The following is a 117,999-nucleotide window of genomic DNA, read 5'->3' on the forward strand; positions in this document are numbered from 1 at the left end:
AATTTTTAATGTTTATAAAGTAGTTATTTGCTGAACTCAGATACTCCAATCCATCATTTTAGCTAATACTGCTCATTGATTGAACTCCCTAGTGTTGCCTGCTTGCTTAGATTTCTGAATATTGCTCATCACAAAGTCCTCATCACTGTTTTGTGATTCTTGGGACTTCTTTGTAGATTCATGATTGCTGATTATTTTTTCTGTTGTGCAACCAGTGATTTTTATACTCCCTTGGAAACTAAACTTATAGTTACTTTTATTGAACACATTTTACATTAAGTATTATAGAGTCCCTTGGACTGCAAGGAGATCCAACCAGTCCATTCTGAAGGAGATCAGCCCTGGGATTTCTTTGGAAGGAATGATGCTAAAGCTGAAAGGCCAGTACTTTGGCCACCTCATGCGAAGAGTTGACTCACTGGAAAAGACTCTGATGCTGGGAGGGATTGGGGGCAGGAGGAGAAGGGGACGACAGAGGATGAGATGGCTGGATGGCATCACTGACTCGATGGACGGGAGTCTGAGTGAACTCCGGGAGTTGGTGATGGACAGGGAGGCCTGGCGTGCTGCGATTCATGGGGTCGCAAAGAGTCAGACAAGACTGAGTGACTGATCTGATCTGATCTGATCATAGTAGATACATACATAAATTATTTCAATCCTTTAAAACTATTCATGAAAGGTAGGTGTTACTGTTACATGTGTTTGTGTGTGTGTATATATGTGTATGTGTATTGTGTGTATGTGGGTAGTTTTTAATTTATAAAAATTGTACTATAACCAGTAGTTAGCATAGCCTCTTTTTTCCCCCAGATTTCATGCTCTGTTCATCCACTTCACATTGAAAGTACTTCATAAACAACACACGAAGCTCTTTTATTCTTCTGAAAAATTGCTCTGCACCCATGGGAGGCTAAAGTTCCAGGACACTGCTTCCTGTGTTCTTATGATGTCACAAGCATCTGTCTCTATCTTAATGACTTTTAAGATATGACCCACACCCACTACCTGTCTTTTACCAAAGTTTACTCAAATTAAAATCTGTGTATGGATCTACATGCAGCAGATGTAATGCAATTATATGCAATGTCACTTAACATTTTGCTTTATGGATCATTCAGAATTACTACATAATTTCCCAACATGTAAAATTAATACTTGTTTTTCATACAAGTTTAGAAAATTAAAATAATTAGAAAGATTATAATCTTAGTATTCAGAGGAAACAATTGTTAAAGTATTTGAGCATTTCTTATATATTCTTCACATCATTGAGCTCATGTCCAATGTAAAATTATGGAATATTTTTCTCCTAAATTAAATATAAGCATTTTCTCATGCTATTAAAATTCTATGTTAGCATATTTTTAATGATTGCATTTAATGTGATTTACCTAATTATTTCTCAGTTTTAGGTTGTTCAAATTTGGGTGTAAACACTTCAAAGAATATGTTTTACAGTATAACTTTCCCAATTTCACAGATCATTTTTGAGGTATTTTGAGGAGTGAATTTATATGTCAAAGGCTATAACCATTTTAGAGACTTTTGATACATACTAATGAACACTTTCCCCAAATAGTTGTAATAGTTTATGCTCTCAATAAGAACTGTGTGAGAGCATTGTCATTATACCTGCATCAGAGTTAGGTTTTCTCATGTTATAAAATATTTTGCTAATATGAGAGGTAAATATATCCCAGGTGGCACAGTGGTAAAGAATCCACCTGCCAATGCAGGAGACGCAAGAGACACAGGTTCGATCCCTGAGTTGGGAAGATCTCTTGGTGTGAGGAATGGCAACCCACTCCAGTATTCTTGCCTGAAAAATTCCATGGACAGAGGAGACTGGCAGGCTACCGTGCATGGGGTTGCAAAGAGTCGGCTATGACTGAGTGACTGGGCATGCACACACACACACAAATATATCTGCTCATTCGTTGCTGTTTAAATTTTGTTCTTTGATAAGTAGTTAGGCTTAATATTTATTGATTAGTTATTTGTGTTTGAAGTCTTAAGTTCATTCCCTTTGCCCACCTGGAACTTCAATATTTCCTTCCAATAGCCATCTAACTATACAGTGGTTCCAGGCTGAAGGAAGAGTCAGCAATTTCATTCCTGCTTTTGTCTTCAATGCCCTTTGTAATATATTTATTACATTTTCAATCCATTTCTGGCCACTATCAAGTAGACTTACAGTTGCTGATACTAAGAAAACAAAGAAACAAAAGACTGCTTATAACATATTAGCAAATTTAAAAACATGACATAAAATATGTCTTTGGTGTCACAGAAAACTAGGCTTTTTAGGTTCCTCCAGAGGCCGCTGCTGCTGCTAAGTCGCTTCAGTTGTGTCCGACTCTGTGTGACCCCAGAGACGGCAGCCCACCAGCCTCCCCCATCCCTGGGATTCTCCAGGCAAGAACACTGGAGTGGGTTGCCATTTCCTTCTCCAATGCATGAAAGTGAAAAGTGAAAGTGAAGTTGCTCAGTCATGTCTGACTCTAGCGACCCCATGGACTGCAGCCTACCAGGATCCTCTGTCCATGGTATTTTCCAGGCAAGAGTACTGGAGTGGGGTGCCATTGCCTTCTCCGCCTCCAGAGGCTACTCTTGACTATTTCTCATTCATTTTAGAATAACGTAAATAAATAAGCAAACAAATAAACTGATAGTTAATGATCATTGGTCTTCTAACCCTGCTTTTTCACCTTATGATCATTTGGATATTGTTGAGCTGGTACAGCTATAAGCACATAAACCAGCGTAGAGAACACATTTAAACTAATTATACATCTCCTAATGGGTGGGGAGGGACTATTCATAAAGTGAGTTAAACTCAGATGCAGGTGCCAAATGTCTCCTCTGAAACTCTTTTAGACTCTGACACCAAGTATATAAAGTTACTTGTTTGCTTCTTGGCACTGTGTCTGAAAAATCAGTTTAAGATGAATGATATTTAATTCTCCATTATTCAAAGTAGATTCTGCAAGGCCTTGGCATCTGCTTCTCCCTTTTGCTTTATGCATTGTTGGCAGTGATACTACTCATTAGCACCTCTGCCAGAAAGTGGGCAATGCAACGTGAGGGTCATGGAATTGAAATTTGTCACCTTTGAGATTGCTTTGCTTTGTCAGTCTTGCCTAAGTGGCCATGCTACACTAGCAGCCGGGAACTTTCTGGTATTCCAGATTCAGGAAAGAGAACTGTCAGCCCATTAATCAAATTTTTTACCTTGATTGCTACATAAAATATGTGAATTGACTTACATAAACATTGGTTTCCACTTTCACAACTAAAACTTTGCTATTAAAGGAGAATAAGGATACATTTGAAAATATCAATAACTTTTTATTGAGTGCCTTTTATTTCTTCAGTACTACTCTGATATAGTTATCAATAGTTTGGCAAATTTATAATCTGGATTCTAGAGTAGGACTGTCCAATAGAACTTTCTGCAATGATGAAAATGTCCTGTCCTGCTCAATATAGTAGCATACGTCTATTTAGAACTTTAAATGTGGCTAGTGTGACTAAGAATCTTTTTAATTTTACTTGGTTTCTATTATTTTAAATTTAAATAGCCATGTATGTCTCGTGATTTCCATGCTGTACAGCACAATTCTAGAGCACAGTTCCTATTATCCTGAGTGAGACAAATTAAACACAAATTTGTGAGTCAACCTCAGGTGTTTTCATAACCACAGTTTGATTTGTGGATTCAAGTTCTTTGTTACCAAGAAAAGAAAAGATATGAAAGGAGATTGTGAATGTTGTCTCTCAAAAGAGGCTAGTAACAGAAGAAGCATTCAATACGACATGCATTAACCTTCATTCATTTATTCAAAATGTTATTGTACATTCTATGTGAGTGATGACAGGCAGAAAAAATGAAGTGTTATGCTTTTCAAAAAATTACTAAATGAATGAGTAATAATGAATTACTGTAATTTTCACTGCTTTAATAGTTCAACCATAAGTTCCGAAATGTGACTCTTTTTGCCTCTGATTCCTTTTTCCCTATCTTCTTTCCCTGCATTACATCTACTGTCCTTTGCTGCCGCTGCTGCTGCTAAGTCGCTTCAGTCGTGTCTGACTCTGCGACCCCATAGATGGCAGCCCACCAGGCTCCGCTGTCCCTGGGATTCTCCAGGCAAGAACACTGGAGCGGGTTGCCATTTCCTTTTCCAATGCATGAAAGTGAAAAGTGAAAGTGAAGTCGCTCAGTCATGTCTGACTTTTAGCGACCCCATGGACTGCAGCCTTCCAGGCTCCTCCATCCATGGGATTTGCCAGGCAAGAGTACTGGAGTGGGGTGCCATCGCCTTCTCCGACTGTCCTTTAGGTCTTAGCTTAGATAAACTCTCTCTGGGGTCCTTTCCTATGGATTCCCATAGCACTCTATACTATAATAGCAATTACTTAACTTAATTGCCTAGTTATTTGCTTGTCTCTACAAATAGATCACAAGCTCCTTGAGGTCAGGACTGTGGTCTTTTCACCATCGTCTCCTGTGCTTAGCACAGTGATTGGCATTTAGCAGGCATTCAATAGATAGGTAATGATAAATCAATAAATGTGATAGTTTGAAATATGATTTCATTGGAAAAAATATAGATCATGGTATATAGGACTCGCTACACATTTATTATACAAATGAATGAAGATGATGGATTAATGCCAATTAATATGTTGCTCATTATTATGTTTTTAGGACAGAGCATAATGCTTAGCTATCAAGAAATGTAGAATGAATATTAGGTTTTGTTTGATGTGAAATTAAAACATACTTATCTCATGACATATTGTTGGACAAGGAAATGGCAACCCACTCCAATATTCTTGCCTGGAGAATCCCATGGACAGCACAGCCTGGCAGGCCACAATCCATAAGGTTGCAGAGTCGGACATGACTGAAGGGACTTAGCACTAGCATGTGACATATGGAGCCCATGATGTTATTTTTTGTTCAAACATGTTGGGAGGGGGCTTCAATAAACTGAAGCAGTATGAAGAGTAAGAAATGCCCTTAACTAGGATATCTGGAGCCTAATTTTCAGTCTGGCTTTGCTTTTAATTCTCTGGGAGATCCCAATTAAGCCAGTTTGCCTCTGTGAGTATTAATTTCTCTAAATGAAAGACGAAGCAGGGAGGGCACACTGTAATGGTGACAAGCATGGGTTCTGGGGACAAGGAGCCATGAATTTAAGTCTTGACCATACCTGTTAGTAGCAGATGATATTGAGCATGCATCTTATCCTGATAGAACCTGATTTGTGATATACACTTAGAATTAAATAGAAGAAAGTCTACATAGAGCATCTGTCACATTGTTGACTCTCAACAAAAGTTAGTTGTTGTTGTAGCTATAATCATTACTTACAGATCTAAGGCTCTTACTGCTTCTTTTTAGTCTGAGCCTAGAGAACCAGATATCAAAAAATATTATATATTTTCTATTCTCTTTAGACCCCAACACATTGCATTGAGTTACTGCAAATCACAGGGCTAAAAACCTCCTCATCTGTCATCAGCCCCAGTTCATAACATGACACAGCCATTGTGGAGAGAATGACTATGCAGTAATCCATGATGAACTTAATTAGCTTTACATTGTTTATGGATAAACTGGTACTATATTCTGAATTCTTCAAGGAACCTATCACTTCCTGTCTTATGTTTTATAAAAGTAAAAAAGAGAGCAACAAAGTACAATATTTTGTTTGTAAGTTTTGACTAAGATAAAATTGCCAGAATTTTTTTTTTCTGGTTTGTGTGTATATGTGTTATAAAAAACACAATTGATTCTACTTCATTGTTTTTTAATGGGTAGGGATGTGGTGAAACAAAGAAAATGCAGTCTACCATCCCAGCAAGAGCTAAGACACATTCTTTGTTAAACTGACACTTTTCAGTGATGTATCACCAGAGCATACAGCATCTGAGAGAGACCATGAGATTGCAATCTTGAGATTGTACTAAGAATGGCTTAATTTTTTAAACCACATCCCATTCTCATTACAGGCTGTCAGAAGAATAGATTAATTTGCACCATTGTCTGTTCTCATTGCAATCTTTGTCAGTGTAATGAAGTATTGGAATGTTAATATCAGCTATATTCATAGAAATATCACCATCCATTGGACCGATTTGATCTTTCCTGTGATCTGTGTAGTGACTAGCTGGCATTACTCTTCTGAGTGATAAACTGATAGGATTAGCACAGCAAACATAGGACTTCAGAACTTTAGTTCACTCCTATTTTCCTATCACTGCCAAAGCACTGTCCACATCTGCAATGTGCTTCTGCCCTTTGAGGTTATTCTGTATCATGCCCTTTAGGATCCCAATCATATATGGAGCAAAACATAGTCATCTAATATTAAGCAAGGGTAGAAAAAGCAAATGGCTACAAATATATGAGATCTGTGACATAACTGGGTCTCTAAATTACATTAATTCATATTTTTTAAAACCACATGTGACACACAAAAATTTTGCAAGCCATATTTAGCTACTGGACTATATAGATCTGCAACTCTGACGTAAAGCCTCAGTATAAAGTTTCACCAAAATTTGGCTAAATTGGATAAATTATCAGTTGTTCTTAATTTGCTGCCATATCCCAAACTTAGTTAAGAGTCTAGCATTAAGGAATCCCAGGACACCGAGTTGAGTCCCCTTGCGAACCAGATGGCAGCATACGTGGAAACAAAAGGAAAATAAGAGGCTCGTTTCTTGGCTCCAAACTATAATCCAAAAATGACCCGCAAAATTGAGTCCCTGGTTATAAGGGAATGGGACTGGATAAAATATGGACTGATGAATTAATTCATCCCAGACTTCTCCTTTAGTTTTTCATGATATATGAGAGGAGACAGACCCAGGAGAGAGATAAAATCTGGGAGGCAGGTGTTGGTTTCCTTCTTTAAAATGTATCCAGGACAGGTCTTGTTTGCCAGGTCATACCAGCTTCTTTTTCATCTTGCCTGATTCTTCTCTGCTTGGCTTCATAGCTTGGCTCCTCCTCCCTCCCATCTCATCATTTCTGTCAGAGATCTGCTCTCTTCCTGTGTCCATCATCTTCCAGCTGGCTAAGTCAGAGGCCCAGAGGCAGTCCAGGACTTCTCCTTCTCCTTCGTGCTCTCACCTCAATCCGTCGGCGAGTCCTGTTAAAAATCTCAAAACCAGCCTCTCCTTTCTCTTCACTAGTGAAATCTTAGTTAAGATTTGATACATTCTCTTCTGGATTACCTGGTTTCCTTGCTTCTTTTTCAAACTTCTCCAATCTACCCTCTGTTTTGCAGCAAGAGGGAACATTCTAAGACAACAGAGTTGTACCACTGCCCTGCTTAAACTCCTGCAGTGACTTCCACTATTGACAAAGGCTCTTTACCCTGAAGCTCTAGCTTTTCGTTTAGGGCATGTCTTTTGGGCTGATTCCCTTATATGCTCTGATTCATCCCTCCCGAAAGATGCCCCTGCATCCTAGCCAGGCTGCCTTCTGCCAGGATACTTTTTCCATCTCCCCATTATTTACCTATTAAATAATACTCATCTTTTAAATATGCAGTTCAGTATCATCTGTCTAAGAATCCTTCCCTGATATCCTATTGTACCACCATTCTGGGCAGGAGAGCCCTCCAGGGAGCATTCTTTGCACTCTCTGATTCCCTCCAGTTGGGATATACTCTGCTGATGGTTCTTTTTCTCATGCTCCCTCTACACTACAAGGTCCTAAGCAATGCTGTTTTCCTCTTTGTCTTCCCTCTTACTTTAGCACAGTTTCTGGCCAGAGTAGTACTTAATGATGACTTAAGATAATATTTATTGAGTGCTTATTATTACCAGCCATCATTTCAACCCTTTGAGGCAGGTCTTACTATTATCCCCATTTAAAAAATAAAGACACTGAAGTACTCAAGTATAGCTTGTTTAAGCAGCTTTGAGTAAGATTACAAGACTCATGCTTTTACACTTATGCCAAGTCTCTTTAGCCTGAAAAATATTTTCTAAAAAATTGAGTTAATTGCCAATGTTTAAAAATCTTTAGATTTCTGAAGAAGCACACAGAAGTTAGTTGATATGGCAACAGTGAGCAGGCATCCCTATGTTTCTTTCCAGGCACTGTTTGGCTGCAGCTAGGTAGCAGCTGTCCCCTTGAGTCAGAGCTTGTGATTTCCTGTCCATCACACTGGCCTGCATCAAGCTTTTACTTGCTTCCCCTGATCATGTGGGCATTTGATCGTGGGATGCTAGATGTGATGGCTTTTTCAGTTTTTTCTGAACCTGAGATTATAAGGTTAATTTGAATATATTTTGTGTAAAACAAACTCTAGCTTCAAATTCTTCTAAAGGCACACTCATCACTTGTATCACTTGTAGTCAGTGCTAATATTTGCATTCTATTTATATATTCCTCCCAGGAAGTAGGATTCTGTTAAATCCAGAAGGATGAGCCATGTGTAATGTTGCTGTTCCCATAATTGATAATGCTGTCCCACACTGTAGTCATGGATTTGTTCCTCATTGTAAATGGCTAATATGCAGCTTATATTGAATCTGATCCTTCACATAATTTATTGCTGAACATTTGCTAGACTGCCTAACCACTGCAATGATATTAACAGTCTCAGTTCTTGATGCATGGTAACTGTCTAACTTTAAAAAATTCAGCATCTATCATAAAGAAACTCTTCTTTCCAATAAAGTACTATATATTCTAATATATGAGATATTGGATTCAAGTTATCTTTGGTGAGACTTCTGTTTTATTATATAATATTTTCCCTCCAAAAACAGTAAATATTTCTGAGGGCCCATGAGAGAGGGAATCTTTATCTTTTTGAAATATTCATTTTATAATTAGCAAAGGGTAAAAGAGTAGAGAACATTGCAAAAATATATAAGTAAAATATGATAAATATGATAATAAATGACAACCTAGGGCATGGAAGAGACTGCACTTAACTGAATATTGAAGAATTCAGGAGGCTATTTTTGGAAGAAGTAATATTTAAACTAAAACCTAACAGTAAATTGGAGTTAGTATGATGAAAAGTGGGGAGGAGTGTGTCTGACAAACAACTCCCGTGTGCAGGGACATGGAAGTGAGGAAATGTGTCATGTTGGGAAAAGGAAACAGTTCATTGTGACCGAGCATAGAGAGGCTGCAAGTGGGAGGCATTGGGCCTGGAGAGGCAAGAAGAAGCCTAACCATAGGGGCTTTTAGATTGTTTTAAGAATTTTTTTTAATCTTAAGAACAAAGGAACATATTGAAGACTTTAAGTAAGGGGAGCTAGATGATCAAATTCGGGTGTCTAGAAAGCTATATCTAGGGCTTCCCTGAGGGTTCATCTGGTAAAGAACCCACCTGCAATGCAGGAGACCCTGGGTTGATTCCTGGGTTGGGAAGATCCACTGGAGAAGGGATAGGCTACCCAATCCAGTATTCTTGGGCTTCCCGGGTGGCTCAGCTGGTAAAGAATCTGCCTGCAATGTGAGAGACCTGGGTTTGATCCCTGGGTTGGAAACATCCCCTGGAGAAGGGAATGGCTACCCACTCCAGTATTCTAGCCTGGAGAATTCCATGGACTGTATAGTAAACTGTTACTGTGATGTTTTGCAGCAGTTACTTTACATTGTAATTTTTTCCTTTAGTCCATCAGGATGTACTTTTGGGGGGAAGAAACCCTGGAGCCTAAAGAAGAAAATATCATGGAAGCTAAGCACATTTGTCATTGCTCCCATAGGAATTGCTTTAATAGCTGGCATTGCTATCCCTGCCATGATCACTGGCACTCCTGTATACCAATAGATTGTTTTTAAAATGTTTTTTTTTTTTTAATCTTAAGAACAGAAGAACATATTGAAGACTAAATAAGGGGAGCTAGATGATCAAATTTGAGTGTTTAGAAAGCTATATCTAGTTATAGTATGGAAATTGGTGAAAAGAAGATGGTAAACAAAACTGGAGACATTTAAGACAGTTAAGATACTCTGCAGAATTCTACTTGTGAAATAAGGAAGTAGCCATGGACAGGGAGGTAAGTGGATATATTTGAAAGATATTTAGAAAGAAGGATTGAAAAATAAGAAAACAAGTGAAAAACAAAAGTAAATAAGGAAGGAAGGAAAGAAGGATGGAAGGAAGGAAAAAGGAAAGAAAGAAGGAAAGAGAAAAGTCAAGGATGATTTTAAAGTTTTTATATGGTCTCCTGATGAATGATAATTCTACTTAAGCCCAGAATCATAGCAAGCCTTGACCCTGCATTACAATTTTCCCTTATCTTTTATCTTACAGTTGCAGAGAGATTTCAGTTTATAAAATTCAGTCATAGAATCATCTCATTTGATCCTCAGCGTAATCTCTGTGGAGTCATCGTTAATTGCATTTACTGAAGAAACTGAGCTTGTGAAAGATACTAGAGGCCAGATGAAATGCAACACATTCAAGAAAGCAAAAGAAGGTTTGAGTGGCTGGAGCACAGAAGTGAAATATTATGAGCAAGGTCAGAGGTCCTGAATCATATAGAGTGTTGCAGGACATATTAAGAATTTTTAGATTTATTCCAAAGAACAAGGGAAACCATAGGATGATTTTAAGCAATGGTAACATAGTCACGTTGACTCACTGGAAAAGACCCTGACTGGGGGCAGAGGGGAAGGGGACGACAGAGGCTGAGATGGTTGGATGGCATCACTGACTCGATGGACATCAGATCAGATCAGTCCCTCAGTCATGTCTGACTCTTTGCGACCCCATGAATCGCAGCACGCCAGGCCTCCCTGTCGATCACCGTCTCCCGGAGTTCACTCAGACTCATGTCCATCGAGTCAGTGATGCCATCCAGCCATCTCATCCTCTGTTGTCCCCTTCTCCTCCTGCCCCCAATCCCTCCTCTCCTCCTGCCCCCAATCCCTCCCAGCATCAGAGTCTTTTCCAATGAGTCAACTCTTTGCAAGAGGCGGCCAAAGTACTGGAGTTTCAGCTTCAGCATCGTTCCTTCCAAAGAAATCCCAGGGCTGATCTCCTTCAGAATGGACTGGTTGGATCTCCTTGCAGTCCAAGGGACTCTCAAGAGTCTTCTTCAACACCACAGTTCAAAACCATCAATTCTTTGGCGCTCAGCCTTCTTCACAGTCCAACTCTCACATCCATACATGACCACAGGAAAAACCATAGCCTTGACTAGACGAACCTTTGTTGGCAAAGTAATGTCTCTGCTTTTGAATATGCTATCTAGGTTGGTCATAACCTTCCTTCCAAGGAGTAAGCGTCTTTTAATTTCATGGCTGCAGTCACCATCTGTAGTGATTTTGGAGCCCAGAAAAATAAAGTCTGACACTGTTTCCACATCTATTTCCCATGAAGTGGTGGGACTTGATGCCATGATCTTTGTTTTCTGAATGTTGAGCTTTAAGCCAATTTTTTCACTCTCCACTTTCACTTTCATCAAGAGGCTTTTGAGTTCCTCTTCACTTTCTGCCATAAAGGTGGTGTCATCTGCATATCTGAGGTTATTGATAATTCTCCCGGCAATCTTGATTCCAGCTTGTGTTTCTTCCAGTCCAGCTTTTCTCATGATGTACTCTGCATATAAGTTAAATAAACAGGGTGACAATATACAGCCTTGACGAACTCCTTTTCCTATTTGGAACCAGTCTGTTGTTCCATGTCCAGTTCTAACTGTTGCTTCCTGACCTGCATACAAATTTCTCAAGAGGCAGATCAAGTTTTCTGGTATTCCCATCTCTTGAAGAATTTTCCACAGTATATTGTGATCCACACAGTCAAAGGCTTTGGCATAGTCAATAAAGCAGAAATAGATGTTATTCTGGAACTCTCTTGCTTTTTCCATGATCCAGCGGATGTTGGCAGTTTGATCTCTGGTTTCTCTGTCTTTTCTAAAACCAGCTTGAACATCAGGAAGTTCATGGTTCACATATTGCTGGAGCCTGGCTTGGAGAATTTTGAGCATTACTTTACTAGCATGTGAGATGAGTGCAATTGTGTGGTAGTTTGAGCATTCTTTGGCATTGCCTTTCTTTGGGATTGGAATGAAAACTGACCTTTTCCAGTCCTGTGGCCACTCCTGAGTTTTCCAAATTTGCTGGCATATTGAGTGCAGCACTTTCACAGCATCATCTTTCAGGATTTGGAATAGCTCAACTGGAATTCCATCACCTCCACTAGCTTTGTTCGTAGTGATGCTTTCTAAGGCCCACTTTACTTCACATTCCAGGATGTCTGGCTCTAGGTCAATGATCACACCATCGTGATTATCTGGGTCGTGAAGATCTTTTTTGTACAGCTCCTCTGTGTATTCTTGCCATCTCTTCTTAATATCTTCTGCTTCTGTTCGGTCCATACCATTTCTGTTCTTTATTGAGCTCATCTTTGCATGAAATGTTCCTTTGGTATCTCTGATTTTCTTGAAGAGATCCCTAGTCTTTCCCATTCTGTTGTTTTCCTCTATTTCTTTGCATTGATCGCTGAAGAAGGCTTTTTTATCTCTTCTTGCTGTTCTTTGGAACTCTGCATTCAGATGTTTATATCTTTCCTTTTCTACTTTGCTTTTCGCTTCTCTTCTTTTCACAGCTATTTGTAAGGCCTCCCCAGACAGCCATTTTGCTTTTTTGCAATTCTTTTCTATGGGAAAGGTCTTGATCCCTGTCTCCTGTACAATGTCACGAACCTCATTCCATAGTTCATCAGGCACTCTATCAGATCTAGGCCCTTAAATCTATTTCTCAGTTCCACTGTATAATCATAAGGGATTTGATTTAGGTCATACCTGAATGGTCTAGTGGTTTTCCCTACTTTCTTCTATTTAAGTCTGAATTTGGCAATAAGGAGTTCATGGTCTGAGCCACAGTCAGCTTCTGGTCTTGTTTTTGCTGACTGTATAGAGCTTCTCCATCTTTGGCTGATGAGTTTGGGTAAACTCCGGGAGTTGGTGATGGACAGGGAGGCCTGGCGTGCTGCAATTCATGGGGTCACAAAGAGTCGGACATGACTGAGCGACTGAACTGAAATGAACATAGTCACATTTATATTCTTAAAATATCATTGTAGTGGATGTGTAGAGATTGGGGAGGAAGAGAAGAACAAAGAGAGAATGGGCAAAGAGCTATTGCAATAAAGTGATAAAGATGGCACTTGGAACTAAGGTGGTGGTGGGTAAAACTTTAGATGAAGATAGGGTATATCTTCACTAATTCTATTCAGTATTGTACCAGAGACCCTTGCCTGTGTGAGAAAGCAAGAAAATATATGAAAAATACACATATTTGAAAGAAATAAGTAAAATATTCTTTATTCTGAGATGACATAATCATCTATGTTTAAAATCCCCAAAAATGTATAGGAAAGCTACTTGAACTGATAAGTAAACTTAGCAAATTTATAGGGCACTAGGTTGTTAAAAATTAATTATATCTCTATATTTACAAAAATCATTATTCATTGAAATTAATAAACCTTTAAAATAGCATCAAGAAACACAAAATACATAGAAATAATTCTAAAAAAATATGTGTAAGGTTTCTGTGATGAAAACTACAAACACACTGATGACAGAAATCAAAGACCTAAATGAAGGGAGAGATATACTGTTTATCAATTGGAAGATTCAATATGTGTAAGTTGTCAGTTCTTCCCGAATTGCTCTACAGATTCACTGCAATTCAATCAAAATACCAGCAACATTTTTTTGTAGAAATAGACAAGCTGGTTCTAAAATTTATATGGAAAAACAAAAACTTTACAATAGCAAAAGCAATTTTAACAAAGAAGAGCAAAGTTGGAGGATTCGCATTATGTGATTTCTAGATTCACTATAACTTATCAATATAGTGTGATATTGGCATAGGGAAGCCTTATATTGATGGAACAGAATAGAATCTATATGTGTGGTCAATTAATTTTTGATAACAGTACCAAAATAACTTAATAGATAAAGGAAGTGTTTTAAATAAATCATGCTAAAAAAATGGGTATCCATATTAAAAACAATTAATAAAGAATACAAATTCAACTCTTACCTTATACCATTAAAAAGTAATTCTAGTAGATCTTATAAATATAAAACCTAAACCTATAAGGTTCCTATAAGTAAACACAGGAGGAAATATTTGTGATCATGAGTGTAGCAAGAATATTTTAGATAGGATACATAAAAATATAAGTTTGATAAGGTAAATTTCACTGAAATTAAAAAAAAAAAACTTCTGCTGTTTGAAAGGCATTGGTTAGATTATGAAGAAGCAAGTCACAGACTATAGGAAACTATTTGCAAAATACATAGCAGATGAAAGAGTCTACCTAGAATCTAAATACTCTTATTAGTATATAAGATAATTTAAACAAATAATTTACCAAAGAAAGAGATATGAACAGCAGATAAACACACAAAATTATCAATATTATTAGTCATTAGAGAAATATAAAATAATACCACAACTATTTGCCATAATATACCTACTCAAATTGTTAATAATTTATTTTAAGTGGACAATAAAAAGAGTGCTGGCAAGGATGTGTATCAACTGAAATTCTCATACACTTCTCATACAAGATGCTTTGGAAAAAATCTTACTGTAATATCTAGTAATTATTATATATATTTGTCCAAGAGTAATTAAAACAAACACACAAAAACCTAAATGGTTTTGGTAATTACACTCATAATATCACCAAACTGAGAATAACTCAGATGATCATCAACTTGGGAATGGACAAATAAAACCAAAGTACATCAACACACCTCTTCATAGATCACAGTCTTGTGATGAAAGGGCTTGCATAATTCAATAAAGCTATGAGCCATGCCATGCAGGGCCACCTGAAATGGACGGGTCACAGTGGAGAGTTCTGACAAAGCATGGTCCACTGGAAGAGGGAATGGCAAGCCACTCCAGTATTCTTGCTGTGAGAACCCCATGAACATGAATGGTATGAAAAGGCATAAAACACGACCCTGGAAGATGAACCTTCCAGGTCAAAAGGTATCCAATATGCTACTGGGGAAGAATGAAGGGCAATTACTAATAGCTCCAGAAGGAATGAAGGCCTGCACCAAAGCAGAAAGGATGCTCAGTTGTGGATGTGTCTAGTGGTGAAAGTAAAATCCGATGCTGTAAAGAACAATATTACATAGGAACTTGGAATGTTAGGTCCATGAATCAAGGTAAACTCGAGGTGTGAAGCAGGAGACGGCAAGAGTGAACAACGCACTGTAGCAATCAGAGAACTAAAATGGATGGGGATGGGTGAATTTAATTCAGATGACTATTATATCTACTACTGTAGGCAAGAATCCCTGAGAAGACATGAAGTAGCCCTCATAGTTAACAAGACATGCTGTATTTGGGTCCAATCACAAAACAGATTGATCTCGGTTCACTTCCAAGGCAAACCATTCAATACACAGTAATCCAAATCTGTGCATCAATCACTGATGTCAAAGAAGCTGAAGTTGACCAGTTCTATGAAGACTGACAAGACGTTCTAGAACTAACACCAAAAAAAAAAAAAAGATGTCCTTTTCATCATAGGAGATTGGAATGAAAAAGTAGGAAGTCAAGAGATACCTCAAGTAACAGGCAAGTTTGGTCTTGGAGTACAAAATAAAGCAGGCCAAAGGCTAACAGAGTTTTGTCAAAAGAACACACCGATCATAGCAAACACATTTTTCAACAACACAAGAGACGACTTTACACATTGTTGTTGTTGTTCAGTCACTCAGTCGTGCCTGACTGAGCGACCCCATGGACTACAGCACACCAGGCTTCCCTGTCCTTCACTCTCTCCTGGAGTTTCTTCAGACTCATGTCCATTGAGTTGATGATGCCATCCAACCATCTCATCCTCTATACCTCCTTTTCCCCCTTGCCCTCAATCTTTCCCAGCATCAGGGTTTTTTCCAATGAGTCAGCTCTTTGCATTAGGGGGCCAAAGTAGTGAAGCTTCAGCTTCAGCATCAGTCCTTTCAATTAATATTCAGGGTTGATTTCCTTTAGGATTGACTGGTTTGATCTCCTTGCTGTCCAAGGGACTCTCAAGAGTCTTCTCCAGCACCACAGTTGAAAGCATTAATTCTTTGGTGCTCAGCTTTCTTTATGGTCCAACTCTCACATCTGTACATGACTACTGGAAAAACCATAGCTTTGACTATATGGACCTTTGTGGGCAAAGTGATATCTCTGCTTTTAAATATGCTGTCTCTATTTGTTATAACTTTTCTTCTAAGGAGAAAGCATCTTTTAATTTCATGGCTGCAATCACTGTCTACAGTGATTTTGCAGCCCAAGAAAACAGTCTGTTACTGTTTCCATTTTTTCCCCATCTATTTGCCATGAAGTGATGGGACCAGATGTCATGATCTTAGTTTTTTGAATGCTGAGTTTTAAGTCAGCTTATTCATTGTCCTCTTTCACCTTCAGCAAGAGGCTCTTCAGTCCCTCTTCACTTTCTACCATTAGGGTGGTATCATCTGTGTATCTGAAGTTATTGATACTCCTCCCAGCAATCTTGATTCCAGCTTGTTATTCATCCAGCTGGGCATTTCTCACCAAATGGTCCATACTGAAATCAGATTGATTATATTCTTTGCAGCTGAAGATGAAGAAGCTCTATACAGTCAGCAAAAACAAGACCTGCAGCTGAAACTGTGGCTCAGATCCTGAGCTCCTTATTACAAATTTGAAGAAAGTAGGGAAACCATTGTACCATTCAGGTATGACCTAAATCAAATCCCTTAAGATTACACAGTGGAAGTGTTAAATAGATTCAAGGGATTAGATCTGATAGACAGAGTGCCTGAACAACTATGGACAGAGATTCATAACATTGTATAGGAGTCAGTGACCAAAATCATCCCAAAGAGAAAGAAATTCAAGAAGGCAAAGTGGTTGTCTGAGGAGGCTCTCAAATAGCTGAGGAAAGAAAGAAGCGAAAAGCAAGGGAGAAAGGGAAAGATATACTCAACTGAATGCAGAGTTGCAGAGAATAGCAAGGAGAGATAAGAAGGCTTTTTTTTCAATGAAAAATGCAAAGAAGTAGGGAAAAACAATAGAATGGGAAAGACCAGAGATGTCTTCAAGAAAATTGGAGATATCAAGGGAAATTTTCATGTGAGGATGGGCTTGATAAAGGACAGAAACAGTAAGGACCTAACAGAAGTAGAAGACATTATGAAGAGGTGGCAAGAATACAGAGAAGAACTGTACAAAAAAGGGCTTAATGACCTAGATAACCACGATGGTGTGGTCACTCACCTAGAGCCAGACATCCTGGAGTGTGAAGTCAAGAGGGCCATAGGAAGCATTACTACAAACAAAGCTAGTAGAGGTGATAGAATTCCAGCTGAGTTATTTCAAATCCTAAAGGATGATGCTTTTAAAGTACTGCACTCAATATGCCAGCATATTTGGAAAATTCGGGAGTGATCACAGGGTCATTCCAATACCAAAGAATGGCAATGCAAAGAATGTTCAAACTACTGGGCAACTGCACTCATTTTGCATGCTAGTAAGGTAATGCTCAAAATCCTTCAAGCTAGGCTTCAATAGTACATGTACTGAAAATTTTCAGATGTATAAGCTGGGTTTAGAAAAGGTAGAGAAACCAGAGATCAAATTACCTACATTCGTTGCATCATAGAGAATGTAAGGGAATTCCAGAAAAAATATCTACTTCTGTTTCATTGACTGTTCTGAAGCCTGTGACTGTCTGGATCACACATACATACACACACATCAACACAATGGAATATTACACAGGAATGTGAAAGAATAAATAACTGATAAATGTACTAACATGACTCCATTTATTTGCCATCTGGAAAAGGCAAACTTACAGGGACATAATTCAGATCAGTGGTTGCTAGGGGCTGGAGGTATGAAAGGTGAATTGATTCCAAAGAGGCATGGGGGAACTTTTGAAGTATTGAAACTCCTGTTTATCATGATTGTTGTTGTGATTATATAGCTGTATATAGTTGTTAAAACTCCTTGAATTATTAGCCTAAAATGGTAACATTTACTATACTATAACTTATAGTATAAGTTGAGATATAAGTTATATCTCAATTTATACTATATAAATTAAACATAATTTTTTTAAATGACAATTGCAATAATTTAAATGATGAAGATGGTGGCTTGAGCTAGGATGGTGGAAGATGATGTAAAATGCACAGGAAGAAGTGAACTGATTGATACAGGAGATGAGAAGGGAGACATGTGAAGTGAAAGTTGCTCAGTTATGTCAGACTCTTTGCGACCCTATGAACTATATAGTCTATGGAATTCTCTAGGCCAGAATACTGGAGTAGGTAGGCTTTCTCTTCTCCAGGGGATCTTCCCAACCCCAAGATCAAACTCAGGTCTCCCACATTGCAGGCAGATACTTTACCAGTTGAGCCACAAGAGAAGCCCAAGAGAAGCACAAAGGAAGAACAAGGGAAGCTCTGATAAAAATACTACAATATGTCTAGAATTACAGTGGGTTTTTTAATATACTCATAAATCTTACCAGAAATCATATTCTAAGAGGTAGAGAGATGATAACAGATCAGAACAAGAAATAAACAGCAATTCTTGTCCAGTTCAAAATAGAGTCCTCTTATCCACACTATAATAAGGGCCCGATCCCATCATTTAAAACTCTGAAAGCATATAGAGAAAGGTTAGGACAATTATGTACAGAGCATATCATTTGTGAAAAGTTCTTGGTTAGACAGTATGCAGAGTGTAATTAAAGACCATATGGTTATTAGGAGGAAAATATCTTGAAGACAGTATGAGATATGGCTATTGCTCTGCACATGAGTACTAATAAATATTGTGATCCTGGTTAAGACTTTGAACTTCTGTGAATATCCACATTTGTAAGGTATGTCTTTCCCTAACATCCCTTTTGACTTGATCCTTCTGACGTATTTGTGCTTCCCTGGTGGCTCAGACAGTAAAGAATCTGCCTGCAATAAGGGAGACCTGGGTTTGATCCCTGGGTTGGGAAGATCCTCTGGGGGAGGGCATGGCAACCCACTCCAGTATTCTTGCCTGGAGAATCCCCATGGACAGAGGAGCCTGGCAGGCTGCAGTCCATGGGGTTGCAAAGAGTTTGGATGCAAGTGAGTAACTTTAATTTCACTTCTGATATATTCTGATAGGGTGACCACTTAAAGAGCTTACACTATAGTTCATTATAAAATTTATTTATGATTTAATTTGAAAACTACTTTTGAATCATGGTAAGTTTTGGGGATGCAAAGTCAAGGGGTTTTTAGACTCATGGTGAATACAAGTAAGTAAACAGTGTGACCAGACAAAAAGAGCAGAGCAAATAAAATGGAGAGAAATGCAAATCAAATTTACTTCAAATATTTGTACATTTTCCCCTGTGATTAGATTCCCTACTTCCATCTTCTGCAGTTACACAGAGTATAATGTATATTATCAAATATAATCAACAACAAAATTATAGGCTCACTCGCAAAGTCCCAGTTTTCAAATACATCTATATGTATTTAATACAAAATTAGAAAAAGCCATTCTCCTTTGTATAAGGTGAGAAGCTGAAAGCAGACCTGATAGATAATTTTTATGTGTTGCTAATTTCAGCTCACCCTTATATGAACACCAAAAAGGCACTTCTAAATCAAATCTCAAAAAGTAAATATGGCATTATTTACATGATTTGTACCCACATTCCACATGGCCTCGTCATCTGCTTGTTTTTATTAACAACAGATAAATCAAAACCTTAAACTTTAATAAAAAAACCCTACCCTTCTGTGTGTCTACGTCCAAAATCATATAGTTATGGGCCGTTAAGCCTTCTGGACTGGGCACGTACCTTGAGACCGTTTCTTTACTTCTCACCTTGCCAGTCCACCAAGAACTGTCATTTTGGGGGAACGATGTTTCTTGAATTTGTGAAAATGCAGAGAACTCTGGAAATCAGAGGAACTTTTCTTTTTTCCTGGCTGCACCCTGCAGCTTGTGGGATCTTAATTCTCCAAGTAGGGCCCTCGGCAGTGAAAGCATACAATCCTGACCGCTGGACCACCAGGGAATTCCCTCAGAGAAACCTTAACTGCAGCATGGCTTACCTGGCTTGAGATGAGCAAAGGGAATTTCTCCAGTGAGAAGCTCCCACAGACACAGAGCATAGCTGAAGACGTCGGCTTTGATCGTGTAGCGTGTACACTGTGTGAACACCTCAGGAGCCATCCAGCGGAGGTTCTGCAGGTCAAGAAACATCCACAAGTCACTGACCAAGTGTTTAGTTCTTCTACTGTAGGACAGTGTTCTTCTTAGCGAGGATTCGTTAAGTATTCTATGTTCTCAAAAATGTAAACATAAAATAACATCAATACTGCCCTCAATGTGTGCAATAATAAACTGGCTCCTTTACACAGAAATGGTGTTTACTGCTGCCTTTTAGTTTTTCAAAGGACGTTTTTTTAATCATTGGAAGATCATGAAATCCATAATTCTTCCAAATATACTGCAACAATATTAATTGCCAAGTAAAATGGTGAGCACAGCAGTGGTACTGTTTTGCTTATCTCTGAGTATCTTTCCCTTGGAAGCCTTGAAAACTTCTGAATACCCATCCATGGATTCATCCAAGAACTCTATGCCTCCCTGTGTGTGAACCATGCACTCTAGGGGGAAGCATCTCCCCTTTAGAGCTTCAGGTTGTAATTTAGGAAGTCACTAAATTAGACCAATAAACAGTGCCCTGATGACTGAGGAGAGAAAGGGTCTCAGGGGAGTGCCCAGAATATTCGTGTGAAGGAGGTGTCTCACTGGCAGGATCAGGTCTGTCATATCTCCTTTGTTTGCCCAGTGGTGTTATTTCTAAATGCTGTTTGTGCAATATTCCTGAAAGCAAGCCCATAAAGCATGACAAGTTTCTCCGTACAAAGTTCTACCCTCATGTTTTGATGGTATCATTTACATTCTTTTTATTTGCAATTGTATATTTTTTCATTTTTAAATATAAGTTTCCATTATGGGATGCAACTGCATAAATTTGATTTATGTGTGGTTTAGGAAAAAGAATACTAGAAGTAGGGAAGGAAAATTCTAGTCCTGGGCCTACTATCAACTATTTGGGTGGTTCTGAGAAAGTCTCCTATGCTTCTTGGACCTGAGATTCCTCAAGGGTAACACAGGACGCAGGTCCTTCTAGCTCTAAAATCTCGTGGCTTCATAATCATATCAATGAACTTCGCCAAATACCTTCTGTCTTTGTATTTCCCCTGAAAGAAACTAGTATTCTCTTATTACTCTTGGTGATATTCTGTGTGCAGTGCTGCCTGCTGATAATTCTTTTGAAGTGTCTACATTATTTTGAAGTCATGCATAATTGCAGCTTTCCAAGAATGTCTTTATTTTGATTATGGTGCTTATATGCAATCCTTCCACATGAGCTTTCACATTCCAAGTAGCCTCCAATTATATAGCAGATTATGAGTTTTGTCACAACATTGCATCAGCAGGAGTAAGCATACAATATGCCCATTTTTTTAACAGGGGGTAATAGAAATAATTAGCAAACTTATACAAGGCCACATAACTAATAAGAAATAAAATAGCCTTCAAAATAAATCTTGAGTAGGGCTGTGCTTAAAGACTCCACTCCTAGGATAGAAGAATGTTACTTGCTTTGCGGAAATTCAATTCAATTTCATTCAACAAGAATGAATATTTAACCAGAGTCTCCATTGGCTACATTTCAGAATCTCCTGGGGCAACTTTTAAAAGATACATGTACTCAAGATGAGCCCTAGGACAAGGAGATCAGAATTTCTGGGGGCTGGATTCAGGTTGAATGTTTTTACAAACGTTTCCAAAGTGATTTCAATGCGCACCCACGGTTGAGGTCCATCCATTGTGTTAGCTATCTCTATGTCAAAGATGCCAGATAAGATCTGTATTTCCTGTCAATAAAAGGACCCACTCTTCCACCTCTCTCATATCTTACCATACTTCTCCTTTCTTACTCCACTCCAGTCAATCTGGCCTTGAACACACAAAGGACTCTCCTGCTGCAGGACCTTTGCACTTACTGTTCCGTCTTCTACACTGCTCTTCTCCTCTTATGGATAACTCCCACATAGGTCTCTTATCAAAGGCTATCTTTCTATTTCACTCATCTAAATGACACCCCCTATCACTTTTCATTCATCTTCTCTGCTTTGTTTTTTTCTTCATAACACTTATCACCACCTGATATATGTTTTACTAATTTGTTCAATGTTTATCTTCTTCCATGAAAATATTAGCCCCATAAACACAAGAATTTTGCTTTGTTCATGGTAATAGTCCCAGGTCCTTGAAAATGTCTGACACTTAGTAGGTATTCCATAAATGTCTGTTGAATGAATGAAATTTAACTGGGGAAACCAGCATGCTTAATCCTTAATCCATGATGTGGTTCCTGCCTTCCTCTTTGACTTGTCTCTCACTTTGTCTTCTCACACAGTGCATGCCAGCAATGCCAAGCTATTGAAAGTCCCCAAGGAAAGCTGGTGTTTCTGCCTCCCCTGTGCCTTTGCATATGTGTTCATTCTGTTTGAATTGATTTATTCCTGTTCATTCTACCTGAGTTCCCATGAGGCTTTGCTACATCTCTATCATTGAATGTCCATACTGCCTTCACCCTTACTTGCATATGGTTTTTCCCACTACAAAATGAGCTACTTGAGATCAAAGACAAGCTTTTATTCACATTTTGTATTCTTGGCCATTTGTACAATGCCTGACGCATTGTCAGTTCAGTTCAGTTCAGTTCAGTCACTCAGTCCTGTCCGACTCTTTGCGACCCCATGAATCACAGCACGCCAGGCCTCCCTGTCCATCACCAACTCCCGGAGTTCACTCAGACTCACGTCCATCGAGTCAGTGATGCCATCCAGCCATCTCATCCTCTGTTGTCCCCTTCTCCTCCTGCCCTCAATCCCTCCCAGCATCAGAGTCTTTTCCAATGAGTCAACTCTTCGCATGAGGCGGCCAAAGTACTGGAGTTTCAGCTTTAGCATCATTCCTTCCAAAGAAATCCCAGGGCTGATCTCCTTCAGAATGGACTGGTTGGATCTCCTTGCAGTCCAAGGGACTCTCAAGAGTCTTCTCCAACACCACAGTTCAAAAGCATCAATTCTTCAGCGCTCAGCCTTCTTCACAGTCCAACTCTCACATCCATACATGACCACAGGAAAAACCATAGCCTTGACTAGACGAACCTTTGTTGGCAAAGTAATGTCTCTGCTTTTGAATATGCTATCTAGGTTGGACATAACTTTTCTTCCAAGGAGTAAGCGTCTTTTAATTTCATGGCTGCAATCACCATCTGCAGTGATTTTGGAGCCCCAAAAAATAAAGTCTGACACTGTTTCCCCATCTATTTCCCATGAAGTAATGGGACCAGATGCCATGCTCTTAGTTTTCTGAATGTTGAGCTTTAAGCCAACTTTTTCACTCTCCACTTTCACTTTCATCAAGAGGCTTTTGAGTTCCTCTTCACTTTCTGCCATAGGGTGGTGTCATCTGCATATCTGAGGTTATTGATATTTCTCCTGGCAATCTTGATTCCAGCTTGTGTTTCTTCCAGTCCAGCGTTTCTCATGATGTACTCTGCATAAGTTAAATAAGCAGGGTGACAATATACAGCCTTGACGTAGTCCTTTTCCTATTTGGAACCAGTCTGTTGTTCCATGTCCAGTTCTAACTGTTGCATCCTGACCTGCATACAGGTTTCTTAAGAGGCAGGTCAGGGGGTCTGGTATTCCCATCTCTTTCAGAATTTCCCACAGTTGATTGTGATCCACACACTCAAAGGCTCTTGCCTAGTCAATAAAGCACAAATAGATGTTTTTCTGGAACTCTCTTGCTTTTTCCATGATCCAGCGGATGTTGGCACATTGTAGACCCTTCATAAATGTTTTTCGAGTAAGAGTACTACCTAGCAGTGTGAAAAAAGTGCTACAAAAGCACAGACAGAAAAGTGTATGGGGAGGAGGTGGAAGGGGCAGTTTATAGGACGGAAGGTACTTAAAATGGATAAACTTTTCTTGGCCATGCAAGATAATTAGACTTTCTCGAGGTGGGATGTAATGAAAGGTTTTTTAGGCAGAGAATATGACCCTGGGAGAGTCATAAATCTGTGAAAATGAATAAAATATTTGGGGAATAGCCAGATGGCTTGTATGTATGTTGCAGGAATCATTGGGGACTTTAGAAAATGTTTAGTGGAAAATGAAGTCACAGAAGAGTCTTGGGTTCAGACTGGGGGGAGAGTGTTATAACATTTTAATGCTTCCCAGGTGGTGCTAGAGGTAAAGAATCTGCCTGCCAATGCAGGAGATGCAAGAGAAGTGGGTTTAATCCCTGGATCGGGAAGATTCCCTGGAGGAGGAAATGGCAACCCACTCCAATATTCTTGCCTGGAAAATTCCATGGACAGAAGAGCCTGTGGATTATAGTGGACCATAGTGGACCATAGTCCATGTGGTCGCAGAGTCAGACAGGACTGAATGTGCACACACACACACACACACAACATTTTAAGCATCATTGACGATTTACAGGAAGAAGTGAATTGTCAGAACACAACACTTGGCTGATGTTGCAAAGAATGAACTGGAGGAGAGGACTGGAATTAAAAGCCTAGAACAACGGTCCAGAAAAGAGATGGGGAAGACCTGAACTGAGGCAGTGGTAAATGAAAGTTTGGGATGCACTAAAAAAGAAAAGAAATAGAAACAAACATAAAAAGTGATTGAGCAGTGTGTAAGCAGAAGCAGGAAAAGGAAGGAACAGAAGTTAGCCCAAGCTTGGGTAATTAAATAACACAGCTAAGTCAGAAAGAGATGTATACTCCTTCATGGGGAGGTGAGAGGGAAAAGCAGATAATGAATCTAAATGCAGACATTTTGAGTACAATTTATGTTTGCTTCAGAAGTTATAATTTATATTTTTCTTAAACATTAATGCTTGACTGTATCACCTATCGCCTTACAATGTTAAAATGGAAAACTATAAATTGTTAATAGATGCAGGTAAACTATGGATTTTATGGTTACCTATTAAATTTTAACTCTACCACTTAATAAGGAGATCTAAACATGAAAGTCAATTATCCATGCCCGCCATGTACTTTTCAATTAGATTTGAAACAAATTCTGTTACTTTTTCTGTAACATTTTTCAAATATATATCTAATCTATTTCTCTAACAGAGCCTTAAATAGTTCTTTTGGGGGCTTACTAAAAATAAAAACATAAAACATTATCCTGCCTCTGGGACAATGACATTTCTTCCAGTTAAAGCTGCTTTCATCTCCTTTTCTCTCATGCTGAGTTTACACATTCTAATTGTTTCATAATTATAGGGAACGTGAGCCGCAACAAACCCCAGGTTGTTTTGTCATGTTGTCTTCATCCAGAGACTGCAGAAATCTTGATTCTGGGGAAAAGAGAAAACAAATTCATGTCAAAGGAAATATTTTAAAACCAAGGTCAAAGATTATAGCCAAAAGTTTGAAACCCCAAGGAAACCTGTCTCATTTAAATTTTTACTTCCATTTTTTTAGCTGAGGATATAAAAGAGGAAAAACTGAAAAGAAATGACATACTTTTAAAATTAATTGAAAAATTTAAAAATTCATTTGTTTTTAATTGGAGGATAATTGCTTTACAATATTGTGTTGGTTTCTGCCATACAACGACATGAATCAGACACAGGCACACACATGTCACCTCCCTCTTGCTAATTGAAAACTTCCCAGTACCCCTCCATGACAACTTGAAATGTGAATAATTTAGAGAAATATAGCTGTCGGGGTGATAACCATTTTCAGGTTTATCATATAATATCTCCACCGATGAGGAAGGAAGAAAGAAACTGATGTCACTGAGGATGCATTATTCATTGAAATCTCACCTCCGAAATCTGCCACCACAGCATGCCCATCCTCATAGAGAAGAATATTGTGACTGTAAAAAAATAAAAAGTAGATTTTGAGTAACGTTTACTATTTTCAGTCTGAATGGTCTCTCAAGGAAGAGGATGACAATCATCATTTGTTTACCCCAGAAGTTAAACAACTCCCCAAAAGTTAACAGACATCTCAGGTTAGTGACTCTGATTTTTATAGTTTACTAATCTGAAAGGAATGTTTATATAATGTGATCATCTTATCTTTGACTTTGAAAGTATTCAAAGTATTTTACTTTAGATATACCTTCTAAACTTGTCAAAGACCCATTAGCTGAAGATAAGTTTTTCAGCTCTTTGAAGTTCAGTTGCTAACAAAATTTGGTTACAGGCAGTAGTAAAAGGTATCTGTGAGCATATCAGAGTCAGAGCAAGGGAACAAGTTTGCCAGAACTCTAGGTACAAGGGCAGTTCAAGGGAGGACCTGACATGAATATAGGAAAAGGACTCTCTATGGAAAATGTCTTGGTCAATATGTTCTAGCTGGTATCCTAGAAAAAAAAGTGTTTTTAAGGCCTGTGAAATGAGGCCAGCTAAAGCACTTTTTAAGCTCTTGGAGAGGAAAACATAGAAAGGTCTTCAAAGTCTCCTTTCCAAACTAGAATTCAAGCTAGAACAAGGCTATCCTTTTCAAGGACAACTCTCTGTGACCTCCTGGACTGGACTGTAGCCTGCCAGGCTCCTCTATTCATGGGATTTTCTAGGCAAGAATATTGGAGTGGATTTTCTAGGCAAGAATATCTCCTTCTCCAGGGGATCTTCTTGACCCAGGGATAGAACCCATGTTTCCTGTGTTTCTTGCATTGGCAGACCGATTTTTTATCACTGTGCCACCTGGGAACAGAGAAGTAAGAGGATGTCAAAATGAAAAGCCCCCTGAAATGTTATCTTTAACTGTAAATTACCAATTAATACAGTCAGTGAGAATGACACTGTCATGATAAAAAACTCTCCAGTATCAGGAGCTCTCTGGAAGTTCAAGGACAAAAAGAAGAATGAATCAAAAATGCTGTACCACTAGATTACTTGAAGGATTTAGGTGTGTTATTATACCACAGTCCCTTAATCTATCAAAAGATAATGAGGGTCACAGTCCATAGATATCATTAAAACATGCTAAACATGAATTACCAATTGAATTAAATGATTATATGTATAGTATCCTATCCATTAATTTAATTTTAATTCAAATTAATAATGTAGAACTATGGTTATCAAAATAGTTAGCAGCATATTCTCAATACAAATAACAGATATATAAATGAAGTTGCCCTAGTTGAACACCAGAAAAGGCTGACAGAAACCCTACTTAATCTTCACCTGTTTCAAAATCACGGTCCTTGAGGCAACAGCTTAAAATTTTGGATGTTGTGTGTGCAGGCCTGTTAAGTCACTTCAGCTGTGTCAGACTCTGCAATCCTATGGATGGTAATCCACCAAGCTCCTCTGTCCATGAGAAGCCTTGGGCATATTTTGTTTATTCATTTGCGTGTTTAAATTTCTTCTAAATTATTTATGTTACTAAAAATAAGGATGATAATGCCAGGTAACTGGAATTGGGATAGTTTAGCATAATTTTACTCTTCAAGCAAAAGAAATGGCTTCCCTGATGGCTCAGTAGTAAAGAATCCATCTGCAATGCAGTATACACAGGTTCAATCCCTGGGTTGGGAAGATCCCCTGGAGAAGGAAATGCCTACCCATTCTAGTATTCTTGCCTGGAAAACCCCATAGACAGAGGAGCCTGATGGGGTACAGTCTATGGGGTTGCAAAGAATCAGACACAGCTGAAGTGACTAAACAACAGCAAAATAAACAATTTGATCACTGGGCTGCCCTGTTCCTCGTGGTATGAGGGGCAGGATGTCTGAGGATACAGGGATCATGCTGATAGTTGTAACTACAGCATTTTTAGCATGTGCTTATTTTGGGCACACTGCTTACACTCCTTATCACATTTGATTATACTCATAAACGTTTTTTAAACAAATAAACTTAAAATAAAAAGTCACAAGTTTGGTAGCGTAAAGATCACATTAGTTAATAAGCAAGTACTTATTGAATTGTGGTTGTTTAGACACTAAGTTGTGTCTGAGTCTTTGTGACCTCATTACCTGCAGCACGCCAGGCTTCATTGACCTTCACTATTTCCTGGAGTTTGCTCAAACTCATGTCCACTGAGTTGGTGATGCCATCCAACCATCTCATCTGCTGTCTCCCCTCTCCCCCCTCCCCTCAATCTTTCTCAGCATCAGAGTCTTTTGTAATGGGTTGGTTCCTTGAATCAGGTGGCCAAAGTACTAGAGCTTCAGCTTCAGCATCAGACCTTCCAGTTAATATTCAGGGTTTCTTTGCTTTAGGATTGACTGGTTTGATCTCCTTGACGGCCACAGGCTTCTCAAGAGTCTTCTCCAGCACAATTCAAAAGCATCAGTTCTTCCGTGCTCAGTCTTCTTCATGGTCCAACACTCATATCTATACATGGCTACTGGAAAAACCATAGCTTTGACTATACAGATCTTTGTTGACAAAGTTATGTCTCTGCTTTTTAGTATGCTGTCTAGGTTTGTCATAGGTTTTCTTCAAAGGAGCAAGCATCTTTCAATTTTGTGGCTACAATCACATCTGCAGTGATTTTGGAGCCTAAGAAAAGAAAATCTCTCATTGTTTCCACTTTTCCCCATCTATTTTCTATGAAATGCTGGAACAGGATGCCACAATCTTCATTTTTTGAATGTTGAGCTTCAAGTCAGCTTTTCCACTCTCCTCTTTAACCCTCATCGAGAGTTTCTTTGGTTCCTCTTCTTCTTCTTTTTTTTTTGCCATTAGAGTGGTAATGTCTAAATAACTGAGGTGGTTGATATTTCTCCCAGAAATCTTTATTCCAGCTTGTGAGTCTTCCAGCCCAGCATGTCCAATGAAATGATGCATATAAGTGAAATAAGCAGGGTGACAATATATAGCCTTGATGTACTCCTTTTAGGATTTTGAAATAGTCCACTGTTTCATGTCCAGTTCTAAGTGTTGCTTCTTATCCTGCATACAGATTTCTCAGGAGACAGGTAATGTGGTCTGGTATTCCCATCTATTTAAGACTTTTCCACAGATTGCTGTGATCCAAACAGTAAAAGGATTTAGTGTAATCAATGAAGCAGAGTAGATATTTTTCTGGAATTGTCTATTTTTCTATAATCCAACGGATGTTGGCAATTTGATCTCCATTTCCTCTGCCTTTTCTACACCCAGCTTGTACATCGGAAAGTTCCTGGTTCACATACTGCTGAAGCCTAACTTGAAGGATTTTGAGCATATTCTTACTAGCAGGTGAAACGAGCACAACTGTACGGTTGCTGTTCAGTCACGCAGATTGTCTCACTCTTTGTGACTCCATGGACTGCAGCATGCCTGGCTTCCCTGTCCTTCACCATCTCCTGGAGCTTGCTTAAACTCATGTCCATTGAGTCAGTGATGCCATCCAACCATCTCATCCTCTTTCATCCCCTTCTCCTTCTGCATTCAATCTTTCCCAGCATCAGGGTCTTTTCCAATGAGTCAGTTCTTCTCATCAGGTGGCCAAAGTATTGGAGTTTCAGCGTCAGCATCAGTGCTTCCAATGAATATTCAGGACTGATTTCCTTTAGGATGGGCTGATTGGATCTCCTTGCAGTCCAAGGGACTCTCAGGAGTCTTCTCTAACACCACAGTTCAAAAGCAGCAATTCTTTGGTGCTCAGCCTTCTATATGGTTCAACTGTCACATTCATATATGATACTGGAAAAACCACAGCTTTGACCATATAGACCTTAGTTGGCAAAGTAATGTCTCTGCTTTTTAATATGCTGTCTAGGTTGCTCATAACTTTTCTTTCAAGGAGCAAGTGTCTTTTAATTTCATGGTTGCAGTCACCATCTGCAGTGATTGTGGAACCCAAGAAAATAAAGTCTGCCACTGTTTCCACTGTTTCCCCATCTGTTTGCCATGAAGTGATGGGACCAGATGCCATGATCTTAGTTTTTTGAGTGTTGAGTTTTAAGCCAGCTTTTTCACTCTCCTCTTTCACCATACAAAAGGCTATTTAATTCCTCTTCACTTTCTGCCATAAGGGTGGTGTCATCTGCATATCTGAGGTTATTGATATTTCTCCCAGTGATCTTGATTCCAGCTTGTGCTTCATTCAGCCCAGAATTTTGTATGATGTAGTCTGCATATAAGTTAAATAAGCTGGGTGACAATAAACAGCCTTGACATACTTCATTTCCAATTTCAACCGGGCCTTTGTTCCATGTGCAGTTCTAACTGTTGCTTCTTGACATGCATATTTCTCAGGAGACAGGTAAGATGGTCTGGTATTCCCATCTCTTTAAGAATTATCCACAGTTAGTTGTGATCCACATAGTCAAAGGCTTTGGTGTAGTCAATAAAGCAGAAGTAGATGTTTTTCTGTAACTCTCTTGCTTTTTCGATGATCCAACGGATGTTGGCAGTTTGATCTCTGATTCCACTGTCTTTTCTAAATACAGCTTGCACATCTGGAAGTTCTTGGTTTATGTATCATTGAAGCCTGGCTTGGAGCATTTTGAGCATTACTTTGCTAGCATGTTAAATGAGTGCAATCGTGCAGTAGTTTGAACATTCTTTGACATTTCCCTTCTTTGAGTTTGGAATGAAAACTGAGGTTTTCCAGTCCTGTGGCCACTGCTGAGTTTTCCATATTTGCTGGCAGTTGAGTACAGCATTTTAACAGTGTCATCTTTTAGGTCTTGAAACACCTCAGCTGGAATTCAATCAACTCCACTAGCTTTGTTTGTAGTGATGCTTCCTAAGGTCTATGTGAATTCACGTTCCAGGATGTCTGGCTTTAGGTGAGTGATCACACCATCGTGATTATCTGAGTCATGAAGATCTTTTTTGTATAGTTCTTCCATGTATTCTTGCCACCTCATCTTAATATTTTCTGCTCCTGTTAGGTCCATACCATTTCTGTCCATTATTGTGCCCATCTTTGCATGAAATGTTCCTTTGGTATTTCTAATTTTCTTGAAGAGATCTCTAGTCTTTCCCATTCTATTGTTTTCCTCTATTTCTTTGCATTGATCACCGAGGAAGGCTTTCTTATTTCTCCTTGCTATTATTTGGAACTCTGCATTCATATAGGTATATCTTTTCTCTTTTGCTTCTCTTCTTTTTTCAGCTATTAGTACGGCATCCTCAGACAGCTTTTTTGTATTTTTTTTTTTTTTTTTACTTTGGGGATGTTCTTCAGCACTGCCTCCTATACAATGTCATGAACCTCTGTCAGTTTTTCAGGCATTCTGACTATCAGATCTAATCCCTTGAATCTATTTGTCACGTCCACTATATAATTGTAAGGGATTTGATTTAGATCATACTTAACTGCCTAGTGGTTCTCCCTACTTTCTTCAATTTAAGTCTGAATTTGGTAAAAGGAGTTCATGATCTGAGCCACAGTCAGCTCCGGGTCTTGTTTTTGCTGACATATAGAGCTTCTCCATCTTTAGCTGCAAAGAATATAATAAATCTGATTTCAGTATTGACCATCTGGTGATGTCCATTTGTAGAGCCATCTCTTGTGCTGTTGGAAGAGGGTATTTGCTATGACCAGTATAACTTGGCACAACTCTGTTAGCGTTTGCCCTGCTTCATTTTGTACTCCAAGGCCAAACTTGCCTGTTACTCCCAGTATATCTTGATTTCCTACTTTTGCATTCCAGTCTGCTATGATGAAAAGGACATCTTTTTTTTTTATTAGTTCTAGAAGGTCTTGTAGGTCTTCAGAGAACTGTTCAATGCCAGGTTATGTAGCATTAGTGGTTGGGGCATAGACTTGAATTACTGTGATAATGAACGTTTTGCCTTGGAAACGAACAGAGATTACTCTGTCATTTTGAGACTGCACCCAACTACTGCATTTCAGACTCTTTTGTTGATTATAAGGGCTACCCCATTTCTTCTAAGGGATTCTTGCCCAAAGTAGTAGATATAATGTCATCTGAATTAAATTCACCCGTTCTGGTCCATTTTAGTTCACTGATTCCTAAAGTGTCTATGTTTATTCTCGCCATCTCCTGTTTGATCACTTCCAATTTGTCTTGATTCATGGATCTAACATTCCAGGTTCCTATGAAATATTGTTCTTTACAGCATCTAACTTTTTTTTCACCACCAGACACATCCAAAATGGGGTCTTGTTTCCACTTTGTCTCAGCCTCTTCATCCTTCTGGAACTATTTCTCTGCTGACCTCCAGTAGCATATTGGGCACCTAGTGACTTGCGGAGTTAATCTTTCTGTGTCATAATCTTTTTGCCTTTTCATACTGTTCATGGGGTTCTCAAGGCAAGAATGCTGAAGTAGTTTACCATTTCCTTCTCCAGTGGACTATGTTTTGTGAGGTATTTTGATCTTATTGAATATCGGTCATCACCTTATAAATATTTAAATTTTATATACTTGTAAGATTGGAAGATAAACTAGAACTAACCTAGTTTAACCCTCTTAGCTTCAGAAGTGAAGCCCAAATCTCAGAGAGTCTAAGTATATCGACAGATGTTATATAAGTAGCTTGGGGCAGTGAGGATTCCCAGGTGGCACAGTGGTGAAGAATCCCCCTGTCAATGCAGGAGATGCGAGAGACATGGTTTGATCTCTAGGTTGAGAAGATTCCCTGGAGTAGGAAATGGCAACTCTCTCCAGTATTCTTGCCTGGAAAATTCCATGGACAGAGGAACCTGGTGGGCTACAGTCCATGGGGTTGCAAAGAGTCAGATGTGACTGAGCAACTGCACCACCACAGGGGCAGTGAAGATACTGAACCCAGTTCATTGAGGCCAGCATCTCAGTGAAGAACACTATAGAGGTTCCTTAAAAACCTAAAAATAGAGCCATCATATGATCCAGCAACCCCACTCCAAGGCATATATCCAGAGAAAACCATGCATGCACCAGAGAAAAGATACATGCACCCCAATGTTCATTGCAGCACTGTTTATAATAGCCAGGACATGGAAGCAATCTAGATGTCCATGAACAGCAGAATAGATAAAGATAATGTAAGTATATACAATGGAAAATATCACTCAGTTATAAAAAGAATGAAATAAAGCTGTTTGCAGCAACATGGATGGACCTAGAGATTGTCATACTGAGTGAAATGAGTCAGACATGGTAAGACAAATATTGTATGATATTGCTTATATGTGGAATCTAACAAAAGGTACAAATGAACTTATCTACAAAACAGAAATAGAGTTCAGTTCTGTTCAGTTCAGTCTCTCAGTCATGTCTGACTCTTTGTGATCCCAGGGACTGCAGTACACCAGGCTTCCCTGTCCATCACCCGGAGCTTACTCAAACACACTTATGGTTAACAGGGGTAAGGAGCAGGGAGGGACAAAAATGAGAGATTGGGGTTGACATATATACACTACTCTATTAAAATAGATAACTAATAAGAACCTACTGTATAGTACAGGGAACTCTATGCAGTAGTCTGCAATGGCTTATATGGGAAAAGAACCTAGGAGTGAATATATGTATACCAATAACTGAACCATTTTGCTGTATACCTGAAATTAACGCAACATTATAAATCAATTATACTCTAAAAAGTTTTTAAACATTTTCTGTTAAGTTTGCAGGACATTCCCAAGAGGGGTTTTTCCTATATCTATATTTTAAGTCAAAATCTTATATAACTAATTTAATTTTAGGGTAACACAAATTCAATAGCAAAGTTATATGAACGCTGCTAACTTGACTTTGCCTTAGAAACCTCAGCCTTTTAAGCACCACGTTTTTGATGACCTGAACTTTAAGAGAAGAATAATGACAAAACATAAAAAGAAGAATAACTCAAGGTTATTAAGATTTAGTTCTTCTTTTCTTATTTCTCCAGTGGCTTTCAAGTAATAATGGTTGCATTTGCTTGGGTTTTTCAGCAAAGAGAGATCAAACCATATAAATATATGCAAACATTGGACTGATTTAGCAGTCATACAGCAAAGTGATGATGGGGACAAAAAAGCAAAGTAAACCATTCAGAAGCCAATGACTGTCACAACTTCTGGAAGTGGAAAGAAGCCAGGAAATCAATCTCTCTACTAGAGGCTGCAGAAGGTACTGTCTCTGATGATTTTTTGAGGTTAGCCCAGTAAAACTGATTTTGATCCTCTGACTTCCACAAATGTAAAATAATAAGTATATATTGTTTTTAAAAAAGGACACTATGAGAGATGCTAAGTGATGCACATTATAGGTTCCATCTTCAAGGACTTTATAATTGATTGATGAAAGCTTAGATGAGTGTTGGTATATAAGAACTTAAAGAAAATAGTGTAATTATAAAAGAAATTAGTTTTTAAGTGAGCCTTGAGGGGCATTGAAAGTCTATAAATATTGACTGAGATCTGATGATGTGCTAGAAAATTTCCTGTACCCTTGGAATAGTGGAGACCAAAACAGGCAAAGACCTCATGAGCTTACAGTGAAGTGAGGAGAAAATGAGGCAGAGACAAAGTGGGAAAGAAGCGTAGGTCAGGGGAAATCTTGGTAAATGCCAAGGATTGGGAATGTGTGTAGTCTTTAAGGGGAATAGAAGTAGAATGTACTTACTAAATTGGAGACCACATGCTAAAGAATAATGAGGGGAAGGGGGGAACTGACTGGTGGTGGTGTTAGATTACAACAGAATTTGAAAGTCAGAGAGGGAGTTCCAGACTTGATACAAAAAGCTAGCAGGTTTTTATGTAGAGGGTGCAATACTCTGAAAGCAAGGGACTAGTGTTCAAAAATAATTTGAGGGTTTTGGTACTGAAAGACAAAAACAATAAGGTAAAGCGGAAAACAAAACAAAACAAAACAAAATAGTATGAATCCATCAACATATTTGAAAGAGTCTAGTTCTTGGGACATCATAGCTATAGAGAACAAAAGGGAACAAAAAACTTAGGATAAGCTTCAAGTTTTCTAGTTTGGAATTCTTAAGCAGAAAGCGATAACATATCCAACTAGAAATGGCTGTCTTACTAAATATCCCATGACTTTTTTAATGAAAAAGATAGTGAATGACTTTGGACGCTGTGGAACTTGACTCAAGTGATTTCTGCACTTGGCAATATTGGACTTACCAGATAAACAGCTATCGTTTTTATTAAACTGAAAAATATTCAAAGTGAACTCTTGTGTCCTTAACAATAGCAAATTAAACAAAACAAAGAGGCAGTGACAATTTAGGAACCTAAAGACAATGTGTGTTCATAGCAGCAAATGGGGCCAAATGTGAAAAAGAATGCTATGGAAATGCCATTGCAGAATGAGAGCACTTTGGGAAGTGCTGGAATATAATGAAATGATTTTTCCACCTCAAGATAGTCTTTTGGATTTGTCCATTTCTTCTTTAAATGCTCAGTAACAGAGAAAATAGAACTACCTTTCAGTCCAGTTGCTCAGTCATGTCTGGCTCTTTGCAACCCCAACGACTGCAGCACACCAGACTGCCCTGTCCAACAACTCACAGAGTTTACTCAAACTCATGTCCATTAGTCAGTGATGCCATCCAACCATCTCATCCTCTGTCATCCCCTTTTCCTCCTGCCTTCAAGCTTTCCCAGCATCAGTGTCTTTTCCAATGAGTCAGTTCTTCACATCAGGTGGCCAAAGTATTGGAGTTTCAGCTTCAACATCAGTCCTTCCAATGAATATTCAGGACTGATTTCCTTTAGGATGGACTGATTGGATCTCCTTGCAGTCCAAGGGACTCTCAAGAGCCTTCTCCAACACCACAGTTCAAAAGCATCAATTCTTCAGCACTCAGCTTTCTTTATAGTCCAACTCTCACATCCGTACATGACTACTGGAAAAACCATAGCCTTGACTAGACAGACCTTTGCTGGCAAAGTAATGTCTCTGTTTTTTAATATGCTGTCTAGGTTGGTCATAGCTTTTCTTCCAAGGAGCAAGTGTCTTTTAATTTCATGGCTGCAGTCACCATCTGCAGTGATTTTGGAGCCCCCCAAAATAAAGTCTGCCACTGTTTCCATTGTTTTCCCATCTATTTGCCATGAAATGATGGGACCAGGTGCAATGATCTTAGTTTTCTGAATGTTGAGTTTTAACCCACTTTTCACTCTCCTCTTTCACTTTCATCAAGAGGCTCTTTAGTTTTTCATTTTCTGCCATAAGGGTGGTGTCATCTGCATATCTGAGGTTATTGATATTTCTCCCGGTGATCTGATTCCTGCTGTGCTTCTTCCAGCCCAGCGTTTTCATGATGTACTCTGCATATAAGTTAAATAAGCAAGGTGACAATATACAGCCTTGACATACTCCTTTTCCTATTTGGAACCAGTCTGTTGTTCCATGTCCAGTTCCAACTGTTGCTTCCTGACCTGCATACAGATTTCTCAAGAGGTAGGTCAGGTGGTCTGGTATTCCCTTCTCTTTCAGAATTTTCCACAGTTTGCTGAGATCCATACAGTCAAAGGCTTTGACATAGTCAATAAAGCAGAAGTACATGTTCTTCTGGAACTCTCCTGCTTTTTTGATGATCCAATGGATGTTGGCAATTTGATCTCTGGTTCCTCTGCCTTTTCTAAAACCAGCTTGAACATCTGGAAGTTCATGGTTCACGTACTGTTGAAGCCTGGCTTGGAGAATTTTAAGCATTACTTTGCTAGCATGTGAGATGAGTCCAATTTTGCAGTAGTTTGAGCATTCTTTGGCATTGTGTTTCTTTGGGATTGGAATGAAAACTGACCTTTTCCAGTCCTGTGGCCACTGCTGAGCTTTCCAAATTTGCTGGCCTATTGAGTGTAGCACTTTCACAGCATCAGCTTTTAGGATTTGAAATAGCTCAACTGGAATTGAATCAACTCCACTAGCTTTGCTCATAGTGATGCTTTCTAAGGCCCACTTTATTTCGAATTCCAGGATGTCTGGCTCTTAGTGAGTGATCACACTATCATGATTATCTGAGTTGTGAAGATCTTTTTTGTATAGTCCTTCTGTGTATTCTTGCCACCTCTTCTTAGTATCTTCTGCTTCTGTTATGTCTATACCATTTCTGTCCTTTTTGTGCCCATTTGTGAATTAAATGTTCCCTTAGTATCTCTAATTTTCTTAAAGAGATCTCTAGTCTTTCCCATTCTATTGTTTTCCTCTATTTCTTTGCCCTGATCACTAAGGAAGGCTTTCTTATTTCTCCTTGCTATTCTTTGGAACTCTGCATTCAAATGGGTATATCTTTCCTTTTCTCCTTTGCTTTTTGCTTCTCTTTTCACAGCTATTTGTAAAGCCTCCTCAGACACCATTTTGTCTTTTTGCATTTCTTTTCCTTAGGGATAGTCTTGATCACTGCTTCCTGTACACAAACCTCCATCCATAGTTTTTCAGGCACTCTGTCTATCAGATCTAATTCCTTGAATCTATTTGTCACTTACACTGTAAGGGATTTGATTTAGGTCATACTTGAATGGTTAGTGGTTTTCCCTACTTTCAATTTAAATCTGAATTTTGCAATAAGGAGTTCTCAATATGAGCCACAGTCAGCTCCAGGTCTTTTTTTTGCTGACTGTATGGAGCTTCCCCATCTTTCGCTGCAAAGGATATAATCAGTCTGATTTCAGTATTGACCATCTGGTGATGTCCATGTGTAGAGTCTTCTCTTGTGTTGTTGGAAGAGGGTGTTTGCTATGACCAGTGCATTCTCTTGGCAAAACTCTATTAGCCTTTGCCCTGCTTCATTCTGTACTCCAAGGCCAAACTTGCTTGTTACTTCAGTTGTTTCTTGACTTCCTATTTTTGCATTCCAGTCCCCTATAATGAAAATAACATCTTTTTTTGGGGGTGATAGTACTAGAAGGTCTTGTAGGTCTTCATAGAACCATTCAACTTCAGCTTCATCAGCATTACTGGTGAGGACATAGACTTGGATTACTGTGATATTAAATGGTTTTCCTTGGAAACGAACAAAGTTCATTTTGTCCTTTTTGAGTCTGCATCCAAGTACTGCATTCCAGACTCTTCTGTTGACTATGATGGCTACTCCATTTCTTCTAAAAGATTCTTGCCCACAGTAGTTGATATAATGGTCATCTGAGTTAAATTAACCCATTCCAGTCCATTTTAGTTTGCTGATTCCTAAAATGTCAATGTTCACTCTTGCCATCTCCTGTTCGACCACTTCCCGTTTGTTTGATTCGTGGATCTAATATTCTAGGTTTCTATGCAATATTGCTTTTTACAGTATCAGATTTTACTTCCATCACCAGTCACATCCACAACTGGGTGTTGTTTTTGGTTTGGCTTCATCTCTTCATTCTTTCTGGAGTTGTTTCTCCACTGATCTCCAGTAACATATTGGGCACCACTCACCTGGGGAGTTCATCTTTCTTTCTTTTTTTTTGGTGGGGGGAGTTCATCTTTCATTGTCCTATGTTTTTACCTTTTCATACTTTTCATGGGGTTCTCAAGGCAAGAATACTGAAGTGGTTTGCCATTCCCTTCTCCGGTATACCACATTTTGTCAGAACTCTCCACCATGACCTGTCTGTCTTGGTTGGCCCTACATGGCATGGCTCATAGTTTCATTGAGTTAGATAAGGCTGTTGTCCACGTGATCACATTGGTTAGTTTTCTGTGATGTGGTTTTCAGTCTGTCTGCCCTCTGATGGAGAAGGATAAGAGGTTTTTGAAAGCTTCCTGATGGCAGAGACTGACTGAGGGGGAATCTGGGTCTTTTTCTGATGGGCAGGGTCATGATCAGTAAATCTTTAGTCCAATTTTCTGTTGATGGGTGGAGATGTGTTCCCTCCCTGTTATTTACCTGGGGCCAAACTATGGTGGAGGTAATGAAAATAATGGCTATCTCCTTCAAAAGGTCCCATGAATGCACTGCTACACTCAGTGCCCCCAACCCTGCAGCAGGCCACTGCTGACCTACACCTCTGCCACAGACTGCTGGGCACTCATGGGTAAGTCTGGGTCAGTCTCTTGTGGGGTCACTGCTCCTTTCTCCTGGGTTCTCATGCACACAAGGTTCTGTTTGTGCCCTCCAAGAGTCTGTTTCCCCAGTCCTGTGTAAGTTCTGGTGGCTCTATGGTGGGGGTAATGGCAACTTCCTCCAGGAGGGCTTATGCCACACCCAGGTCTGCTGTATCCAGAGCCCCTGCCCCTGTGCAGTCCCCTGCTGACCCGTACCTCCACAGGGGACTCTTAAACACAGTTCTGTCTCAGTCTCTGTGGGGTCTCTGGGTCCTGGTGCAAACAAGGTTTGTTTGAGCCCTCTGAGCGTTCTTGTGGCTACGGGGTTTGATTCTAAACACAATTTTGCCCCTCCTACCATCTTTCTGGGGCTTCGCCTTTGCTCTTGGATGTGAGGTATCTTCTCAAAGTTGCTCCAGAGCCACGCAGCTGCTGCTCCAGTGCCTACTGTCTTGCTGGGGCTGCTCCTTTTAGATTCATCTATTTTTTAGTTAGTTATTGCTAAGTCATACTTCCTATTTGGAGTGAAATAAATGGAGGGGCAGGTAGGGATGAAATTGATGGGATCTGTGCTAATCAGTCACAGCACCAAGGCCTTCTGGTAGGTGTTATGTCAGTGAGGTCATCTGATGGGTCACCAGCATCAGAGTGGAGGGTTCCTAGGGAGAAGGAAGACCTTGGAGTGACACAGCTGCTATAATAGAAGTTGTATGATAATTATTAGTGATAAACTCAAGGTTTATCCTGAATTTTCTAGGAGAAAACTTTCAGGAGAAATTTTCTAGGGTAAACTTTCTAGGAGAAGCTGATCCTTGCATTGAGATGGACCCTGAGGAGCCAAAAATTGCTATGTCCAGATGTCTGGACAGAAATTCCAGAAATTTTGTTTATAGGTAAAGAACCTGCCTGCCAATGCCTGAGATGCAAGAGACTTGGGTTTGATCCCTGGGTCAGGAAGATCCCCTGGAGTAGGAAATGACAACTTACTCCAGTATTCTTGCTGGGAAAATTCCATGGACAGAGGAGCCTTATGGACTACAGTCCACGGCGTTGTAAAGAGTCAGACACAACTGAGTGACTAAATACACACACACACACACACACACACACACACACACACACACCCAGGTCTATGAGGACTTCCCTTGTGGTCCAGTGTTTAAGACACCATGTTTCCACTGCAGGGGGTTGCAGGTTCCATCCCTGGTTGGGGAACTAAGATCCCATATGCCATATGTTATGTAGTATGGCCAGGAAAAAAAAAAGAGAGAGAGAGAGAGAGGTCTACTAACTAGTGTCCAAAATACTTGTGCTTGATGTATGACTGTAAGGTAATGAGACTAAAGTCAACAAGCTACATGGAATGTAATCTAATATACCTCTGTACCAAGACACAGCAGGCAAAGACTAACCTTCCTCCTTTTCAGAGTATGATTGATGGCCATATGTAGGAATGAAGCACAGTCACTGTGAACTGGGCCTTGCAATCTGACCTGGGGAGTAAGCTAGACACGGGAAGAATGCCAGTGCCTTGGATACTGTCATCAGAATCAGAAGAGAGAAACAAAACAACAGTGATGGGAATCCTGAGACTTCCTCTCCCCTAGAAGACCATTTGGGAGGTTCATTTTATCTCTTTGCTTTTGCCGAAGGTTCTGGGGAGAGGCAATCTGTGGTTAAGTTGATGCTTTACAGAGCACCTTCACCACATGGTAACATCTGGTGGAAACAGTCCTGTGAGTCAGACCCTTTTGATTCGAACTTGATAGATAAACAAACCAGTCAGTAACTGCTGGCGCTAGCACCTTAGCTCAAATCCTTCCTCCTGGGAAAGTAATCCAGGCCAGGTAAGGGGCACATGAGATAGGATACTCTAAGAGGAAGGAGGAAATGGAGAAGAGCCACTGTAATATACCAATCTGTACACACGATAGCACCCATGTCTACCAATAGACATGCTTGTCTCCTAAATTCTCAAGACATGTGGTTTAGGGTGAAGTGCCACCAAAGAACACTCTCTAAATAGTGGTGAGTTTGGCAAACCACTAAAACAAGTAGATAAAGGTCCATGTTAAGTCGTTTCAGTCATGTCTGACTCTTTGTGACGCCAAGGACTATAGCAAACCAGGTTCCTCTGTCCATGGGATTCTCTAGGCAATAATACTGGAATGTGTTTCCATACCCTCCTCCAGGGAATCTTCCTGACCCAGGGATCGAACCGGCATCTCTTACATCTCCTGCATTGGCAGATGGGTTCTTTGCCACTGGTGCCACCTGGGAAACCTCAGATAGAGGTCCACAAGTCCTCAATTCTTACAGTAATTTTTGGCAGTTCTGGATTTATCATTTTGATTTAATCTAAGTGAGTACAATTTTAAAAGTCCATGTTATTTGCTAACTTTTGATTTTGTTGTGACAAGCAAGGCTGAAGCTCAGAAGCAAGCTGCTTGCCTGACCACCGGGTCACCCTGGCAGTGTCAGCAGCTCAGAACGCTTCCTCACCACCATGGATCATCTTGCGTTGTAGGAGAAATGATAAGCTGTAATGATGGTCACCCCCGTGAGCGCCGCTCAGCTTCACTCTTTCTGCTCTAAAGGCTTATTTTTTGTGCTAGAAACTGCAGTCTCTGCCTTCAAAGAGAAGGCAGTCTGATTGGAAATGCAGTGCAGACTCAAAGAGATAAACTTTATCACCACAAGCTAGAATTTAAAGCAGTTTTCATTGTGAAAGACCCAGAGAAGAATACAGTAACTGTAAGAATTAATTCTGAAAAGATCATTAACAAAGGAGAAGAAAGGAACTTAGGAATAGGAGGGGTAAGAGGCAGTATGTAGGACAAGGACCCATATTCAGGATGCCTGGTTTTGCTGTTTCCAGTCCTGTGAGTAAATTATAATACATAACATCAAAGTTAATAATACTTAAACTTTTTGAGTCTTCCTTTCCTATTTTTAAAAATTGTGAGGTGAATGAGGAAATTAAAAAGAGATAACACATGGGATTTTGTCAACTGTAAACTTCTAAATAGGTATTGTTTATTATTAATAAACATAAGACCTAGCTTACAGAGTATTTGTATGACTTAAATGCAAATGTGCTGTACAAGCACTACACAGCCATATAGGAGTCCTGAATCAAAACCATAATAGAAACTGACTTATGAAATATTTCAACTCACTCTTAGCCTTAGAATCTCTTCTCCTTCCGTTCTCATTGTCTAAGTCTACAAGACTATCACTTCTTGATTGAACGACTGCATTTCAAATAAAGGCATCTTTGTTCCCCTGACTATGTTGATACTGCAGTATTTGGACTTGGCTCTAGCTTTGTCTTTCATCAGAAAGCAAATGATTTGGGTCAATTGTTTATGTAACAGAACTGAGTATTTAAATCTTTGAAGTTCTATCCCTTACAGATCACTCCACAATAATGTTCTTTTAACCTTAACAATGTATGCACTTAGCAGAATACAGAATATAACTGAGGGCAAGATTTACTTCATACAAATAAGTGATGTGAATACAACTGATGCTCCGACCTTCACTTCTGTCTTCTACAGTAACACAGTTCACTTTTAGAAAAGAATAAGCTGTTTTCAACGTGATATGTGTGTGCCTGAGTCTATGTGTTTATATCGTTTGAGTGTTTTCTTCAATTTTCTTTTTAACACAAACAAATGGAAGTTAAATTTTGCTGGTTCCTTGCAACAAAAGAAAATTTTCTCTAACTTCATAACTGAATTAATTAAATGAAGTCATTATGTAAGCATCATGAGTCTTTTCATTTTAATTGCCTGTATTGAAAATTTACCTAAAGTGCTCAAATGATTCATAATCAGTTGGTTATGCACTATAGTCCAATACTAATTGTCACTATTAATCAGACTGGCCTGATTATTAGACCACTTTCCAATTCTGACTTTCTTCCAGAGCCAGACTGAGGTTCATAGTGGCTTTAGAAGGATCAAGGTGACTTGCAACTCTCACTTCACTGCCATTAAGAGTTTTTTTAAGTCACTTTTAAAAATCGCATAAATATTAATTCATTTTTTTCTGAATTATAGAACCATGTAATTGCCTATGTCAGTTGCTACTAACAAATACTAGTTTAAGGGCACCATGACCAACCTCTCAGTGTCCTTATTTGAAGAGATGATAGCCCCAGAACTGTAAATCTAATAACAGAACAGAAATGCATCCCAGACTTCCTAGAAGCCACTGTTTTCTGTTCTATGCCTGAAGGTGATTAACTTACATGATTAAAGACACATGGCTATCGGCATGCCTGGAAGCATTCCAAGGGTTAAATCAGTGGAAGCAATTAGGCTTCATTTTCAATCTCATCACACTGTGAAAGTCATTAGTTTACAAACACATCTGTTTGACAAGCAATCACTCAGACCTGATGCTGAGGAGTCCTGGAACTGCCTGCTGTCACATTTTGCCAGTGGCACGGTGGTACTACATGATGGCCCAGGACTCTCTTCCTGCTAAAGACTGCTCTCTGGGGAGCATTGCCCTCTTGATCTCCAGCACAGGCAACCACATTATTACTCTCTCCTCACCAGCCATCCTTGAACCTTTACCACTGCCAAACTCAGTGTGGCTCCTTTACCTCTGAATATGTGACCTCCATACTTTGAACTGCTTCCAATTCGTTTCAAGTGTAATCCAAGGTACTAACTAGACTCTTGAAATGCAGTGCAACTCACATTTACTTGCTTTGGAGCTTTGTACCCTTTCCTAAAAATATACTTCTGAGTCATTTAAATTAGCTTCTTGTAGTCTAGACATATTCTCATAGTCACCCTTTTTGGGGGAATATCTTTCTACCTCTACTTCTTACTTCATTAGATAACTACAACTAATCAAAAACTCACTATTTTCATGAGTGATAACTGCTGGAAGTCTTGGGTTTGAGCCCCAGATAATGGGGAGAGCACATTTGGGTTCAGAGAAATTACTGATAGTCACTTAGTATGTATGTTATGTGGTAAGAGGACCCTCATCAACCACCTGAGAGTCCCACGATTTAGGCTTCATGTAGAAACCTGGTAACAATCATACAATAACATCAGAAATCACATACTCGGCTTCATATCCAAATAAAGTCTCTACATATATTTGTTATGCTTCCTTTGTACTCTGGGGCTCAATAGAAACTATTCTGAGATGCCAACCACAACCATGAAATTCTGTTGTCAATCTTCTTCAAGAAGTATGAAGCCTCTGAAACCCAATTTTTAAGATTTTATTTCATCAGGGTACCCTCCTTGCCAAAGGCCAGAGAAGTCTAAGCCTATATTTCTCTATTAATCTCTCTGAAGGTAGTTCTTCACTAAAAATAAGAACTGTAATTTTATTTTTTCATGCTGCCAAAAAGTGACCCTGGTTTGACGTTATACAAACTGACTTGTATCTACCCTTGATCCTTTGGAAAAGGCATGTAGGGAAGAACCATGTTGACAGAACAACAGCCCCTCAAGCTAATTCACAAATAGCAACATGCTGATCTTGAACATAATCAAGGTAAGTAAGAAGGACTTCACTAAAGTCCCATATCATGAACTTCTAAACACTGAAAGCCTAATTTCAGTGAACTCTTGGAAACCATGGAAACAGAAAACTCCAATAAACGCAGAGGACTGCAAAACCTTGACTTTTCTTAAAACAAGCTCCAGTCTGTCAGTAGAAGTATATTTGAAGGCTTACTTCTAAAGCTACTGGATTTGTCCCATTGCCAGTGGGATTGAAGAGGTGGATTATAAGATTTGTATTGTAGTTAAACCCATTTATTGAGGGTAATGTGAAAAAAAACTCCATACTTTTCACTCACTGTTTGCTCAGCACCATGAAAAACAAGTGGAGCAGTGAGAATGACTGAATAAATCTAACCACACGGACACAGACACACACACACACACACACACACACACACACATACACACAGACACACACACACACACAGACCCACACACACACTCACACATACATACACACACACTATTGATGTGACGTTTCTGCAAGCTAGTGCCCTAGAATAACAATGAAGTATGATTTACATTTCTATGTATGGCTAACCATACTGCTTATCAGCTTCTTAACAGGGCATAATCTTATGAGGAATCTGAAGTATGCAAACTGGAAAATGGAACCTTTTTAAATGAGAAAGTGACAATCAATATCACAGGCATCAACAGCTGTGTGTTCATTATATATCATTTGTTTTATTTTAATTCAAAATTGAGAAAGGGAAAATTGGAAAACATCATATTGACTACATTTTCTCCACAGAGTCTAACATTTTCCTAATACACTGGGACCATGGATGAGCAGAAGGTTTTGCCTTCCGACAGTTGGTTGTGAAACCTATGGTTGTTTTTTTTTTTTTGGGAGGGGGGGTCACAGGACAGTGGGGGGCATTTTCTCCCACAAAGCACATGGTCAAAATTTTGAGGAAGGATAAAAATTCAAAGATGTATGCTATCAAAGAGTTAATTATTACTTAACAAAGAGTTAGACAAGTAATAGTTAACTAACCTGATTATCAAAATAAAACCAGAAAACCAAAAGCATTGAAAAATTTCCAGCTTTTGCTACTTCCACTATCATTTAAATGCTGCTTCCCAGTCACTTTTCTGAACACACTGATTTTTTTTTTAACTTTATTTTATATTGAGTATCGCGGATTAACAATGCTGTGATAATTTCAGATGGAAAGTAAAGGGACTCAGCCACTCAAACATACATTTACATGGAGGCATACTCCCCCAAACTCCCCTCCCATTCAAGCTGCTATGTAACACTGAGTAGAGTTCCCTGTGCTATACAGTAGGAACGTATTGGTTATCCACTTTGAACACTCTGATTGTTAAAGTTTATTTATTTTTAATTGAGGGATACTTGCTTCACAATGTTGTGCTGGCCTCTGCCATACATCAACATTAGTCGGCCATAGTGATACATATGTCCCCTCCCTCTCGAGCCTCCCTCCACCCTCTCATCCCTTTCTACCCCTCCACGTTGCTATGGAAGTGCAGTTTGAGTTCCCTGAGTCACACAGCAAATTCCCACTGGTTATCTGTCATGCATATGGTCGTGTATATGCTTCCATGATACTCTTTGCATTCGTCCTGCCCTCTCCTTCCTCCTGCCATGTCTGTAAGCCTATTCTCTATGTCTGTGTCTCTATTGCTGCCCTGCAAATAGTGAACACTCTGGTATTTAATAATACCCTAAACTTATAAGTCCATATGCAAATCCTACTTTGTATGAAAACTCTGAAATGCACTGGACATTTATTTATCTGTGAGGAGAGAACATGAGTCTGTCAAAACAAAACATAGCCTATAATATGGAAACAAGAACTAGGGGTACTTAGGACAAGCAAGAGATATAGCAAGCAGTATTTTAGAATTTGAAAGGATATGAGAAATTATTAAATGATATATTCATAAAGGAAGAATTTGAAGTGTTGTTTTCTGTCAAAGTCACTATTGGATCTCCTGACTAATAACTATTCATATTCTTGCCTCACTTACTTCATTTTTCCTGATCTCTAAGGATCCAAGCAAGTCTCCAGTTCATGTTAAATTCAGAGATGTAGACCAATTACAGGTAACCCAGACTCACTTGTACCCAAAATGTTACAGGACTATTCTCACCCACGTTTAAGAGAGCAGTGAAAGTCAAAGTGTTAGTTGCTCAGCCATGTCCTACTCTTTGCCAGCTGGTGAGTCTCCTCTGTCCTTGGAATTTTCCAGGTGAGAATACTGGAATGAATTGCCATGCCCTCCTCTGGGGGATCAGTGCCAACTCTTTGAGAGTGTTGGGCCTTTTGAGCATCTATTCAACACTCAGACACAAAAGATCTGTGAAAACCCTCTATCTCTGCATGTTAAAATTAGATTCTAGACACTGATGGGGGAGAAAGAAAAGGCCAGAGAGAGGGCAGAATAAGAATGGAAATATATGAAAAAGTAAGAGAAGAAAAATCTCTGACTTTGGCATGCACACACCATCGATTATGTGCCAAGTTTCCTGTTAAAATACCCCGAAGTAGGTGTACACGTGTTGAGCAGAGGAGAGCTGAGCTTAAAAATAACAGCTGAGAGGAGAGCTGGGCTTTATCAACAAATAAGGCTTCTTGAGAGCAGGCGAAGAGGCTCTATCTCTGACAAACAGAGGTGCGCTCCTGCGGAGCTCGACCTCTGAGTGTCTCTTTCTAACTCTCAGAATGAGCCACAGATGAGTATTTAAACAAGTGTGGCTCCAGGGGAACTTGTTTGTCGTCCTCCAGGAAGCAGGGATTTGTAGCTAAGTCAGGAAAGGAAACCTCTGACCTGCCGGACTAATCGGATGCTATGGGTTTTACTATGGTATCTTCATCCCTCTCCGTGAGGACAGGGAGACTAAATATCCACAAAAGGGCAGGTTAAAAATGTACTTAATCCTGTGTGCCTTCCTTCAAGGACACTTTGAAAATTCAAAAGAAATGAACGAGTCTATTTTTATTTTTTTTTAAAACTTTCTGAATCGTTCTGCTCCTCTTCCCTTGCTGAGAAGAGGAGCTGTTAGTTTTTTTCAAGACACTAGATGGTCTATCCCCGTGGGTTAGAGTATTAGTCACAGATACGAAACTCATCAGCCGTGAAGGTTTGGGGCTATTTTAGTTCTAACCCTTTGTCAATGCTGAGTGGCTGTCCCCACATACCCCTTGGCCCTTCCTCCCGCTCTCCTTCACTTTGTTCCTGTTGTCTCTTTCAAGTTTGAATTCACTTCTAACTTTTCCTCTAAATAAATAACTCCATTTTCCAGCATCCAGTCCAGTGATTTTTTTTCTCATCCTGGTTTTCCTAGCATCTGACCCCAGTATGACTATAAACTCTACAGGCACAAGATCCATGAACCAGGGAAATTATTAGTGATCAGTAAACTCTCATTGAATTACATTTTCTTTTTGATACAAGAGAACTAATGGTAAAGAAAGAATTACAATGATTGGAGATTTTATGGGGTGGTTATATTCAGCAGTGACTTTTCCTAATTTTCATAGAATTGATTCTGTAGGTACTCTGACCATATTGTCGTTGTATATTTTCCATAATAGATCCAGATTTGTGACTCAGAATAAGTTCTCTGAGACTTAAGACCTTGATTTCACTTTTTAGCCTTATTCCAGGAAAATTCGTATTTGTCAGTTTCCTATAAAATCTGCATTTACCAAATATTTGGTCAATATTTATTTGGTATCTACTATACTGCTAAACACAGACAAAGCTTTAGAACAACCCACCTTTCTGTTAAAGATAAGGAGATGAGCTGAACAAACACGTCTCACTTTATCCCTCTGACTGCTCTGCCTGACACATTCTTCACCCGGTTGACCCTTTCTCCAGGCCCCTGATTTATTAGCTGCTTCAAGAACAAGCTTGCCCAAATATTCTAGCCCACATCAGTGACTCTGACACTGAATGCCTATAACACTATTGTTCAGTTCCATATATCTGGCATTTAGTATTTGCTCTTTTCTTATTTCTTCTATATCTTATTTCCCTAAGATACATTAAAACTATTCTTAAGCCATGTTATTATACTTTGCTCTCTAGGACTTGACAAATTATAGCAGTTCAAGAAATATGGTTGGGAATAATCAATATAAACACTAATGCAACATCCTGATTTTTTCAAAGTAACCCTCTAGACAAGATTCTATTTCTCTCCTCCCTTTCATGGTACATATTCTTAAAGGGTTTTCTTAAATTTACTGCTGCTGCTTTTTTAATGACTATGCTCTTTTCAATCCACTAGTCTGACTTTTACTCTGCCACTCTAATAAACCTTCTTTCCACTGTAAACTTCTCTTCTGCTAAATGCCACGGGCTGTTAGTCTTGTATCATATGCTATCTTAAGCTTTCCTTGGCCAAACCTGCTTCTTTTCTCTTAGTGAAAGATATCACCATGAATTGAGCTACCCAACTAAAAACCAGGGAACCAACCTTGATTGCTTCCTGTCCTTCAGTCCCCTCATAAAAGTCAGTCATCATGTCCTATCAATTCTACCTTTCTAATATGTTCCCTATCTGCCCAGTTATGCCTTTTACACTGGAGCACCTATTCCCTTTGGACAAGTCAATAATATTTACTAGCGTCCCATTTGTAGAAAAGAACAATTTATAGGAGATCTTTCAATGTTAGACATGGTGTCAGGCATTAGATAATAACAGTAAGTAACACTTAAATATAACTGTGCACTAGGCATAGTTCTAAGTAATATTTGTTAACCTATCTAATAGTTACATAACCCACTGAGGTCGGTATAATAATTATACCATTTTAAACATGAAGAAATTGAATCATAGAAAGGTTAGGTAACTCCCTTAAGGTAACACAGCTAGGAGCTCTGAATTCCTCATTTCATTATGTTTCTGTAGTAGCCTTACATGGTGGTATTAACATTTCAATTTATAGCTGAGGAATTAATGCTGAGAAACTTAAAATAATTTTCCTTAAGGCTATATATTTGGTAAAAGTGTCAGAATTATGATTGGAATCCACATCTAGTTGCTTTGCAAATTCGTTTACTGTCTTCCACACATTCTTTAACAAGGTCACAGGGAAGAGTTCAAGAAACATTAAAAGGTACAGACTAATTCCTAATCTGTCATATTTATTTAGGAACATTTATCCCTGGTGGCTCAGAGGTTAAAGCCTGCAATGAGGGACACCTGGGTTTGATTCCTGGGTTGGGAAGATTCCCTGGAGAAGGAAATGGCAACCCATTCCAGTATTCTTGCCTGGAGAATCCCATGGACAGAGAAGCCTGGTGGGCTACAGTCCACGGGGTCACAAAAGAGTCAGACACGACTGAGCAACTTCACTTTCATTTTCATTTTGAATATTGTTCTAATGAAAGCAAAGAGGATGAGCATCAAAATATTGAAGTTTATAAATTAAAGAAAGTAAGTGCAATAAAGTACAGAAAATAATGACTAAAGGGAAAAGACGACATGGAAAGAGGAGGAAAGCAGAAGAGTGAAGCAGAGAGGTGAGGTAGGAGTGTGGAAGAGTGGAGGAGTGGGGCAGCAGGAGCTAAGCTGGATCATGAGAGGATGAACTGCCTTGATAGTGTTTAAAAAATCTAATGAGAATGTGTTAATAGAAAATGTGACATGTGACTAAATAGTTCAACGACATGCATATTTCATGATTCTGGCTTTATGTGACTGGGTTACTCATGAATCTACCAGCTGAAACAAAGCCAAAAGATACCCAGTGATTTTATGCAAGTTTAACGTCTACCCGGTCTTTGCATGCAGCGTGGAAGTGACACATGATTGGTATTCTAAAAACAACGTCTACAAGCTATCCAGCATATTGTGGATACTTTGTATTCTGTACTTACGCAGCACTGCAGAACATTTTGTTCCTAAAGTATTTAGTGGTTTTTTGTTTTGTTTGTTGCTTTTGGCTTTGGTTTTGATTTGTGTTTAGCCCTTCTATTTAACTTGATGATGGAAACAACAATCCTATAAATGTTACCCATAAACCCTGTGTAGTCAGGGAAACAAATGCAAACATCTATTTGAATGTCTGGTTTCCAGAGGATGTGATGATTTGAAGTGAACCTCTATTTAGGCCCTTGAAGTTCGGGTAGAGGACATTTATGGAACATGGGAAGAGGAAGGCACTGGGAATTAGAGCAATTGGGTCCAAATATCAGCTCTGCCATTTAGTCAACTGAGTGACTTGAGTGAAGAAGTTAATTTACTGACCTTCAAGTTTCTCTTCTTTAGGATTGCTTCTTGAAAACAAAGATTAAATGAAATAATACTTGTAAAAACTTCATGTAACATAAACCTGACACAAAGATGACAATGCAAACAAATAAATGATACATTCTGAGACATTGGGGGACCTGGGACCCCTTGCTGCAGTGCTGCAATGCTTGAACCTGCATAAACTTGTCCTCCAGTAAGAAAATACAAACCTGTCCTCCAGAATGAAAAACAAAAAAACAAAAAACAAAAAACCGTGCATGCGCAATTGGGGCAAATTCTGGACAAAAGATACAAAAAAGACCCAAATCCCAATTGCCACTTCTGAAGAGCCTGGAGCAAAAATAGGGTACTTTGTTTTGTCCCAAGCAAAGCAGGGTACAGAGTTTGCTCCTTGCACTCAACACCAGCGGAGGGGTGGGCAAACCACCAAAGCCACCCTCTGGCCCAATTCCTGGACACACTCCTACCCTTACCCCATTTAAGGTATAAGCTTGCTCCCCTTCAAGAAGTGAGCAAGCAAGGAAAACTGTTGTTTGTTCTCACCCCCCTGCCACTTTAGCACGGGCCCCAATAAAGCCTTGCCTGAATTTCTTGTTTGACCACTAATCAATTTCTATTTATTGGAGAAGACCAAGAACCCTGGTTGATATCAATTCCTCATAGAATCCCCATGTGAATGGGGATGTATGATCAATTTTAAATTGTGAGCAAAAGAACAAATAACCTTGAAATCACTTAAGACATTAAGTGGCCCCAAAGATTACAAGTCATTGCATATCTCAGAAGGGTTGATTTAACCCCCAGATTTAGAAAACTCATTCTTAGGAGGAGTAGCTCCTAAAAAGAAGCTGCTGCTGCTGCTGCTGCTGCTGCTGCTGCGTCGCTTCAGTCGTGTCCGACTCTGTGCGACCCCATAGACGGCAGCCCACCAGGCCCCACTGTCCCTGGGATTCTCCAGGCAAGAACACTGGAGTGGGTTGCCATTTCCTCCTCCAATGCATGAAAGTGAAAAGTGAAAGTGAAGTCGCCCAGTCGTGTCTGACTCTTAGCGACCCCATGGACTGCAGCCTACCAGGCTCCTCCATCTATGGGATTTTCCAGGCAAGAGTACTGGAGTGGGTTGCCATTGCCTTCTCCATAAAAAGAAGCTATTGCACTGAATAAATTAAAAAGCATAACAATCTAGGTCTCTTGTTTTTTCCTTGACTCTCATGTTGCTCTTGGTTTTTCAGATTTTGCTCATCTGGGGAAGACTCTTTCAGAAGGTTGCTAAATAGAGAGTTTGGTGGTCAGGAGTGCATTCCATACAGGAATGCTGATTGTGGTAATCTGCAGAGTGGGCCCAGTGAGCACCCACCTCTATGACATGACTCATGTCTACTCCTGCCAGCTTTTAGGTGATGTTAGTATTCTTATCCTTAGCAGTTAGACCTCTCCTGTGAAGTCCCTACAAATTTCTTCTTCCTATAATCATCTTTGTTCCTAGTTTAAACTCTTACAGCTATAGCATTAATAGAAAGAACAGTAGATTTAGAGAAACAAGACTTCGACTTTAATACAAGTTTCCCAATAAGGAAGCTTTTTTGAAAAAAAATGATTCAAATTATTTATGTTACCTGAAATTCTCTTATCTTTAAGAGCTATTAATATCTTTTCAGGTTATGGTAAAGATAAAAAAAAAACAAGTTTGTATGACTTTAGTAATATGCAAAACACTATAAAATGTAACCATTCATCACATAGGTGTATTTCTGCATCCTTCATGAGCACTTTACCAACATGAGCCCTCTTTTTTATGTATTTGAATCTTCAGGGATTAGAACTTGGTGAAGTTTTTGTTCTTGTTTTCTGCATGCAGGGTACTCTGTAGATATCCATGCTGGCAGTGTTGTAGGAATTGTCATATAGCAGGAAAAACCTTTAAACTTCATAGGAACTCTTAAGAAAGTTCTAGTAATTTCTCTCCTGTCTACAAGCTAATAGGTAATTGATAATGACTATAGATAGACATAAAATATGTTCAAAATAAGAAAAAGAGGAAAACTCATTAAAATTACAGACAGTACAAGTAAGAACAAACTATCTTTCCCACTTTTAAGGTAGCACGTAAACTTGAAGTCAAACAATTATTTTCAAAGATGGATAAAAGTCACATTGCTAACTTGAAAGAGCTACCATGAGATAATGTTTCCTCTGACACTTATTACAGCTATTGCTTAAACTGGCATCTGTGGAACATTATGTCTTAATGCCAACATTGCTTTGTTATAGCTTGAGAGGAAGCATTGCAGCTTGGCTGCAGCTGCTTAATGACATGAAAAAGAATTTTGAAAGTTGAGATGCTGTTTGCAGTGTCTTTTCCTGATAAAGTAATAGTGTTGGAGATGTATGTTGATGTTTGATAATTTTGAAAGCTTTGAGAAAGCTACAACAGCTTGGCGAAACATGGATGGCCAGAAAACTCTGAAGTATTTCTGGAGTCCTATGCCTAACCTCAACGTTACTGGTTGCGGCATAGACTTGGATTACTGTGATATTGAATGGTTTGCCTTGGAAATGAACAGAGATCATTCTATCGTTTTTGAGATTGCATCCAAGTACTGGATTCCGGACTCTTTTGTTGACCATGATGGCTACTCCATTTCTTCTAAGGGATTCCTGCCTGAAGTAGTAGATATAATGGTCATCTGAGTTAAATTCACCCATTCCAGTCCATTTTAGTTTGCTGATTCCTAGAATGTCGACGTTCACTCTTGCCAGCTCCTGTTTGACCACTTCCAATTTGCCTTGATTCATGGACCTGACATTCCAGGTTCCTATGCAATATTGCTCTTTACAGCATTGGACCTTGCTTCTCTCATAAGTCACATCCACAACTGGGTATTGTTTTTGCTTTGGCTCCATCTCTTCGTTCTTTCTGGAGTTATTTCTCCACTGATCTCCAGTAGCATATTGGACACCTACTGATCTGGGGAGTTCCTCTTTCAGTATCTTATCATTTTGCCTTTTCATACCGTTCACAGGGTTCTCAAGGCAAGAATACTGAAGTGGTTTGCCATTCCCTTCTCCAGTGGGCCACATTCTGTCAGACCTCTCCACCATGCCTGCCCGTCTTGGGTGGCCCCACAGGGCATGGCTTAGTTTCATTGAGTTAGACAAGGCTGTGGTCCTAGTGCGATTAGATTGACTAGTTTTCTGTGAGTATGGTTTCAGTGTGTCACCTCTTGAGAAACCTATATGCAGGTCAGGAAGCAACAGTTAGAAATGGACATGGAACAACAGACTGGTTCCAAATAGGAAAAGGAGTACATCAAGGCTGTATATTGTCACCCTGCTTATTTAACTTATATGCAGAGTACATCATGAGAAATGCTGGCTGGAAGAAGCAAAAGCTGGAATCAAGATTGCTGGGAGAAATATCAATAACCTCAGATATGCAGATGACACCACCATTATGGCAGAAAGTGAAGAGGAACTCAAAAGCCTCTTGATGAAAGTGAAAGAGGAGAGTGAAAAAGTTGGCTTAGAGCTCAACAGTCAGAAAACTAAGATCATGGCATCCGGTCCCATCACTTCATGGGAAATAGATGGGGAAACAGTAGAAACAGTGTCAGACTTTATTTTTTGGGGCTCCAAAATCACTGCAGATGGTGATTGCAGCCATGAAATTAAAAGACGCTTACTCCTTGGAAGAAAAGTTATGACCAACCTAGATAGCATATTCAAAAGCAGAGACATTACTTTGCCAACAAAGGTCCATCTAGTCAAGGCTATGGTTTTTCCTGTAGTCATGTATGGATGTGAGAGTTGGACTGTGAAGAAAGCTGAGTGCATAAGAATTGATGCTTTTGAACTGTGGTGTTGGAGAAAACTCTTGAGAGTTCCTTGGACTGCAAGGAGATCCAACCAGTTCATTCTGAAGGAGATCAGCCCTGGGATTTCTTTGGAAGGAATGATGCTAAAGCTGAAACTCCAGTACTTTGGCTGCCTCATGCGAAGAGTTGACTCATTAGAAAAGACCCTGATGCTGGGAGGGATTGGGGGCAGGAAGAGAAGGGGACGACAGAGGATGAAATGGCTGGATGGCATCACTGACTCGATGGATGTGAGTCTGAGTGAACTCCGGGTGTTGGTGATGGACAGGGAGGCCTGGCATGCTGCGATTCATGGGGTCACAAAGAGTCGGACATGACTGAATGACTGAACTGGACTGAACTGATGCCTAACCTCAAAGGCAAAGTGAAAGTCAAGAAAGGCACTTCACGGAAGCAAATTCCAGCACCTGCCTCTGGCAGCCTTGCTAGAATCCTTTCTTTTTCTTTTCTTCCTCTTCTTTGAGCAATTAGATGCATAGAATGGAATATATGAGATCTAAAATGTTTATTTTCGAACAGCAGCTTTTAAATCCATAAATTTTAAACATAGAAAACATCCAGCAACTGTTTATTTGCAGTTTTACATTAGAATTTCTTCCATATAATTTCTGCTTTACACTTACACAGATTTCTACATCTCTGGTAGTTATAGATGCATAAAATGCATGCTAATCTACTTATTCAATCATTTCATACATATGTGGTAAAAGAACAAAACGCACATCTCAAAACCAAATGCTGAAGCAACAGGAACTCTCATTCATTGCCAGTGTGAATGCAAAACAATACAGCCATTTTGGAAGACAGTTTGTCAGATTCTTACAAAATCAAACATAACTCTTACCAAAAGATCCAGCAATTGCATTCCTTAGTATGTACCCAAATGACGTGAAAGCTTATGTCCACACAAAAAACATGTACATGGATGTGTATCACAATTTCTAGAACATTATTCACAGTTTTTAAAACTTGAAAGTTGATGCATGGATAAATAACTGTGGTTCATCCTGGCAATGGGATACTTTCAGTGCTAAAATGAAATGAACTATCGAGCCATAAAAAGACACGGAGGAGACTGAAGTGCATAGTACTAAGGGAAAGAAGTCAATCTGAAAAGACTGCACATTCTATGATGCTCTGTATGTCCAAGTATATGACATAAACTATATGAAAAGGCAAAACTATGGATACAGTAAAAAGATTAGTTGCCTCAGTTAGTGGAGAGGGAGGGATGAATAAGCAGAGCACAGGGGATTTTTAGGGTAGTACAACTACTCTCTATGATACTATAATAGTGGGTGCATGTCATTATAAATTGGGCCAAACCTACAGAATGCAAACCCCAAGAGTGAACCCTAATGTAACTAACAGATTATATGTGATAATGATGACGTATAACATAGATTCATCAACTGTAACCAAGGTACCCCTCTGCTAGGGGATGTTGACAATGTGGGACGTCAATGCACCTGTGGGGAGAGGAAGTCTCTGTGACTTCCTCTCAACTTTTCTGTGATCCTAAAATTGCTCTAAAAATAGTCTATTTTTTTCTAATGCACCTCTTTCCTAAAATGTTTGTCTTTTGTCTGTCCCTGACTCCCATGCCACTTGATTTCTTCTTGGATACTTATTATTTTCTCTTTTGATATATAGACATTTATATTATATCATACTCTTCTAAGATATTGTGGAGTCTTTGTTAACTTCCTGTATACATTGTGCTTGGTATCTAGTAGCCATTTAGGAAATGTGTATTGAATGAACAAATAAAATAATACTTAGCTTTTGCCATCAGTTTCCATCTATTATGCTACTTTGATAATATTCTATGTAGGTTATCAAGAATTTCTACCTTTTGGAAGAAAACTGGGGTGAAACTTTTGCCTGAAAAACTACCATGTCATTTAATTAGGTCCTGATTACCTAACTTGTATACACTTGTTACTGGGTAGCCCTGGGCTTCATTATGGAATAAAGATACACACACACACACACACACACACACACACATTCCACAACAGCACTATGATATACACATAATACACAATGACTCAAATCAGTGATTTGCTTATCTTTTGAAAGAAATCCCCTTAACTGTAGAATGGATAGTGTTGAATGGTGTGTTGAATGGTGGTCTCAAAGAGATATGTCCATCTTCTAATCCCCAGACCCTGTGAATCATACCTTATTGGTAATCTTATATTGTCATCATCTTATTTGGATCTGGGTGGGTCCTAAATCCAATGACAGGTGTCTTTGTCAGAGACAGAAAAGGAGACGTAAACACACAGAGGGGAAAGTGATTTAAAGACAGGCAGAGATTGAATGATGTGGCTAAGAACCACCAGAAGCTAGAGGAGGCAATGTAGGGAATTTTCCCTAGATCCTCAGGAGAGAATGAAACTGATTTTGGACTTTTAGCCTTGATTTTGGAATTCCAGTCTCCAGAATTGTGAGGTAATCAATTTATGCTACGAAGCCACTGAAAGTGTGACAATTTGTTACGGCAGCCATAGGAACCTACCATAGATGGGACTGGATAGAGATTGATGCCCTGCTAAATCAAGCACAGAATTTTCACAGAGGACCACCAGAAACAAGGGAGGAACTAGGAGAAGGCATCCACATTCTTAATGATCATCACCTGTCTATTATGTAGGCTCATTCAGATATTGATACATCTAAATGTATCCTGATAAATGATTAAAAATTTGATCATTGACGATACCCTATAAGCATCCAAGAAAGAAACTGAGTTAAGAAAAAGGGATAAAAATCATATCTACTTTAGGTTTTTTTCTTGACAACCTGTAGGCCATAAGGTAATAGAATACTGTTCTGTAGTGTTCTGGGATAATAGGATTTTAACCAAATAGTTCTATCCCCACCCATTTACTAAAAATTATTTTTTGAGACTCTGCTATGTGCTAAACACATAAACACATTAGAGTCACTGACAGAAAATCAGTTAGAAAACAGAGATCTTAAGTGACATAATAGGTTGGTTATCTTCAATAAGTAGTGCTTGAAAAACTGGACAGCTACCTGTAAGAAAAAATCAGATTAGAATATTTCCTCACACTATATACACAATAAACTCAAAATGAATCAAATGTCTAAATGTGCAACCTAAACACATAAAACTAGAAAAGAACATAAAACATATGTCAAAGAACACACTTTGACATAAATCATAGCAATATTCTATTAGATCTCTCTCCTAAGGCTAAAGAAATAAAAGCAAAAATAAACAAATGGGACCTGAGTAAACTTAAAAGATTATACCCAGCAAAGGAAACCACAGACAAAATGAGAAACCCACTGAATGGAAGAAAGTATTTGCTAATTATATAACCAAAAAGGGGTTCATATGCAAAAATATATGAACAGCTCACACAACTCAATATCAAAAAACAAACAATCTGTATAAAAAATGTGCAGAACTGAATAGACATTTTTCCAAAGAGGATATACAGATGGCCAATAGGCATATGAAAAAGTTCCATATACACACACACATATATATACATGTATACACACATACATATATACATGTGTGTGTGTGTGTGTGTGTGTGTATATATATATATATATAATGGAGTATTACTCATCATAAGAAAAAATGAAATTCTGCCACAGATAGACCTAGAGAACAATATGCCTACTGAAATAAATCAGACAGAGAAAAACAAATTCTTTTTTACTTATATGTGGAATCTAAAAACAAATTCTTTTTTACTTATATGTGGAATCTAAAAAATAAAACAAATGAATGTAAATAAAACAAACAAAAATAGATTAATGAGAACAGACTAGCGAGAGAACAGGCTACCACCGGGAAGAGGAAAGGGGAAAGGGGCACAGTGAGGGTGAGGTAGTGAGAGATACAAACTGCTATGCATAAAATAAATACGCAACAAGGATACAGCACATGGAAGTAAAGCCATTATTCTATAATGAATTTAAATAGAGTATAATCTATAAAAATATTGACTCACTATGCTATTTACCTGAAACTACAATAATATTGAAACTATACTTCAGTGGAAAAAAGTACAGAGTTTTAGAAGGTGTACTTAAGGATCTAGAAGAATGGACTAAGAAGAATGTTGATTTGGGAGTGGGGATGGAAATCAAATCTTCACCTTTGAGTGCTATGTTAATTTAAGTTAGCTGTCTAAAGAAACTCAATAACAAATAAGTTCTTTAACTAGATAGGAGTTAGTTTCCCTCTCTTGTTAAAGAATCCTGGAAGTAGAAAGTCTAGGGCTCCCATGCTAACTGCAGACATTAGGAATCCAGACTCCTTTCTTTTCTGCTATGCTCTTTCTGATGTGTTGTGTCATGGTTTAAGAACACTGCTTGGAGGTGGAATCATAAAAACGGCAACTAGAGCAGTAAACTATGCTCCTACAATAGAAGATTTGAGCAGCACATTTTCATCATTGCTGTAACATCTAATAGTTCATTATGTTCCTAAGAACTGAAATATTCTCCTACCATTGTCAGTATTAGGCCCTTGAAATTTCCATGCTGACACAGTTATCTAATATATTCTGAGATATCTTTTAAATGTTCAAGTGGAGATGACCAGTGGACAGTTAACTACTATAAGCTTCTGGAGTTCAGTGCAGAGTTAAAAGGTAGAGGCAACCTAGCAAAAGTTTTATTAATATCTCAAAGTACTAGGAGGGGATTATCAGATATTCAAAGGTTCAAATTATACACACATCAGTCTTTTACACAGATATACTCTAGAAGAAATGAAAAGAAAAAAAAAAAAGATAGAAATGGAGAAATTGTGGCACATCAGAACTCCAGAAAACATTGCTACCAGCAAAAATAGGTACGGTTCTCCAAGTGAGAGTGGGGAATACAACAAAATTAAATTGCAAGAGCTAAAATTATTCTTCAAAGATAAGATATTTAATAAAAGTAGAAAGATGTATTAATAAAAATAAGTGTATCTAATTTCAAATAATTTTAGAAAATACTAAGAAGTGGAAAAACAAAAGCATATTAGAGTCCTCATTTTCAAATAGGGGAGTCCAAAGTTATAATACGGTTCTTCACTTTATATAAGCTCTCTTTCCACAACCCCACCTACTAAGATGTCTATCTCCTAGAAAAATTTAGTCTCATAATTTCTAGGGTGCTGAGAACTATGTCATGTGTGCTAACAAATTCTTCTTTTCAGTTGCGCCATGCCTGTTCAACAGGCCCTGCTGCTTCAGCTCTGCCTGTTATGCTTTGTCATCAGCGCAGCTCTTCCAGGGCACCACACCATGGTACCTTTAGGTAGGACCCACTGTGACGTCCTAGGCAATTATCACCAGAGGCTGCTGCAGATCATCCACTGAAAAACTGACTCAGCTCTTTGAATTCTTCTGGCCTTTGAATTCTAATCTATGCTGTTTCATATCAAAGCAGGAAAAATTCCCTCTCCCAATTATGTGCCATATCGGACATCTGAGATCCAGACACGCTGCTATGAAAATAGTAACTGTTACTCTAGTGTAGAGCCCCTTAAAGATTTCAGAACTGAGACTCAGAGGAGTCTGGGACCAGATTGAGCTTGATCTATGCTAGTTCTCCCCTTTCCACACAGACGCTTCTTTGTGCTCTTTTTGTACACAGAATTCCTGAAGCAAACCATCTAAAATACAATCTTGCCTGAAAGGAAAACCAGAAATGGCTACACATCAGTAGTAGTGACACTTGGCCAAAAGCGAGGGCTCCCACCTCCCTATAAAAACAGGGAGAAAAAGTTCAACAGTGGTTTGTAAAAAAGTAAAGATGACTACAACCTGCAAACAAGAACAGGGTGTATATTGTTCAAATCACTGGGGAAAAGAAATACAAAGAAATCTTATTCTATATACAAAAGACATACTGATATAGCAAGGAAACATTACAAAAATTCAATAAAGCAGCCAAAGTATAGAAACCAGGAAGCACTGGGTTGGCCAAAAAGTTCTTTCAGGTTTTTCCATAACATCTTACAAAATCTGAATGAACTTTTAGGCCAACCCAATTAGTAAAGTCTAACTGTGTGGATCACAATAAACTGTGGAATATTCTGAAAGAGATGGGAATACCAGAACACCTGACCTGCCTCTTGAGAAACCTATATGCAGGTCAGGAAGCAACAGTTAGAACTGGACATGGAACAACAGACTGGTTCCAAATAGGAAAAGAACTATGTCAAGGCTGTATATTGTCACCCTGCTTATTTAACTTATATGCAGAGTATATCATGAGAAACGCTGGGCTGGAAGAAGCACAAGCTGGAATCAAGATTGCCGGGACAAATATCAGTCACCTCAGATATGCAGATGATACCACCCTTATGGCAGAAAGTGAAGAGGAACTAAAAAGCCTCTTGATGAAAGTGAAAGTGGAGATTGAAAAAGTTGTCTTAAAACTCAACATTCAGAAAACTAAGATCATGGCATCTGGTCCCATCACTTCATGGCAAATAGATGGGGAAATAGTGGAAACAGTGTCAGACTTTATTTTTTGGGGCTCCAAAATCACTGCAGATGGTGATTGCAGCCATGAAATTAAAAGATGCCTACTCCTTGGAATAAAAGTTATGACCAACCTAGATAGCATATTCAAAAGCAGAGACATTACTTTGCCAACAAAGGTCCATCTAGTCAAGGCTATGGTTTTTCCATTGGTCAGGTATGGATGTGAGAGTTGGACTGTGAAGAAAGCTGAGCACTGAAGAATTGATGCTTTTGAACTGTGGTGTTGGAGAAGACTCTTGAGAGTCCCTTGGACTGCAAGGAGATCCAACCAGTTCATTCTGAAGGAGATCAGCCCTGGGATTTCTTTGGAAGGAATGATGCTAAAGCTGAAACTCCAGTACTTTGGCCACCTCATGCGAAGAGTTGACTCATTGGAAAAGACTCTGATGCTGGGAGGGATTGGGGGCAGGAGGAGAAGGGGACAACAGAGGATGATATGGCTGGATGGCATCACCGACTCAATGGATGTGAGTTTGAGTGAACTCCGGGTGTTGGTGATGGACAGGGAGGCCTGGCGTGCTGCAATTCATGGGGTCGCAAAGAGTCGGACACGACTGAGCGACTGAACTGAACTGAAAAGAGATTATGATAATAAATGTGATTGTACTTAAGGCCAGTACTAAAAGACAAACATTTTTACAAAAAAGACTTTTTTAAAGTAAGGGAAGATTTATCATATAAATAAACCCAGCAAAAACAGTCAAAGAACGTGTGGATCCCTATACCAAGGTCACAGGTGCCAAGCCTTGTACCAAGACCACACACACCAAGGTCATCTCCAGAACTGACTGAGTCCCATAGCAACCATTGCCATGAGCCCCCAGGTCTAAACTGGCCAGCTCCCTGACCCTGTACTAGGTAAAAATACCTACCCTATTACTCACCCAATAGCCCCTTAACCAATCACCTCATGTCACCTTTTCAGCTGGAATTCTCTTTGTCTTGAGGCTCTAAAAATTGACTAGTAACCCCTGCTTGGGATCTGCTCTCCCACGAGCCAGACTACTGTTCAAATAGCATCTCCTGCACTAATAAACTCTATTTTCTTCTCATTCTGCCTCATATCTGGAAATTCTTTTCCAATCTGTGCACAGGTCATGACAGAAGGGATAGTAAAAGTTAAAAAAAATATATACTGTATCAAGAAATAATCTGTTGTTGTTATTTTTCAGTCACTAAGTTGTATCCAACTCTTTGTGACCCACAGACTGCAGCACACCAGGTTCCTCAGTCCTCTGTTATCTCCCAGAGTTTGCTCAAATTCATGTCCATTGAGTTGATGGTGCTATCTAAGTGTAAAAAACATATAAGTTCCTACACTCATGAATTTATGTACAGTGGGATAAGTAAATTAACATTTAGCAAACCACTGATTTAAATAAATGAAAGTATGAGAAGGGATGTGTAGGAAAACCCAGCAGAATAAGGAAAGCAGGAAAAGTGGGGGAAGAAGGTTTTGGGCAGATGGAGCAGAATGTGTAAAGTTCTGAGGTTGAGTTTGGAGTGTTTAAGGAACAGTAAAGGAGTAAACCAGGGGGAAAGTACTAGTGTTCACATCAGAGCATTAGCTGGGACCAGAAGATGTAGGATCTCTTAGGTAACTGCATTTTGACTTTTATTGCAAGTGACCGGGGGAGTTACTGTAACATTCTGAGGGTAGGATTGACATGATCTGGCTTTTTTTTTTTTTTTTAAATGCCTTATTTGCTTTGTTGAAATAGAATGAAGAGTTGAAGGGATCAAGAATGGAAAGGAACATAAATTCTAGATTTACTATGATAGTCCAGGTGAGAGATGAGAGAGGTTGGGATAAGATAGTAGTGGTGAGCAGAGTGAGAAATGGTCTAATCTGGACATGTGTTCAAGAAAGAGTTGACAGAATTTTCAGATTGGTTAGATGCCTTTTGTAGCTCTTGATTTGCTTGTTTGTCTTCCTTACAAGAATTTAAGTTTCACAATGACAGAATAAATGTATTATTTAGCTTATAACCTTTGCACTAACATAGTATTTGTCCTATAATAAGCAATCGGTATTTTTTAACTTAATTTAATTTTTATATACAGATCGTTTAAAATGAGCACTGTCAGATGATATTAGAAGCAGCAAAACATAAAATGTACTCAATGTCACCCAGGAATTATGAGCCCATTACTCAATGTAAATCACAAGAATAACAATCTACCGTAGAACTAAAAGAAAGGCTGAGATTCATTCGCTGGACCAAATGGTCATACGTTTCATTCATTGACATAATTTTTCATGCAAAACTCCATGCATATTTTATTCTTTAAAATGAACTGCTATTAGAATCTTACAGCATAATGTCAAAACATAAATTTTAGAGGAAAAGCACAATACATTTAGCACTATATAATCAAAGTAAAATAACCAGCATAGATGGTTATGTACAGTTGGAACATTTTCAAGTCAAAACTTCAAAAGACTTTTAATAAGTGGTTAATTCAGATGCTACAAGTACAGTAATAATAAACACAACAGCTCGATTATAAAATCATTAACTCTCAGAGCACTCAATGAGCTATTAATTCAAAATTTTTACAGTAGGCTTTGATGGGACTAAAACTAGCAGAGTGTTCCTATTCTACCACCATGTAGCAAACAGTCACTGAAAATGAAGGGCTCGTCGTTATGTTATCCAATAGATAGTATACATCTTAAAGCGGTCTAAGTGCGAAATAAATACACCCACTTTAAATCCTTTGCCATCATGCAGCTGAAAAAACTGATTACAACTGATTTCACTATAATCTATATATTGTTCTAACTTTACAGATTCTTTTCTATTCTCTTTTAAAAACATCTTGAGCATATTTAGGAATAACACTAAAAAATAAAGTAATCTGGATGCACACTGAAAAACCAAGTACATTATCCCACTATAAACACATTTTTGGTACTTCCTTGCATTCAAATTAGGCAGAACTCTCAATATTCTTCATATAGAACATAAAGGGCCTCCAATTAATTTCCATTAAAGCTGGATCTTCAAAATTATGTTAAATGCAATGACTCATATAATTTGCATTAAAGACATTTCATCAGAGAAGCTCAGTTAATTTCTTGAACATTATCAAATCAGATTTTATAATACTCCTGAAATTTAGGAAGAATATGTGTCTCTCCTGTGACCACTCCTTTAAAACTGATTACCACTATGTTAGACACTGAGCTTCCCAGGTGGCTCAGTGGCAAAGAACCTGCCTGCAAAATGCAGGAGAGGTGGGGTCAATGTCTGGGTTGGGAAGATCATTTGAAGAAGGAAATGGCAACCCACTCCAGAATTCTTGCCTGGGAAATCCCATGGACAGTGGAGCCTGGCGGGCTACAGTCCATGGGGTTGCAAAAAGTCAAAAGTGCAAAAGAATCAGATGTGACTTAGTGCCTAAGCAATGACAACATGTTAGAAACTACTATAGCTCAGAATTGTTTAGGATGAAGTATGAAATACACTTTCTACAGTGAAATGTATTGTGTTGGTATATTGGGAAGAGGCTAGAAAAGTTTAACAAAGTACATCTTCTAGACCCTGATGCTGGGAAAGATTTTGGACAGGAGGAAAAGGGGGCGACAGAGGATGAGATGGTTGGATGGCATCACCGGCTTAATGTACATTAATTTGAGCAAACTCCTGGAAATAGTGAAAGACAGGGAAGCCTGGCATGCTGCAGTCCAGGGGTGGCAAAGAGTCGGACACAACTTAGCGACGAACAACAAAGTGACTACCTAATACTAACTAGGACTGTCCTCTAGGTCCAACAAACACACTTATGAATGTAACCAGTATTCCTATCTTGTTGTTATACAGTTGCTATCTACTTGTTATTTAGTGCTTTGTAGAAGGAAATGGCAACCCACTCCAGTATTCTTGCCTGGAGAATCCCAGGGACAGAGGAGCCTAGTGGGCTGCCGTCTATGGGGTCGCATAGAGTTGGACACGACTGAAGTGACTTAGCAGCAGCAGCAGCAGAAGAGCCTCTCTTATGCCTTTCTCTGCTCCTACAATGCCTGACACATGGTAAATATTTAATAAATGTTTAAATAGACAGTTATACAAGTAAAATAAACAGATGAATGAATTAGTTAACTGACCAACTGATTAAACAAAGCATTGTTAATTGGACATCACTGATATAATCCTTGCATTGGATTGCTTTTCTAGCCATAATGAGTATCTTCTCCTGAGTTACCTACATTTGCTTTTCTGACTCACTTAGAATGCATGGCCTATGTTTAAGGAACAGGGAATTAAGATTGAGTGTGACCAAGAAACTGTACAAAATCACGTGACTTTTATTATTGAGACAAGGTAAGACAATGTTTAGAAGGAACCTTGAATATCCTAAATATTAAAAAACAACAACAATAAAACACTGGCTGCTTCCACTTTCCCCTCCCATGTTCAAGCTGCATCCAGCTTCTTCTCCCTGTTCTTAGCATGGGTTTCTCTACATGGTTACAGCAGTGTTCCCAAGGGCAAGTCTCAACAAACAAGCACTTATCAAACCTCTGTGTGTGTCATGTTTCCTGATTTCCCTTTGGTCAAATTTAATCACTTGTCCATGCCTCAAACTGGGGTAAGAACAGACCTCACAGGGAAATGGATACACAGGAGGCATGATTTATTGGGGTGGGTGGGCTTAATATCACAACATACCAAAGCATAATATAGTTCATTATATATTCTGGAACAGCACCCCAGACACAAAGTAGAGGACAGATAAATGTGAGGAAGATGAAATTTGGGAGGGCCTGTTCAGAGCCTATTTCAGCCACTAAGCGAGAGATATTAGTAGCCCAAATTGAGAGGGTGGCATGGGGACACAGAATAGCAAGTAAATTTGAAAGCTATTTATGAGTTAAAAATCAAAGGACTTGGTAGGATTGGATACGGCAATGAGAAAAAGGGAATTATACAGGATGACTCTAAAACTTTTGGTATGTGTACTTGGGTAAATGGCAGAAAAGAAACATTGGATAAGAACACTGCTGTGATCACGTTTGTTGCTGGATATCTTGAGTTTGAGATTCCTTTCAGTTATCCAAGTGAGAAGGCCAAGTACATAGTTGGATATTTAGATCTTAAGCATAGAAGAGAAGTTGGCGCCAAAGAAAAAAGTGAGATCATAACTAAAGTCACAATTAAAGTCATGGCTTTGAATATTGCAATGGGATAATCAAGGTAGAATTTCAGATTAATGAGTATACAGTAGGTAATGGGAGAAGTAATAGTGATAGCCTGGTGTTTCTAACTTTCATTAGAAGCTTGCTTGTGATGGGGGGAGAACCTATGGAGATAACTGAAGGGAAAAGTGAAGTAACAAACTTTTTTTTTTTCCACTAATTCTCTAAAGACAGGGAAAAGATGAAGGCATGAGCCCTTCTTGACTCATATCCTTGTTTTATTGTTGAATCTAGTATAAATAAATCTTAAGAATCACCTGCTATTAATTGATAAGAATACGTTCAAGAGGTGTTTGGACATTAATAGGAAACAGTTTCCTAATTTATCTAATTCTCTCAACCTGGAAAGCCAGTTCTCCATGTTTCTATGTGCCCAAATCCTGATCATCCCTTAAGGTCAGATTCAAGCACACATTCTCTATTAATTCTTCCCTCATGCCCACTCCTCCAACAGTTAGATATTAGTATTTCCCTACTTTACCTGTATCCCTTATGTTCTTCTTTCTTTTGAATGTTTTTTCTTTACCTAGCCTACTATCTTCCTGTGAGTAGTGATTTTTCTATTCCCTCAGTGCAAGACACATAATAGGCAATCGAGAATGATTTAGTGAATAGGTGTGTTGGCAGAATTTCAGGCAGCAGTCAGAGTTCTTTAAAGCCATTATTTCTGGACAAGAGGATTGCACATGTGTACGTGCAGTGAGGGGGAATTTTTTTCAATGCACACCATAGTGTTTGTTACCTATTTGACATACTCATTAGACCCCTTTATGCTGCATTTGTACCAAGAGAATTTCTAATTGAGGGTTGTCTCAGGTTGATATGTACAAGAGCCAGTGAGTTTTACCCATGGTTATTATCCTCTCTTTTAGATAAAAAGTTTTTATCTCAGGGTATCCACACTTAGTTGCATCGCAAATGGTTTATAATGATGATAATTAGCATTTAAATAGAACCTTACCTGTTCAGGGGCCTTACGGTCATGCTTATTATTTAATGGAACGGTCACACTATTATCCTTCATTGAGAAGTCTTCAAATATAAAAACCTACAGTATATAGATATCATAAAAGCCTAGCAGCTGATAGAGTTAGTGATGCTATGCATTTTGCCAGAAACTTCAATTTTATGGTATAAAATTGAAACGCAGAAGACCATTAGAACTCTTCCAGCCTTGAAACTTAGCATGCAATGTATGCTCTAAGGTACAACTACATAAAGACAAAAAAAAAAAAAAAAAAACAATTCCACAATGACCCACCATTTGTCAAGGAGAGAAACCTTTTCTTTATAACAATCTCTTAATCACCACAGGACATGCGTGAGCACTGAAAGAAATCAGTCTGTTTGAAACTCGTGGTGGGATCATTCAAAGCCAGTCTCAGGCTGTGATCACTCATAAGATACTACTGATTTTGAGAGCACCCTAAGAGGATAGTTAGGCCTTCAAAGAAAAAATCTCGATTCAAGAAATCTATTGGCATTTGACGGTTATCTCATCATCTTGGCTATTATATTATTATATCTTGGAAGGAATACTAGGTTTTTTTTCCCATTCTCCTCCTATGTCAAATTTATATCTGGTCTTTCATGGCTTAATTTTACAGCTGGTAAGCTCTTAAGAAAATACAGGACAAGGTCTAAAACCCAGTTGATGAAAGAACTGTAGTATAACTTGAGGTTAAGGGTGAAATGCAGATAAAAATAGAAATTTCTTTTTCTGCTAGAAATTAAGTATACCTTTCTATTTCTTAAGAGATACAACATTTATACTGTCATAAAATTTGGGAAATTCAAATATTGACAGAGACTAAAGTAGTGGAAGGAGAAAATAGGATTAACAGTCAGACTTGAGGCACAGTTCTAATTTCTATTTATATTAATTTGTTGGGTGATTGGGTAGGGGGATTAAAGCAACCTCTCTAGGAAGTATTAATTTATGTGTGTGTGTGTGTGTGTGTGTGTGTGTGTGTACTCAGTTATGTCTGACTGTACTCAGTTATCTCTGTCCATGGAATTTTCCAGGCAAGAATACTGGAGCCAGTTGCCATTTCTTACTCCAGGGCATCTTCCTGGAAGCTGCATCTCCTGCTTTGGCAGGTGGATACTTTACCACTGCTCCACCTGGGAAGCCAAGATAGTCATAATGGGACTTTGCTGGTGGGGAAGTGAATAAGAATTGACCTGCTAATAAGTAATTGGAAGTTAATTGTTACTCTAATTGTATATTTTGAGGTGAGAGTCTATAGATGGAAATATATGATTAAAAAGTAGAAATTGCCTTTACTGATGTGATTAGGAGCTTGGGTCCTCTAATATCTATCCAGAATTAACTCATCATACAGAATCCCATTATCATATTCATCAGTCAAGAATTATTTTAAAACAAAATTGTTTTCATATGTGCTTTAAATTACTTCTACTAAGACAACTTTATGCTCAGGCATCTTTAGCAGAAGCCAGTTGTTGAGGTATTTCTGAAGAACCTGTGTTTTTCAGAGTATCTAGGAATAACCACTGAATCAGTTAGAATACTCTTTCAGATTTACTCACTGACTTTCATAGTAAAGTTACTATACTATCCAAGTGCCAATAATACTAAAATATTATTCTCAAAAGTTCTACATAAATTTTTGAGATATACACAAATATAATCAGAAATATGAAATAAACTATTTATATGCTATAGAATACATAGTTCAAAGCATTATGCATGGGACCTTGAGAAAAACCAAAGCAATAAAGAACCCATTCATCATATTTCAAAATAATGACAAAAAATGGACAAAACAAATTAGAGCAACCTAACCTCTCAGAAAAGGAAAGATATAAGCATCTGAACGCACAGTTTCAAAGAATAGCAAGGAGAGATAAGAAAGCCTTCCTCAGCGATCAATGCAAAGAAATAGAGGAAAACAACAGAATGAGAAGGACTAGAGATCTCTTGAAGAAAATTAGAGATACCAAGGGAACATTTCATGCAAAGATGGGCTCGATAAAGGACAGAAATGGTATGGACCTAACAGAAACAGAAGATATTAAGAAGAGGTGGCAAGAATACACAGAAGAACTCTACAAAAAAGATCTTCACGACCAATATAATCATGATGGTGTGATCACTGACCTAGAGCCAGACATCCTGGAACGTGAAGTCAAGTGGGCCTTAGAAAGCATCACTATGAACAAAGCTAGTGGAGCTGATGGAATTCCAGTTGATCTATTTCAAATCCTGAAAGATGATGCTGTGAAAGTGCTGTACTCAATATGCCAGCAAATTTGGAAAACTCAGCAGTGGCCATAGGACTGGAAAAGGTCAGTTTTCATTCCAATCCCAAAGAAAGACAATGCCAAAGAATTCTCAAACTACCACACAATTGCACTCATCTCACACACTAATAAAGTAATGCTCAAAATTCTCCAAGCAATATGTGAACCGTGAACTTCCTGATGTTCAAGCTGGTTTTAGAAAAGGCAGAGGAACCAGAGATCAAATTGCCAACATCCGCTGGATCATTGAAAAAGCAAGAGTTCCAGAAAAACATCTATTTCTGCTTTATTGACTATGCCAAAGCCTTTGACTGTGCGGATCACAATATACTGTGGAAAATTCTGAAAGAGAAGGGAATACCAGACCCCTGACCTGCCTCTTGAGAAACCTATATGCAGGTCAGGAAGCAACAGTTAGGACTGGATATGGAACAACAGACTGGTTCCAAGTAGGAAAAGGACTACGTCAAGGCTGTATATTGTCACCCTGTTTATTTAACCTATATGCAGAGTACATCATGAGAAATGCTGGGCTGGAAGAAGCACAAGCTGGAAACAAGATTGCCGGGAGAAATATCAATCACCTCAGATATGCAGATGACACCACCCTTATGGCAGAAAGTGAAGAGGAACTAAAAAGCCTCTTGATGAAAGTGAAAGTGGAGAGTGAAAAAGTTGGCTTAAAGCTCAACATTCAGAAAACGAAGATCATGGCATCCGGTCCCATCACTTCATGGGAAATAGATGGGGAAACAGTGGAAACAGTGTCAGACTTTATTTTTTTGGGCTCCAAAATCACTGCAGATGGTGATTGCAGCCATGAAATTAAAAGACGCTTACTCCTTGGAAGGAAAGTTATGACCAACCTAGATAGCATATTAAAAAGCAGAGGCATTACTTTGCCAACAAAGGTCCATCTAGTCAAGGCTATGGTTTTTCCTATGGTCATTTATGGACGTGAGAGTTGGACTGTGAAGAAAGCTGAGTGCCGAAGAATTGATGCTTTTGAACTGTGGCGTTGGAGAAGACTCTTGAGAGTCCCTTGGACTGCAAGGAGATCCGACCAGTCCATTCTAAAGGAGATCAGTCCTGGGTATTCATTGGAAGGACTGATGCCAAAGCTGAAACTCCACTACTTTGGCCACGTCATGCGAAGAGTTGACTCGTTGGGAAAGACTGATGCTGGGAGGAATTGGGGGCACGAGGAGAAGGGGACGACAGAGGATGAGATGCCTGGATGGCATCACCGACTCAATGGACATGGGTTTGGGTGAACTCTGGGAGTTGGTGATGGACAGGGAGGGCTGGCGTGCTGCAATTCATGGGGTCGCAAAGAGTTGGACATGACTGAGTGACTGAACTGAACTGAACTGAACGTCCCTAGCCTCAATTTCCTCAGGTGTAAATTGGTGATAAATGTGTCTTTCCTGACTATTTTACAAGTTGTTGAGAAGATCAAATGAGTAATGGATGGAAAGGTATTTATAGATTTCAAAGTGCTGTGCCAATGTTATTTTATTTAATGGAGCAGTAGCTAAACTTGGCACTAAGCAGAGCCTTTGTTCTTCTGGCTATGTAGAGGCATTAGATCAGTGTCAACTTTCTTGAAGCCTTCTATATTAACATATAATGAAGAGAAAGATTTTTCTAATTAATGGGTATGTATGATGAGTTAAAATAAGTGTTCTACAAAAACGTACAACACCACAAAATAACTTACACAGATTTGGGTTATGAAATTGTCAAATTGAACATCAAACTGCAGCCTTAGCCTGAAGGACTGCAAAATTTAACACTATGCTGTATTTGGATTTGAAGCAGGGACTTTTGATTTGTTTATCAAGACACACCAAATAGAGAAGGATTTAACATTCTAGGCCTATGACCTGAGACTAACTTGAGTTTACTTGATTAATAAGGAACACAAAATTAGGGGTCTTTATTTTCTAAATTTGATTTGTGGGAGGATAAAATATGAAGGGTAGATGTATAACTGCATAGACAGAATGAATGATTGGAAAAATAAGAATGCATACTTGACAAAAGTAAGAAAGAGAGAACTGAGGAAAGGAGACATATTTGTTATATATCTGTTACATGCTTGGCAGTGTGAAAGGTATCTTAGAAACATATCCTCAATCAGTCTTCACTGAAACAGGAATGCTGGGCAAATGGCAATATTAATTTCAATTTTTATAGAAGAAGAAAGTGGGAGTGAATAAAATGGAATACTTGATATTGCCCACAAACACTAAGTGGCAGAGATAAAAGCATTTTGGTGATAGCTAATGGCCAGGAAATTAAAGGACGCTTGCTCCTTGGAAGAAAAGCCACGACAAACCTAGAGAGTGTATTAAAAAGCAGAGACATCACTTTGCCAACGAAGGTCCATGTAGTCGAAGCTATGGTTTTCCCAGTAGTCATGTATGGATGTGAGAGTTGGACCATAAAGAGGGCTGAGTACCAAGGAGTTGATGCTTTCCAACTGTGGTGCTGGAAAACTCTTGAGAGTCCCTTGGACAGCAAGGAGATCAAATCAGTCAGTCCTAAAGGAAATCAGTCCTGAATATTCATTGAAAGGACTGATACTGAAGCTGAAGCTCCAATACTTTGGCCACCTGATGCAAAGAGCTGACTCACTGGAAAAGGCCTTGATGCTGGGAAAGATTGAGAGCAGAAGGAAAAGGGGATGATAGAGGATGAAATGACTGGATGGCATCACTGACTCAAAGGACATGAGTTTGAACAAACTCTGCAAGATGGTGAAGGACAGGGAAGCCTGGCGTGCTACAGTCCATAGGGTTGCAAAGAGTCAGACACGACTGAGTGAACAAAAAAAGGGCCTTTCTAAAGTCAGTACATCATAAGACAAGTCATACTGAAAAATTGTCATCAGCTTTGTACTCAGAATCCCACCCACATACCCATAGAACTTTTTGGTAGGAAGCAAGTTTGACTGGTTACTATGAAGTCTAAGGCTCTCATGTCTAGCCATTACATGTGCGGCGGGTAGAGAGAAAATCACCTTGTTATTCAAGTGGTAAAAGGGGTTTTTAGGAATCTAGGGATTTCTTGGAGACAAATGGTTATAATATTGGCCATGGCGGGTGGTAGGGGTACAAGCGGAGATAGGCAGAGAGTAAAGTAGCTCACATTTGTGAACAAGATCTATGAGGATGAGTGACATCATGGAACAGAGACAAGAATTTGGTACTAACCATGGGCACACCCAACAGGGTCTGCACAATAAGTAGGTGGCTACCCAAATGCCAGAGTTCCATCTTTCTCCTTATTTAGGAATCATAAGCGGTGTCTCCTTATATTAGCCTCTAGTAGATCTAGAGAAGCCAAAAGCTCCAACATCTTCTCTCACTGGGACCTAAGAAGAGGTTCTATTTTGTACCATCCTGTACAATTCTTAATACAGAAAGGGAGTGAAGGTTAGAGACCAGAGAGAATTGTCAGGTATCAGAAGGCATCGTCTTTTCTTGGATTGTAACAGTCTCTATACTTAGAGCACACTGGTTTTTTATGTTGGAGATAGTACTTTTCATCTCCCTGGCCTGCTAAGTATTTCTCTCAATCTCTAACACTAAAGGATTTAGGTTTACAGAAAATAAATTTCTTCTCTTCTAGAGATTTAAAAATGAGAACCAGAAATATGCTGGCAAAGATGGGAGAAATATTCTGATAATCATTTGTCTTGCTGAATTCTTCCAAATCACCAAGGAATGTGGCTTGAGCTCCCTTGTTTTCTGTAACACTGAAAGAAAACAATGAAAATTCAAGTATTTCAAAGTGAAGACAGGGCATGAGTCTGGAGAAGATATAGGATCCAGCTAAACTCTACTCCAATATGTATTTTCAGAAAAAACAAAATAACAATAAAACCTGTGATTGTACCAAATGCAAAGTTGCAAATCTTTAATCATAAGACCTTGAAAATGTTAATCACTCAGTCAAGCCCAACTCTTCATAACCTGGAGGAGGACATGGCAACCCAGTCCAGTATTCTTGCCTGGAGAATCCTATGGCTGGAGAAGCCTGGTGGGCTATAGTCCATGGGGTCACAAAGAGCTGGGCATGACTGAAGCAACTTAGCACACAATCATAAGACCTAAAAAAATGGTTCCTTCAACAAAGTTTTATAATTATATAATAATTTATAAAATTTATAAATTTATACAGTTATAAAATTATAATTTTTTTTTTCTCTAATTTTATTTTATTTTTTAAACTTTACATAATTGTATTAGTTTTGCCAAATATCAAAATGAATCCGCCACAGGTTTGTAAAACAATATAATACTAATTTAATTTCCTATTGATTCCTGCCATCACATTTCCTTTTCACATTAGGTACCAGAATTACATTTCTGTGTATCTGATATGGCAGAAATCCCTGCTGGAAGACAAAGCAACATAATAACAGCAATAAAGGATATTATACAATTACATCTTCCAAGGAGTTCTGAGTTAATAGCATATTTAGAAGCCCCTGGTAGACTTTCTAGTGTAGATTAACTGCATCATCAATAGTTGAATTATTTGTCATGCAATATTGACTTTCAGTGGAGAGGGGGTGGCAAAAATGTGAGCAAATAATCTTCACTGATTCTCTCATTAACTTTGGTTTTCATCGAATACCATGCCTTCAAATATACATACTAATCTTGTGTGTTCATGAGCTTAAAAAGAGCTCAAATCAACAACTGATTTATTGTTTTCAGAAAATGCATTTGACAGAAATGCATTTTCACTGATACTAAAGATGCTAACTTTGACAAATGGAGTGACAAAAGTGGAGAAGAAAGAAAGAAGAAAAAAGGTAATTATAAAGCAGTTAGTCTGATGCAGCCTATTTATGGAAACTCTTTGTGTCAAGGGGAGAGAAGCAGAGAAATTCTGCACTGACAGTGGTAAATGGCACAAGCCATTCATACTGGACTGCAATTTATGTTTACCTTAGTAAATGGAAAGGCAGAATAGGCTGCCCAAGATGTCCACACTCTCATCCCCTTAATTGTGACTATGTTCATTATTATATATGTGACAAAAAGGGCTCTGCAGATGTAATTAAGATTACAGACATTAAAATAGAGATATTATCCTGGACTGACTGCTGCTGCTGCTAAGTCATTTTAGTCGTGTCCGACTCTGTGCGACCCCATAGATGGCAGCCCACCAGGCTCCCCCGTCCCTGGGATTCTCCAGGCAAGAATACTGGAGTGGGTTGCCATTTTCTTCTCCATCCTGGACTGACTGGAAGAGCTCAATGTAGCCACCAGTTAAAAGTCCAGAAATTTCTCTGGAAGCAGAGAAGCTGGAAGCAGAAGAGATATGGCAGAAGTCAGAGAGCTCCCAGGTCATGAGAAGGATTTGATGTGCCTTGTTGCCTCTGAAATGTAGTGGTTAACATATCAGGACTAGAGAGAGGTCTCTAGGAGCTACAGGAAGCTTCTGACTGACAGCCAGCAAGTAAGCAGGCACTTTAGTCCTACGACCACAAGGACTGGGTCTGAATGACTCTGGAAATGGTTCTTCCCAGAGCCTCCCAATAAAAGCCTAATTGACTGGCACCCTTTTGTATTTTTTTTTTCTTTTTCCAAAAATAAAAAGCTCAGCCAAGCCAACCCAAATTTTCTCCCATAGAACTGTGAAGTAATAAGTTTATATTCTTTTAAGTTAATAAATTTGTGGTTATTTGTTATAGCAGCAACTAATTAGCAGAAACTAATTAATGAATAGAAGTAAATGTGAAGATGTCAATGTATAGTAGAAACCAACACAATATTGTAAAGCAATTATTCTTCAATTAAAAAAATTCATTAAAAAAGAAAAACGTCAACATCAGATGTAAAAAATCCAAATTAGCACTCAGTTTACTTTTTCAAAATCATAAGGGAATAATACTACATTAGTTGGCTCATTCTAATATTACTCAAATCTTTATAGGGAACTTAACAGTTGATCACAAGAAAATCATGTTTATTTTCACTTAAAAAAATATTTTGTAACCTTATGACTATACAGTGGAAGTGAGAAATAGATTTAAGGGACTAGATCTGATAGAGTGCCTGATGTACTATGGACAGAGGTTTGTGTCATTGTACAGGAGACAGGAATCAAGACCATCCCCAAGAGAAAGAAATGCAAAGAAGCAAAATGGCTGTCTGAGGAGGCCTTACAAAATCTGTGGAAAGAAGGGAAGTGAAAAGCAAAGGAGAAAAGGAAAGATATATCCGTTTGAATGCAGAGTTCCAAAGAATAGCAAGGAGAGATAAGAAAGCCTTCCTCAGCAATCAGTGCAAAGAAATAGAGGAAAACAATAGAATGGGAAAGGCTAGAGATTTCTTCAAGAAAATTAGAGATACCAAGGGAACATTTCATGCAAAGATGGGCTCAATAAAGGACAGAAGTGGTAGGGACCTAACAGAAGCAGAAGATATTAAGAAGAGGTGGCAAGAATACACAGAACTGTACAAAAAAAGATCTCATGACCCAGATAATCACGATGGTGTGATCACTGACCTAGAGCAAGACATCCTGAAATGTGAAGTCAAGTGGGCCTTAGGAAGCATCACTACAAACAAAGCTAATGGAGTTGATGGAATTCCAGTTGAGCTATTTCAAATCCTGAAAGATGATGCTGTGAAAGTGCTGTACTCAATACGCTAGCAAATTTGGAAAACTCAGCAGTGACCACAGGACTGGAAAAGGTCAGTTTTCATTCTAATCCCAAAGAAAGGCAATGCCAAAGAATGCTCAAACTACTGCAAAATTTCACACATCTCACACGCTAGTAAAGTAATGCTCAAATTCTCCAAGCCAGGCTTCAGCAATACATGAACTGTGAACTTCCAGATGTTCAAGCTGGTTTTAGAAAAGGCAGAGGAACCAGAGATCAAATTGCCAACATCCGATAGATCATCAAAAAACCAAGAGAGTTCCAAAAAAATATCTGCTGCTGCTTTATTGACTATGCCAAAGCCTTGATTGTGTGGATCACAATATACTGTGGGAAATTCTGAAAGAGAAGGTAATACCAGACCACCTGACCTGCCTCTTGAGAAACCTATATGCAGGTCAGGAAGCAACAGTTTGAACTGGACATGGAACAACAGGCTGGTTTCAACTAGGAAAAGAAGTACGTCAAGGCTGGATATTGTCACCCTGTTTATTTAACTTATATGCAGAGTACATCATGATAAATGCTGGGCTGGAGGAAGCACAAGCTGGAATCAAGATTGCCAGGAGAAATATCAATAACCTCAGATATGCAGATGACACCACCATTATGGCAGAAAGTGAAGAGGAACTCAAAAGCCTCTTGATGAAAGTGAAAGTGGAGAGTGAAAAAGTTGGCTTAAAGCTCAACATTCAGAAAACGAAGATCATGGCATCTGGTCCCATCACTTCATAGCAAATAGATGGGGAAACAGTGGAAACAGTGGCTGACTTTATTTTTCTGGGCTCCAAAATCTGCAGATGGCAATTGCAGCCGTGAAATTAAAAGACGCTTACTCCTTGGAAGGAAAGTTGTGACCAACCTAGACAGCATATTCAAAAGCAGAGACATTACTTTGACAACAAAGGTCTGTCTAGTCAAGGCTATGGTTTTTCCAGTAGTCATGTATAGATGTGAGAGTTACTATAAAGAAAGCTGAGCACTGAAGTATTGATGCTTTTGAACTGTGGTGTTGGAGAAGACTCTTGAGAGTCCCTTGGACTGCAAGGAGATCCAACCAGTCCATCCTAAAGGAGATCAGTCCTGGGTGTTCATTGGAAGGACTGATGTTGAAGCTGAAACTCCAATTCTTTGGCCACCTGATGCGAAGAGCTGACTCATTTGAAAAGACCCTGATTCTGGGAAAGATTGTAGGCAGGAGGAGAAGGGGATCACAGAGGATGAGATGGTTTGATGGTATCACTGACTCAATGGACATGGGTTTGGGTGGACTCTGGGAGTTGGTGACAGACTTGGAGGCCTGGAGTGCTGAGATTCATGGGGTCGCAAAGTGTCGGACACGACTGAGTGACTCAACTAAAATGAACCATCATTCCTTTATCTAACTAGCCTGTTCAATTTTTCCTCCTGGTGTATCTATTGGTTCTGCCATAGATAGTGAAATAGTCCTTGAGAGTTTTCTTTTTTGTATATGAGATATTTCATTAACAGTTTTTAAAAATCTCTTTAATTTGTTGAATATCAGTTTTCACTATTTTGGTTTATTTGCTCACTATTATTCACTTAGATCTTTGCTTATTTCCCTAAGAGTAGTACTTTTCACTACTTTCTAATTCTAAATAGGTTTTGAGGATCAGATCATCTACCTGATTAAAATCCAATGACTCTACAGATCCATACTCCCTGGCTTGACCTCAGCAACCTCGTATATTTTAGCACATGCTTAATTCTTTAGCCTCATGTTCTTTTTAGACTCATATCTAATACTCTTTGATTAATCACACTGAGATTATTAAGTTTTTCACAGTTATTTGTAGATGTTCCACCCTCTCTGTGTGTCTTGACTTTATCCATCAACTGGATAACTCCACCTGGTACCTCAGGGCACAACTAAGGCACCTTTTTTATCTAGAAGTCTCTTCTGCTCCTGTATAGTCAGAGTTAGATTTCTCATTTATGTGTTTTTGTAGAACTTGAGCTTAACATTATCATAAAATTTACTGTATTGTATTGGCATCAGCTTTTTAATGATCTCTCCCTCTTAAACTATAACATTCTTTATAGTAAAGCAAGCATTTTCTCATTTGCATAGACAATGACTGTAACATACTAGGCATGAAATAATATGTGATGATTATGGAATGAATTAACAATATGAATAATGAATTAAGTTAACAGAGCTCTGGTTGTTCTTCAGGTCTAAGAAAACCAAAGCCAACCAACCAACCAAACACACAGATCAAGAGTTAGAATTGGGAGTTTAGTTAGCAGGCATACAGTGGGCTGTAAATACACATAAGAATTAGAGCCCAAAACATAAGTGATTCATATAAGGGATGACCTATAGGGAACTGAACTTAGAATGAGTCAAAGTTTAGGGGATTGGCATAGGCCAGTGGTTCTCAAAGTGTGGTTAATAAACTAGCAGCATCAGTCTCACCTGGGAACTTGTTAGAAATGCAGTTTTGGCTCTAACCCAGACTTACTGTACTGGAAGCTCTGAGAATGGAGTCTAGAAACAGTACTTTAATAAGTCCTCAAGATAGTAGTCTGAGAACCACTGGCATAGGCCAAGATAATAAGATGGGGCACTTGGAGCTTAGCAAGCAGTGTCAAATATCTAAAGGATCAAAATTGCTGGGAAGAAAGGTTGGAGTTAAGAGACACTAGATATAAAAAGTTAAGCTATCAATCCTGATGGAATTGAACAGATATAGAGAGACAGAGAAATAATTACAGGGGGAAAGAAAGTAAATAAGACTGCAATATTGAGCCAATATTTCCTAAGGTGGTAAGTCTCAATAGGTTAGTGGCAATGGTAGGTATGGATTCTGATACACCCTTGGGGGTGATGAAATAGACAGAAGTAAGAACTCATATTTAATAAGATCTTTCTAGGTGACTCAGATATGTATTACCATTTGTTCCTCGGTGAGAGGCATTAGCTTCTTATAATCCTTATCTAAACATCCTGACTTGGAGCACAACTAAAGCATAAGCATGGGTAGGAAGCAGTGGATCTAGTTCATATAGTAGGATATTGGGGGTAGGAACCAGCTTTTTGACTGACATACATCCTTAAATAGATTAAACATAAATAAGACCAAACAATTTTCAATTCCTTACTCAAATGAAGGTAATGAGAATAGGATGTAGGCAAAATGAAGCACAACACTTGAAAACAAATACTCAGCTTGTTTTCCATCATTCATAGTAATGTAATTAGCATGGACTTTAGCCAAGTCTTTCAACTATGCTTTTCATTAACTATGCCCAAGAATTCTTAACAAGAACAACAGTTTCCATGTGGCTGTGTATGTGATGCCAAAGATTCACATAAGAAAGAAAACCCAGCAGATGATTTAGAAATTTCCCCAAATCTAAATGTCTGGTGTTGTATAAACAAAGCCACTGATCTATTTTCACTTGTTAGCAGGTGTTCTGATAGCTATGGCCAGTACAATGTTTTTTGTTTTTTACTCCCTTTGGTAACTTGCTATTGTTTTGAGTCTATTGATCAAATGTCTATTGAATCCAAATACATGTTCATCAATGCTTAAATAAATTAGCAATGAGATATCCAAAGTTTGGCAGTAATACAGGAGAGAAGAGAAACAAATGTTATTTCAGAACCAAGAAAATTCAGAACAAAATACAATCCTATCTGCTATATGGAATTGAACATGAAACTTGTTGTTAACAAATTAAAAATCAGTTAAAAGAGGCTGTGCCTTTAGAGTTCCATTTCTGGTGATAGCACCTCAAACTTCATTCTGATAGGATCTATGCTGTTTAGTGTCTCCGTTTTGGCCAACTCTTTGCAACCCTATGGACTATAGCCAGCCAGACTCCTCTGTCCATAGGATGTCCCAGGCAAGATTATTTGGATGGATTGCCATTTCCTTCTCCAGGGAATCTTCCTGACCCAGAGGTTGAATCAGTGTCTACTGCTTGGCAGGCAGATTCTTTACCACTGAGCCACCAGGGAAGCCTGAGAGGAGCACTACAAAGCATTTAAAAAAATCTATTTGAAGACATAAAATGGTTAAAAATCAGTGTAGAATTAAGGGGATAAGATAAGGAGGAGAAGGAAACACAGAGTTGTGACACTAGAATTGAAGGGTCAATTTCCTGCTTTGAGAATTTCCCTGTTGTATTCCCAAATAAATAATCAACAGAAGTACATGCATATGACCATCAAAAGCCATGTAAAGAATGTTCAGCACAGCATATTCTTATGCTATGGAAATAGCCCAGATACCCATCAACACGAAAATGGAAAAATAAGTATATTTGTAGAATAGAATACTAATGTTTTAAATGGATGAATTCATAAAAAGACTGGAACAAAGGAAGCCAGATATTTTCAGAGTGTCTATAATCTAATATACAATGCTAAGAACCAGGCAAGATTAATTTATGGTGTTACATATCGGGAGCAGGGAAGGAGTGACACTTAGCCATTCAAGCTTGGATCTGATACTCCATTGTTTAAGACTTCAGAGTATATCTTAGAATGGGGGAAATGAGTTTTCCATATGGTTCACAGCAGAAACAAGTTTTTCAGTAGGTTTTTGGAGCCAAATTCTGAGCTAACAATTCCTTACTATTCCTTCCTTTGTCACAATTCTCTGTACTAAAACTTCCTCAGGGACTTCTAAAGGAAGAGCAGTATAATCACCATTAAGGCAGGCTGTAGGCTTACTGGATTGCCCACTGAAATTTCATCTTAATACTGCTCCATTCCTTTACTTCCAAGAGTCACACAAATTACTGTCAAGAGTTGATATAAAAAGTCTGGTCACTTGATCCAGTGCTATTTTGATTTATATACATTTGGATAACTATGATGGAATAAAAGTTAGTTATTAAAATACAAAGAAATAAACTAAAAATGTGAAGGATGCAGCTACTCAGATTATTCCATTGTGAGTTTATCATCCAGGGTTCAATATATACCAATATAAATTTTGTATCATCTTTATGAATATCATTTAGGATGGCAATAATAGGGATAGATCCAAAATTGCATTCTTTCCTCTTAAATAATGAGCTCCCCTCAAAATGCAAATAGTAATGGATGATCCAAAGTCCAAATGTACTAGAAAACCATTGCTTGAAGAGTTTAATATTGAAAAATAAAATAAGCAAAGTTTTAAAATAATTACACAGCCATCTTATTGTTTGAATTTATATGGCAAAGACAGATCTGATTATATTTGACATCTTATTTCTTTTGTTATCTCCTTCTGTGTTTAGCTGTTATTATCTCTCTTAACTCCCTATTGGGAGAATTATATTTGAGCAATTGCCTCTCCAGCAACATTTATGAAAATGAGTGTAGTACTCTGAAAATACCTCCCTCCATAGCTCATTAAATGCTCTTTTCTAACTTGTTCACATGGAGTGTGGATTATTTAGCTTTCCCATAACTGAGCAGTAGAATTTACCAAACAATATCAAGCTATTTATATATTTTTCCTTTTTGTTACAAAATGCACACAGGTACATACATTTTCATTGATAGTGTTATTAAAGATTCAGTACAACTTGTGAATTACAAAGGGCTGGATTATATAGTTAAGTATTAAAACTGATAAAAAAGTTTTTAGAAAATCTTTTTCCTACTGTGAATGCATTAAAAAAATCTTTAGCTCATCACAAAAAAATGTACAAAGTACCAGAATTGCTATGACCTGAAAAAAATCAACAAATATGGGCATTTAGTGTATCCTATATATGTGTGCAATGGATTTGAATATGTTATAGAAGGAAACATATGTTTGTCTCTCACATAGCTATATCTGCATGGAAGTAAAAAAACCCTTTGCTGGTCCAGAACAGCTACTTAAAAACTTACTTTTAGTACAAGGCTCATAATCAACCTTGAAAAGAAAGTGAATCTTAAATTTAAGACTTTAAAACTTTTCAATATTCCCGACATCCTATCTCTAAGTGCTACTGAGGTCAGCTCTATCTTAGATTGTAAAAATCACACAAAACTTTTCTGATATTTTCTTATTTCCTCATAAGATGAGAATTGAAATGGTTCAGTACTCTGCTCCCAAAGACATTGCTGCAATAATCGGAATCTCTTCCTATTCCTCTATTTCTCACCAAGAGGCACTGGTAAACTCTCTTTATTTCTCCCTTTTTAAATTGACTTCTCTATTGCTTAACGGGGCTTCCCTCGTGGCTCAGGGGTAAAAGAATCTGCCTGCAATGCAGGAGACATGGTTAGAGCCATGGGTTCAATTCCTGGGTTGGGAAGATCCCCTGGAGGAGGAAATGGCAATCCACTACAGTGTCCTTGCCTGAAAAGTCCCATGGACGGAGTAGCCTGGTGGGCTACAGTCCATGGGGTCGCAAAGAGTCGGACATGAACTTAGTGAATAAACACACATACACACAACACTGCTAAATAGCTCTTGAGAAAAGCTGTCTTATCAAGTAGTGGTCTGAGATGTTGTACAGGGTTTTTCTATAAATGCTCGTGATGTTTTAAACTGCTCCCAACCTTCCTTATCTCCTTGGTGTTTGTGTTTGTGGTATGTGTGAATACTCAGTTTTCCTTCCTGACCTTCATGTACCTATTCTCTCAACTCATAGAGCAGTAAGAGTTTAGAAATCCCTCTTAAGCATCAAATTACCCTGGCTTATTTTAGTCATTGCTGTTTTACTTTTTGTTTTGGCATACAATTCTTAGTCTGTTAAGTCCTACCTCAAATATCATTGTGCCTGTGAGCTCTTTCATATTCTCTGTATAGAGTTGGTTATACTTTCCTTTGTACTTTCCTAACAATTGGTTGATTGCTCATCAATTTTGTCAAGGCCTAGAGCTCCTTGAAATGGAAATTACATCTCAGTTAAATCTGAATCTCTTGGTATTAAAACATAATACACAATAGACTCGCAATTAATTCTTCCTGGATAAAGGAGTAAGCTGGGGCTTCCCTGGTGGCTTAGAGGTAAAGATTCCACCTGTAGTTCCGGAGACATAGGACACGTGGGTTTGATCCCTGGGTTGGGAAGATTCCCTGGAGGAGGGCATGACAACCCACTACAGTATTCTGGCCTGGAAAATCCCATGGACAGAGGAGTCTGGTTGGCTACAATCTACAGATTTGCAAAGATTCAGACACAGCTGAAGCGATTAACCCCAGCAAATGAATAAGCCAATTACCTGTAAGAACAAGGCAAGCCTATACAAATATCTTTCACTGTATAATCTTTATAGGAGTGATGTCAAACACATATGCCATCGTCCCTAGTGGCAATGAAGTTATCTCATAGGGATTACATTGTTGGAAAACTGTTATTTTTGTTTGTTTAGCATGCATTCACACGTCTTCATTTTCCTTTAGGAATTTCTCTCCCTCTTCAGTTTTAGTTCATGAGGTTCATGTACATCTAGGATTCTAGGAGTGGTTTATGAATTATCTGGCCAATTAGAACATTACATTCTCCTGTCTATAGAGATTGGCTTGGGAATAAGCATGAGGCCACAGCAAGGCCAGTCAGAGCCAATGATACACAATTCTAGGACATGTGTTGGTGATGTGGAACCAGAGGATTAATTTGCTCTGCAGCAGGGGCCACCAGGTGAAGATTAAGAATAAAGCCAAGAATGAGTAAGTCAATACGGAAAAAAGCCTAGACGTGGGGAAAAACAGGTCTGATGACATAATTTGAAATCCTTGGTCTAGCCATGGTTAAATCATATCTATTTGCGGACTTTTCAGTTATGTAAGCAAAAATCATTTCCTGTTTTGCTTAAGCCAGTCTGAGGCTGGGTTTTCTGCAATTTGTAACTTTAAAAGGCTAACCTTGTTGTTTAGTTGCCCAGTCATGTCCTACTCTTTGCCACCCCATGGTCTACAGCACACCAGTTCCTCACCATCTCCTGAAGTTTGCCCAAGTTCATGTCCATTGCATTGGTGATGCCATACAAGCATCTCATCCTCTGTCCCCCTCTTCTCCGTCTGCCCTCAATCTTTCCTAGCATCAGGGACTTTTCCAATGAGTCAGCTGTTTGCATCAGATGACCAAAATATTGGAGCTTCAGCATCAGTCCTTTCAATGTGTATTCAGGGTTGATTTCCCTTAAGATTGATTGGTTTTATTTCCTTGCTGTCCAAGGGATTTTCAGGAGTCTTCTCCAGCATCATAGTTCGAAGGTATCAATTCTGTGGTGTTCTGCCTTCTTTACGATCTAGCTCTCACAACCATATGTTACCACTGGGAAGACCATAGCCTTGTCTATATGGACCCTTGTCAGCAGAGCAATGTGTCTGCTTTTCAACACACTGTCTAGGTTTTTCATAACTTTCCTGCCAAAAAAAATCGTTTTCTGATTTCATGTCTGCAGTCACCATCCGCAGTGACTTTAGAGCCCAAGAAGAAGACATCTGTCACTACTTCTACCTTTTCCTGGTCTATCTGCCATGAAGCAATGGGGGCAGATGCCATGATCTTAGTTTTTTTTTTTTTTTAATATTTAGTCTGAAGCTGCTTTTTCACTCTCCTCCTTCACCCTCATCAAGAAGCTCTTTAGTTCCTCTTTGCTTTCTGCCATTAGAGTGGTATCATCTGCATATCTGAGGTATGGTCAGTCACCCAGAGCCAGACATTCTGGAGTGTGAAGTCAAGTGAGCCTTCCTTAGGAAGCACTGTGGCTAACAAAGCTAGTAGATGCAATGGAATTCCAGTAGAACTATTCAATACCCTAAAGGATGATGCCACCAAGGTTTTGCATTGATTATGTCAGCAAATCTGGAAGACCCAACAGTGGACACAGGACTGGAAAAGGTCCATCCTCATCCCAATTCCCAAGAAGGGTAGTACTAAAGAATGTGCTAACCATCAGACCATTGCACTTATCTCCCATGCTAGTAAGGTCATGCTTAAAATATTGCAAGCTAGGCTTCAGCATTATGTGAACCAAGAACTTCCAGACATCCAAGCTAGGTTTAGAAAAGGAAGAACCAGAGATTAAATTGCAAGATTTGCTGGATCATAGATAAAGCAAGGGAATTCCAGAGAAATATCTACCTCTGTTTCATTGACTATGCTAAAGCCTTTAACTTGTAGACCATAACAAACTGTCGAAAGCTCTTAAAGAGATGGGAATACCAGACCATCAGACCTGTCTGCTGAGAAACCTGCATGCGGGTCAAGAAGTGAACAGTTGGAACCCTGTATGGTACAACTGATAAAGATTCAAGATTGAGAAAAGAGTACAACAGAACTGTCTGCTGTCACTCTGTTTGTTTAACCTATATGCTGAGCACATCACGAGAAATGCCAGGCTGGATGAGTTACAAACTGGAATCAAGATGGATGTGAGAAACATCAACAACCTCAGATATGTGGATGATACCACTCTAATGGCAAAAAAAGGCTAACACAGCCTATCAATCCAAATTTGCACTAAGCCTTGTCTAGTGATTAAATATGTAAATGTACATGTTCCACACATATACATATATGTTTGTATACATATTATTTGCATATGTGTATATGTATGCTATTATTTTTCAAATATATACAGCATTACTGTAATAAATAAAAATTGTTTATAAGTGTTACTGATATTGTGCCAACTTGGTTGTGCATTTTCTCACTTGATGGACTCTAAAGGTAGAACAGCATCCCTGAGGTCTGTCCAACTTTTAACACTCAAAGAGATTATCATACTCAAAATCATTGTTACCACTGATTTGGAACATTTGGGGAGGTTCTAAATCTGTACTCCATGTTCAGCAAATATATATTGATTGACTTCAGTTATAAAAGACATTTTCACTATTAAAGATAGTATTACCTTGAATCATATGATATTGTCAGTTTGCAACCACTCTGACAGAAAAAAAATATTTCATATGGTTCAACCTAATAAAAGCCCAATAAGTATCTATTGAATGAATGCATCGATCATTTTTACTATTTTTATCCTGTAGCTATAGAATACTATTTCAAAAGAAGCAGAAAAAAAATCAATATTGTGAGTACTTGCTACTTGACTCACCTTCAGTTCTGTTCTGTTCTGTTCAGTTCAGTTCAGTCTCTCAGTCATGTCCAACTCCTTGTGACCCCATGAACCACAGCACGCCAGGCCTCCTGTCAATCACCAACTCCTGGAGTTTACCCAAACTCATGTCCATTGAGTCCATGATGCCATCCAACCATCTTATCCTCTGTTGTCCCCTTCTCCTTTTGCACTCAATCTTTCCCAGCATCAGGGTCTTTTCAAACGAGTCAGCTCTTCGCATCAGGTGGCTAAAGGAGTTTCAGCTTCAAGATCAGTTCTTTAAATGAACACCCAGGACTGATCTCCTTCAGAATGGACTGGTTGGATCTCCTTGCTGTCCAAGGGATTCTCAAGAGTCTTCTCCAACACTACAGTTTAAAAGCATCAATTCTTCAGTGCTCAGCTTTCTTTACAGTCCAACTCTCACATCCACACATGACCACTGGAAAAACCATAGCCTTGACTAGATGGACCTTTGTTGACAAAGTAATGTCTCTGCTTTTTAATATGCTGTCTATGTTGGTCATAACTTTGCTTCCAAGGAGTAAGCATCTTTTAATTTCATGGCTGCAATCACCATCTGCAGTGATTTTGGAGCCCCTAAAAATAAAGTCAGCCACTGTTTCCACTGTTCGCCCATCTATTTGCCATGAAGTGATGGGACCAGTTGCCATGATCTTGGTTTTCTGAATGTTGGGCTTTAAGCCAACTTTTTCACTCTCCTCTTTCTCTTTCATCAAGAGGCTCTTTAGTTCCTCTTCACTTTCTGCCATAAGGGTGGTGCCATCTGCATATCTGAGGTTATTGATACTATTTTTATTCAAACAGGTGTCTGTGTTTAGACTTTGTCTAAGAGACTGAAATTTCCTGGGAAATTTTCATTTGCATTTCTTCGTCTGAAATAGCCATTTTAGGGGCTGGAACACCAGTAGCTCTTTCTCCATCACTATTTAAAGGAAACTCACTCCCCCCCACCCCTCTTCATTCTTGATGGGTGAGCCACACCTCTGTGTGTATGTCTATTTTTCCTTTTTTTCATTAAAAAATAATTACGTGGCATGCTGATCCAGCAAAGTGCTTATAAATAACTTTTAAATTAAGATTTTGAAACTTCTCTGTGCTCAAAATTTCCCCAGAAGTCTTTACTATCCTATTTGTATGCCCATCTGATTCACTGTTCCTTTCTCTCCTCACTGTTTGAAATACCTGAGAGATCATCTAGAATGAAACTGAAGAAAACTGCCTTGCAATTATGAGAATAGAAGAAATGTAAAACCAGTGCCCATTCCTGTTCACCTCCACCTCTCCCCCATTTTCTGTTTTCTACTATTTGTCACAATCACAACTGTGCATTTTGCTTGCCACCTCTATGAGGACTACATGTTGTGTTTCTTCTGCCAGGCACTTGTGTCTCAAAGAAGAGTGGCCCTAAGAGGTCTGTATTTAAGTAGAAAATGTTCTTAAAGTTCTAGATACAAAATAGTTTATTTTGTATTCCCGAAGACAGTTAGGTACTGCCTGAACCTGAGTTATGCCTCTCAACACCCACAAAATTAAAGCCTCAAATTAAACATCTCTTTGGTATAGCCCCTTTATAATTCATCTATTTGTTTCAGAAATGATAAAGGAGCAAATGATGCATTTTAGGAGGTACTTGGTCACAACACAAACTCACATTTATTTGGAAGTCTCAGAAAATAGAAACCGGAAAGCCTGTTGAGGGAAGAGTGTGGAATATAGGAAGTCAGCCAAGTGAGTAAACATTAAATGGAGGATTATCCTTATTGGTAGAGAATCCATTACAACAAGAAATTGAAACAGGGTATTCTGCATCTCAGAGAAGGCAATGGCACCCCACTCCAGTACTCTTGCCTGAAAAATCCCATGGACGGAGGAGCCTGGTAGGCTGCAGTCCATGGGGTTGCTAAGAGTCGCACACGACTGAGCGACTTCACTTTCACTTTTCACTTTCATGCATTGGAGAAGGAAATGGCAACCCGCTCCAGTGTTCTTGCCTGGAGAATCCCAGGGACGGTGGAGCCTGATGGGCTGCCGTCTATGGGGTCGAGCGGAGTCGGATACGACTGAAGCGACTTAGCAGCAGCAGCAGCAGCAGCATTCTGCATCTAAAACAGTGAGACTACTGACAATTTCCAAATGACCTATACTGTATTTCTCACAATTTTACATAAAGTATTGATGATTATTTCATTGGTATTTCAAACATACATGGTTGAAACTGTTTTCAACACACTTGCATCTTAATGTACAAATCATCATCTCCCCAGTTACCCACAGTATTTTGATATCTTTCAATTTTTTCCCCTCTTGATCCTCACTTCAGATCAGTTACCAAATCCAATTTTATCTCCACCATAGATCTTTAATCCTTTTATTCCTTTATTTCTCCACTGCCATTGCCTCAATTCAGACCCTTATTACTTCTGGCATGAGCTATTTAAACTCACTAGTAACCTATGCTTGATTCATGGATCTAACATTCCAGGTTCCTATGCAATATTGTCCTTTACAGCATTGGATCTTGCTTCTATCACCAGTCACATCCATAACTGGGTACTGTTTTTGCTTTGGCTCCATCCCTTCATTCTTTCTGGAGTTATTTCTCCACTGATCCCAGTAGCATATTGGGTGCCTACTGACCTGGGGAGTTCCTCTTTCAGTATCCTATCATTTTGCCTTTTCTTACTGTTCATGGGGTTCTCAAGGCAAGAATACTGAAGTGGTTTGCCATTCCATTCTCTAGTGGACCACATTCTGTCAGACTTCTCCACCATGACCCGCCCATCTTGGGTGGCCTGACACGGCATGGATTAGTTTCATTGAGTTAGACAAGGCTGTGGTCCGTGAGATTAGAATGACTAGTTTTCTGTGATTGTGGTTTCAGTGTGTCTGCCCTCTGATGCCCTCTCACAACACCTACCATCTTACTTGGGTTTCTCTTACCTTGGACATGGGCTATTGGAAGTGGTCAAACTGGAGATAGCAAGAGTGAACATCGACATTCTAGGAATCAGCGAACTAAAATGGATTGAAATGGGTGAATTTAACTCAGATGACCATTATATCTACTACTGTAGGCAGGAATCCCTTAGAAGAAATGGAGTAGCCATTGTGGTCAACAAAAGAGTCTGAAATTGCAGATTGGATGCAATCTCAAATGCGACAGAATGATCTCTGTTCATTTCCAAGGCAAAGCATTCAATATCACAGTAATCCAAGTCTATTCCCCAACCAGTAACATGGAAGAAGCTGAAGTTGAATGGTTCTATGAAGACCTACAAGACCTTCTAGAACTAACACCCCTAAAAGATGTCCTTTTCATTATAGGGGACTGGAACGCAAAAGTAGGAAGTCAAGAAACACCTGGGGTAACAGACAAATTTGGCCTTGGAATATGGAATGAAGAAGGGTAAAGGCTAATAGTGTTTTGCCAAGAGAATGCTCTGGTCATAGCAAACACCTTCTTCCAACATCACAAGAGAAGATGCTACACATGGACATCACCAGATGGTCAACACCAAAATCAGATTGACTATATTCTTTGCAGCCAAAGATGGAGAAGCTCTATATAGTCAGTAAAAACAAGACCAGGAGCTGAATGTGGCTCAGACCATGAACTCCTTATTGCCAAATTCAGACTTAAATTGAGGAAAGTAGGGAAAACCACTAGACCATTCAGGTATGACCTAAATCATATCCCTTATGATTATACAGTGGAAGTGAGAAATAGATTTAAGTGACTAGATCTGATAGATAGAGTGCCTGATGAACTATGGATGGAGGTTTGTGACATTGTACAGGAGACAGGGATCAAGACCATCCCCATGGAAAAGAAATGCAAAGAAGCAAAATGGCTGCCTGGGGAGGCCTTACAAATAGCTGTGAAAAGAAGAGAAGTGAAAAGCAAAGGAGAAAAGGAAAGATATAAGTATCTGAATGCAGAGTTTCAAAGAACAGCAAGGAGAGATAAGAAAGCCTTCCTCAGTGATCAATGCAAAGAAATAGAGGAAAACAACAGAATGGGAAAGACTAGAGATCTCTTCAAGAAAATTAGGGATACCAAGGGAACACTTCATGCAAAGATGGGCTCAATAAAGGACAGAAATGGTATGGACCTAACAGAAGCAGAAGATATTAAGAAGTGGCAAGAATACACAGATGAACTTAAAAAAAAAATCTTCATGACCAAGATAATCTCAGTGGTGTGATCTCTCACCTAGAGCCAGACATCCTGGAATGTGAAGTAAAGTGGGCCTTAGGAAGCATCACTACAAACAAAGCTAGTGGAGGAGATGGAATTCCAGAAGAGCTATTTCAAATCCTGAAAGATGATGCTGTGAAAGTGCTGCACTCAACATGCCAGAAAATTTGGAAAACTCAGCAGTGGCCACAGGACTGGAAAATGTCGGTTTTCATTCCAATCCCAAAGAAACACAATGCCAAAGAATGCTCAAACTACCACAAATTTGCACTCATCTTACACGCTAGTAAAGTAAGGCTCAAAATTCTCCAAGCCAGGTTTCAGCAATACATGAACCGTGAACTTCCAGATGTTCAAGCTGGTTTTAGAAAAGGCAGAGGAACCAGAGATCAAATTGCCAACATCCGCTGGATCATGGAAAAAGCAAGAGAGTTCCAGAAAAACCTCTATTTCTGCTTTATTGACTATGCCAAAGCCTTTGACTGTGTGGATCACAATAAACTGTGGAAAATTCTTCAAGAGATGAGAATACCAGACCACCTGACCTGCCTCTTGAGAAACCTATATGCAGGTCAGGAAGCAACAGTTAGAACTGGACATGGAACAACAGACTGGTTCCAAATAGGAAAAGGAGTACATCAAGGCTGTATATTGTCACCCTGCTTATTTCACTTATATGCAGAGTACATCATGATAAATGCTGGGCTGGAAGAAGCACAAGCTGGAAACAAGATTGCCGGGAGAAATATCAATCACCTCAGACATGCAGATGACACCATCCTTATGGCAGAAAGTGAAGAGGAACTAAAAAGCCTCTTGATGAAAGTGAAAGAGGAGAGTGAAAAAATTAGCTTAAAACTCAACATTCAGAAAATGAAGATCATGGCATCCGGTCCCATCACTTCATGGGAAATAGATGGGGAAACAGTGGAAACAGTGTCAGACTTTATTTTTTTGGGCTCCAAAATCACTGCAGATGGTGATTTCAGCCATGAAATTAAAAGATGCTTACTCCTTGGAAGGAAAGTTATGACAAACCTAGACAGCATATTAAAAAGCGGAGACATTACTTTGCCAACAAAGGTCCGACTAGTCAAAGCTATGGTTTTTCCAGTGGTCATGTATGGATGTGAGAGTTGGACTGTGAAGAAAGCTGAGCGCCGAAGAATTGATGCTTTTGAACTGTGGTGTTGGAGAAGACTCTTGAGAGTCCCTTGGAATGCAAGAGATCCAACCTGCCCATTCTAAAGCATATCTGTCTTGGGCGTTGTTTGGAAGGACTGATGCTAAAGCTGAAACTCCAATACTTTGGCCACCTGATGCGAAGAGTTGATTTATTGGAAAAGACTCTGATGCTGGGAGGGATTGGGGGCAGAGGAGAAGGGGACGACAGAGGATGAAATGGCTGGATGGCATCACCGACTCAATGGACATGAGTTTGAGTAAACTCCGGGAGACGGTGATGGATAGGGAGGCCTGGCGTGCTGCACTTCATGGGGTCACAAAGAGTCGGACACGACTGAGTGACTGAACTGAACTGAAGTGAACCTATCCTTCCATACTAAGCCACCCTCTATAACACTGCCAGAGGTATGTTTGAAAATTTATCTTATGGTGTCCTGAATCTGTGGTCTGTCTTCTTGCCCATTAAGCTAGCAATGAGATGGGTTATGCTGTCTGTTCTCAACAATTTTCTTACAGTGGTATGGGTGCTTTGAAGATGGCTAAACTTTTGTATTAGTTGCCTGCAGCAGGCAGCATGCAAATGTTACAGACAGGGGAACAAGGATTCCTAGTAAGAATGGCAGCTTCTGCACTGTCTTGGACTTACCAGCTCTTGTCTCATTTCAAAGCCTAAAGGAGCGAGATCCCTGAGATATGTTTGGGCAGTGTGAAAGTTTTAAATGGGATCCTGTGCCTATGATTTCATGGCACAAAATACAATAGTAAAAAGGCCTGAAAATGTCTAAATATGACAACCATTTACTTTGTTCTTTTTTTCCTCAGATAAGCCAAAAGATGTAAGCTATGATTAAACAAAAAAGTAGGGTAATGTTAATTCTCAATTATCCATCTATGAATTACTTATGGTGAGCCAATGTTTCCTTTTTACCTATTGACATCTCAGGAGTTTTATTAAGGTAAGATTTGACACTACAGAAGAGAGGAGAAAGAGACTGACTCTTTATGGTTTGACTTTTAGAAGGTATGTTTTTAATAATGAGCTTTAGGCTATCAGTTCTTTTTGCTATTGCCTCTGCACATTTTCTTCACTGTCATTTATTTTTGATATGGACCATTTCAAAGTTGTTACTGGATTTGTTACAATATTGCTTCTGTTTAATGTTTCAGTTCTTTGGCTGTGAGACATGTGGAATTTTAGCTCCCTGACCAGGGATAGAACCTACACCACCTGCATTGGAAGACTAAGTCCCAACGACTGGACCACCAGGGAAGTCCCTTCATTGTCATTGTTGTCATCCTCCTCTTTTCTTCCTCTTCTTTCTATGCCTCCCCTTCCCCTCCTTTTTTATTCTCTCTCCCTCTCCACACTCACCCCCCTCTAATTATTAAACAGTTAAGAACACCAGGAATTTTGGTTGAGTGAGAGAGTAAGAAGTCAGAGAAATAGTTACTAAGTTTTTTTCCTTGAGAAATATTCTTTGCAATTCTTATTTGTAGCAAATATATGAGTTGGAACTTGAATAAACATCCAGGCAAATAAATTACATGTGAAACCATTTTAGGAGAAAGGAACAAGTTGTGCCAAGACCTGGCTATAAGGTAGATACCTTGCCTATTTTATAAATGAAGAGAAAGATGCTTAGAAATAATTTATTAGGGAATGGCAGATTAAGCCTTGATATTTCTGACGAAAATACACAGTCTTTCTGCCATATCTGGAATATATGTTCTCTTTGATACTAAACTGCTCTTAAAACTGCTACTTTAATTTTTAATTTCTGTATTGCTGGCCCAAGCCTACAGTAACTTTCTTTTTGTATAAGAAATGATATTGTAAGCTAGTGTGGGCAAACTAATCCCAGCTTTTGAGAGAAGAGCTTTAATTTTAGAAGACTTAAAGGTTTTCTTGTTGCAACAAATCACACTTCTGAGTGCTGGCCCTCAGAGCAGAAACTTCTTGTGTATAAAATTCTGTAAACTTACTGGTTATAACAGCACTTCATTGATTAAATGTTCAAAATATAAATTTTAATTAAATTTATGACTTGGTTTCTTTGGGGGGTGTACTTTCACCAAGAGTATATTCTCTTTGTTCTTGCCACAGTAGAAGCTTTTTTTTTATTTACCAAAAAACCCCAAAGACAAAAAACATACTTTCCTTTAAAACATTCTGAAAAATACAAAGTAAAAAAAATATATAATACATATATAAATAATAAGATACTTGCAATATCCATTTATTGAGACATTTGACCAAAAGAGGTCTAAACTTTTAAACTAGACAATCTAAGTTTCCTTCAGTAATTCAGTAATTGTTTTTGTAGCAAAAACTATTTGTTAAATGTATTCTCTAAATTAGAATAATACATATAGTTGATACATTACCATGTAGCTTATATATAGAAATTTTAACATTTAAAGTAAGCAAATGGCTAGCTGAAGTGACTAAACATGCCTTGAAGGCAATGGCACCCGACTCCAGTACTCCTGCCTGGAAAATCCCATAGACGGAGGAGTCTGGTAGGCTGCTGTCCATGGGGTCGCTGAGGGTTGGACACGACTGAGGGACTTCACTTTTCACTTTCATGCATTGGAGAAGGAAATGGCAACCCACTCCGGTGTTCTTGCCTGGAGAATCCCAGGGACGGGGGAACCTGGTAGGCTGCCCTCTATGGGGTCGCACAGAGTCGGACACGACTGAAGTGACTTAGCAGCAGCAGCAGCCCTCATAACAAGTAGAATAGCTTAGTATCCTGCTAAATTTAGCAAAATAAATGAACTACTGCTCAACTGAGAACCATCCAAACTGTACATTTCTGAGCCATTTACAGTCATAAAGAGAAGATTCTGTTTATCACACCTTCATTGTGTTTATTGTTGAAGGGTAAACATTCACATTGATCATGTAATGCCCTTGTCCCAACTAATTTTCAATTTTCTGACCCAATGTTCTGAATTTGGGCTATACTGACCTCAGATCAGAGTGCAAATGGGAACACTTTTCACAAAGCAGGTATTTGGCATGTGCTTTTTCATTTATTGACACTTGTATAAAAGTGTTTAACAATTCTAATTTTGAAGAAATCTGATTTTATATTTCTTGCACATGTGTTATTTTGTTTATCCAACCTCACTTCCATAATCTTGATTGTAAATTAATTCTTTCATTGTATCTTTCCTGAATCACAACATCAATTTTCATTAGACACCTTAGATGTCTTCTCTCATAAATGACATTTTTAAAACTGAAAAAGCCAGTTGGCTGCATCACCATGATCCACAGTTTCATGCTGCAGATCTAGGAGCACATTGCTTTTAATCAACTTAGTGATATCAGGGTAGATTTTTTCTTTCCAGATATTGTATCTGCCAGTTTGCAATTTTTGAGACCTAATGTCTTCATTCCATCAGTTCTTTTTTATGATATATAAATACTTAGGGCCTTTTCTTTGCCATTCAACGTATGCACTTTCACATTTGGCTGAGGAGTAAATTCTGGTACTGAATATCATTTGCATCAGACCAGAACCTACAAGAATAAATAGAGGGTAAGTGCACAGTCTCAAAGACATTCTCTCATCTTCCTTCCTGTCAATGTCTACAGTCCTCTGACTGAACGCTAACATTTGCAGACAGCTAACTTGACCTCAGTGTGATACAGATTTGTATTCAGTGATGGCATCTGGGTAAACCTTTTTTCTTCCAATTCAGTTATGTTGATTCTTCTTCTCCAGCCAGAATTGATTTTGATATCCTCAGTGAGATTGGAGAAGGCAATGGCACCCCACTCCAGTACTCTTGCCTGGAGAATCCCATGGACAGAGGAGCCTGGAAGGCTGCAGTCCACGGGGTTGCTGAGGGTCTGACACGACTGAGCGACTTCACTCTCACTTTTCACTTTCATGCATTGGAGAAGGAAATGGCAACCCACTCCAGTGTTCTTGCCTGGAGAATCCCAGGGACGGGGGAGCCTGGTGGGCTGCTGTCTCTGGGGTCGCACAGAGTCGGACACGACTGAAGTGACTTAGCAGTAGCAGCAGTGAGATTATTTGGTAAATGTTTATTTCTCCTTTTTAAGGTTTTAAAAAGAGTGAATAAATACCTTTTGTTCATGTTAGAAAGGTACAATTCATATTACCTTACCTATCTCTTTTTAAGGATTTCACTTTTAATATTTACCACTTACATTAGGGAATTCATTTGTATTCATATTAGAAGGAAGAACTCATCTATTTAAAAACAACAATTCAATGAATTTTGAGAGACATATACTCCTGTGAAATCACCGTCTCAATCAAGATACAAAATATTTCTGTCACCCCAACAGAATTCCTCAGTCCCTTTGCAGTTCATTCCTCTCTCAACTCAGCCCTAGGTAACCAATGATCTGCTTTTTGACACTGGAGATTAGTTTGCATTTTCTAAAATTGTATATAAATGAAATCTTATGGTAGGTACTCTTTAATGCATGCCTTCTTTGATATGGCATAAGTTGAATGTAGACAGAGAATGCAGACCATATTTGAATCCATATTTGGGATAATTCTGATCAATTAGGAGTGAAGAGTAACTAAGAGGTGAAAGGATAATTTAGGTAATTTTTTTGTGTTAAATTGTTTTTTTTGTGTGTGTTAAAAAAATAAGGGAAACAAATCTTAATATGAGTCGATGACATACTATATTTGTACTGTTGAAATTACAAAGAACATTTTAAAAAGGAACATAAATCCTTACCAGAAAACAACTTCTGGGTCAGTTAAAAATTAAAACTTTTCCATTAAGGTGTCCAATAATCACTGTATTTAAGAAGCTGAACATCAACTTAAAAAAATTGTGAAATGATTAATTTAGACATAAAAATATAACAAGTTCAGGAAATGTCACCACTGGTTTTTCAGGTTCACATGCATCTGATTTTAGTTTCCACATACTCTTTTCAGAGGATATTTAAATAATTTGACTGTGACAAGCCAAACTGTTTTGAGACCTCATTGAAAGTCAAATGAAAACATTAATCAAATGCAAAAATATTCCAGTCAGGCATAGAAGTGCTTCAGGTTAGAAAATAAAATGTTGCCTATGAGAAGGAAAATCAATCAATTTAGAAAAAGGAGGTATTGGTTCAAATCTACATGGTCAGTAGTGACTAGAAATCACTAGAACTTCAGGGGATGGTATTTTTCTTAAGATTCATCAGACAGTCTTCAATTCTTTGTTTGGCTAACTTTTCACCTGTGTAAATTAGAAAATCAGAGCAGTCAAACAGCTGATTACATTTTCTTTTCTTACTGTCTTCACTGTTTTTTGGACAAGCTTTAGAGACTAGCACGCAAATAATTATCTACGGCACAAAACAGCTAGGTAAGTGACCTGTGGGATAGCAGTCTTAATTGAGCACAGGAATGACTTTCGTATTATTAAATGCTACTGAATTGTTCAATATTAACTAAAAATTACCCTCTCATCTCTGCTATGAATTCTATAAACTACACCTCCCTTGGTAAGGCAATCTTTCAAACACTGCTTTGCTGTTCAGTCAGGGCTGCTCCTGGTTTGAGGGACTGTATGACTATATATCTCTATGTATTAGACTACATGAGTATACAGTATGGGGAATAACCTTAAGTCATCATTTACTAACTCTATCACCTTCATAATTCACTTACTCTCTTTAAGCATTTCTGTAACATATTTTTAAAAAAGCTATCATATAGAATTATGAATATTTAATAAGCTAATATCTAGAAACACTGAGCTCAGTGCCTGGCACAAAGAAACATTAATATATGATATTCTCATATACCTTTAAAGTGGAAGTAAAAGTGAAGTTGCTCAGTCCTGTCCGACTCTTTGCGACCCTATGGACTGTAGCCTACCAGTCTCCTCAGTCTATGGCGTTTCCAGGCAAGAATACTGTAGCGGGTTGCCATTTCCTTCTCCAGGGGATCTTCCCAATCTAGGGATTGAACCAGGGTCTCCCGCATTGCAGGCAGACGCTCTACCATCTGAGCCACCAGGGAATACAAGTATACCTTTAAATGTTATTAATTAATTCATGCAATTGATAAATATGATTTGAATTTTTATTAGGACCCAGTCACTGTGCTAGGACGGTAAAGAATCTACCTACAATGTGGGAGACCTGGGTTCGATTCCTGGGTTGGGAAGATGCTCTGGAGGAGGGCATGGCACTCTAGTAATCTTGCCTGAAGAATCCCCTTGGACAGAGAAGCCTGGCGGGCTTACAGTCCATAGGGTAGCAAAGAGTTGGACATGACTGAGTGATTAAGCACAGCACTGCACTGTGCGAAGCATTTGGGAATAAAATGGTATAAAATCCACAGCCCCTGTCCTGAGTGTATAGCAGGAAAGGTATTGAAATACATGAGAAATTTTAAGAGTGCTATCCTGAGATAAGTTGGATGTGCTGGGGGAACACCTAGGAGTGCATCTTGGAAGGAGGAGCAGGAATTAGACAGGAGAAAGGTGTTATTGAAGGAGGTGAGAGAAGGGGCACTAAGAAGAAGAAAGGAAGGAGGTTTGGGTAGGGGTGGTTATTTTCATCAGCATGTGTTAACTCCTATATTAAGTTCTATATTTAAGAGCATATAGATGCAATTCAATGGACAAAGCCAAAAAAAAAAAAAAAAAGAGAAAACCCCAAACAAAAACAACAACAAAAAAACCCAAAACAAAATAAAATAATAAAAATAAATCCCCAAACTTTTGTTTTCTCTCTACTACTTACAATTCTGGGGAAGAAGCTTAGTAAAAAGGAACTCTTTAGCCTCATATTTAGGAAGAAAAGAAAAAAAAAATAATTTTTGTCAAACCCAGTAGAGGTTAATAAAAGTTCAATGCTAAAATGTCTGCCCTAAAGGCCAACTATATCTCAATAGGAGGAAACTCAGAATATCTTTCTCATTCTTTGTGTGAAATGGGAAAAAATAAATTAAAGAAAGAGAAAGAATTAGAGGAAGGCTGTAATCAATTCTTTCCTTTACAAATCCCAGCAATTCAGGAGGCCTGCCAGCGGCTAAATCTTTCTGGGACCACAGACAGGAAAAAGCCTATTAAAATGTGCTCCATTCCCAAAGAAAGGGGTCACTCAAGATCCTCAGACCCTTAACTCTGAATAGATTTAATGAAAGCCAACTGCTATTTTAAGAATTTAGAAGGGGATTTCCCTCCCCAAAGAAAAGAACCAGACATCATCAATGCTCTAACACTGTTTCATCTATGGCACCAGGCATGCTTTTCACTTACTTTCTGTAGGTTGTTAAAGCTGCTAAAAGAGGGTTTAGTGACAGAATACAGTTCTTCACATACAAGGCTTAAAATGTAATTGATACAAAGACCATCCCTCCAGGATTAAAGAGTTCTAATCATTCTGTGAGGCTCATGTGCTCTTTTCTCCACGCTGGTCAAGGTAATAGTAAGCCTTTCAGAAAAGGAGTATGTTGTCTCCCATACCATTTATTAACCACAGCAGCTTTCACCTTCGGTGGGAGGAAGATAATTCAGACTACTCTACAAATAGTAGAGATCCAGCAGTTGGATGCAAAATGAGTCTTCCTTTGAGACGTTCTGGCAACCCAGTACCATATGATTAATAAAAATGTTATACTGATTTTTCTTGTACAGTATTTCTCTAAAGTGCTCCATGTACCTTTGTCCTGACACCCCTATTAACTGCAAAGATATCTCTGTGAACAGGTCGACACAGACATCATTATCTTCATTTGCAAATGAGGAACCTGAGGCAGAAGGAAGTCAAATGACATAACAAGGGTGACACGATGAGAACAGAAATAGAAAGGAGAAAAATGATGGTCTTCTGGGAATCAAGAGGGTGTGATAGGATGAATTTTTTCCTTTTCTTTTACTACTGAAGGAAGAGCAGAGGCAACCTTCTCAATGTTAACTTTGAAAACATTCTCCCCTTCTCCTTAGAGTGAGAAGGACAGTGTCTTAGCTGGGTGGCTGGGTGAGCTAACTGGGTGCAAGGAAGGGAAGATGCCTACCTACCTAGACGCCCCACCCCATACATCCTCTGCAAAATCAGGGTTTTTCCTACTTGACCTTTTTACCTGCATGAACTCTGGGATGTGCCTTCCCCGTCTCTGACATTGTGCTCCCAAGCAGTGATTGTTGAATGAGTGAATGGCAGGTGTTTAAACTGTATGGTTTTTTTTTTTTTAACATTATTTAATATCATTTTATTTTATTATGTTTAATTAAAATAGCAAATGTTCTTCTTGAAAAGTGAAAATTACCCATTCCCAATAACATGTTCCACAGACTAAAGGTCACATATTCAGTTATCCTAACTGCCCATTTTTTTAGAAAATATAGTTTACAACAGTCAGTTACAATATAAATTATGATAATGATATACACATTTTTCATATGTTTAAGTTGTGTGAATGAGCCCTAGGAAGAAAAATCACTGAGAAGGGTGTCGGATAATCAAATAACCCTGTCAACCCTTAGCTATGTTTTTATCCAAATTCTGTTCTACATCTGCATCAACCCATGTGACAGACTGAATCCCTGCTGCAAGTTTGAACCATGAAGGGATAGAGAGGTCTCAATGAAGGAAGTAATATGGGATGAGACTTCCCTGGCCCCGTCTTTATATATATAAATAGTTGTTATTTAGTAGCTAAGTCATGTCCAACTCCTTTGTGACTCCATGTACTGTAGCCTGCTAAGCTCCTCTGTCCATGGATTTCCCAGGCAAGAATACTGGATTGGGTTGCCATTTTCTTCTCCATACATAAAGAGATCTACAGTCAAACAATCCAGTTAGCTCTTACATCTTTATGACAAGAAGAAAAAAGGCATCTGAGATATCATTAACAAAATTTGTGGCACTATAATAAAAAAGGGAGCCTGGTCTTTAGAAACATTTAATTAAGTAAAGAAATTTGGGCATTCAAGAATATTAAGTAGTGAAAATATTCCTTCAGAAAAAATAAATAAGAAAAATAATGACAATAATATCTAATGTGTTTTCTCATTAAAACCAGTAAGATAGGTATTATTATTGCCATCCTGCAAACTGGAAAACTGTTATTTAAACAAACTGCAGAAGGACACGGGTAAGATGTAACAGAGTTGGTACTTGAACCTGCACAGGATGGTTTTGTGGCCTGAAATCTCAATTACTCCATCCTATAGCCTTCTAATAGGGTGGTAACTCACAGCAATACAGATTGCCAGAACTGTCCATGCTGCAAGCTCAAAAGAAGACTAATATTACTGGAAAAGTTACTTTCTCACAAGGCTGACAAGGAGGATTTTGAGATAGAAAATATTAAACAAGGCAAGAACATTTATGATTTTCTGCATCTCTTTTTTCTAGATCAAATTCAAGGTAGAGCTATTGGAAATTCAATCAATAGAAAAATAAATATCCACCTATTTTGTTCCTCATTTGTTAGCTAGAAATTCTGGTTGTGGGCCCTGAATCAGGTTGGTCTCTATTAAACTCCAGGATCTTAAGAACACAACCTCATAAATGAATCCCAGCAAACAAAGGTTGAAAATGATGAACTGAGAAATAGATAACCACAAGGCGGCATTAATATTATTGAAAGGTTAGCTGCTTAGGAAATCGACAAGGTGCCAAGAGGAGCCCTCACAGTGCCTCCCAAGAAATGAGAGCAGAGAAGAAAGGAGACCGACTAGAGGAAAAAGCCTTTGTTGACATTTTCAAAGGCTAACTTTATACAGGCCGTATCCCCGAAGGATGGAAAATGGCAATGTGAGGAAACAGCAACACTAGAAAATTGCAGGCCAGTAAGTTCACGGCCTGGAACAGGCAAGCACTGGAAAGATTTTGTCAGGTCAGGAGGGGTACTGCTTTTCCTCCAAGCTCCAAACTAGGTGAGAGAAGGTAGCCCTGCCCCAGGCTCTCCTGCTTTGGGAATTCCCAAGGTATGGCTGTGTATTGAGCAAAGAAGCAGTGGACTGAACCAGCTCACCACAAGAAGCACTGATGTAAGAAAGCCTGAGGCCAGGTTTCATTGTGGGGCAGTAGTATTTTTATGTCAAACCAAAAGTGAATTTTGGAATGACAGAATTTCTGTGTTTGGCCAAACCATGACCTTTTACGTTCTCTTTACACATACATTATTTTGGGTGCACACATAATCTTGTGTATTGTGTCACATGGTGTAGGGTGGCTTAGATTCTACCTCTGTGATGTGAGATTCAGGGTTGTGTCTAATTGGGAGGACCAAGGCAAAGATTCTGATGGAAGTTACAGTGAAAGATGGCAGCTTCCACTAGGTTTGTGTTAGCAATATGATAGTGTGGGCAAAAGGAACAGAGCTTTCCTCTGATTTAAATATACCTGCTTTAATTTAAAGGAAGTATGTTCCTAAGGGAATTTACTTAATGGGGTGTTAAGTACGAACACTATTTTTAGAATTAGTAGATGCAGCCAAAAATTAAATGAGAGGTTCTAATGGAGGCAGCTGAGAGAGGAAGGACATTTTAACTGGGCCTCTGAGGAAACTTTCTATTTCCACTGGAGTACAGAGAAAGGACAACTCAGGGCTAAGGGATATTATAGGACAGAGTAGGGGAGGGGGGAACTGCTAATTTGGTTCAGGATGAGGAACCAAAATGAAATGTGCTGAGAATGTTTGGGAGACTGAGGATGCTTTGGGAACTGTGAGAATCAGGTAAGAGGGCAGGGCTAGATCAACTATCAGAAAAGAGGAGGGTGCACTGGGCGATGAATTCTATTGAAACAACAGGTAGAGAGTCAGAGGGAACTGTCTGCTTCTTCTGGAGGTTCATGGAGCTGAGGACAGACGGACTGACTTTAAACATGTCAGAAATAGGAATGGAAAATGTGACTGAATATCAACCCCTGAGTGAAGCTCCGACATAGGATCAATTTGTAGAATTAAATGTTTGAAGAACCCTTTCATATGGATATGGTATAATAACTTTCTTTGTATACCATGATCAGAGCCTGTGTTTAATTTTCACTTTCAGAGAAAAATGTGTGTGTGTTTTCATTGACACAGAGCGAATGGAATTGTGAGATGTTTTTGAATTTATATAGCCTATTTCATGCTGTTATATCTTACTACAGTACATGTTGTTACTCTTGAACCATGTTTTGGTTCAGGGACAAGCTCCACCATTCCCAAAGCTATTCTTATATTTTCAATGTAACAAAGTGAATGAAAATTATTTTTAGATTAATTTATATATAATATGCTTTACTGAGTAGCTTTCACTACATTTCCCAGTTAGTGGTATTAGTGTATACATTGTGAAAACATGTTTATAGACTAAAAATATTTAGTATGCAGTTAACATTATGTTTGTGCAACTAGTCCATGCCAATCTAGACCACCTTTCTACCCAAACCCTAGTACCTGTTATCACTAGTGCAAAGAAGGTGAATGTAATCCAGACCACTGGCTGTCTACCAAAGCTCATTTCCTCTTCTGGGCAGACAGCTAGACTACATTCCTAAGAACTCCTGGCAGTCAAGCATGACTATTTGATTGAGCTGTGGCCAATAACATGTGACTGAAAGTGATATATGCCACGCTAATGCCTGGTCTGTAAAACATTTCATGCACATCTCACATATTCTTGTTCCATTGATGCTCACTTGAATGGAGCTGAAAATGAAGTAGACCGCAGACACCACGTGTTGAAAATGGGTCCTGAACAACTACATGGATGAGGGACAACCCCAATAACCTATTCATTCACACAATCATGATACAAACTTCTATTGTTTTGAACCATTATGCATTTTGAGGTTTATTATTGCAGTAGAGAACCTACCCAATGTAGATAACCTATTCAAACAAATCCAATGTTCATCTTGGAAAGCTGTATAGTTTAGAATTTTTCCTCATTACTTAGAGTAGTAATGAAATTGAAACAGATCTGTATCTGATTACTTAATTGATAGATGAATAGATAAAGAAGTTGTGGTACATATATGCAATGGAATATTATCGACGATAAAAAGAAACAAATTTGCATCAGTTGTAGTGAGCTGGATGAACCTGGAGCCTATTAAACAGAGTAAAGTCAGAAAGAGAAAAACAAATATTATATATTAACACATATATATGGAATCTATAAGAATGGTACTGATAAACCTATTTGCAGGGCAGGAATAGAGATGCAGATGTAGAAACAGACTTGAGGACACAGTGTGGGGAGGAGAGGATAAGACGAATTGAGAGAGTAGGACTCATATATGCACACTGCTGCTGCTACTGCTGCTAAGTCACTTCAGTCATGTCCGACTCTGTGCGACCCCACAGACAGCAGCCCACCAGGCTCCCCCGTCCCTGGGATTCTCCAGGCAAAAACACTGGAGCGGGTTGCCATTTCCTTCTCCAATGCACGAACGTGAAAAGTCAAAGTGAAGTCGCCCAGTCGTGTCTGACTCTTCGTGACCCCATGGACTGCAGCCTACCAGGCTCCTCTGTCCGTGGGATTTTCCAGGCAAGAGTACTGGAGTGGGGTGCCATTGCCTTCTCCGTATCTGCACACTGCCATGTGTAAAATAAATATCTAATGGGAAGCAGCCGTAGAGCATATGGAGCTCAGCTTGGTGCTCTGTGATGGCCTAGAGGGCTGGGATGGGGTAGAGGTGAGAGGAAGGCTCAAAGGGGAGAGGATATATTTATACTTCTGGCTGATTCACATTGTTGTATAGGGGAAACCAGCACAACATTGTAAAGGAATTATCCTCTAATTAGAAAAAAAAAAAAAACAAAACACTTTGGAAAATCTTATGTCACCTTACAAATTTGGATATAGACATTTTACAACTATAGGCACCCCTTAAGCCCTTAGGCCCTAAGCCCTAAGCTCCAAGGCACCCCTTGCATGTAATGAATTAATTTTCCCTCTATAAATCCCAACTGGTGATAGATATGTCTCATCCTTAAACTGAGAAAAATATCTCTCAAATTATTTTCCTCAGGACTTAATTTCCTCAAAACTGCAGATGATAAAGAATGGAAGCATCACAAAAACATAAAAATGTGCATGCTTATTTGTGCACTGATATATAATATTAACATACATATTTATGCAAATCTTTATGTATGTGTATATTAATTTATTATATGCAGGTCTGTATCCTTCCAGGGTTTTTATTGAATACCTATATGAACTGTGTACATTGCAATTGTCCAAAATTGAAACTCTTACTTCTTTTTGGCTACTGGTGAAGATTCTACACTCCTGGGAACTTTCAACTATTAACTATGGATTAGAAATTAGATGCTCTAGAATGCATTAGTATACACAGCACAATTCCCATGATTAACTGATGGATCTTGGAACTTACTCTGTAGCAAAGGCATCATAAGCATGTGGATCTGTCTTTTGTATTAGTTGTTGAATGAGTGAATGAATGAATGATTATACTGTATTTGGGGCAATGATTCACAAACTCTTTAGAATTACATTGTGACTTGATTCCCCAATATTCCTATTCCACCCTGGCAGTGGAGAAGGATGAAATTGTATAGCAAATGGTTAAGAGGAGTAACTGGTATTAGACTAGAAGGTAATTCTCATTGCTGCCTCATGTTTGAATTGCTTGTAGTGGTCTCTGAAAATATGACACTTGGGCATAGACCCTGAGATTCTGATTGAAGCAGTATCAGAGTTTCCTTGAACTTTTCCTACAAATTCTAGTGTTAGTCACTCAGTCATGTCCAACTCTTTGCAACTCATAGATTGTACCCCATCCAACTCTTTTTTCCATGAAATTCTCCAGGCACGAATACTGGAGTGGGTTGGCATTCCCTTCTCCAGGGGATCTTTCCTACCCAGGGATAGATCCCAGGTCTCTAGCATAGAAGAAAGATTCTTTACTGTCTGAGCTGCCAGGAAATATGCAGCCAAATTTTAGAACCACTCCAACTAGAACAACATTTTCTCTGTTTGCTTGATTATAAGAATTATATGGTAATCTTTTTAAAAGTATCAGTTCTCCGACCAATTTAGGATATTCTCAATCTGTGCCTTCAGAAGGGGTTTCTGAATTTGTTATCTAAATGAGGGCCTGTAGATGATACTTATGACAGGGAAGTGCTGGGAAATAATACTTAGGCTCTAAGCTCTGCTGGAAAAGGGCTGTTGGTCTTTCATTCTAAGCCATTCTTCCAGGCATTGCATAGACTCTAGTTCATATCAATCATTCAAAATGGATATTAATTAATTAATTACCTTAATTTTTAAGTCCAAGTAAATGAAAAACTTTTTGACAGAATTAAAAATGCCACTTGTGACTGGTTTTTTACTAGAGATTTACACAAGTAGAATTGTGAAAAATGTCATGAGTTTCAAGGGTTCTCTTTTAAGACTTACTATAAATATTGAAGTGTAATCAACTAATTGGCCTACATTCAAGTATTCAGAATTCTCTGCAAGATGGTACCTGCCAGTGAACACTAAATTCTATTCGTATAACCACTTATTAGAAAAGTCACAAGTGAAAGGACTAGCTAAGAGTGAACTCTATTATTCAGGTTAATCAAGGAATACAATTGTAACTAATAGGTAATTAGAAAAACAATAATTCGTTAATGTGTACTTAATTACTGTTTTTTTTAATGCATGGTTTTTATATTTTGTATTCAACAGAAAGACAAATGCATATGTCAACTTAAAATAATTATTAAAAATTATAGTCAATATTTTCTTAATACTTTCTGAAATCTTCACTAATTTAGTTAAATCCATTTTCAAAATTAAAATTCTTTTACTAGTGCCTATCATTTGCCATCAGCAAGTTGGCTGTTTTTAAATCATCTCCAATTATTTTTCTTTGTAGTCACTCAAATAAGCTGACACTCAAAAATGTCCTCACATCTAGACCTAGAGCCCCAATTAATTAGTTGTGTTATATAAGAATACATATTCATATAAGTGAGAATACTGAGGAGTGTCTTTCCATCCTCGTAAAGGAACATGTAAGGGATGAATTGCAGTAACAACTGATGTCTGTATCGTGCTTCGCAGTTTACAGAGCTTCCCAGGTAGTGCCAGTGGTAATACAAGAGGCTTTCATTTATATCGCTCTTTGGAGCGTCATGGCCACTCTGTTGGAAATGTCACTATTTTGTTGGTTACAGTGTTGTTATACTATATACAAACTCCGGGAATTGGTGATGCACAGAGAAGCCTGATGTGTCGGACACGACTGAGCGACTAAATTGAACTGATACTATATAATTATATAGGGGAAAGACCATTTATTTGATGTTTGCAGTGATGTTTGGTTTCAACATAACAAATTTGGAAAATGTACTTTTCCAAGAAAACATAGCTGCTGGTATAAAGTAAAAACATTAAAATGTGTAGCTGTGAACCATATTTTTCAAGCTCCAATGCCACAAAGTGAATATATAAATTGGACCAGATATAAAATGGTAAGTTGGTAGGTGGTGGGATCCATGATAAATTGAAAAGTACATTCCTGTCTAGAGCTACACATTTAAAAATATTTAAACACTGCAGATGGTGACTGCAGCCATGAAATCAGAAGATGATTGCTTCTTAGCAGGAAATCTATGACAAACCCAGACAGTGTGTTGAAGAGTAGAGACATCACTCTGCCAACAAATGTCTGAATAGTCAAGGCTATGGTCTTCCCAGTGGTCATGTATGGTCATGAGAGCTGGACCATAAGGAAGGCAGAACACCAAAGAATTGATGCCTTTGAACTGTGGTGCTGGAGAAGACTTCTGAGAGTCCCTTGGACAGCAAGGAGATCCAGCCAGTCAATCTTAAGGGAAATCAGCCCTGAATGCTCATTGGAAGTGAGAGAGTCATTTCCTAGGCAAGCTGATAAGAAGTCTAGGGGTTCCTAAGGAGAGAGGGGTCTGGAATTCTGAAGGAGGAAGAAAGGACAAACTTTTTTGTCCCTCTACATTCCTTAGGATTATATAACAATAATGTATCCTGCTTGAAGACAGTCTCTGGAAAAAACCTTCTGGCTAATCCTGTTATTGTAAGGTGTAAATTATGGGAGTAGGTCTAGTGAGGTCTTTACAACCTCCAGACATTCTTTTGACTCACTGTAATAACTAGAGAGTTATGGCTCTCTAATTGGTTATTAACTAATAACTAATTATTTAACTCCATGGCTAACACTAGCAAGGGGGTACTCTTTCTGCCCCCTTCTGATGCCTATGTAAGAAGCTTTCTCTATCTCCTTCATACTTTAATAAAACTTTATTATACAAAAGCTCTGAGTGATCAAGCCTCGTCTCTGGCCCCGCATTGAATTCTTCTCCTCCGGAGGCCAAGAATCCTGGTATCTTTGCGTGGTGCAGCAACAGCCTTTCAGAAGGACTGAGGCTGAAACTGAAGCTCCAGCATTTTGGCCACCTGATGGGAAGAGCTGATTCACTGGAAAAATCCCTGATGCTTGGAAAGATTGAAGGCAGAAGGAGAAGAGGGTGTCAAAGGATGAGGTGGCTGGATGGCACCACCAATGCAATGGACATGAACTTGGGCAAACTCTGGGAGATGGTGAGAGATAGGGAGGCCTTGGTGTGCTGCAGTCCATGGGGTCACAAAGAGTCAGACACAACTGGGTGACTGAACAGCAACAGTGAACACTATGGGACAAAGAAAACATCCGTGTGCCTCATATGCAACCTCTGCTCCATACTTGCAGAACATGGGGTATAGAAGAAGAAATAAAGCAGACATAAAGAAGCACAAGGAAATGATAGGAGAAGTGATTTGGGTCACAGGAATTTAGCCTACAGGACTGAGGTACAAAGAGCAAGGTTGATAAATACGGCTGATGCTCATCCAATATCACCAGCTTCTTTCTATCTCTCTGTACTGACTTTGGTTTTGTTGTTGTTGTTGGGACAGCACAATATGTCTATAAGGATGTGGCTCTGGGCATAATACCTTTTGTCAATTTCCTTACAGCAAAATGACATAATAATAATTATAGAATTGCTAAGAAATTAAATGAAACTATACATGACAAAGGTGTGGCAGAGCTTTTTCACATTGTATATACTAAATAAATTATTATAATCACTGGTAAGAACTACCTCCTTAAGCACTCCTTGAATTTCTAACATATACTGAAAATCGAAAATAACATTCAGATTTATATGGTAAGAAACTTACAAGGGAAAAGGCAAAGTTTTTTCTTTCACTCAAATAAATCAATAACCATGAAACCAAAGAAACAAGTTTCCCCTCTGTGTGGGTTGATCTGTAACCAAAAACGTCTTCTTTCCTTTAGAACTATAAAAGGTACTGGGCAAGTTATTTGGACTCTATCTACAAGTAGTCATACTTGTACCAACTAGATCACTGCTTTCTGAAATGATGTTCATAGAAATGCCTCAGGAATTTGGTTCCGTTAAAAATGCATTGACTGAACAGCATTGTGTGAGACGCTATGCTCAGTTTTGTAAATCTGAGATGAAGAGAGCAGGATTGCTGATCCTGAAGCCCTGACCTGCCCAGAATAGAGAAGAGAAACATGGAAGAAGGTTATTTCATACAAATGCAATGCCTGAGTTTTTCACTCTGTTTTATATATTTTTCCTTCCACCTATTTCAGTGGGAGGGGATTTGTAAGCATTGTGCAAATGCAAGGATCAGTATGTTATGAAAAGATTGAGGGAAGACACATGCCTAGCCTTCAAAGTCTAGTTTTAGCTCTATATCCTCCAGGAAATTTTCCATTCTACTGTGATTTTTAATTTACTAAAAATCCTTTGAAAATGGCTGATTAATCATTCCCCATTAAATGGCAATTAATTTGCTTCCTGAGCATAGGTTTTATGTACCTAACCAGATTGTAGTAAGCCCTCTGAGGAGAGGACTGTTTTGGGCAGTATGCATGCTACATAATCCTGAAAAGCTGAATGTTTTATTGTCACTAGACTAAGAACTGGACTAGACAGATGGACCTTTGTTGGCATAGCAGAGACATTACTTTGCTGACAAAGGTCCATCTAGTCAAAGCTATGGTTTTTCCAATAGTCATGTATGAATGTGACAGTTGGACTATAAAGAAAGCTGAGCACCGAAGAATGGATGCTTTTGAACTGTGGTGTTGGAGAAGACTCTTGAGAGTCCTTTGGACTGCAAGGAGGTCAAACGAGTTAATCCTAAAGGAAATGATTCCTGAATATTCATTGGAAGGACTGATGCTGAAGTTGAAACTCCAATACTTTGACCACCTGATGCGAAGAACTGACTCACTGGAAAAGACTCTGATGCTGGGAAAGATTGAACGCAGGAGGAGAAGGGGACGACAGAGGATGAGATGTTTGGATGGTATCACTGACTTGATGGACATGAGTTTGAGCAAGTTCCATGAGTTACGATGGACAGGGAAGCCTGACGTGCTGTGGTTCATGGGGTCGCAAAGAGTTGGACATGACTGAGCAACTGAATTGAACTCAGACTAAGGAGCAGTAGAAAAGAATGTCATAAATAAAAAATATAATAATTTGGTACTCTATTTATATTGAAAGCTCCTATGAGCTTTCATAAGACTTTTTGGTACAATTTAAGTACTTAGGTTAGAGACAGAAGAAATGGTAAATATAAACTTCTGTTATATAATAAATGTTCTATTGAAACTTTTAACCAACAACATTTATATTTTTGGTCCTGCTTTATTACCTGGTGGTAACAATTTACACTTACTCTCAGGGCACCAGAACACACATTCAACTGCCCCATAAATGAAGAGTTGCGGCCAGAGAAAACTCAGTGATCTTTCATTTGTTTTAATGACACATGGCAAAGGTGATTGGGATGAACAATAATATGCCTAAAACACAAATCACCAGTTTGAATTTGATAATTTATCAACTAAATCTAAATTTCCTAACTATTGCTACTGAAACCCATAGAAAAAATATGCTTATTAACATAAATATTTTTGAAAGAGACGTAAAGAAAATAATGGGCTTCCCTGGGGCTTCAGATGGTAAAGAATCTGCCTGCATGTGGGAGACTCAGGTTTGATCCTTGGGTTGGGGAGATCCCCTGGAGAAGGAAATGGCAACCCACTTCAGTATTCTTGCCTGGAGAATTCTATGGACAGAGGAACCTTGCAGGCTACAGTCCATAGAGTCACAAAGAGCTGGACACAACTGAGCTACTAACACACAAAGAAAATAATAACAGGAAAGAAATTAATTTTATTTGAAAACTAGTAAGTAATTATAAATAGATTGAGTCCTATATATGTTTACTTCCAATATCTAAGATTCAGCTGCTGCTCATATCTAATTTTATCGCTCCTATATTTCATATCTGTCTCTTCCTTTCATTTCCTCTGCCATTAGTGAAATTCTGCTTTTCATTACTTATCTAGATCACTGCAACAACTGCTTCACCAGTTTCTTGACTTTCTGCTCAAGCTGATCTTTTATAAAGATGATGAATTAATCTTTCCATAATACAGTCCCAAATTTCTGACTCCTTGCTCAAATATTCTCAGTGCCTCCTTCTTGCTTTTAGAGCAAAGTCTAAACTGCTTTACTCTAGCATTTAATAATTTCTGGCTCTTGTTTCAATTTATTTTTCTCTCCCAACAGTCCTCTTCATACATTACATACACTAAATACATTTATACATTTCATCCACTGAAGTGAAACTATTTAGTACTCCTATAACATGCCTTTAACTTTCTAACATCTATTTTTTTCACATCTTCCTTAAGCCTGGGATGCTCTTCCAAACTCTATCCATCCTTTAGGGTCAAGCTCGAATGTCACCTCTTCTATAAAGTTGTTTCTAAATTCTTCAGAAATAATCTTTATTCTTCTTTCTGAAATATTACAGAAAATATTTCACTATGTCCTTAAAATAACTTATTGGTTTATACCTAAGTATACTGAGTAATGGAGTCTATGGCAGTTTTACCTGGCTCTGTTGTGCCAAGTATAAAGGCTTCGAACATGGTAGATACCTAAGTAGATCTTGAACAAATGACTGGCATAATTAATGAATATTTAGTAGTTTCAGAACTGTGGACTTTGTATAAAGGGTCATCAGTTCAGTTCAGTTCAGTCACTCAGTCGTGTCCAACTCTGTGACCCCATGAATCGCAGCATGCCAGGCCTCCCTGTCCATCACCAACTCCCGGAGTTGACTCAGACTCACGTCCACTGAGTCAGTGATGCCATCCAGCCGTCTGATCCTCTGTCGTCCCCTTCTCCTCCTGCCACCAATCTCTCCCAGCATCATAGTCTTTTCCAATGAGTCAACTCTTCCCATGAGGTGGCCAAAGTACTGGAGTTTCAGCTTTAGCATCATTCCTTCCAAAGAAATCCCAGGGCTGATCTCCTTCAGAATGGACTAGTTGGATCTCCTTGCAGTCCAAGGGACTCTCAAGAGTCTTCTCCAATAGCACAGTTCAAAAGCATCAATTCTTCAGGGCTCAGCCTTCTTCACAGTCCAACTCTCACATCCATATGTGACCACAGGAAAAACCATAGCCTTGACTAGATGGACCTTTGTTGGCAAAGTAATGTCTCTGCTTTTTAATATGCTATCTAGGTTGGGCATAACTCTCCTTCCAAGGAGTAAGCATCTTTTAATTTCATGGCTGCAATCACCATCTGCAATGATTTTGGAGCCCAAAAAAACAAAGTCTGACACTGTTTCCACTGTTTTCCCATCTATTTCCCGTGAAGTGATGGGACTGGATGCCATGATCTTCGTTTTCTGACTGTTGAGCTTTAAGCCAACTTTTTCACTCTCCTCTTTTACTCTCATCAAGAGGCTTTTTAGTTCCTCTTCACTTTCTGCCATAAGGATGGTGTCATCTGCATATCTGAGGTGAGTGATATTTATCCTGGCAATCTTGATTCCAGCTTGTGTTTCTTCCAGTCCAGCGTTTCTCATGATGTACTCTGCATATAAGTTAAATAAACAGGGTGATAATATATAGCCTTGACGTACTCCTTTTCCTATTTGGAACCAATCTGTTGTTTCCTGTCCAGTTCTAACTGTTGCTTCCTGACCTGCATATAGGTTTCTTAAGAGGCAGGTCAGGTGGTCTGGTATTCCCTTCTCTTTCAGGATTTGCCACAGTTTATTGTGATCCACACAGTCAAAGGCTTTGGCATAGTCAATAAAGCAGAAATAGATGTTTTTCTGGAACTCTCTTGCTTTTTCCATGATCCAGCGGATGTTGGCAATTTGATCTCTGGTTCCTCTGCCTTTTCTAAAACCAGCTTGAACATCTGGAAGTTCACGGTTCATGTATTGCTGAAGCCTGGCTTGGAGAATTTTGAGCATTACTTTACTAGCATGTGAGATGAGTGCAATTGTGTGGTAGTTTGAGCATTCTTTGGCATTGCCTTTCTTTGGGATTGGAATGAAAACTGACCTTTTCCAGTCCCATGGCCACTGCTGAGTTTTCCAAATTTGTTGGCATATTGAGTGTAGCACTTTCACATCATCATCTTTCAGGATTTGAAATAGCTCAACTGGAATTCTATCACCTCCACTAGCTTTTTTCATAGTGCTGCTTCCTAAGGCCCACTTGACTTTACATTCCAGGATGTCTCGCTCCAGATTAGTGATCACACCATCGTGATTATCTGGGTCATGAAGATCTTTTTTGTACAGTTCTTCTGTGCATTCTTGCCACCTCTTCTTAATATCTTCTGCTTCTGTTAGGTCCATACCATTTCTGTCCTTTATTGAGCCCATCTTTGCATGAAATGTTCCTTTGGTATCTCTGATTTTCTTGAAGAGATCTCTAGTGTTTCCCATTCTGTTGTTTTCCTCTATTTCTTTGCATTGATCGCTGAGGAAGGCTTTCTTATCTCTTCTTGCTATTCTTTGGAACTCTGCATTCAGATGCTTATATCTTTCCTTTTCTCCTTTGCTTTTTGCTTCTCTTCTTTTCACAGCTATTTGTAAGGCCTCCCCAGACAGCCATTTTGCTTTTTTGCATTTCTTTCCCATGGGGATGGTCTTGTTCCCTGTCTCCTGTACAATGTCATGAACCTCATTCCAGAGTTCATCAGGCACTCTATCAGATCTAGGCCCTTAAATCTATTTCTCACTTCCACTGTATAATCATAAGGGATTTGATTTAGGTCATACCTGAATGGTCTAGTGGTTTGGGACCTATTTGAACCTTATTGACAACCATAAAATAAACATATTGATTTTGAATAATTTGACTTCTTTCATAAACTAGTGATTTATCAGATTTTTCCACCTTTTCTCCTTAGCATCTCTGGAATTACAGAGAGATGGCCCAAGGAGCTCCCTCTTTGGCAGTGAGAAATGAACAGTAGAGAAATTAATTCTCTACTGTATACTCGGCCTCCGACTAAAGCTGTTCCATTTTGTGTATCAGCTTCCCTGTAAGACTTTGCTTAGAGAAATCATTCACTAAAATAGACAACAAACAAACAAACACAAAACCTTGGGATTCCACCACTGAGACACAATAATTCTCTATTTGTTTGAAGTCTCCATTCCATATGAAAACATCTTCATGTGATAGTGAGGGAAATGAGCTGCTGTGTTTTGGCTGAGTTTTTTCTTATAAGAAACATATCAAAATGTTAGCACAATAGTAGTATTTCAAACAATTTTATATCAGGTCCTCCTACAATACCTAACTTTGAATGAGACACGACATTCTATAATGATCATTGATCTCAATCCTTGATCTGACTCTAGTGGCCTTAGAACTAGTTAGCTATTGAATTTTACAGATGTTATCATCTTTCTGGATATTTTTCATAGATTTGAAATACCCCTGAGAAGCAGTTATACAGCTTTATATTTCTGTAAAAGACAATGGTGCAACATTCTATTGCCTAGGCTTATGTTAGCCCATCCCCTCACCCACAGAGTAGAAAATTGTATTCTACAATAAATATAAAGTGTATCTTCACTGAAATCTATCTTAGACTCCTGGTAAGTTACAGAATTTCAGGTTCATTATTTAGGGGGAAAAATACCTGTTTAAGTCACGGTGAATAATTGGCTGTGTCAAGTTGTGAAGGTACTCCATACCTTTGGCAACATCTACTGCAATGATTAATTTTGACTGCAAATCAAGTATCCTAGAATTTAAAAATAAATTTAATGAGGATGAAATGGTCAAATCCAATACTACATCTTTTACAAGAAATCAATAGTGTGTGTAATTTGTTATTCTGTACAATTTCAGCCTTTTTTCTTGATTGAAGGTTAAGCTAAAAACTCAACAAATGCAGAAAAATAGCCTTTTCTACACCTGATAATACTTAACTATAGATCAATTCAGATACCAACCCCTCTTATTTAAACATTCAACTTGATTTTATAACATTTGTAATATTACACTTAATTTCTTTATAATAACATAAAATGGAAATCTAATTACTAAGTAAAAACCACATTCTAATTATCATATGCATAGATCTAGGAAGTTAATTCAAATTAGACTTGTACAAGATTATTTTTTCTTAAAACTTTTAAAAATAAATACTGCAACCCCTAGTAATTATTTTATTCTGAGCTTACACATATCTGCTTTCCTGGTACATCAAATTTAGCCTAATTATTCAGTTACTAATTTAAATTCCTTGAATTTGTTATCTTAAATTGGATTCTTGTTAAGAGAACATAGAAGTCTTTCTATTCATTAAAAAATAATTATTGGGCATAAATTATTAGCCATCTTTAGAATGTCCCATTTCCTAGAACTCAGAGATTTCAGAAAGCAAAGGCTCATCTAAGCAGAAAGCATATGAGGTGTTGTAACGGTAATTCCAATGACATACAAAATGATGAATCAGTGATCATACCTCTTCTGTTCATGAAGGAGGGAGAATAGGGAACCCCCTGATATGTACTGAGTGACGATGGCAAACTGGCTGGGATCATTCAAGCAAGCACCCACAAACTGAATGATACATGGATGATTAAGCCGGCAGAGAATGGACACCTCTCGGCAAAACATATCCACATCTGACTTGGAGCAGTAGGTGTTGGCTCGGTAACTGAAAAACGCAGCAACAGGAGTCTTCAGTCACCAGATGAATCAAAACAAGGGGCTCACCATGCACATACTTCTCAACATTTACTACTCAGATGCTAACATTTCTCATTTGCTTGCTTACCGTTTTATAGCCACTATTTTATTTCTGCATCGTCCTTTATACACTTTCCCAAAAGAACCTAAAATTGTGTAAGACAAACAAGTAAACACATGTTAACATATGGAGCTCATTAAACTGAAACAGACTAGTATTTTCTTTAGTTACCTGAGCCGATGATCTCATGGAACTCAATTTCTGAGAGCTGAAGATGGAAATGTGAAGGCAAGCCAGCCCTTAAGAGGAGAACATCTGCCTTCTCTGCAAACAGGAATTGTTATTTTATATTTTTTAAAAAATAAACAGCAAACATGTGGATATTTAAACACACATGCACATATATGCTTAACCAAAAATATCTTTCCCTAGTACCATTTAATTTTCTAACTGTAACTGACTATTTGGACATACAAAACCTTATCATAAATGATCCCTATCCCCGTGCATTAAAAACATGTTAGCTCTCTGCCTTTGCTACCTGACCTTTGTTATCAGGGCTGAGAGTTTATACCTGATTTGGTCAACCACTACTTGTCTGTATGATGTGGCAACTCTAGAATACAGTTCATATCACATCATGATAAAGAGCCTTATCTGGTCAATCCCTTCAACCTGTCACAAAAAGCTTAGTCAAATAGCCATAAATTCAACCTTAAAGAGATGCCAATTAGGAAATAAGCATGTGAATCATTCAGAAGACACATTCAAAGCCAGAAATAATTTTTTAAAATTTCAAACTCTAAATAGTTCAATATAAATTTACAGTTGTATATGTTTTACTTCCCTGATTCAGTGGTATTAATTTCTGTGTGTAGTATACATTCAAAAAGTTCCCAAAGTATTACTTACTTGGGATCTCTTGAAATATAATTTATTTTTTTTCAGTTTTTTCCCTATGACAAACCTATTATCAATTCTTATGAAAGATATTAATAGTTACAACTTAACTTCCATTAAAAATACAGAAGTCTATGAGAATTTGATCTTTTTTTAATATTCATTTGGAATTTTCACTTCATGAACTAAGAGGACATATGCAAAATAACAGCAGATGAGGTTAATCGTGGAAAGAATGATCTGCTAATAATATTACTTATGCCTGCAAAATAGTCATTTGTAATATGTAAGACAAAATAGGAAGTTATCATATTTGAGGCAGTAATTACTCAGTAATAAAATATAACAATTGTCCCATATTAAAATACCTTTTGTCATACTTTTAATCTTCCCCAAAGGAGATGGAACAGACACATAGGAGCCATCTGAAATCAAATTATATTACAGAGTTAAAAGTAGAAAATGATTTTTCCTACATAAAAGATAAACATTATACAAAGAAGCACATAACAAAAGAAAACTTGCTAATAACACCCAGTGAGAGTGTAACTTAAGCCCAGGTCTTTCTCTGGACACTGAAACTGTATAGCAAGTATTTATTTAGAGTGTACATAAAATGATTAAAAATAAAAATCCAAGGTCTAGCAGACTCCAGCAAATTTAATTTGTGTCTGCATATGAGTATTCTTTGTCCTATCTTAATAGATTGCTGAAAGGGAAAATGACTGCTCAGCTTACTAGGCCTTCCCAGGCATCTACCAGCCTCATAAACATCCAGTCCAGTGGATGTAAAACTTGGAGGAACTGCAGATGGGTGAGTTAGAAAGTAGCCTAAGTGGGGGCTTCTTTATTTTCAGCCTTACTCAGACATAAATTTTATTAAAATAAAGCTAATCTGATAAGCCTTCCTCTTGGACCCTAAAATGTTGCTAACAGAAACACAGGCTTACCTTTAGCCACAATATCACTACAATGAAAATTTAAAAAGAAAGAGGGTACCTCCTCCAGGCTGAGAATATTCATTACAGGGCAATTCATCCTGAGGTCTCTTATAATGTTTCAGAAGTGTGACAATTGCATCATGTCCTTTATGAAAAGACAAAGAAGGGCAAAGGGTCTTAATTCTTATTTGATCTATTCAGCTCACCATCTAATTGCAAAATAACCAGAGGTAGCTTGAAACAGGATGAATCTTAAGAAGCAATACACTGCAATAGGAATTGAGAATTTTCACTCATGCA

At 38.6% G+C, this 117,999-nt stretch overlaps 1 protein-coding gene across 1 annotated transcript; it reads right to left on the reverse strand.

Annotated features, from left to right (window-relative positions):
• Positions 1–18,664: 18,664 nt before the first annotated feature.
• On the reverse strand, positions 18,665–115,926 carry LOC139180308 (serine/threonine-protein kinase TNNI3K-like). Its single transcript, XM_070781795.1, has 7 exons — positions 115,910–115,926; positions 115,631–115,825; positions 114,800–114,904; positions 25,961–26,013; positions 25,431–25,483; positions 20,122–20,254; positions 18,665–18,672 (listed from the first exon to the last, which is right to left on the reverse strand). Exons 1-7 carry the CDS (start codon positions 115,924–115,926, stop codon positions 18,665–18,667), a joined length of 564 nt encoding a protein of 187 aa, XP_070637896.1.
• Positions 115,927–117,999: the final 2,073 nt, after the last annotated feature.

Source organism: Bos indicus, chromosome 3, assembly GCF_029378745.1.
Source record: "Bos indicus isolate NIAB-ARS_2022 breed Sahiwal x Tharparkar chromosome 3, NIAB-ARS_B.indTharparkar_mat_pri_1.0, whole genome shotgun sequence".
Classification (NCBI taxonomy): Eukaryota; Metazoa; Chordata; class Mammalia; order Artiodactyla; family Bovidae; genus Bos; species Bos indicus.

Bases quoted from the DNA above. Each gene is read 5' to 3' on its own strand.
- LOC139180308 (XM_070781795.1), bottom strand. The intron at 25,484-25,960 runs GTGAGATTTCAA...TCTTTTCCCCAG, and splicing joins TGTGGTGGCAGATTTCGGAG to AATCAAGATTTCTGCAGTCT. The intron at 20,255-25,430 runs GTTTGTTGCGGC...CTTGACCTGCAG, and splicing joins ACATGACAAAACAACCTGGG to AACCTCCGCTGGATGGCTCC.